This window comes from Rhinoderma darwinii, chromosome 13 (genome assembly GCF_050947455.1).
Source record: "Rhinoderma darwinii isolate aRhiDar2 chromosome 13, aRhiDar2.hap1, whole genome shotgun sequence".
Lineage (NCBI taxonomy): Eukaryota > Metazoa > Chordata > Amphibia > Anura > Rhinodermatidae > Rhinoderma > Rhinoderma darwinii.
In genome coordinates this window covers 31,578,604-31,703,788 of record NC_134699.1, presented here as the reverse complement: position 1 = coordinate 31,703,788, position 125,185 = coordinate 31,578,604, and the positions used below count along the sequence as shown (strand labels likewise).

The 125,185-nt window shown below is 42.2% G+C and overlaps 1 protein-coding gene across 4 annotated transcripts; it reads right to left on the bottom strand.

Annotated features, from left to right (window-relative positions):
- Positions 1-5,857: 5,857 nt before the first annotated feature.
- LOC142666153 (protein MTSS 1-like) lies at positions 5,858-119,909 on the bottom strand. Of its 4 annotated transcripts, XM_075846109.1 has the most exons (14): positions 119,672-119,909; positions 82,676-82,737; positions 69,174-69,247; positions 48,227-48,311; positions 41,504-41,595; positions 37,136-37,210; positions 29,631-29,788; positions 28,928-29,035; positions 26,597-26,694; positions 19,275-19,389; positions 17,043-17,174; positions 15,977-16,127; positions 13,986-14,012; positions 5,858-12,018 (listed from the first exon to the last, which is right to left on the bottom strand). In XM_075846109.1, the coding sequence occupies exons 1-14, from the start codon at positions 119,741-119,743 to the stop codon at positions 11,297-11,299; spliced, it is 1,971 nt and encodes a 656-aa protein (XP_075702224.1). In that variant the 5' UTR covers positions 119,744-119,909; the 3' UTR covers positions 5,858-11,296. The 4 variants fall into 4 exon arrangements, with proteins under 4 accessions (XP_075702224.1, XP_075702225.1, XP_075702226.1 ...); XM_075846110.1 differs by lacking the exon at positions 13,986-14,012; XM_075846111.1 differs by lacking the exons at positions 69,174-69,247; positions 82,676-82,737; positions 119,672-119,909 and adding an exon at positions 68,202-68,673.
- Positions 119,910-125,185: the final 5,276 nt, after the last annotated feature.

Genomic DNA, 125,185 nt, shown 5'->3' with positions numbered 1-125,185 from the left:
GAACGTGCATTTGCGGCCGCAATTCCACCGAAAATCCACAGGAGAATTGCGACCCCATTCATTCCTATGGGGCCATGCACACGACCGTGGTTTTCACGGTCCGTGCATGGCCCAGGCTCATAGGAAATAATGTCAGCGGCCATGTGCATGGCCCGTGATTTGCGGACGGCTTGCGGCTGACAGTCCGCTGCCGGCCGACCCGAAAATCATGGCCGTGCACATGGCTATGGTCGTGTGTATGAGGCCTTAGAGTCTGTTTACACCACATTTGCCATATGCGCTAAGAATTGCTTCTGGCACATATGCTGAACTAGTGCATAGACCCGACGGATGCCAAAAGGGTGTCCCTTCTAGTATACATTGGTATGCTTTTTTTTTTTTTTTTTTACTGTATAGGAAAGCACAGCCTATATAGTCTTTTACCCCAAAAATTTATATCCCACAATATTTCAGCCTATGAATGATGTACGCAACTGTATGGAACACAGTTGTACACCTCAGGGGTTTACATTCAGCGCCTACGTCGAAAGATTTTCCTGACATGTGCAGAACATACATTTAGGGTAAATGCACACGCTGCAGATATCGCATTAAAAAATGTGCAGCAATTTCCAGTACAATACACGTGGGCGGGTTTTATAAAAACCCTTCCAACGGTAGCGGAAAAAATACACACAAAATGAAAAGCATGCTGTGGATTTTGTAATCAGCAGCATGTCAATTCTGTTGCATATTTCAACCTTTGCAATAAATAGGCATAAAGATACTAAATTGCTGCGAAATTCGCAATTGATAAAGTCCACAACATGTGGACTTACCCTTAGGGCTTATTTAGACGAACGTGATATACGACCGTGCAACGCGCGTGATTTTCACGCGCCTCGCACTGACCTATGTTAGTTCCGTGTGACGCGCGTGATTCGCGCAACAGCAGTAAAAAGTATGAATGAAAACAGAAAAGCACCACGTGCTTTTCTGTTTACAAACATACAGAGTGTCATAATGATGGCGGCTGCGCGAAAATCACGCAGCCACGCATCATACGAAGGTGACACACGGAGCTGTTAAGTACCTTTTGCGCGCGCAAAACACACACGCTCGTGTAAATTCGGCCTAAATGTGTTGTGAATAAACCCGTGACGACAGGAGGCATGTCGGTTGGCGCTAAAAACAGAGAGGAGATTCTGGATCTGAGCCAGTAATGGGCGAGAAGCCTCTTTATATACAGTACTGGCCTGGAGGACTTCCTTAGTCCTCTGGAGTGCAGCTCATAGTAAGGAGCTGAAAGTATTCGGAAAACACCTCCAGCCTGACATGAATCACAAAATATTGCTCTGGGGCCTGGTATCGGCCTTGGTGTGCAAGCAGTAAAAGTAGAGCTGTGGGATATGAATACAGCAGTACCACCGATTGTGTTTATATAGTTATAATCCTCAGTTTTTGGCTCTTGCTTACAGAAGCATTATAAGAAACGGTCGGCCATTCTTGTGACCCATTGAGGCACTACAGGAGAGACTTGTAACTACATGCTCAGGGCACCAAATGTGCAAGGCGAGCTCCCGTAGGGTCAAGTTCGCCACCCTCAGGTATCATGTCGACCACCCGTAAAGTTCTAGTAGTTATTACCTTCCCATTGTGATTATACCCCTGTGGCCAAGTAACTTGTGGCCAGCAGTTCATGTTATTCATTTGCTAACAGGAAGCTTCTGCTTGCTCTTCAGAAAGAGGTTCTGCAGGAGCAGAGGTGTGTAGTTTAAGAAAACAGATACTTAGGTTATGCCCTTGAATTATGACTAGTGCATCTCCAGAAAACATAACCTAGAATAACAGCGCTCCCTAAAATAGTTACAGCCACAGGGGCCCATTTATCAGTGCCAGCTACAAATCTCTTCCCTTACCTAGGCCGTTGCCACAACGGAATTAGTGGTTTAGGGTTGGCAGCACAGGCTGGTGTTTGTCCCCACTGCTTGCACAGTGACCCTGCGCACACAAACGCTACTGGGCAGATAGCAATGTGATTCTAATTTTTGTAGATTGATGTTGTGTTCCACCCTTCTTGCAGTGGTTGTTCGCCATCGGCACTTTACCTCAGCTCACCTTTTTTATATAACCAACCAGGATGGCCTAGTTCACATGGAGTATTTTGCAGGCAGAAAAAAATCTGCCTCAAAATTCTTTCAGGAACAATCTTGAGTGCTGCAGTTCCTTTCTTCGATTGCATATTGATTGTCTCCCTTGGACCTGGGATTCTTTGCTGCGTGCACCACCCATGTTTGGGAAGTTGTCCTTTCACATTGAAGAATTTTTTGTGGCTGTGCTGCCATTTTCCTGAATATTCTACTGTGTACGGACAGTGATGTCAGGTGCTCCTCCAGCAGAGGAATCCCTGACCTAAGCATTGGCAACGCTCTGGCTGGGGATTCCACTCCTAGACGGAGCCCCAATGGACCTATCTACTGGGGGTGTGTGGAACTATCTACAAGTGGTGTGTGGGGCAGCATCTGCAGAGGGCACTGTGGCAGTATCTAGAGGCCACTGTGGCATTATCTATAGGTGGGTGTGTGGCCGTATCTACAGTGGACACTGTGGCATTCTCTACAGAGGGCACTGTGACATTATCTATAGAGGGTTCTGTGGCACTAAAATCTTGACATTTGTGTGTCTGCCAAACGCTGCCAACTGAGATGCCGGACTGCATTTAGCAAAATGTAAACTGTAAGGGTATGTTCACACGCTAGCTGTCATTTACGGCTGAAATGACAGCCTGTTTTCAGAAGAAACCAGCTGCGTCGTTTCAGCCGTAAATGCTCCTCCTCGTAATATACGAGGCGTCTGTGACGCTCGTATATCTTGAGCTGCTCTTCATTGAGTTCAATGAAGAACGGCACAAATTACGTGGCAAAGAAGTGCCCTGCACTTCTTTGCCGAGGCAGTCAATTTACACGTCGTCGTTTGACAGCTGTCAAACGACGACACGTAAATTACAGGTCGTCTGCACAATACGTTGGCAAACCCATTCAAATGAATGGGCAGATGTTTGCCGACGTATTGTAGCCCTATTTTCAGACGTAAAACGAGGCATAATACGCCTCGTTTACGTCTGAAAATAGGTTGTGTGAACCCAGCCTAAAACTGGATTGTTGAAATAAGCACATGGAGAAATCTCGCAAATTTCCATTTTGTTTAAACCTAGCGCTATTATTATAGTAATGTAGTATTGTTATAGTAATGTAGTAGTTATAGTATAGTGGTATGGTTCTAGTAATATAGTATTGTTATAGTAGTGTAGTAGTTATAATAATGTAGTATTATTATAGAAGTTCAAATAACGAATTGATTAACAATAATTTTGTATTGTATCAAATTTGAAAGTAACGCGGCCTGTCAACTTCACATTTTTTTCTATATGTGGCCCACTTACCCGGCCGAGTTTTAGACCCCTGATATAAAGCCTCTCATAAATTAGTATCCTTTCTTTTCCTGGCAGCCAAAATTGCTATAGTTACATCTTGGAAAAGTCCTGTGATTCCTCTTCATCTGGTTAAGACAACTGAATTGGATTATAGTCAATGACCGTTTACACTGTATGGTCACAGATAAGGAGGAGCTCTTCCTTCAAGTTTGGCAGCCATGGCTCAGATACCTTGGGACAAGCTCCTAGGTGCATTTTACCTAGAATACACTCGACCCTCATTCCCCTTCTTTTTTTTTTACATGTGGCAATATTTGGAAACTATTTGCCCGGGGGGGCTGGTACTTGCAGTTTCATGTACAGTTTTTCAAAGCCTTCAATAAAAATTATTGAAACAAATTTATAGTGAGACTAACATCTATGGCCACAGACAGTCGTTCTGACTTACACCCCCTCCACCTCCCCCTCCCTCCCTGGGAAACGCCAGCACTCACTTCCACATCTAGGTACTGGCTTCCCACAGAGTGAGCATGCTCAGCCTTAAAGGGCCAGTACACACACATTCAGACTATCTGCAAATTAGATCAGAATGCCTCTGGACTATAAAAAGGGTTATGCCCTTCCATTCATTGCCTGAGTGTTGTTGTCGTTACCCTAGTTTGTCTCTACAAATGGTCTCCTAAGTGTCTTCTAGTTCCCAGCATTCCTGTTCCTACTTCCAGTACCCCATATCCCATGCCTTAAAGTGTTGGAGTCATGCTGTGCTCTCTGCTGCATCTGGTGTTTAGCACTCCGCCTGGTGCCTGCCTACTGCCGGAGCCTGAAACCACTGCTACTGTCTACGTTTCCTCAGGTACCCTTTCCAGAAATATAGACATTGCCTATACCTGTTTGGCCATCTGCTATACCGCTATGCGGTACGGCGCAGTGGGTCCACACCGTGCGCCGTGACAGAGTAGTTCCTTATAAGTTCAGGAAGCCGGGCTCCTAGCATCACAGTTATGTAGGACGCTGTGTCCCTGCCTCCGTACGGTACAGTATTCCCGCAGGGAGGCAGGGACACTTCATGTCATACATAACTGTGATGCTAGGAGCCCGGCTCCCTGAACTGTGTTCGGTCCGGGAAATGCGGCCTACATGCGGTTTGTATATCACGGACCAAACACGGTCGTGTGAATTCAGGCCTGTTCACATCAGCGTTGCCCTTCCGTTAAGGGGTTCCGTCTGCCGTTCCGGTGAGGGGTTAACCCGACCGGAAGCCTCAAACTGAAACCTTAGCTTCAGTTTCCCTCACCATGGCCTTCAATTGGCACGTAGGTGCGTGAAACCGCACAAATATTAACATGCAGTAAGTTTCACGCAGCAGACTCTCGCTGTGTGAAAACTCCTGCATATTTGAACAGCCCCATTGAAATCAACAGGTCAGTGTGCTGTGTGTGATTTCTATGCCCAGCACATGGACGAGATTCACGTTAGTGTAAATGGGCCCCTAATAGACTCTGTTAAGCCCTACTTTCAAGAAATAACCCGCAAATTAAATACAAACACATTTTTACCTTGAGTATCATGGATTCAACAGGGGACGGTGAGAAAATTAATATTGGGGTAACTTGTAGTTTCTAACTATGCACATAAACAATATGTGGTAATAGGGACAAATGGATGGCGTGCGCAGCTTTGAAGACAGTGCCTTATTGAGACGTTTATTCGGGTTCCCAAAAACCATGTTAAATGGGTTATCCGAAAAAAGGTTCTGCTTTTGTTGCAAAAACACCAATCTAGCCCATGCGTTGTGTCTGGTATTACCACTCAGTCCCATTCAATTGCATAGGACAGAGCTGCAATACCAGATAAAACCAAAATAAAACAACAATACAAAACAGACTTTTCTTAGAATCTCAGCAAAACCCTTTAACCCATATCTCAGCTTCTTTGTGTACATGACGCTGGGGAGATTATATATATATATATATATATATATAATGAATTGTTCTCACAGGTTTTTTTTTTTTTTTTTCATTTGAGAGAAATGTGTGTGATATTCTTGTGGAAATATGGTAATAAATTGCTATCACTTTTCTCAACACATCCAAGCGGCCACCTCCATCAATAGTGGTTCTCAATCATAGCACATGCAAGCACAGTCACAACGGCTACATTTCTTAAAAGGATTGTCAACGATTAAAAAAAAAAACAAACCCCATGGTTATTTTCTTCAAGAAACAGCGCCACAACAGTCCGTGGGTTGGGTCTGGTATTGAAGCTCAGCTCTATTGAGGTGAATAGGGCTGAGCTGCAATACCACACACTTCCTATGGACGGGTACGGCACTCTTTTTGGAAGAAAGCGGCAATGTCCATCTAGTCCTGGACAACCACTTTAACTTTTAAGTACATTTAAAATCGGGTTCCTGAAAATGCGTTTGCAGCACAAATAAGACACACGGTTCTTAATGTTCTTTAATTTAAAGCTAGAATATCAAGACAGTCATACAAAATAAGAAAACAATATACACAATTTACAAAAAAACTCTCAAAAAACAACAATTTGTATTTTTTGTTTTTAATTGTGCCAAAATTGGAATCATTGATAAAGCAAAAACTTCTATATGGCGTCTGTTTAACTACATGGGACCTTTCATCTGGTTTTGGGATTCAGGACTTGTGCAGATGCTGGCACAGGCAGCTCATTGATGCTGTATTTAAGATGGTACATTGTTACTGCACCACTGGGCATACCACTCAGGCACACGAGCCCCTGCTATTCACACAGAGTGGAGGGCGCTAGATTTGCAAATAGTACATTGGTTATGGACAACAGATTGCTTAGCTATTTCGATCGACGATCCCTATAATGTCCCCAGTAGAACGGATATGGTGTTTTGCCAGGAACCTCATCAATGTGGACACTACGCGGGCAGCCAAAGAAAAATACACATCAATCTGTAACTCTGTGTGTGGATGTAATAATTCTCTGTTATACTAGTTAGCGGTGTTATACTTTGTGGCAAAAGACAATGGTTTTCTGAATTCTGGTCAACTGACATTATTATGGCCGAGTCATCAAAATAAAAATAAGTCTCTTTTTAATTAAAAATTTATTACGAGGAAGTTTTGTTTTTTTGCGCAGAACACCTTAAAGGGGAAATAAAGTCTAAAATTATATGCTAAAAATACATGTGAGAAATCACGTTTATAAAGATTGTGATGGCGGACCACTGATCTCCTCCAAAGATACTATGACCTTTCAGAAGAACATATATAGACTGGATTTCCCGTTAAAGGGGTTCTTACAAGTTTTTTGGTAATAAAGTTGGTTGAAACCAGCATAGGAAGGGTTATTAGTTTGCATTTTAGTTCCTGTATTATCTTGGTCCCTGAGATCAAATCTCTGGCACAGTCCCTACATGGACAAACCGCTCTCCCAGAATGAGCAGAGAACCCGACTTTGTCCATGCAGGCGTCGGCCCCCATGATATACTCATAGGAATGGTTTTAAAACAGGAAAATCACTTCCTGTGCTCATTTCAACAAACTTTATTTACATAAACATATATTTTCACTACTAGTAACAGATCATCTAGGCCGCAATTTAACCTTACACAGCATTTTCTTCACAATTTACTCTGATGTCATATTAGAAAGGCAATGGCCCAACTTGTAATAATTCAAACATTTAAAACAGCACTCAAAATATAGATGAATAATTTTAAACTGGAAACCCAGACCTGCTGAGCCCATTATAATTATTTAAAAAAAAACTACTTTACAAATATTACCATGATTTTGTTTCTGCATATGCTGAACTTTCCAGAGCACAATGAAAATCAATTTCCTACGTAAGGTTTCATATATATATATATTTTTTAAAGAAAAAGTTTTAAAAACTAAATTTGGAAATATTTTTTTGTTTGTAATTAAGTACTCATTATTTCTATCCTAGACTAAAAAGAAAAATGTTTACATCTTTGCTTAAAAGTTTTAGCCTCCCCCCCTTAAAAAAAAAAAAAAGTTAAAACAGAGGATTGCTTATACACAGTGGAGACCAAGCGGCTTACAAGGAACATCGCCGCGGCACAGCCTCCCTAAGGGCTTATTCAGAAAAGCGTAAAACTCGTCCGTGTGCGGTGCATGGAAATCACGCACAGCACACCGACCCATTGATTTCAATGGGGCCATTCACACATGCAGGAGTTTTCACGCACCTATGCGCCCATTGAAGTAAATGGGTGCCTGAAATCCACACACAGCACATGGATGCACATCAGTGTGCTGTGCGTGATTTATGCATCAATTCCATTGGAAAAAAAAAAGATGTGCTTTGAGAGTGCGTGAAAAAACACATGCCACTCGCAAAGCACAGTTGCAATAAACGCAACGCACACGGACAAGATTTGCGCACGTTTTTTAGGCGAGTAAATCGGTCAGGCTCATGTGAATGTAGCCTAAAGCTGGCCATACATGTTAGATCTAATAGACCAAACGTAAATGTTGATCATAAAGATGACACCTCTTACATCTCATATTGGGGGAAACAATAAAATTGGCTGGTAAATTCCAACATGGCCAATCTTCTTTTAGTCCCATGAGGGAACCCCTTAGTATGTCTCGCAGCCCCATCAGATACTGCCAACAGTAACCTAATGCATATGGTAGGCATAACACCCGACATATTGGCTAATAATTGACAGGGTAGATACTTATTAATACTAGTGCAGCCCCAAAAATGTCTGCCTCTGCTGAATGCATATCAGAGATCCCCTTTAACTTACAGTAGACATGTTGATTTTTTTATTTTTTCAATTTTACTTTACTTTTTTTTATTAAATACAATCTTATCAAGCTTAATGCAAAAATCAGACATATAATCAAGCAATCAAAATGCCTCTGAACCCAAAATTAAAAACTAGTAGTACAGAAAACCTTCCCCATGTGGAAATACTTAAAGTGAAAGCCACCAAATTATTTACAACTAACATAAAAGACCTTAAAATTTAAGACAGACACAAAATATATATTTTAAAAGCAAGATTCAAGACGATTTAACAAAGTACAAATATATAAATGTCAAGTGACAGGAAAATCAATACAAGTGTCTTTTTTCTTCTTCCACACTTGCGTTAAATTGTGCAGGGTAGGTGTAAAGCTTTTGAAACAAAGCAGAATGACAGGCAACTGCTGAACTTGGTTAGACTTTCATTTCCGTATGGTCGCCATATTCCAAATGACAATATATTATTCGGGCGAAGATAGAATCTTTAGAAGCAAAAATTAGATTAACAAAAAGCATCGGACAAACTAGACCAGAATCCCAGGTCTCCTTTACGTTTCCCGATGCAACTTATTTTGAGAACGACAAAACAGAATATCGGATTTTTTTTTTTAGAAAGCTCATGTGGTTTCCTAGGGAATACGAGTAAGGTTCAAATTAGGTATCTGTAGAAAGTAAAAAGCTATAAGTGTATATATAGGTCAGTAGGTTGATGCAATATATAGAATATTTTACATAATAGGCTTGTTTGGGTATGAGACTAGGTCACTGTCCAAGCTGAAAAAATCAAGCCTATATCTAAGAAAGTGACTTTTTGCTATCAATAGTCACGATGATACTTTAATACAGGAAAAAGCCATCAAACTGACTTTCTTAAATTGTATTCGAGATGGAGTTTTTGTTAAGATGGCAGAGGGGTAGGGTAATATATGACCGATATTACAGTGGCCTTAAAAACAAAGCTAATGATAAAATAAATTTTGAGAGTCTCAGGGCTTTTGAGATCCATCTATTATTTTAATAGACAGATAGATATCTACATATCGATCTATAATGAGAAAAAGAATAAACCAGCACAGCAACAGCAGTGGGTGCAGGACTCCTAGGTTGAGGCTAGGAACCCTTGTTAATGAAATCCCTAAAAAATGAAGAGACAGCACTCCAAGGAAATTGGTGAAAAAAAGTGGCGTGTTTATTCACCCCAGGCAGGCAACGTTTCGATCCGTCTCTATGGGATCTTTGTCAAGCCTGGAGTGCTGCCTCTTCATTTTTTTGGGGATATCTATATATATATATATATATATATATATATATATATATATATATATCTCAAGTACAAGAATTCCTGTACATGAGGCTGTTCCCCAAATCTGTTTAGTCCAAAAGTTTGCACTTGGCCGTTAAGTGTGATTTACCCCTACTTTGCGCATTATAGCTAAAATAATACTGAGATGGTGATATGCAGGTATTATTTTAAATAACCCAAAGAATTTAAACTAACTTTTTTGTAGTTACTCGTTTTAACCAGTAGGGGGGCAGCACTAGCTCACTGGTTGTATATTACAGACTGGTACTAAATGCGGCTATGCCATCTAACATAACATAACTCTTGCTGAATTCCAACTACGTTCTGATCCATTCGGCGGTAACTTATTTATCACCACTGCTTAAATAAACAGTCTAAAGCCAAGTGGATTAAAGCTCAAATTGTGCATTCACATACTGCTACAAAGCCATAAATACCATCAACTGAGTGGCATAGAACATCCTCATAAGAGTCTTATATCTGTTCTGTAGCCCAGCTACTCCATCAAGCAGCCAACGCTGCATGAGTACATTATTAATTGATAAGGGGGTTGCCTCATTTTTTTGCTATTGGAATTTTTTGGACTCTTAGCCGGAGTCTGGGAGGACTGGTGTGTTATATATATATATATATATCTCCAAATAATGTATATACATACATACACATATGTATATATACACACACATCCAACAGCTAAAAAACATTTGGATGTAAGACGGACACAGCAAGCAATCTTCTAACAGCTCACCTGAATGTAACAGCGCATATAACCCCATCAGTATTACTCTATGTCCCTTGCCACAAAGGTGTGAATGGACCCTAGGGTTTAAAAGTCACGGCCCATAGACAAACATTAAGCAGTACACACTGTGTGCGCAAACTCAATGGGATCTCTGGGTTGTCCCAGCTGCACAGCAGCATTGTGTGCCACACTGCCAGGCTACAGGTAAAATTGCTGTAGCCTAAAGATCACTAAAAGTAGTCTGCATAAAATAACTCTTAAATAAATAATTCTGGTTTAATGTGTTTCTGTACAAAGAAAAATTGGCTATGCACTGTACAACCCACATTTCTGCTAGTAATCAGCTTGTATATATCCTAATTCAAGTGTAATGTTGGCATCCAACTTGTGGGCAATACAAAAGATGGCAGTTATTTCCTTAAAAAAAAAAAAGTGCAATGCCCATAATGCAATGTGAATAAGTGTGATAAATACAGTCCTGCAATAGTACAGCAATAAGTGGCATTACAGTAAATGCTGGCATGTCGGTTGCTATGTGCTCCTCTGCATAGCAACAAGTCTGCTCAATCAGGGCTGCAGGAAGTCAGTGCTGCAAACTTGTATGACTTCTAATAAAAAAAAAAAAGGAAATATGCACGAGAATATAACTTCCTGTTAATGGGGGGGGAGATAGCCGCTAAGACTTGTGACAACACAGGAGAACGACCGGTGTTTTGGGTCAAGCAAAAAGACAAATCCGTGTACAAACTGCTTTACCTGGGTCCAGGCACTTTGCCATTGCAGCCCTGGCCTGAACACTAGAAAGTGATCCCAAGTGAAATAAATCATCTAAAACACATAGCACTAAAATAAAAAGCACGCTAAAAAAATAAAAAAAATGATCCTGGAAGATAAATGTAGGTAGAAACCGAGAGCGAACCGAGCCCTACATAATGGCAGCTAACTGAGCCGATGACCATAAACAATCGTAACTCCACCGTTTACATCCTATTAAGTCTTAATAATAGTAATAAAAATATTGTCTCTTTAACTGAAGCAAAAGAAAGGACAAATGAGGCAACCTGCTTCACTTGATCTGCGGGGCTGATCGATCATGACTGATTGTTTTTCTAAGCTTTACTCCACGTCTTATCATGGAGAGCATATCGTCCTGGTGTACGACATCCTCATTATTGCCGACGCTGGTGGGTTCTGCTTCGCTCGTGCTTGGAGCAGATGTAGCGGGTGTTGGTGTACTATCTATTGGTCCTGTGCTGCTTGCAAACGCTTTCTGTGGGCTCAAGGGCAGCGGATTGATCCCTCTAGAATAGGAAAAGGATTGCTTAGGTATGAAGGCACAATATGTTGTTTGCATGGCATTGAGGCTTTGAGCAGAGGAACATAGTCCTGGCTTTATCTGAGCGAGAGCAGATCTATGATTCTGGATAAAAGGGAAATCTTCGCTGTTCGTCCTCTCACCAAAAGGGTTTATAGGAGCATCTGGTAAAGTTGGGGTTTTAACTGGCACCACGGGAGTTCGGATGGGTATTGGAACGCCGCTGATTGTGCCTCTTCTTAATGTTGGCTTGTTGGAAGGTTTCCTCTTTATGGTGGCAACGTAAGGTGATCGGACAAGAGGGTCAGGCTCAGCTAAAAGACTGACAGTGGATGCGGGCCTCTTGGCTTGAAACATTCTTCTGTAATTCTGGCTAATGTCGCTGTTTCTGGGAATTGTAGATGACTTGTCAAAATCCAATTGGTCGGTTTCTTCTTGTTCTCCATGTAGCGAGATATAATCATAGTCTGCAACTAAAGATAATAGAAAAAAAATGAAATAAAAACACAGCCAGGTGAAAGAAACAGAGGAACTACTCAATATCACAAAAAATGGCAAAATAGGCAGAGCAAACATTACAGTTCAGAATCAAATAAAATCCATTTATATGGATATGAAAATAATTGCACTTCTTAAAAAGCTTCCTGCCCAATGTGCTCACGAATGTTCCCATCTATGTAGTAATACATTTGTGATCCACTGTATCTGGGGGGACAGGGAGTAGAAATCATTGTCAGTCATTACAGTAGCAATGGAGAACTGTTTTGATCAGACTTTTCCCTGCTCTCCCCTCCCCCCGCATCCATCTTAGCTAATCTTCTGTATGTTACTCTAAATCACACCGCTATATGTAATTAATTGGTAGGAATGTCCACATTACGGCCTACATAGAGCGAAGAATAATAATCGTTCAATTAGGGTTTCCACTCATTTTGATGGAGTGAGCTGAGGCAAGCGTGCAGGTTTATGGGAGGTCCGGAGAGATAGATATTGGCCAAGAGCTCTAATGCATATTGCCAGGGTACGTTTCATTGTGGCCCCTTCAAGTAATACCATCTGATCTGATAATTTAATGTACATTATGCCCTTTTACCAGGTTAAAAAATGTAAAATAAATCTGTGGAAGCAGAATTTTTTAACCATAGCCCAAGCTTAAAGCGACCCTCCAGTCTCAGGACAAAATTATAAATGTGATGGAGTAATATTTCCTGGTGCCCTCCAGTTGTGCCCCTCTGCAGTTAATCCGCTGTTTTAGGGTACCCTCTGTGCTTCTCAGACTGAGACTAAGACACTCCGTATGTTCACGAATTGGGCAGAACTGTTCACTTGTCTCTGACTTGTAGTCTAAGAAGCGCTGCAGCCATTTTGGGACAGCAGAGGGGACCCTAAAACTATAGATCCATGGCAGAGGGGCACAACTGGAGGGCACCAGGTATCATTACTCCATATAAAACATCAAATTAGAAGTGTTGTCCTGGGATCGGAGGGTCGCTTTATAGGGAATGTATCACCTCTAATTTCTTTTTACTAATTGAAAACAGGTAAAAAAAAATTTGTCTATTTTTATTTTTGAATTGTACATGATTATGCGATAGCCATCTTGGCAGAACTGCTTTAACAGCATTCAGCGGTATGCTTTACAGCAGCCACATGGACCATGGGAACCTGTGAACAGGAGGGGACCCATTGACTTCTATGGTAGCGTTTTTTTAGGTATGCTGTGATCTGTGCAGAGGTCGTTGTAATGGAAAGGAGGGGCGCATGCGCCAATTCAGAAATGGAGAATACAGGGCTACACGTGATCACTGCTTCTACACTGCCTGGCCCGGTCCATCAGGGAAGGGAGGGATGGATGGATGGATGGATGGACTCGGGAGAGAAGATCGAGCTTTTTGGAGCAACGGTGATGCCCTCGTTGCTCCAAACAGCTCATTTGCATATTAAGAATAAACTTCTATTTCTGCAACGGAGCCACACATCTGAAAAAGGAAAACAGCCTGATATGAGGCTACACTATCTTACTGTACCGCTGCTTTTATAGGCCAATTTCTGGTGACATAATAATATTGACAAAGGCAAAAGATGGGGAGAATACCAGTTTGGATTTGCAAAAAGCAGTTCACACAGTGAAAGCTCGGAGGCAGGAAACCGCATTAGAACAAGGGTTCTATTAAACAGATATATTTGTACATCTGCTGGGAATACTATTATATAGGTGACCTCAATTAACTAATTCAGTGCCAATCACCACAAAGCAATGTCGCTCATGAGAGTCCATCTCTTCAACTAAAAGTGTTAAACGTCAAACAATATCACCCAGCAATGGAAAACTATTATGGGTGGGGGGTGAACACAACGTTGTAGCACATGACAGGCACAACACCACATTACATATGATTGGAGCAGCCCAGTCCAATCCAATGAAAAAGCAGATTCTTACCAAAAAGAGAGGGGTCCTTCTTTAAGGCTGTGGAAAGAATGCACATATGTTGGTTGAGACACCAGGGAACTTATGAAATAGATGCTTACAACAAGCTACGTGCCATGCTGCTCCCATTTAATCATAAAGCAAGTCACCCTCTTGAAAGGAGTTTTATCCTTTAAACCAAGCTCAGGTTACAACAGTGCTCTCATTTTTTAATATACTACGGACCTCATGTAATAAATCTACTTAAAGGAATGGTCTTTCCCCTAGCAACCAGGTTCCTAGGGGCAGTAACATGCTGTGAATGAAATTCTCTAACCTATATAATGGGGTCGAATTCTGAGGAGAACCATTTTAATACGGCCGTGCCATAGATCAGGTCTGTTGAGTAGATTTCTGGTCTTAGCGGTTGAGAAACTAAAGTGATAGTGTCCTGAAGAACATGTTGGTGCTATATAAATAAAGATCATTATTATTATCGAGCAGGGCAGCTGAAGGGCATTAGATTTCCATGAGACTGGGCCACCCAGCAGAATCAGCACAAATACAGGTGCCAGTTACAGCTCTTCTATTCTGTGCATGGACAAAGCAAAAGGGCTGTGATGATGCCAACACACAGCGACAGCCCCTCGGCTCTCGGTAAGTGGCACATGAATTTGGCGGACATGTTGGGCAGTCATAGAACAAATAACCTCCATACCTTACTACTTGTATTGCTCCCACTTGTAAAGTGAATCCTTTATTATGCCACTCTCTAACAATGGGGAAACGTATTACTCGTTCCTCGCCAGTTTCCTGGCATAAAAAAGTTGCAAGTTCCTCAAAAGTTGCAATTTGAGGCATTTGTGCTGCTCACGCCGCTTAACTTAAAAGTGCTCAACAAATTTACTATAATTTACGCCAGAAATTGGCATAATCTATAGCGCACATCTAGTCCAGTTCATAGCTGTAGATTTGACTTTCTAGCATACGGATCGCCAGAAATGTGCCTAATTTTTGTTAAAAGGCGCATCTTACTTGAGCACTCTTCATATTTAGGCTAATCCCACATCTCGTTTTGTGCACACCTTTGTGGTCTACGACGACGAATACGTTTTTAAAGTTACAAAAAACGTATGCATTTGTACCATACACTTACGTTTTTTTTGTAGTATAAGTCGTATACGTTTTTGTCTGTTCTCACTTCTAAAAATGTATAAATTTTTTGTTCTTGAGCTAAATCAAACTTTGTAAAGTCAAAATGTAAAGCAAGTAGGGAATGGCTGCAGCATTTTCTGGCACCAGTACTGAGGGGCTTGGCAGGGGGAGGGACGGTTTTGTCTCAATCTGGGCAATTTCCCATATATGGTGACAAAAACGTATACGGTTGAAGATTGCATAAGTCGTCCATACGTCGCCATTGACTTCAATACAAATAAAAACGTATATGTGTGGTACACGTTTTGGAAAAGTACTGAAAAGCATAGTAGATTACGCTTTTCAGGACATGTAAAAAAAAGATCGAACGGAAGCGCACATACGACACCATTAGGGCACCTGTCCTGAACATAGAAATAAATATACACTCTGCGGTACATGTTTGACACGTTTTTTTCATCTCAAAACATGCACGTCAGACGTACAGTAAAAACTAGATGTGAACTTAGCCTTACACTAGCAGCTGAAATGCCAATCCTAATAACACCCCCCCCCCCCACGTGTCTCCAAGCTTGAGTACCACATTATGTGTACACCATTCAAGCAAAACAATATGATTCCTGATTTAATGCTGAAAAACATCCAGCACAAACAGATAGGACGTTCCCATTAGGCATTTAATTTAGACCCCCCTGATTCACTTAAAATGCTATTTTTAGGAGAAGCTATATGGCTGCACCAACTGTAAAAATAATATATATAGAGTTTCAAGCAATGGTTTCCAACTACGTTCCTGCTTTAGAATGCATGGTTTAGATACAGCTTGAGGAAAATACAGCCCGATATGTAACATAATATGCGCAACTCACCATGAGAGGGAATAGTGTCATCTGAGCATGAAGGAGTAGTGGTCTGTGTGCTGTACCCACTGGAGCAATGTAGAGAATCACGACTAAGTTGTATTTCTGAGTGCAGACCTTGACTTAAAGCCAAAGCTAGGTGATCGCGTGCAAGTTTTGGCTGCAACAACAAGTACGTAAAATTAACACCAATAAATTGTAAAAGCAATACTGTGTATAAATACTACAAATCTAACGTTATCCACCTATGTTTATTTTCGCAAAGATATGGCTGACATGGCACTAAGAGATTGGATTAGACATGGCTAAGATATAGACAAAGCCCTGCCGAGCTGCAATTCTGCCATAATGTTTTTCATAAGGTTTTCCCATCTCAATGTTATCGATGTCAGAAAAATATGCCATCCCTTTCTGATCAGTGAATCCGACCTCTGGTAGCCCCCATTGACCATGAGAATGAAGGGGCTGCAGTGCTGCTTTAGTGCTACGTGCCCTTAATTCCCAGGATCAGTAGGGGTCCCAGAGGTTTGATCATCGCCAAGATAGTTCATCACAATATTAGATGGCAATAACCCTTTGACTTGGAGACCTGAGTAATCTGATGAAGACTAGTAGCAACGGATGTGTTGCGGGGCAATCCCATACAAAAAAACAATAAATCTGAAGTTGTTAGGTAATGCATCCCTAGTAACCAGATTTACTCAACTCCAAGCTGGATTTATACTATGCTGAACGCAGATAATGAAAGCAGATTGGCAGCCGTCCTACGGTGCCAACCCAATATACGACTGCGGTATTAATCATATTTCTAAAAAGAAATTTAGATGGAGAGCTTTTTTAAAATTATATCAACTTAGAAATCGTGTCATTCACTTGAAGGCGTTATCTGATGCCCTATTGTACATATTCCCGATTAAAAGTGGGTCCCAAGCAGGTGATCCCCTTCTATGACTTCCCTATGTCTGGTAAGCCAGAACAGAAACCCGATCGGATATTCTTTACATATATATATGCAATCCCTTTCACTACAACATCTCATCATGTAATGGTAACTTGTGTAGTATTTGAAACCTGCCTTAGCCATGACTTGTGGTGGTGGAGCCTTGAATCCATCGTTGGTCAGGCTTGATTTCAAAGTGCCATTCTCTCCACTGGGTCCACTAATGGGAGAGATCTGTTGAGTGCTGTTCATCATCATCTTGGGATCCTGTAAGCATGGTCATGTTTAGAGATATGTCCTACCAACTCTGTTGGTCCAGACAAGCAGAAGAGTAAACCATCAACTCCAATGATCATAGATTGAAAATGGTTACAAGCTCAGGTATGTCATTGCCAACATGGAAGTAACTTCTGTATCTGTATAGAACGTATGATCTATTGTCCTAACATGGTGACGTGAATATCTTCTGTTTTAAGACTTTTAAGAATTGGAAACATTACAAGTCAGGGATCCACCACTACATATAGTGAAACCTCAGAGACAACTGCCCAAAATTGCATTGAAAAGTGGTATTCTAGGAAGGTGGTCTTCCCAAAGAAGATGACCAGTAAGCATAATATATGGTGGAACTGAAAACGTGACACAAAAAAATCTGGTCTGGATAAGAGGGTGGTCTTCTCAAAGAGGTGGTCTTCTGGTTTTCTTGCCCATGCCAACAATCTGCATTTCCCTGCATTAGAGTGAAGTGTGTGTATTTAACATCCAGCAGCAGTACAACCAGCGTAAGTATCAAGAAAGTCTTTATTTCAAGCACCAAATGTCAAGAGGGACTTCAATGTGAAGGACTTCCTCTACTGCTCGGTTCTATGCCTGTCGGAGGAAATATGGGTTGGCAGCTAGTGACGCAGTGAGAGGAAGTTTCTCTCTACTTAAGTACCATTGAGGGTGCTTCAAGCAGTTAATGAAGAGATTCATGCCCACTGTCCAACATCAAGGCATGTATGGTCTTAATGGGTTTCACATTACAGAGAGCACATGTTCGGTGACCGCGTGAGGCCAAATACCACTTGTCGCACATGCAATAACCTTAAAGAGTGACTACACTTTCAAACTTTTGACATGTCAAAGCCACTTATCAAAAGTTTGGATCCTTGGGTGTCCGGGCGCTGAGACCCCCACCGTTGCAGAAACGAAGGTGCAGAAGCGCTCAGTCGAGTGCTTTGCTCCTTCGGCTGTGTCGGTGCTCCCGGTCAAGCTGAAGGCGGCTCTCATAGACGTTCTATGTGAGCGGTCTTCAGCCTGACAATGAGCGCTGATCACAGCCAAAGGAGCAAAGCACTCAGTTGAGTGCTTCTGCACCTTCGTTTCTGCAACGGTGGGGGTCTCAGAGCCCGGACCACCACTGATCCAAAAGATGGATGAAAGTGTAGTTCCTATTTAAACTCAAATGTTACAAATAAAAAATGAAATGCAATATGAAAATCCCCCAGTTAGCATTTCCGTAGCGTTTCTGGTAGCAATATCAGGGCCATCACTATGAACTTTAAAATTCACTGCAAGGGTGGCATAGTAGGTACTTTGTCCTCTTGTCAAACTGGCTGTACGTGTTTTAAAGAATGTACATATAAAATAGGTAAGGTTCTGTTCACATCTGCGTTGGGGAAACCTCCGACGGAACGTCAGAACGGGACCCCAACGCAGATGTGAACAGAGCCTAAACTAGATTATTGCACCACTGGGAGAATGGATAAATGTAATGAAATCTTCTGCATAATACGGTTGTAAACGGATGACAAGCAGCGAAATATGTCACAGCTGCTTAACGCTTTCTCTATTGAAAGAACATACCCATTCAACAATGTTGTACCAGTGTGTATATGTGGCAGTAAGGGAAAATAACTAGTACTGACTAATAGCTATCTTAGGCCCTGTTCACATCACGCCAATTGTATATATAGGGTTCCTCTCACCCGAGAGCGGTCAAGAGAGTGTCCTTTTGGCTTCCATCGTGCTGTTATATGTCGGAATAGTCAACTACACTTTCCTATGACGAGGCATGACGCAAAAACATTTACCGTTTGGTATACATTTTTACCATGGATGTCTATGGGCAACGTATGCCACTGTATGCCTATGCAACGGCATACGTCAGAGCCTTCCGTCAGAGATAATGTTGGGCAATAAGGGTTAAAAAGGTTTTCTGGGAAATTGCATTTATGGCTGATACTAAGGATAGGAGCATGATGTTCCACAGACCCTTCACTCTAGAAATCCATGTGGGGGGGTCTCCGGTCATGAGCTCCCATCAACAGGTCATATGATAGATAAAGGTGAACATTACTCTTAAGACAAGTGTATTCTCATTACCTGGAAAATAGTCTCCAGCATTAAGGTGGAAGATGGACGCATGTGAAGGGTTTCCATTGAGCTTGAGATGGAGTCCATAGACGGCACATGCCTTATTGATCCATGCAGATAATTACTGTTGACAGAAATAAAAATAAAAGTCACTATTGTATTAGGTCAATGGAAGTTACACTTCATAACTAAGTGGACTATTCTACTAATGTTGACTATGAGAGGACTGCTACGGCCCCCTGCTGCAGTCTATATACTGGTATTTTTGCCATGAATAAGAATACGGCTAGTGTTCGAAACGCGTAGGCTCGGGCATTTGCCCTTTAGAAACCACCTTGATACTGCGTCTATCTTCATTTTTACTTATATTTTCATACTAATGAAAGTGGGAACACTGAATCCCTTTTAATCATCAAACAGCGCTGGATCTATTTCTCTTTTTTCCTATATACTGGGGTACATACATATGATCTATGTCTAACATAAGTCTATGTTATTTTCTGCTAGGCCATATAAAATTGCAAATTGTCTCCTGGATAGATCTAATGGACTCCTAAAATCCCCAGGATTTTGCCCAAGCCTAGGTTATATACGTTGATAACCAAGAAAAATGAGTATACTTATTATATATTTAGTATTTGTGTATAAAGAAATGTCTTCAGTACAACACCACAAAAAACTGGATCCTGTTAAATAACCGGCTTGGCAGCTTTGTAGAGAATCAATAGTATATATCTTTATAGCAGGGTATGAACAGTCACATACATCAAGTGCAGAATAAACCTCGGACAATGTAGTCAGACTAAACATTCCTAACAAGAAGCCTTTTATATCGGCAAACCCCGGTGACTGATCCTCCTGGTCACAAGAGATTATTATTTCACCCAGTCAAACACCTTTCTATTGGAATGTAAAAGTAGATGGCACCTGGGAATGGAAGACATCTGATAGCCGGGCAGGCTACGCACCATGCTGACCTATGGTAACCCAAATTGATTGTGGAATCCAAGCTTCCCCTGATAAAGAAGCTGGGGGATTCTGACTAGGGATTAAGATATTGATGGCCGGGTAAAGTTACAAAACGTTGGAAAGAAGAGTCTACACTGATGATCTGTAAAAGGCTTTGCTGATGTCATTCTATTCAGTGACCGTAGCTGCTGACAAGACACAAATAACCGATCATGCCAGAAACGTTCCAGTTCATTAGTCTGAGCAAGGTGATAACTGCATCTGACCACTAGATGGCACTCTCATTCTATTCCGGTCTGGAGTTCGGATTCCATAGCATAGATATGGGAAACCTGTGGGTCCCCAGCTTTAGTGGAGAGACAAGTCTTGGTATTCATAGCCAGCGACTAGGTAGAACAACAAATTTATTATCACAATTCCTGGAAAACGACACATTGCCAAAGCCTGCTGACATTAGCAATTGTGCTGAACGGACATATTTCCCTGGTAAATCCAGTGAAATTAATCATTTAGACTAGTCGTCATAGATGTAAGGATACAGTGAATACGATTATAACACATAGTGCATAGCCTGTATATGCCTCCGCATGGTATCTCTGTGCTGCACCGTAATACGGAGATAGTCTACCCTAGAAGAATCGCATACGGCATCCAATGGACCATGCCATGTTTTATTTCTATCAGATTCAAATGCAATCAGAGAGAAAATCAGCGGTACAGTGTGGCCCCCATAGACTTTTATTACGTCTTCCACCCACCGAAGTAAACAGAATACAAAGCAACACCAAAAATTCTCCTCACCATCCAAGTCATGCAAATTTATTCGGACTATAATGCAGTGCTGGACAGCGAAGTGTAGGAGTCCATTATGTCCTGTGGTGGGTAATCTGGGTACATTGGTGTTACTAGACATGGCCTGGCGCAAGCGGGTGATGCCATGTTGGTGATATTTTTACTTCTCACGGTGTATGCGGCTATTATTTGTTTACCTATTCGTACCACTGTATATTGATTGACAAGTAAATTATTGATACACTATATGGAAGTCGGAAGCGGCACTTGACACCGTCCGTCTGTTATAAGTAGGTGTTTTTTAATTAGCTTCTATTACGTGCAATAAAGATATGTTTGTACATGATCCACTTGGAAATATAGTCTTTATATATTGATATATTGAATTTGCAAGGGATATTGTAGGTTTTCTATAATGTATAAATTTGATCTTTAATCAAAAGACATTTAGATCATTTGAAAAAGTGGAGGAACACAACAATGTTACTGGAGTGTCCTTAATGACTGCATTTTTTTAAAGATCTTTTCCTATAAAATGTAATGTCATTACACGTGAAAGAAACAACTTTATAATATGAGGATTTAATCACATAAGACCTTAAAGGGGGTTGTAAAGAATTAACGTCCACAGGTATAACGTGGTATTGTAGTGCAGCCCCACTGACTTCAATCTAACGGAGCTGCAATACCAGACACAACCTATGGACAGGTGTAGCGCTATCTCTGGAAGAAAGCCAATATGTTTTTCTAATCTTGTATAATCCCTTTATGAGATGATAAATTTTGATTACATAAAAAAAAAAATTTTACGTTTAGTCGCGACTTGCCATGAGTAAGAACGTGCGATACGTCTGAAACACGTAGGCTAGTCGATGCATTCACCCCATATGCAGTTTGGATTTTAAATGCTGATAACATTTGAAGACTATTTATTTCTTAAATTGCGCTGGATCCAAGTTTTCCTTTCCCTGCCTGTTACCTCATCGGGTGCCGCCACGAGGATCCCTGCGCAGATTGGATTCGCTGCCTCTAATCGGTGAGCTGGAGGATCCCCCCCCCCTTTTTTTCTTTTTCTTGTTCTGCAGAAGCAACCTGCTTTTCAGCTAGAAAGTAAGTTATCCGGGCCCATCCCTTTCTACAAACATATTGTATACATGTACTGATCCCTGGGGGTGTTGAGGGAGGAGATTAAAAAATAGTGTCAAATAATGCCCTTTTGCAATATGACACCGAAGGCCATCAAGAAAGAGTAGGAGATCGGGGTACGTCGTATTCATTAACTTTCATTTCATTCACATTTAGAAAAAGTTGTATGTGACTTTCTAAAAAGACCTGGCCCACAATACATTTTTCTTCTTGAGTGATCTCCTTGTGGCCTGCCTTTCCTTACTGTGCTGATCAGACGCCCTGAGAAGTCTGAAAATATTCATCCTTTATAAAAGCCTGTAGGTTTCTTCACTAATCCTAACCGCAAGAAGGAGATCTCCTCTGCCAAACACGACAGTGCTGGAGGATCCTTACATGGCCATATAGAAAGCGGACACTATAATCTAATAACGAAAACATCTCCAGGGAAGAATCTCCAACATGTTCCTACACGGCTCGGCTTAGACACTCATGAATCTCAGCGTGGCTTATAGTTTAAGTTAAAAGTTCACCTGTTTATAAATTACGGACATGTAGTCATGGAAAAAAAAAAAAAGTTCTATAATCCGAAAACCAATCAGATTCCTCTTTCCAGTTCTGGTTAGTAAAGAGAAGGAATTGTCTTATAGGTTGCTACAGATATCAGCTGTAATCTGTGACCTTAAAAGAACCTCTGAAGACTACAAGTCCCAGCATGCCTGGCCAGCCTTCCTTCGTTCCACAATTGCTGTGAAGCCTCTATAGTCGGGTACTCTTTTGGAGGCCTAGACCAGCACCAAACTTCAGAACAAACGGTGCTCTACACAGTGATTGAACAAAAAGGTTTTCTGGGACTTTACATTGATGGTCGTCTATTCTTAGTCACGGAAATACCTGGCCCAGCAATGTCCATACGCACGCGCGCACGTAGCTGTGCCCTGTACTGCAGCTTAGTCTATTGGGTTGAGCTGCAGTACCAGGCACAGACAAAATCATATGGACGTCGCTGTGCCAGGTACTGCACCGCTGCTCCTTTGATGATCGGTGGGGTTCGCAGAGGGTCGGACCCCAACAATTATACATTGCGGTACTGCGCATGCTCGGCCACCGCTCCATTCGATGAGACTTGTGGATAGGTGATAAATTATGTTTATAGGAAAACCCCTTTAGTGTTAAATCCCGAAAGAAAACACCCTATAATTTTACTGGAAATCTCGGACACAGAATTCTAAGCATTCTATTGATTTGTTCACAATTTGGCACTTTGTTTAGAGTGTTGCGTGATGGAACTATATCCTATACGGTATTTTAGAAAATGTATGGAGGGCTGTACTCCTGAATTACAACTTTGTAATCTTCTAACATGTGTCAATGACTTGCTAGATTATCAGTTTTGAGTAAATTTTCACTTTAATTATTCAAGTTGACCATAGATATAAAGATAATAGAGCAGATTTACTATTCAAAATGCACCAGAACAGGTGTACATCCTGTGCGGCCCAGTTATAAACTTTTTTTGGCCCACTCGAAAAGACGTTTGGCTTATATTTAACATTGTGCAGCAAAAATGTCTTAAAATTTGGTGCAAAAACAAAAACTGGCATAAACTAAGCAAACTTATAAGTGATATAAGAAAGAGGAAAGTGTCTAACCTGACTAGCTAGATGCGACAAATTTATTATACCGCATGCACCATTTTTATATATTTGGTGCATTTTCTGACTGCCTGGTCTAAGTTTATGCTGTCTAAAACAGACAGTATTAGTAAATCTGCCCGAGATTGTCTGATCCCACTGGTAACCCATGTTGGAGCTATACTAGCCACAAAGTGATCAGCTACAACTGATGGAACAGTCACTGGTTGTTATTCTCCGTCACCGTCTTCTATCTCTACAATATCGTAACTCCAAGCCGAGAATTTCCTATTCTGAAAAGTTTAAACTACAATCTTGTAATCTCAGCAAAACTCTTACTGGATGTTCTATAAAATGAAAAATGTAACATTGGGATGTTTATGTGATCATGACCTGTGTGTATCCATAGTTAGGTATGGAAGTACAAAAATATTGCATGGCATCCCGACACGGTCTGTCCACGTCAGCAGCAAGTTGCAGCCGGATGATGGATTCACAGTACAGGACTGAGAGTTTGTAATTCCCTGAAGTCTTGTGCTTGAATGATTCGATCTTTCCTGCATGTAAAGGTCCCTTCTGTCCTATCCCTATAATGTTAAGGATTTGCTATTTACGCGAGTCTATAAAACCTTACTGCAGTTGTAAGCTTTTCCACTAGAGTCCACAATATCCGTTTCTAAAACTAAACAAAACTCATCACAACTGTACGTAAAGTACAAGGATTATTTTTGCCTGCTAAGCAGAGAACATCTTGACCTCCCCCTCCCACTCGGCGACGAGCTTCTAGCCTTTGACAAAAGGGTCAGATGCTATTTTTAACAGCTGCTAAAAAACAAAAAAAACGCCTTTCCATTTGCTGTGCTGCTTTCCAACATCTGTTAAATCTCTTCCTCTCACAGAGGTCCCCGGCTAATTGGCAGCCTGTCAGAGAGCGCTGCCATGTGCCTGCATCTATGGGCTCGTATCCTAACAGAAATACAAAAAAACAAACACACATACAACAAAAACAGAAAACCCCACAACAAAAACAAAGCGACAGAATCCAGAAGCTGGGAGAAGAACAGGCGATGAAAGCTTTCGCTTTTGTTCTGGGGGGTGAATGACAAAGGCAGCACAGCTTCCCGGGTCTTCATATAAGGGCAGCGACAGAAGTAAAACCATCTCTCCGGGACTTCACACACGTGACACTATAGTAATATATCCAATACTGCTATGCAAACCTTAAACAGTACATGGCACAGATAAATGTGAAAGCAGAAGATCTTCAGATGACCATTAACTGCACTCACCATGTATGCCCTGCCTTAACGTTATAGAGAAAAGCAATTCATTGATCAGAACTACAATTGTGTATTTACTAGAGAACTACCCATCAACTTTTTTTCTTTTTACAGTCGGTCTCTTCTGGTCAGTTCTGTGCTGCAGCTATTGGAATACCAGGAGCCGTATATTAAACTGTGAAAGTCTTTGCGCACGTAAAGCCAAACATTACCCACGTGGGAAACCATATGCCTGCATGGAGCTAAAAAGTGTCCACAGAGTGTTATACTTTGCCCACGTAGAGCCAAACAGCACCCACAAAGTGCCAAATGGTGCCCAGCGGCTTTTATACTTTCTTCGTACTTTCCTCACATGGTGCCAAACAGTGCGCTGAGTGCAATAAAGTGTTCGAATGGTGCCAACCACAGCCCGGAGAAGCCCACACTATGTCAGCCAGTAAAACTAGTAATGTCTCATTGACATTACTAGTTTTACTACACAGAATGTTTCAGAGTCACATGGGTCCTCCCAGCTGTTGGATCCTTTCAGTGGGACAGGAGAGGGAACACGAGGAACCGCAATAAAAGTCTTGGAAACAGTTGTGACAAATTAATTGCCAGCACTATAGTGGAATACTGAAAGTATGAAAATACAGCAAGCCTCATATTTTTAAAGGGTACCTAGACAAACTCATACTTACCACCTTTCTCTTCTCTGCGCGTAGTCCGGCCTCCTACGATGACGTTGCAGGCCATGTGACGCTGCAGACTGATTGGCTGCGGCGATCACATGGGATGAAAACATCCCAGTAGGCCGGACTGCAGGAAGGAGGGGGCATTCTGGCTAGGTATGATTTTTTATGACGGAGTTCCGATTTTTGCGGCATAATCGTTACACCCATTTGTCAAGTATAGCCTCATTTGCATGTTTAGAAAAAATCTCATAACTTAAAATAATAAATGTTTTGGGACACAATTTTCACTAGCATTATCAGTGTCACAGCGCCGATTAGATTAGCTAGGAGATTGGGCATTACTAAACTAGTGACAGAGCCTCCTTAAGGCTAGATTCACACTGGCGTTGTGCATCTCGGACGTGAAAGACGGCTGTTTTTTCACGTCCGAGGTGCATCTGTGCTCTGCGCTGCGGGATGCGATATCACGCATCCACCATAGACTAGAGTCTATTGAGGAATGCGTGAAAAAATAGGACATGTCCTATTTTCTCACGGACCCTTAACACGGTCCGCTGAAACAATGGCCGTGTGAACAGCCACATTGAATTATATAGGTCCATGTGACGGCCGTTGTTTCAACAGCCGTCACACAGACGTTTAACACGTTCGTGTGAATAAGGCCTAAATCAAACAAAAAGTGTATTATGTGGCATTATATATAAAGGCATTGTAAGGTACGGCAGCTCCAATGTATTCCACAGCCAAAAAATACCAAGGAGAACAAAAGAATTAGAGTAAGCTAGGGTGTGTGCAGCACTAAAGTAATTCCCCCTGGCTACACATGAGCAGAAACGCTGGAATCCGCTGTAAAGTACCTGTTGGTGCTGGCCTTTCGTGATAAGGTTCCACTTGGTGAAGCGGGTGGGGTCTGATAAATGAAATTGTAATCTGAGTTCTTCAGATCGTGTATCACCTGTGAAGGAAAATGAAAGAGTTCTGAGTCACTCCTCATGCTCTTTATACTCAGTCAGGATGAAGATTATGCTGCATTAATACTCATTGCTTACATAAAAAAGTATATTGACGATAACAAGACATTAGAACAGGCAAAGTGCACTCGACATTTATATAGCGCACTCAGCCATTTTGTGTGCTGAAATTGTATCTAAAACGGGTGACTGTAGGGGAAGTCAGATTCCCTGCAGTCCGTCAGTAGACATGGGATTTTAATAATTCGCTCCACAGGCACAATACATGCTGCACGACTAACAGACATTATTTTTTATCAGAGGCACCTGCAGAGGTAGCAGCTGTACCCAGACCCTGGTGCCTGACGCAAACTCGCCAACATTTGAATCCCAAATCTAAGGACATTTCCGACCCAACCGATGTTCCAACCGGGAATGCCCAAAAAAACAAAAATACCCCTTTTAAAACAAATGAGCATAAGCCATTCCCCTTTTGAGGCCAAGTTTGCGAGAATGCCTGCAAATACCAGGACTGTTGGCAAGTGTGCTAAAACCCCCTCTGCCAGACAAAAAGGACCCTAGTAGTATAAATGACACGTGATAGTTGGGGGACCCTTTTACTTTTTGAATAGGGCCCAGGAGTTTGAAGCTATGCCTTTACAATATACGTCTTTATAGGCTTGTCAAATAAGCCAAAAACTTGCTGTAAGCAGAGCCCTAACCTACGTTATTATTCAGATTGATCTAAAAATAAAAAAATACTACGGAAACCTCTATAAGGAAGTGATTTTTAATTCCCGGACATACAAAAGTAAATTCACATTTGGCGGGCCAAAAATTAACCTACTCATTACTGCCTGCGTCTGCGTGTTCACATGACATATTTATCTACATCCCTTTCCATGGGAATCAATGGCATCCATGGGCACAGTAATATGGTTGCCACCAAGCAATCGCAGGATTTTTTAACCGCTGTAAAGGAAATCTCCATAATTATAGAGATTTCCTTAAAACATAGACTGTGGGTACGTTAAGAACTAGCAACAGCATAAAATAGTGGAAACCATACAATAGTGAAGGTTAAACAAAAAAAAAAACTTAAAAAGGTCATGTCTGATGACATGCTCATCACAAAAACGTTCCTGAAATTTGACTCCTACATAAAAGAATAGTTCAGTATCGGTTTCCGTCTAGATTAGAGAGAATTCATGCTCTGAGTATTATATGTGAGGACGGTGTCCTGTGAAATGTCTGCAGATTGCAACGTGCACTCAGCTAGGAAACAGGTCAGAGGAAGGAACTAGGAGTGAGTTCATAGTCTGATAATACAAAGAACTCTTGCAAGCCAGCTCTATGCTTATTCCCTGGGCACCACACGTATATCTGCAGTGATAGACTCCCAATTCCTGCTATGAATGAACCTGGCCGGTCACGATTACAGTTTTCTTATGACTGCTGACAAGCACACAAGGGACCTTTGATTTAGAAAACCTACTTCACCGAAGACTACCCTCAAAACTACTCATTTACTTATCAGGCGTTTCGCCTGGCACTGCTATATACGGGTGTGGGCATTTTCAATGCAGGCTTTCTTTATGGTCAATAAACCCAAAATAATGGTTGATTTACATGTACACCTACATACAATAAACCTATGATTTATAGTCTTTACTCAGTATCAGGAAGTTACTGTCCCCAATATACTGGCACTAAGAAATATGCCATGTTTCAAAGCCATCGATCAGCAGGTGGTCTGTGTAGCTGTATCATGTACTGCGCTTTAGCCCCATCTGCCATACCAGACACAGATGCATGGAGATGGACGGCGATGGGTCAATGCCAAAGTGAAGGGTCCACGACGCTTCAGTGAATGCCAAAGCCCCTCTTATCTGCAGATTGGAGGGGGTACCATGGGTCTGTCCCCCACAGATCACATATTGATGGCCTATCATAGGGTCAAGGCTGTACCTAAATTCTGGAAATGCCCTTTATTTTTTCCATACCTCCTACCAATGATGCCATTAAAATACACTGAAGTTTGCCTATTCGTAGCCAAAAATTACAAGGTTAATATAAATAATGGATTCTAGTAAACGGCAGAACATTTGGACAAACGGTATGGAAATTTTTATAGATAAGCGGTGTTTAGTGCACCGCGCCTAAAACATACAACCCAATAAACATGCTACATCATACATGAAATGTAAGTATCTTCCCCGTCTATCCCCTTATACATACCTGCTCGCTCAAGGGGGGAAGCTTATTTGGTTCAGCAGTCAGATTTGTCAGGTCTTCTAGGATGGTCTGCAAGTGAGTTATTTCTCCCAGCATGCCAATCTCCTCATCCTATTAAAAAGAGAATCTTACAATATTAAATCAGAGTAACACAAAATCATTAGCATTACACGTGTAACCAAAAAATCCCAAAACCCCATTTCACTTGTAGGTAGGGATCATTTCACACTCCGACATACAGAAAGGATCCCAATAATCCTCCTCCTGCAAGGAAATGTCGTTCATTATAATGTTGCTAATATATAAAAACTGTTTTAGAACAAATAGGCATCCTATTTTTTTTTTTTTCATACCGCACTTGTATCAAGAAGGAACCACTATAATAATTAACCCCAATAAAAACAGCGGAGTGCTTCTGCCCCTTCGTTTCAGCGATCGGTAGGGGTCTGAGCACACGGACCCCTACTGGTCAAAACGTCTGACATATCAAAGATCAGCTCCATCCAAAGTGTTTCTCTGACCTCTGCATGGGCTTTTATGGTGCCTTTAAAAGCACTTCAACAAAAAGGGTTGTAGAAATAGAAGATACTTGCTATAGTAGGACACAAAGGAGAACAGAGTTTGAGTGTGGTCCTCCCATATTGCTGCTTCTAGACAACAATCTGTGGTGACACTATAACCCCCAGCATGACCTGTCAAGACTTACCAAGACGGGTTTCAGAAAAGACACAAACATACAGAAGCGTCCTCGTTCTTCTACCAACGCTCGATACACCGCCCTCTTCTCGGTTTCTTCAAGAAGCATGTACTTGCCATTGACATCCTGCAGGACACTGTCAAGCTGCATACGAGCATCATCTTTGCCTATGGGAAAAACATCAGATTGACCTTGAAGATATGACCTTAACAGTCGGGGATCTAGTTTACTCGATCGTTACCACTGAACATCTTATCTTTAGTTTACTATAGAATTAAGGATATCCAACAGTGTAAAATATGGAGCAGTCATGTCAACAGCTTTAAACATGACATCAATATGCGAAAATTGTCCTTAAATCTAAGCAAAGAACTGAAACATTCACCAAATATATTAGGTCACTTTCAAAATCTCAGATTTTTTATTTCATAACAAAAGCAAGTATCAGTATGATTTTTTTAAACATGGTGCAGAAACCTTCCATAACCTCCAGGTGTTGCTGTTGCAACCGTCTATAGGGTTTATTTACGGAGGACTATATAATGTATGGAAGCTTCAGTGGAAAAAGTGATACAGTACCTCAGGGCTATAAATTCTAATTATTTATCATCAAATTAAGTTGCAGTCATTCCTATGCAGTCATCAAATGGAATTACGCTCTGACTAGCATTTAGCAGCTTTTCTGGAACATTATGAACTTTACCATGTAAGGCTGTATTAACACTTACTGTAAAATCCAACCACAAATGTATAATCGACCATAGATAAAAAGGGGCATGACAATTTCATCCATCTGATCTGCAGATGATCCGACTTCATAAGGTGTCCGATACAGTTATTATCCCGAAGACTAAATTGTGTAAAAGTTCCCCATTACTACTATGACGCTCGGGATAAAGCTTTAAGTATTTGTTTTAGAACTTTTTAAAATTCTTAAAGAATAAATCTGCACATGGAGCTCAAGAATGTGAAGGGACAAATGGTTGGAATGACGGACTCCCCTCACACAGCTGACACACAGCAGCTGTACAGTCATATGTTCTACAGAGCATTACTCCATAGTAAAAATACTCTGCAAAGGCAAATGTCACGGGAAGATACATGTGAATGCAGCATAAGGGCTAGTTCACATGGAGCAGTGGTTTTCCGGTGGCTTTTGATCCCAGAGAGGGAAGAAGACTCAAAAATGAAAAACTACACGAGAAGACGACCTTACACGGAAATGTACTGTTTCCAAAAAGAACGAAAGAATCGACAGAAAACGAAACAGTCAACATGGTGACGCAATAAGGAATTATAGGACTGCTCTATGGATGGGATATGTACATGATATACATTAGTATGACTTCTAACCGCTATCAGCAGAAATATCAATGCTTGCAATGTTTTTATTATACAGCCCGTGGCTATTAGTTACTCTTGAGAATCACGACTTGAGACGTGTCTGGAGCTGCCGTAGAGATTTTAGGTGAGTTAATTAAATCTCTACAGGGAACATAGAAAATGTGCATCCTGAAAAGGAATGATCATGACTTTCTTAAAGATCATGTTAAGAATATAGATGAAAAGTCCTCAGTTCCTGAACCGATACACAATGCACAATGCATTACTCTGTAGTACGGAGTGGATTCTGTTACAAGGCCGCCACAGACAAAGCAAAAAATGTCAGACGTTGCCCCTCAAGGTATAACACATGCGTGCCCTACTTTACCTAAAGACATTTCCTTCTCCTCCCCTTGTCTCTTTAACTTGGTGCTGATAATTCTAAGTGGAAAGTACGCGCGATTTGGTTTCTTGGGGCCTAAACTAAAAATAAAAAAAAAACTCCAGAAATACTCCATATCACCAACAGGGACACAAGGCTCCAACTTTAATTATATTATTAGGCCCCCCACGATCACTAAAATATGCCCATGTCCTCGTGGTACACACCCCAGCCAAGAGGCGATAGGAGGACTGAAGAGGTCTCTGCAGGGCTAAGCCTCCTGTACTTTTCTCCCTTGCTTGGGACCCCCATTGTGGTGATTATGTGGGACGCAGCAGTCTCACCCACCATAATTCTTTAAGCGCAAATAAAGAATCCTTTTTGGATTGTGTTTAATTCACAGTGGGTGCCAAGTAGTACCCCACCCACGGTATATAGCATGAAAGATAAGGAAGCCCTGCCTAGGAGTGTTTATGCTTTAGGAGTCCACATAGTTTTACCGGAAGACTTGCTTATGCATTCACAGCATGCCTGTAAGTGAACTTTGGAGACGTTGGATTCAAGTGATAGCCTGATGTAAGTTCAAGAATGCGCCTTAACTCCTGCTCTGGAAATCTTCACAACCATATGACCAATACCTAACATTTTTCACATCCATCTCGGAGCAAAATAAATAGAGATAATCTACTATTTCTATCTTTCCGGCTGTTTTCTTCTTCTTTAGACCAGACAGTTGCTGGATTTCTGGGCAGGTGCAGTGTTTACGTGTATAATAGGTTTCCAGAATATGCACAGATGTTCCAAGACGGATTATAAATAATGAAACGAACAGCCGTTACAATGTGGACCGTAAGCATCTGCCTGCAACTCCCCCCAAAAAGGTGAAATCCAACCTTGAAAGTTTGCATTGATCACCCAAGTCCCAAAATGTAACTTTTCTAGAGTACCCTCAAGTGAGATCTATTCTACCCATCTGTAACCCTGCCCATTAAGTTCTTCCCTGACAGAAGGTACAGGGTCCTGTCATGTCTATATTAGGCTTTACATTTCAAAACCAAGAGGAGACTCTTCTTTTACAGAAGTGATCTGTCTACATAGGATACTAAGTGGTGTAGAGAGTAATTCTTCAGTACATACTCCATCCCAAGAAATGTCCCTCACCCAAACTTTGATTACCTGCCCTGCTTGTTGGCAAGGCTGGCATCAATGAGATATAGCCAGTGCCGGATAATTAGATATTGTGAATTATCAGATAATAATGTAACTTGTACAGGTTTACATCTTTCAGAGAGACCGTCCGAAAAACAGTATCATATTTTGCATTAATCTCTCCGATTCTACCAAGTTACCCTTAAAGGTGATGTCCGGTTTCAGCAAATTAATGTTACTTATTGTATAATTAAAAGTCATACAATTTTCCAATATACTATCTGTACTAATTCCTCACGGTTTTCAAGATCTTTGCTTGTTGTTAATCAGTAAGAACCTTCATTGTTTAGTCGGTATAATTCTGTCCCTGGTCATGTGATGCACACACAAGTGCTGGGATCATTACAGTATGTGTTTTTTTTAAAGTCAGGATTCACAGAAAACAGCAATTTTTCCATAGTTTTTTATTTCATTTTTTTACGGCGTTCACCGTGCGGGTTAAATAATGTAATAGATTTATAGTCGGGGTCGTTACGGACGCGGCGATACCAAATATGCGCAACTTTTTTACTTTACTTTGGTTTTTAATAGTAAAGCATTTTGTAAGGGGAAAAAGTGGGTTTTTCATTTTTATTTAATTAACTTTATTAAACTTCCTTTTTACTAGTCTCACTAGGGGACTTTAATATGCGATCATCCGATCGCTATTATAATACACTGCAATACTTTTGTATTGCAGTGTATTACTGCCTGTCCGTTTAAAACGGCATGACCTAGCAGGCATTCACGACAGGCAGACCTGGGGGCCTTTATTAGGACCCCGGCTACCATTGGAGACACAGACACTCGGTGATCTTATCACCAGGTGTTGGTGGGATGAGAGGGAGCTCCCTCCCGCTCTCCAAAACCACTCAGATGCGGTGCACGCTATTGAGCACCGCATCGGAGGGGTTAAACGGGTGAGATCGATTACTTATATCGATCTCTCACGTTCGAGCTGGGACGCCCCCAGACCTCAGCTACACCTGGCAGCTGAGAGCAGGGAGATTTGACAGCTCCCTGCTCTGTTTATTTATCCTGATGCAGCGTCGGAAAAAGGCTTATGCATCAGAATAAGGCCTCATTTACACGAGCGTATTATACGCGCGTGCGACGCACGTGCTTTTCACGCGTGTCGTACGCACCTATAATAGTCCATGGGGCTGTTTAGACGATGCGTGAATTTTGCGCTGCGTGAGTGCGTTGCGTAAAACTCACGACATGTTCTATATTCTTGCGTTTTTCACGCAACACGCACCCATTGACTTCAATGGGTGCGTGAAAACAACGCATGCCACACGGACGGTCCTGCGTTGCATGCGCGAAAATCACGCAAGAGCTGTCAAAAGGATGAATGTAAACAGAAAAGCACCACGTGCTTTTCTGGTTACAAACATCCAAACGGAGTGTCAAATTAGAGATGAGCGCACCGAACTTCACCGGGTTCGGCCGAACTCGTTTTGACCGAACCCGGCAAAAAATGTTCGGGTACGCGACGTCAGGAGACAGTCACTGCCCACGGTGCTCAAAGACTTAAACTGTTTCAGCACCATGGACAGTGACTTTCGATCACAATATACATATACGTGTAAAAAAAAAACAGAAGTTCGGACTTACCGATAAGTCCCTGCTCCTTCCTCCAGTCCGACCTCCCGGGATGACAATTCAGGCCAAGTGACAGCTGCAGCCAATCACAGGCCAAGCACAGGCTGCAGCGGTCTCATGGCCTGCCGCGTCATCCTGGGAGGTGGGGCCGGATGACGAGAGGGACGCGTCACCAAGGCAACGGCCGGGAGACCGGACTGGAGGAAGCAGGCAGTTCATGGTAAGTTTGAACGTCTTTTTTTATTCACAGGTTGCTGTATATTGTGATCGGCATTCACTGATGAGGGTGCTGAAAGAGTTACTGCCGATCAGTTAGCTCTTTCAGCACCTTGGACAGTGACGGGCGTCGACTACCTCATCTCTATGATGGCGGCTGCGTGAAAATCACGCAGCCGCGCATCATACACGGATGACACACGGAGCTGTCAAATGCCTTTTGCGCGCGCAAAACGCAGCGTTTTTTGCGCGCGCAAAATGCACACGCTCGTGTAAATGAGGCCTAAAGCCCGTTAGTGACCGACGTGAAAAGGCGTATTAGCGGTCACTAACGGGTTAATAGGGGATCTGCCCTCACTAACTGCCCTTTATTAGGACATACTAACAAGTAGACTTTAAGACTACATGCACACATTGCGTATTTTGCTGCGGAAAATACGCACCAAAACCACAGCAATACGCAGGAAATACGTAGGTAAAAACCTCACCTAGTCGTGCGTTTTTAAAAATTTTGATGCGTTTTTCATGCTGCGGATTTTGGTGCCATTTTCCTCAGCACTAGGCATATACAATTCGCAAGCGTAAATGCAAAATAAATTGACATGCTGTGGATTGTAAAATCCACACCGCAGGTCAATGTGCGTGCGGAAAAATAGAGCAGCGTGTACATGAGATTTCCTGGAATCTGAATGACTGCGCTAGTACTGCATTGCACTGCGGTTTTGCCGCACGTAATATGCATTGTGTGAATTGACCCGAATACCTGCCTGGCTTACACAGCACATGTATATTTTTATAGGAATACTAATTTCTTCAGGAAAACCCAATACAAGATTTACATCCAAGAGTTGGGAAGAATATATTATATTCTAATAATCGAACACAGCATGGCAGCGCTCCTCAGTCACCTCAAGTATGTGTGAGAGATCAGAGTAGGAAAATGCCTTGTGGTGGAGGACTCCTAGTAAATTGACAGGCCGTATATTCATGCAAATGTGCATAGGAAAAGCAGCAGCGTTAACAATGTGGTTTTTAGAGATGTGTATCCGAACACAAACTGGGTGGTTACTCAAGGTTTTTTTTTTTCCAGTGAAAAACACATCAATCTTTATGTACAGACTGAGGAACATCTTTGTGTTCATGATCGGACCAGTAGTTATGCCAAGAAAAATCCACCATAGTGACAAAACCCCCTTTCAGTAGAGAACCCGTGAGGTAATTCCTTAGAATGGCTGTGGAAAAACACACTCCATGGCCAAAAAAATACAAAAATAAGGGCAGACAGAACTAGGGACCAAAATATTCAAGAAAAATGAAATCTGGATTAGTGGTACATCTCATAACCACCAATAAAGCCCACAAAATCTTGCTATCTAGGTTCGCAGTTGCGTTCACATTCATTTTGTGGCCTTGGCACCATTAAAGCTTAAAAAACAAAAACTAAAAAACACAAATGTATTCAGTGGTTTCTTAGTCAAATCTGTTTCTAAAAAAAGCTGGGTGGAAAATCGTAAAAGCCACAAATGATGTCCACTAGATTTCTCACACATCCGAATGTCAGGGCCCCCCATAGCAATCGCTTGGGGGACACATGGTATCACAGCCCCACATAATTTTTATGATTCAAAAGGTTGGTGGTTTCTGGTTTGGTTTCTTCCTCTCCACCCCTCTTATTATTACAGTTGGTACTTACCTGCATGGGTCAGGTTGAGGTCAGCTGTACAGGAATGTACGAGCAGGTTCTGGAATTTTCCACCTTGCGCTCGTGAAGCCCGCGCTTTTTACTGATTGGATAATGAGCAGCAACGGCGGGAAGATTTCCTGTTTAAATTCTGGTGTCCGGCAGTGTTCCGGGCCGTTTGAATTCGATTCAAGACAAGACCCGCCCAGCCCTCCCCTTTTTTAAAAGGGTTTCCCTGTCGCGATGTTTACTAGTGGGGTTTAGTCTCCCAGCTAATGCTAGGGGGACTTGGTTCAATAATTTGATGATGATTATTAATGAATTTTCAATAATTTTATGGTTATGTTGTATTGAATTATTTAATCTTGGGTAACCCTTAATAAACATCGCGGCCTATATTTCCAATTATAAAGTTGTGGTTGTCATTTATTTGTATGTTTATATGTTGGGGTTTGTGTTACCATGGCACAGCTCCCTCACATTGCAGTCAGATTTGCCATTCAGAAGTACAGGAGGAAGGCTGGGTGACAACCTCTGAAACATATATAGTAACTGGTGTGAATATATTACACATGTATAAAATATATATTATATAATGTCAGGGAAATAGATATAAGGAGCAATTAGTAGAATACTGAAGGAGAACGATGAAAACGTCTTTTCTTTCTCCCCTAGAGGTCTCTGAAAGGCCCACAATTTCCTGCCTTTCCTATTTCCTCTCTCAGACTTCCTTCCCCACAAAACAACTCCATTAATCTAGAATGTATTTAAAGCAGGAAGTTTCGTTTTGAGCCATAAATCCTGTGAATTATCATCAGCTGAGATCTGGGGCGCGAAGACTTAGCATTTCTAACATAGCAGAATAAACTATACGGAGTAGCTAAGAGCCGTATATATTAACATAATAAAATGCATTAATAATACAAAAGACAGCGCAATGTAAACTAGGCTCCATAGAGATGATACATTGAATATTCTTTTAGGTAAAAGCATTCGATAAGTCGCCAATTCCTTTATAAGCACATATTATTGTAAATCTCATTTTTATGATTTGGCATACGTATCCCCTCCCATTTCTAACATAAATATGGGCCCATGTTGGACACAATTTTACTTTACCTTTCTTCACTTTCTTTTGCAACTTGATTGTATCAGAGGATTTCTTCTTAATCTCAGCCCGGGCCTTCTTATATTCTGAGAGGAAACAGAGAACAGAAAAGATTAAGGTAAAATGGAACTAGTAGAAGACCGGTCATCATGCAAATATAAACTGTGCCAGTATTGCCCACATCAACTACTCAAATTCCAACATAGACATACAAGTCCCTGATCGACCTAAGCTATCTATTGTCATGCATCTGTGACAACCAATATTCCCACCTTATTTCACCCAGCATTTCAAAAATGTAAAAGGATTAATATGCCCAGTTATTCAAAAAGTATGGAAAAGCCAAGTGACAACCTGCTAGGGAGCGGTAATACCTACTGAACGGCACCCACCTTTCCCAAAAATACAAGATGTAAGTTTAAGGCTTTATGCATACGACCGTGGCTGTGTGCATGGTCCGTGATTACAGCACGGACGTCCCGAGAAGTGACATCTGCAGGCCGTCCGCAATCATGGACCATGCACACACAAGAGTGCATTGAGTTTAATGATCCCGGACCGTAAATGCGGCCCATAAAATGACATGTCCTATTTTTTTTTTTTGCGTTCCGTGCTATGGGCAATGCATGGACCATGGAAACCACGCGCGTGTGTATTGGCCCATAGGATATAACGTGCCGTATACTACCCATAATTGCAGCTACGCAATTGCGGTTAGTATGCAGAAGCAAACACACGGTCGTGTGCATGGGGCCTAAAGCCTGCATCATGGCTACAGTAAAAAGCTAAAAATGTTGCCGATATACATGTAACTATTCCTCCTGCTCACTGCTGAGGTTCCTTCGGTGCCTGCCGCTGGGCCAATATTTACTTCATCACCTGAGACATCCACCAATCATGGTGTGGTGTGGTGTGGTGCAGTGATATTACATCCACCAAGGTGCGTCTTGGGAAGCGTATTTTACCAGAGATTATAAACAAGGTATATTGGAAAGTCATTCTTAGCTTGCTACTGTGGTCATAATACATGGATTATCCGGAAATCGCCCAAATTTTGGGAAAACTCCTTTAACAGAATTTGTCAGTGGGGGGTGCTTTAGCAATTTCAGTGGCTTGTTGTAAACAGCAGACCCTCAACACTAAACCGTCTATATAAACATTCACTTTGGGAATTATGTACTTCGTCATGCACGCACCCTCTCATTATACTCTAAGGAAGGTACAGAAACAACCGATTCCATTTCTCCCGATAAGTATAATAGGAGCTAACCATGCATGTGTGCCACCTCTCCGCTGCAAATGTGGCTCCATATCCGTGTTCTCAAGTACTTTCAGCAATCAAGCAGAGTAGTATCTGTACAGAGGATAGCCGAACATGGAGTGGCGTACTGTACAGTATACAGATGGAAGAGGGGAGACGGGACACCAGGTGAGCACCTGAGGGCTGACAGTTGCCCGTCACTTATTGAGACTGAGCGCAACACTCAAATGAGCACTTTTATTGAAGGCAATTAAAATAAAGCGTCACTTTAAATGTGGCCTAATAGGACACACTCATGTATGCCAATACAGGTTACTGAACCTAGCTATTATTTCTCATGTGGAACGTGAACTCTTGCAAGGTTGCTCTGTGGACACAAGTATACGTATCAGACATAGCACAAAGTCAGCCATGTATGATGAAATAAATAGAAGGCGGACACTGCACAGAGTGCACTAAGGAATATAGAGCAAGGCTTTGTATTTAGGCTACAACTAAGTACACACTGTCCCCTTTTTAAGAGAAAGGCAATGAAGGACATTTAAAGGGCTACGGCACATTTTCTCATTTATTACTTCTAGACAATACAATTGAACTGGGAGTCTGGAGAATCATTTGACAGAAAATGCACTAGACAGAAGGCCAAAGTTTTGCAACTCAGCAAATGTTTAGAGAACAGCTCAAGCAAACAGAGCATCCAGGTTTCCATGCAGCAGCGGATCAGCAAAGACCAACTTCACTGCACTGATAACAAGAAATTTAAAGTGTAGCTAAACGTTTGACAAACTTCTGACATGGTAACAGGTCAGAAGTTTTGATTGGTGGGGGTACGAGCACCGAGACCCCCACCAATCGCTAGAATGAAGAAGCTGAAGTGCTCGTGTGAGCGCTCAGCCGCTTTGTGTCTGTTCGGCTTTTTACGGAAAGCCGATGTATCAGAGTACGGGCTCATAGACTTTCTATTGAGTCCGTACACCGATATATATTTATTTCCGGAAAAAGCCGAACAGACACGAAGCAGCTGAGCGCTCACACGAGCGCTTCAGCTGCTTCGTTCTAGCGATTGGTGGGGGTCTTCAGTGCTCAGACCCCCACCAATCAAAACTTCTGACACGTCATTATGACATGTCAGAAGTTTGTCAAACGTTCAGCTACACTTTAAGTTTTCAAACAAATACGTAATTTAAAACTGTTTTTTTTTATAAACAAATCTAAATCAAAAGAAAGAGCTACCCAAAAGCACATATACCAAATGTCAAAATAGAATAACGGATCATTTACATTACTGGGGTTTTTCTTTAAATGCCGTTCTGACTCCTGTTTATGGCTAAGGCTCCAGCGAAGTAGAAACTGATGCCAGAACAGATCCCATGCAATCCTATGGGATCGTTCATGGCAGCATTTGCATCCGTTTTTACGCCGGGTGTCTACCTTCACCGGACAGAAGACTGTTGATTGCAGCATTTTTCTCTCCAGCTATAGACACCAGAGTTGCGCACAAAAATGTCATCAGTTGTGTACATCTCAGGCTAAAAACAACTGTCCGGACACAACCGATCTATGTGGACCCAGGCGAAGGCATTTATATATCACATGCATTTTCTCCATTCTCTTCACCTTACATATGACCCTACTAACAGTTGACCATGGCAAAGGGTGAATTATAAATGGCCTTTCACATCTAAATAATTTGCCGAAATTAGAGGAGAGATAAGGGGATAATGGCGTGCGGTTGTTATGGCTATACGGGAAAAAACAAAATTAAATGCCGGCAACCGCAAAACAGAGTATTAAGGCTATGTTCACACTGAGTTTTTTGACTCGGAAACCGTGCCGCAAAACTCGTCGAAAACGGCTCGAAAATGCCTCCCATTGATTTCAATGGGAGGCGGAGGCGTCTTTCCCACCAGCGGTAAAACTATCTCGCGGGAGAAAGAAGGGATATTCCCTATCTTCGGGCGTTTACACCTCTGACCTCCCATTGACATCAATGGGAGGCAGAGAAAGCGTATTTCGTGGAGTTTTATAAACGCTGCGAAAATCGGCGTGCAGGGAGAGGAAAATCTGCCTCAAACTTCCAAATGGAATTTTGAGGCAGAATTTCCGCCTGCAAAAAACTCTGTGTGAACCCAGCCTAAGAGCTTCAAAGCATAACTGCACCAAATTGAAGCAGGATTCTGCTTCTACACAGATTCAACAACCCTGTACTTTCTGACCTCAACTAGTGGGGTCTTCTGAAGTATCAGAGCTCATAATTCCCAGGAACACAAGCTTTTAAAGATACATTTGAGATTCTGCCTTTAAAACAAAAAATAAACTTGAATATCCGAATCATAAATGTGTTTTATGGGACTGTAATACTGATGGCCTATCCTATCTTAGCAATGATAGGCCATTAATATCGGATTGGTGGAGGTCCAATTCTTGGCATGCCAGCGGATAAGCTGCATGAAGGGGCAGCGGCGCTCACTGGAGCACCGTGTCTTACCTTTTTTTTACCCAACCACTGTGCCGTACATTTGGTTGTGGCTCTGATGGTAATGCAGGTCACAGCAGGTCAGTCCCATTCAAGTAAATAGGACTGAACAGAAATACCAGGCACAGCCACTACTCAATGTATGGGGCTGTGCCTGCATAAACAAAGGGGACGCAGAGCTTACTGGAGAGCTGCAGCCGCTTTATGTAGCTGATCGTCCGGGGTGCCAAGGATACGCCATCAAAATAACAGTTTCAGAAAAACCCTTTAAGCCCAAAAAGTGTCTTAAATAAAATATAAAACTATGTAAATAAATAAGTAAACATACACCCCAACACCATGCAAACTAATATACTATTAATTCCAAACAGGATAAAAAACAAAAATGGTAAATAATAGAATGTGATTTTTGGACAGACTAAAATTTTAAATGAGTGAACTAGAAGAATCCTATTAAAGGGAGAATTTTATTGCACTCTTTATTGTTATTTGCAAGTCATTGCCCTCTCTCCCAGACAGCATGGTCTGCAACATATTGATATTGTATAAAAAAAAACAAAAAAAATTATGTTATGTGTGTCCAAAACATATTTGTAGTTCCTAAGCAAAGTACTTCTGAATCGTGAAGTATAGGTTTGCTACCTTTTGCATGGTCCTTGTCAAGTTGGCTTGCAATTTTCTTCCACTCCTCAATTTTTCCTTCTAGGGGGTTTATTAAGCTGTCACTCAGGGCTCTGCAGAAAAGAGAAACATAATTAAAACATGCAAAGAGCGAGAGGAGACAATGTAGCAGACTACCCATTATCCAATTCTCACTTGGAAACCATCTAGGGCACAAATCACCACAACTGAACAAGCCGAAAAGTAAAATAAATTGTAGTCATTCTGGACAATGGGACCATACGGACCTCATTTGGTCAGGTCATTCATTATGATAAATTCCAAATAAACTGCATCACTTACAGAAGCATCATGGTATTTGTTTGAGTTTACCTATGACTATTGTGGTACATTTTTCACACCCCAAGAGAGATTAATATATATAGTGATTTATTTAATTTTTTTATACGCAATGTCTAGAATTGTTAATACGGAGATGGATTATGGAGTGTATATGTGCTTCTTTTCTTTTTGTTTATTGAAAAATGTAATAAAAAATGTAATAAAAAAAATAAAATATTTTTTATGCCACATTTCAAACCTGTCACTGGCTCATATAAGTTGAACTGGTAATACAGGGGCGTAGCTAGGGGGGGCAGACGGGGCATGTGCCCCGGGCGCAACTAAGAGGGAAGGTAGGAGGGAGCGCCGATGCTCTGGCCGGGGCTCCCTCTAGAAGCGAAATCCCCAGCCAGAGCGTTTAGGTGGATTCTGTTCCTAGTGGTAGCCCCGGATGTCACTGTCCATATATGGGCAGTGACGTCAGGGTCTCCTCCAGAAGAGGAATCCCCTGCCAGAAGGTCAGCAATGCTCTGCTTGGGGATTCCAATCCTAGAGGGATCCATAATGGCGCTATCTACAGAGAGAAGGGGTGTAGCACTATCTACAGGGGGTGCATGTGACACTATCTACAAGGGGGATGTCTGGCACAACCTACTAGGGCGGGGGAGAGTATGGCAGCATCTACAAGTGAGGGGCGTGTGTGGCACCATCTACAAGGGGGGTGTGTGTGGCACGATCTGTGGGGGGTGTGTGGCACCATGTAGAAGAGGGGGCTGTTCATTATGTGACCATATGGTCTCATTAGCCTTCAAAATAGCTCTAGTTAAGCGATTTGCTGCCGTGTTTTTATTGCTAACATGTTAGGATTTTTTACACTTGTCTGAAGCGATTTTAAAGGGTAACTAAATGTTCAACAAACTTCTGACATGTCAGAAGTTTTGATCGCTGGGGGTCTGAGCACTGAGACCCCCATCGATCTCTAAAATGAAGCGGCAGAAGTGCTCGTGTGAGCGCGGAGCCACTTGCTTTCTGTTCGGCTTTTCTCGGAAAGACGAGAAGTTGATGTACGGACTCAATAGAAAGCCTATGAGCCCGTACACCGCTAAATCAGCTTTCTGAGAAAAGCCGAACAGAAACGAAGCGGCTCAGCGCTCACACGAGCGTTTCTGCAGCTTAATTTTATCTAAACACACGCAGCATTGATACAATAATCTGGTAAAAGACGGATACTTAATGCAATGAGATATTTGATTTTCAATACTCTTCATGGTCACTCGGGGATGGGGATGGATCTTGTTGCCAATTATCATTTTTGACCGGAGGGCTCAGACATAACTGGTTGAGTGAGATGACCCTATGTTTGCTTAGAGCTGCTGGTTTGTGCGACGTGTTCAAACAGAACTTTGAAAGTTGCCATCTCATCAATGCACAACATGAAAGGTTTGTTGTACACTATGCACCGACACACTTATACGTTCACGAAGATTATTACATGGCAACTTTTTAAAGAAAGAAGCGTAAACAAAGTCAAACATTTTCAAGCCGCAATTTCCTCAAGATCAGTTGACGTCAGAAGACTCCAAACAATTACTGGAGGACATGACATGAGAGGAACGTCTTTTAAGTGGGTAAACACCAAAAGTCTTATTGTTGGCTTAGAAAGATTCTCGTTACTGCCTCATCTATAAATAGCTGGACGAACTTTATGTAAAACTACTGGGTTTAAGAATTCCCTTTCCAGGCACCTTGATCAGGAGAATTATGTGGGGAGGTACCATGGCAGTAATTAAGTTGGCCATTATAACATGAAGTGCCATTGCCATACATTTCTAACGCTAGAATATCTCTAGCTTTTTGTGCAGTGGGCAACACTTTAAAATTATCAATACGCTGTAAAAAGTTTTACAGACACTTTAGGTTGTGAGACACCTTATTTCTCAGATTCATGGGCTTCAGGGTAAATTTGTGAGGTCCTCTGAGGCTTTGCGATAACATGACTTGCATGGGAGCTTTTACTTAGGCCTCATGCACACGACTGTTGCCGTTGATTGGGCCAAAAACTACAGATCCAAGTGTCTGTTTTTGGGTCCATAATGCCTCAGAGTTGCTTCTGCAACCATTCCGTATGTCCGTATATTACGGCCGTGTTGTTTGTTGCTCATCTGTATTTCACGGTCCACACCCATAGGAAGGTCACGTTATTTCCCAGCATTGTATCCGCAAAATGCTGACAGCACACAGACGGCTTCCGTGTGCTGTCTGTTATTTTTGCAGACCCATGGACTTGAATGGCGGCATGGGTCCGCAAAAACCATACAGGGATAGGACATGGTCTCTAATTTGCGGAACAGAACAATGGATCCGTAAAAAAAAACACTGATGTGTGCATGGTCCCATAGTAATAAATGGGTCAGTGTGCGATTTGCAAAAAATGCAGATAGCACACTGAAGAAAAAGAAAAACATGGTCGTGTGCACAAGCAAGAGAAGTGAAAACAAGGAAAATGTGCAGATTTGATGCATAAACTAAAAAACACAAAAAGCAAACAAGGGCGGACAGAAAAATTAAGCAATTGGGCAGCACCAAAAAGCCAAGAACCCTGTTCAGACCCACGCAGAAGGAAGGGCACAGCAGTGGTCCCCAGACTGAAGCCAGTGGAATTTAACATTTCCACCCCTCTAATAGAGGTTGATGCTCTGCCACACTGCATAGTACATGATGCCACAGTGCGGCGGGAATGCGCCACTTGTCACAGACTGGGGACTCCAAGCGAATTCCCAGTCTGCACTGGCTACTTTAAGCACAAAACATTTAAGCTCAACATTCACAAAAACAAAACAAAAAAGAAAAACCTGCAGGAAACCGTGTACATCCACCAGGCACATTAGTCTCTACAGAGCTGTGGTTCTGCAAGACATATTTCTTGTGGTTTCAAGCCATGACTGAACCGCTGATGCTGAGTGACGTGCAGACAGACATAAAGATCTTCTGTGCCTACTAATCATATGACTTTGGTCTTACATCAGCCCTGTCTTGTGAGGACAGCTTGTCCGGAATGTCATGACATCATCCAGACACGGAGAAAACCACAACATAAAACAAAAAAATAAATGCACGTGCTCAAGGCACCAAAATCCTTTGGGATAATTATCGTTCATGATGGATCAAACAAAGGTAAGTTTGTATTCTACAATTTCTGCTGCAGAATACAGGAGGTTGTAAATGGTGGCTTGTAATATGCAGATGAATTTGCAATGCCATGGCCTAAAAACAGTCACTCACATTTGTGCAATGTATTACGCTCCCCGCTTTCAGGAAGGAAGGAGTAACATCAAAGTAATTAGAAGAACTTGAAGTTATTATGGCACAACGATTTTATTTGGCAATTGCCAGAGTGTTAAGAGTTTTATTGCTGATAGGACAACCTGTCACCCATCTTATGTTGTCAAGATTACACACCCTTGGAATAATTCACTGAGCTCGTGCCGTAAAAGTCAGTATGTCAGAGATAAAATTCCAGACAAATAATATCACCAGAAACACTCTAGGTGTGTATGTTGGATGACAGATTCATATAGGAAATACCAATCTAACAATAGCATAAGGTATTCCGACCTATAGCTGCACTTGTGGGACTAAATGGGACATCGAAAGCCAAGGCGTGGAAACACCTCACCGCCCGTAAAGTACATTAATCGCTAAATATATTCTTTGTAAATACGTAGTCCTGGCGTTCTCCATTCTCAATATTTAACTCATTCTTCACAATTCGATTTTATTCCGCAGCTCGGTGGATCACATCCAATTAACTGAAGTTCCAATTTTCTAGCATATGTATTGAATATATAAATTTGGAGGAAAAAGTGTTCTAGTAGTCTGTGTGATATTAGAACGTAACAATCTAATTCTGAGTATTATTAAGAGGAGATGGTTAGGAGGGCTTCACATAAAATGGTTCCTGCAGATTACATGAAGTGTGCTAAAAACCACAAATACCACCATAAAGGGGTTCACCAGCCTTATTATTGTCAGACATGTCATCATGATACAACATTGGTGGGGTCAAGGAAGCTCGGACCTTCAGTGATGAACTTTAGAAAGGGTTCCAGGGCAGGTTGTCTTGGGACGGGACCGTTTTTCATACTTAAGACCTATCCACAGCATAGGTCATCAGTATATGATCGGCGGGAATCCGACACCCCGATCCCGCACCAATGAGCTGCTCTGGCTGCCTTTGGGCACCGGATGTTAATAGCAGATGGCTCAGGTCACAGTACAGTGGTCGTGCTACAGTACTGTAGTTCTGCTTCTATTCAAGTGAACAGGAGCAGAGTTGGAGTTCTGCAGCACGGACGCTATGCAGTGTACGGAGCCATCTGCTTCCAGCACCGAACACTGCATATATCCGGTGCCCAGAGGCAGCTGGAACAGCTGATCGGTGAAGGATCCGGGTGTCTGACCCCAACCAATCATATACCCATCAGCATGAAAAATGGCCCCGTGCCCAGACAACCTCTTTAAGTGGTCGAACCCATTCAACATTCATACACGTCATGCGGGGAATTTATTAAGACTGGCATTTCATATGCCAGTCTAAATATAAAAAAAAAAGTGTAGTAATAGGTGCATATCTGGATGGCGTGTCCAGAAAATCAAATCTATGCCAGTTTTCTGGCGTAAATTATAGTAAATAGCCTCATCCCCTCTTGCTAAGCCCCACTCGCTGTATTTTAAAGCTGAGGAGGTGGTGTAAGAATGGAAAAGTAGCAAAATTTTGTGAAAATTGCGACTTTTCTACGCCAGAAAACTGGCATAGAAGACTTCATAAATTGCCCACTATGTCTTCTTTATTTACAATCAAAGCTGCATTCTAATCTCTCTTGGTTGCCTACTGGAAACCATCTGCAATGGCTTGGGCTCAGCTATATTATAACTTTACGATTCATTTAGCCACCCTAGCAGAACTGGGCATTACACCCTGAGTAAAAACTGCATTTTGAACAATGCCCCTTGACAGGAGGGCCAAAAATACAGGAACAAAGAAAGACCAAGAGAAGGCTGCTGTAAGACATGAGGTCCAGATTAAACTTTTAGGGAAAAAGTTTTATGTTCCAGGAGTTTTTGACTAAATTTACGGGACTGCGTCACTTGGTTTTGCAGTATTCAGATTCTACTTACAGCTTCAAGATTTTTATATCCTTAATTCACGGATGTTAAATCACAGATTGTTCCGACTAACAGGAGATTTCAGGCCTCCTCACATAACTGTATAAATACTATGTAAAGCCGTCAGGAGGCCAAGATCCACAAGAACAGCTACTTCCTTATCATAATATAGACATATCCAGCTAAGCGAGGCAGGGATAGATGTATGTACTTGCGTTAATATGCTTATAGCCATGTTTAGGCCATAAACAAATTAGCCTCCTACAAAAACCATCTAAAGAAATACCATGAAAATGTTAACCATAAAAGTATATGAATAGAACTGAATGCAAAAGGCCATATAAATTACAAGTATACAGCAACCATCTATTCCCATTCAGAGAGGCTCACAAAGGCTGTTCACAATGCCACTTGGAGAAATGCAGAGGAAATTTCGGACACCCTATAGAGGCAAGTCTCTATCACTACTAGGCTGAGCGATCACCCTGCATTTCTTTAAGTGGGCATCAGTAGCACTCATTTGATCTTTAAAGGGACCAAAGTTTTAGTTGACCAGGACGCAAAGCTACAACACCAATATGTATACAGCCTAAGGCCCATGCATACATCCGCCGGCTGTTGTACGGCTGCTGATGACGGGTCCGTGAAACACGGATGGCTTCCGTGTGCAGTCCGTTGTTTCACGGACCAAATCAATGAAAAGGCAGAGACTGTTCCGTCAAAAACGGTCAGGAGTAGGACCTGTCCTATTTTTGACGGAACAGCTGCACGGTTCCGTTGAAACAACGGAAGCGTGCATGGCCCCATTGAAATGAATGTGTCAGGGTGCTATCAGTTAAAAAAATGGAGAGCACCCTGGAGAAAAAAAACTGAAGTGGGCATGAGACCTAATGGCACAATAGAGGTATTTAACTATACAGTTAATATCCTACTGCAGTTCATTTTGACAGAAACTGAGCAAGGGAACTGGTAAAGAGCATATGCCCCTAAAATACTTTCCATAATACCTGTCCGTATATTGTTGCTCTGCCGTTCAGTAGATTAGGGGATTTATATTACCATGACTCTTATAAAGAAGATTTAACAACTACTCAGGAGATGGTAAGATAGTTATAGTCTGTATCGGAAACGTTTTCAGTATCATCCAGTGTGTGCGTGTTCACTGTAGGGCAACACAATAAGTGAGAAGATACAGAAAACAGAGGTGCGTTGGCATCTTGTAGACCCACACCTCTTTAAAGGTAGAAAAACACTTACACGGTTAGGTGCTTCAGTCGCGACTCAATGTTTCTGTGTCTCATACACATCCTGGTCAGTGCAGAACCTATTTCTTTCGTAGCTCCTGGAAGAAAAAAATAATTACTTTTCTCAAGTTCTAAATTGTATCAGGGCAAATATAGGCATTTGTATGCTTTCTGAATACTTCTACGAGGGCCCCCTGGAACGTCTACTTTTACACTAGGGATGGCAAAATGATTACAACATGGTCAAAGCAGTTTGGCATTCAAGCAGTTAACAAATCCCAGCCAGGGCCTAGTGCTTACTGAGAATTATAAAATTCTTTGGTTGACCCTACACATAGCTTTTTTGTGGTAGAATAGGGGTTCCAGGGGGTCAAATGCAGAGATTTTTTCCCCCCAGCCCAATTAGGGGCACTATTTCACTTGGTCACATATGAAGACGTCTCATTGGAAAAAACACACAAACATACTAAATTGATCTCTTTGAAGAAAGAAAAGACAATTGTCGAATGTTGATGGCAGTAAATATCTCACCATTTAATAAGATTGTGTCATATAAGGTTTTGCACTGTAAAAACTCAAGTAAATCTGTTCAGAGCTTTCCACCAGATTACTACCAATGCTGTAACTAGAACTTACAAAGATGACCATTCCCAGAATCCTTTTCTGCATGCAGCAAACTTCCTGTCAGCAGCATTACTCAATAAGGCCGCATGCACTGTAAAATCGTCCGTAATTACAGGCCCATACGTTTCTATGGCCGACTGACAACTACCCGTATATTATTATTATACGGGAAGTTGTCCGTGCTGTAGAAACCTGCCGAAAAAAATAGGACATGTCCTATTTTTTTATTTTAAGGACCGTGCTCCCATACTTTATAATGGGAGCACGGTCCGTAAATACGTCCGGCTGTCCGCGTCATGTGCATGGAGCCTTACACTTGATTGCAGAATACAGTAGCTGTAGAGAGCAAGGGTAGGCAACCTATTTTGTATGGAGCACTAATAAAAATAAAAAAATCAATGCTATAGTAATAAGAGTAATGATAAAGTGTGCAATTCAAATATGAAAGTCATAAAACAAACTGTTACCATGTAGGTGACATAAATCAGTTAAAGGCTATGTACAACTTTGAAAACTTTTTTTTTCTTTTAAATTTTAATAAAACAGTGTATCAGTGTGTTTGGTGCAACTGCAATTCCTTATTAAAAATTATTTTTACTTTTTGAGATACAGCTGCTAAGTATCTCAAAAAGCGGCATCGAGCGCTGGAACCTGTACCCGATAGAGGGAAGTGTGCCAGCAAGCCAAGTCCCACGTGCCGGATGTGGCACCGGTGTCATAGGTTGCTGACCCCTGAGTATAATACGGTCACATAGCTCTACTTCCCATCCATGTACAATTATTACCAGCATGCATTTTATACTGAACCAATTTTAATTGCAAGTTTTTTTGTTTTTTAAACACTATTTAAGATTTTACAAAAACAACCATAACCATTAATCCAGATGTGCTGTCACAGCAGCAACTACCACATCATGTACAAACATATTCATATAAAACCCCCCAAGCCCATCCATCCTAGTACCCCAACGAAGGAGAAAGATCATAACCCCGTCCCCCAAAAAAACGGTGCTAATTCTTCCTCTATTTTTTTTGTAAACTCACTAGTTTGGATTCCACAATAGATCTTTAGAACTTTGGAATCCACGGTTTCACAACCTGCTCTGGAACGGACAGAACCCACGGATGAAACCGATCGCGCCATGATCAACATGAGAGCTGGTAATAGATATTGTTTACTGGAATCAGGGTTCTTTGAGAGCACCAAATAGATATGGTGGTTTTATAAAATGCAACGTAAAGCATGAAACACCGCCAAGAGTATGGAAGGTGTTTCCAACTTTCTAGATTTTTCGTCTATCTGGTCCTATTTCTACATTCCACATTTTAGGCTGGAGGAGGATTTCAAATTCTGGTAGAAATTCAATATCAAGTTAAGCATCTTTATGTAAAAGGGGAATTTAACATCCATAAAAGTCCTGAAAAGGGAAGCATCTCTTTCTAAATATGGTTATCTATGTTTATAGGGGTACACTGCATGTTTTATTTAAATATGCACATTGTGTATCACAATATATGACCAATCATGAACTTCATTACACTCCTTGGCTTTTAAAGCGCACCTTACTTTTCGGAATAAAGCGATCATATGTGTGTACATGTGGAATAACACTATTTCATGATGTCTATTTTGATATTTGTTTATTTTTTAGCAGTTTTACCCCCTGCAGGCTCGATGTCTGATTCTCAGTTGTCGAAGTCTAACTGCGATTTTGTCTTTTATACACTGCACACAGAGGAGGCGAATCATCCAGCACTGGGGTGACACAGGAACCTTACCAGCAGCCTGTGTCATCCTCACTTTGCTCCTGCTTCCTCGCCTGTGCTTACCCCTCTCCTCTCCATAGTCTTGTATGCAGCGTGTCTGTTGCGGATTCACACGCTCTCTCTGCTCCCCCTCCCTTCTCCATAGTCTAGTACAGGCAGGAGGTGAAGAGACAACGTCACCTTCTGCAGCCCGCCAATTCTGCTCTGTAACTAGGAACGGACTTTGCTTGACAACAGGAGGTGGACAGCAGATTACAGGAAGGGAGACACCTAGTGGCAGTAACTTTACACAGAGTTTACATGGATAAAGCAACTACATTTTAAAAGTAAATAAATTACAAAGTTGATCTTTATAAAAGGTAATTTATACTATTAGATTAGCATACATTGTTCGAAAATTTAGCGTTCATTTAAATAAGTGCTATCCCTCTACTGCTAAAGCCTTTATGAAATGCTTAATGCCTATTGTTGGTTTTATACACTTTCTTTTAAACGCTTAAAATTGCCAAAGATACTAGTGGAAAGTACTGTTTTGGACCAGTCAGGTGTTTGACTATGTGATCCCTGATGATCCAGTTCTGCGCATCTTGGGAGATCTAGATAAACTTACCGAGGGTTTTCCCTTAAGACATGTTAAATTAGATTTGCAGTTACGGTTAATGGCTCGCCATTTAATGTTGCGTAACTGGTGCACAAATCACCCACTGACATCGAAGGAGTATGAAATACACATAAACACAACAGTGCTATATTAAAAAAAATTAATCATACTTTACAGCTTAATCTAGGACAGATAGATTTTAATACTAATGGAACATTTGGATTCTACTTATGGAAGTTGAGGATCGTCAGATGTTCAGGATATAACTAAAAGGAAGGAGGAAGGGGAAGGAATAAAATGAAGACTCTTCCTTTTTGTTTTTTGTTGAATTTCAGGTTTAGTAGCTGAGACAGCCAGGGCAGCATAGGGAACTTTTCCAGTGTCTCTTCAGCTGGTACCCCAAATGTTAAAACTCACTTTACCAGCAAACATTCCTGTAGTTAGACATATAAACACTGAAAACATTCACAATGGGGTTTTTGTGCCTAGCAACTTTCATGTGAAATAGCCTAAAATAAAAACAGGGCACGATGAGCAAACAAACAGCATAACAAATGGTTTGGCAGAGTAAAGCTCAGTAAAATAGACTGGGCAAGGGCCCAAACGGCTTCTGTTATTGTAATTTACCTGGGTGCATTGCACAACCAAATGAGAATATATGAGGAGCTATCCAAAATAAAGAGCACTTAATCCAGAAATCAATTTCATGTGCTAGCTAAATAAATCACACCAGAGACCGAGGTCACAGCTCCATAATGTGCTCATTTGTCTTATGGATGGGACGGAGCGTAGATCTCTAACCATGGGAACGGCGGTGGTACCAATTACAAGCTCCATCCTGTACAGAAAAATTAGAGCTCTATGGTCGGCAAGGCTTGGATAAAAATAGCAAAAGTCTAAAAGGTGGTTATAAACTAGTGATTTTGAACAACCGAAACAGAGTCTTAATATATTCCCGCCCCAACGTCTTTGTTAAATAAGCCATGAAGAAATAAGGGGGTTCTCCGATCTTACTTATATTGTGTCCAGAGGCTCTATGAAGAAGTAGTCTTCGGGATACATTCACACGTGTCAATTGAGGTGCGGTTAGAATTGCATCCAAAAACCTCACCCAAAAACAGCATGCTTTTTTACCGGGAGTTGATGCGGTTGAAGTAAAACACTCGAACGCTTCGAAAAACACACCAAATTGCATTTGGTTGTGACCGCACCTCAACCAGAACATGTGAATGGACCCTTAAAGATGCATGTCCATATCTCAGTGTGTTCATAGAGCTTTCTGTATGGACATTCATATGTAAACAGCGACTATCCAAGATCTCAGCCAGGGGACCCAATTTCAGAAGCATGTATATACCATGTACAGATGCAGCAGAACTGGGGTTTTCTAGATGTCCGCAGCTAACACTACTATTAAGTTTTCTGCTACAGTCCGTTATTAAAACTGGTGAAAACATTACTTTTTAAAAAGTAGAAGTCTTCCGACAAAGGTGTTTCCGAAGGAGTCTCTGCTATTTCCAGCTGCATCTTTACAACTATTCCGTTAAACAGTTATTCAGGTACAAATAGAACAAGCACTGTATGTGAATCACGCTCAACCGCCAACTTTTCCATGAATAAATAGAGGGAAATTCCAGTCTGGTATATTCTGTTCCTAGTATTACTGAAGTGATGTTTTTGAGCTGCAAACACAATTTCCATGTCTACAAACTATTTTTACAAAACCCGGTTATAGTGAGATGTATAGTAGCTGAACGGGGAGATCCTGCTGGAGAAGATAGATACTTAGTGACGTCACATCTTTTAGTGTATAAAGTAATTGCCATCTACAGAACCATTAATTGGCACTGGTATAAGAAACTTCCAGAACAGAACCACTGAAATCAGATTTATTGACATTTATAACCAGCGACATACAAAAAAGGGGTGTTTCTTAAAACCCTCCATATTCCACGGTAAAAGAGTTAAGCCCCAGAACCCCAACAACGCTGTCAAGATGTACTACTACAAGCGACACTTTTTAGGCCCATTCAATACCGGATGTCAAGATTTGACCTGCCTCGCATTACAACACGCTTTCTTAATATAACCCGGCAACACCTCTCCGTGAAACCTTTCACTGGCAAACCGTGCATGTAGGGGTTGGGGGTTCTGTGTACCGCAGTTCTGTTTGTTCTGAAGATGCTATGGGTCACTATGGATCTCATGTGTCAAGTCAGAATCCTTGTTTAATTTCTCCAATACACGGACACTTTTTTCTGCCTCATATTGTGTGTTTATGTACGTATATTTATTTGTGTGCATGTGTGTATATGTCAACTTTGAAACCCTCCACTTGACCACATCCAGTGTATGCTACTGTTTATATTGCCTCATAGTAGGGCTGTGCAATTAATCGAAATAAAACCAACTGAAATTCAGTGCAAATAACAGTCATCTTGCGCATTTCGTTTTTTTCCTGCACGGTTATGTCCCGGTTTCAAAAGTATCTGTGTCCTCAGGGCGCAGATACAGTTGAATCTAAAAAGGTGGAGGAGGGAGTCGTCAGCTCCCTGTTCCACCATTCACTATGTAACGACAGCTGTGAGCAGCCTGAGGCAGACAGGCGCAATGCAGTGACGTCATTGGGCCCATATGCACCAAGCCACACACTGCACAGACCAGAGACGACCTGCCGAGGGATCTTCCCCAATTGCCCTGGGAATGGTGTTAGGGGAGTATATTTTAGTATACTGTGTGGGGACCACATTTGGGCATTATATTGTGTCGGGGGCAGTGTCAGAGGGTTTATTGAATACAGTACTATACAGCAGGCTCGAGGGGATATAGATATATATATATAGTAATGCAATGGTGTAGCATGCATATTAATCATGATCAAGGTCACATGTTCAATTAATCATGATTTTTATTTAGGTCATAATCGCACAGCCCTACCTCATAGCCAATATTAACCAATCAGCATGAATGTTTTCTCATGGGTACACTGGCTTTCTGAATTCTTTTCTGCGCCAGGAATCATTCAGAATGATTCCATTTTTGAAGATTCTAAATATCAGGATTGATTCGCTTACACCCACGATCCGTACCTCACATCTCTACAATAGGCCACTCTTCTAGTACTTATTAAAAGAACATAGTCTCGGCGTTGCTGATGGTGACCCATGAACAGTTGCTGGTTGATTGTTTCCACAAATTGACAGAATTTTTGTACCCGCTACACAACAGGACAACATAGAAGAAAGAAAAATTGATATATTAGCACTTAAAGGGATCCGGTCATCAACATCTTACCTGTTAAACTCGCCTGACCCCTCAATGGCCGCAGCTGTGCAGAGTTCATTCCTGTTCTCTTCTTTCCTGAAGTCCTCCTCTGTCAGTAAATATCGTCGTTTAAACTTTTCCCGCCTTTTATGGTAATTATTTTTCCCTCTGGGATGCAGCTTCTTAACCACGCCCACTGCCACCACCTGTCCGGCCCTGACTGGCTAAGGAGCTATCAATCAAAAAGAAGGAGGTGGAGTCCACTCTGAGATGCTGGAGGAATGAAAATCTGACTCTTTTCAGATGAAGATTTGACTCTTTTCTGCTCATTTGCATACGGCGTGGGACCACTGAAAAACGGAATACTAAAGCTACAGAGCTTACTTAGAACATATTTATAGCTTAGATGACAATGATTTTTCACCCACTTTCACCAGGCATTGCTGGCTTTATAGCTAAAATGCTGGTGACAGGATCCCTTTAACGCTATGTTGGCTCTGGTGTTATAAAACTGGAGCTCGCGTTAAATAATCTGCCAGTATTCATTTCACTGCTTCACTATAAAAGATACGATCAGGTACAACCAGTAACTACCGTCTATACCGCTGAATGAGCTACACCCGAGAACAGACTGCACATCTTTAGCTAAAAATCAAAGCTCTAAACAGGACGTTGCAAAATAAATGACTCAACAGTCCACAAAGACACTAAAATTATTTCTTAACATGCTTACTCATCGGCCGGCAGTGCCGAACCTGTAGGATCTTGTACAATTAATGATTTTTTTCAAGATCACACAGGTAGGTCAACATGCTTTACCTGTTGGGAACTGCAGGTTTGTACAAACATCCCACCAGGACAGAGATCTGTAGTTTAAAAAAATGAAGTGAACCTTAAATTCAAAAGAAATCCCTAAATTCGCAGCAATTAATAAAATTGTGTGCTGAAGAACAACAATATCGGGATTTGCATGGTATCCCTGTGCTAGTTTGTAGTTTTTTTTCTCTTTGGTAGACGGATAACCAGTTTGGGTGCTATATCTCGACAGTGTGCATGCTACTAGAGAAGGATGTAACACACCTCCCTCTGTTTAAACATCTCACCACCCTGTTAATCATGACACAAGGATGGAAGAACGTTGGCTAGGTGCAAAATAGGACATGTCCTTCACAGACGTAGCACATCATCTTAACTAAACTGGTCTAGATAAGACTTCTATCCCTAAGACAAAAAAAGTGAATGAGAAGTTCTTCTTAATGGGTTGAAATGACATTTAAAACAAGTCGTAACCTTCTAAAAATGTGCTTGGTACAGGGTAATATAAACGAGATGTTATGGAGGACATTCTGTGTAGGTAATCATCGCTTCGGGTGCCTGCACGCTCTTTCGGTATCTGCCATGATTTAAAATTTACCAGATTCACACAGTTAAATCAATGCCCCCTCAATGATGTCACTTGTTCCAAATGATGTCACCCTTTCTCAATAGGCCACACCTCCAGCTATTGTACTGAGAGAAGACTGTCTGTCCACAGTGAAGATGATGGTAGAGCTCAGGCTCCAAACGATGGGACTTTGAGAAGGAAAAAAAAAGTACAAATAGAGCTGGCTTCCATGTCTATTAGCCATGGTGAAGAGTTGCTGCAAACTGTGTCTCCTGCTTTAGAGGACTCACTGCAATCGTATATTACAGGGTTGCCCATTTGAACGGCCACTTTGTAATATTGGGTCCCCCCCCGCAATGCTGCAGTAGCCGAAGTGGCATAAATCAGCAGATAGCCAAGTGATTTTAAGAAGGGACAAAACCTGTAATCTGATACAGTAAAATAAATGTATAGACATGAAAATAAGAGTGGTGTTTCCCATGGTGACCAATTATAATAAACCGTCCTATATAAAGTGGGACACAATTATAATTGCTAGATATATGGTTTGATAAAGATATATATTTTATCTATAAATACACATACACGCACACAAACATATCTCTAGGATATATAATTTTTTTTTGTAGAAAGGAAGGAAATGAGCAATTGTCTCATGCTCGAGGACATGAAATTTATCTTTACTTCCACTAACCACAGAGGCTAATACACTTAAAACATATTTTCAGTTATTTATTAAAAATATTCTTGTAGAGACATGCCTCAGAGTGCAATTTTTACCATACTATAGCTATAACATGCAACATTGACAGACACAGAGAGAGTAGGGCATAGAGCAAGGACGTGTCTGTGCATACAGGTTTTTGGGTAATTGACTAGGTGTCAACCAAGGGAACCATTTGTAAAATAAAGTCAGCCATGTAATGGGTCCAGCTTCTCTAACCCCAGTAATCAGCTGCGATCGCCGGGGGTAGCAGTGTCTGCCGATACGTTTCTTTTGCTGTGGCTGCGGAATGGCCAACTTTGTAATCCATGGATGGGCTAGGTCCACCAAAACTTTTTTTGTTCTGGCTCAAATGGAGGTCCCGAGTGGGGTATCAACCTCTATGATGTCCATATGCTCTAATGGAGTATATGGGCAAGGTTTGCCTTTATAAACCGAAATCTTTAACTCCAAAATGTCTGACTAGGGTTGCAACCAGTTCCCAGCAAGACAAGCTACTCTAAAGCACAGATAGCCGTTCTGCCAAGCAACAGCGCAGACTTAGAAAAGAGAAACATCCCTATATGTTTTCACGTTATATAATTTGGAAGGAGATTTGTTTCTTTCCGTTTTCTTGTAGAATACCAACATATTCTGAAACACAGATTGTTACCACTAAACATCAGCCCCGGTCTATAATGGGCACACAATCTTCCCAAGTCACACATCAAATATCATAGGAAGCCATTGAACCCATCAGTGTGCTTGTAGGAGTGTGGCGGGAACCTGGAGACCCACCCAGGCACAGGGAGAATATATGAATTCAATGCAGATGTTGCCCATGTTCAGATTCGGACATATAACCCGAGTGCTGCAAAGCAACAACGTTAAATGGTTTTGAGTATGATCAGAAAAAGAAAAAAAAGAAAAAAAAGAAAATCGGAGGGGAGGCGATTCCCATGACAGTTCATAGATCAGATAATAACAAGCATTTCTTGTTTAGCAGATCACCGAAATAACGAATGCAGGAACCTCTTAAAACCAGATTGTTCATGCTTAGGGCTTGTCCATACGTAATGGTTTAGCTGCAGAAAATTTCTGCAGCATTTCCACATAAACTAGCAGGCAATCCAATGTGGAAAATCCGCACCATTTAATGCGTTTGTTTTTTTTACTGCAGAAAATAGTGCGGATTTTGCTGCGTTTTTTCTTCAAGACTGTGTGATGGTGATATTTCTTCAGAAAAACGCAGTCCACTTTCCTCAGCAGTAATGGACGTGCTGCGGAACTCAAATTACGCACCGCGGGTGAATTTCAGAACTGAATTTTTCTGAAGCGTGTGAATGACATTTGTTCAATCCCACCCACATTGCTGCTACTGTATTCCGCGGCCTATTATCTATCCACAATTCCAGACGGAATATACGCAGAAAATCCGTTACGTGTGGACAAGTCCTTAAAGTGTACCTCCACTTGCGCTGGTACATCCCGTCCTCGTTTAGAAATTGGTCATGGAGAGATGCTCCTGCACGTTGGGTGATACAGTTGCCATGGCAACCATACAAAATCCGAAGCGCATAGTGCATGGGTCTTATTAATTAGAACTGGACCCTTGCCCAATACTCTCCGGGTTTGGCACATTTGCCACGACTACAGTACCGCCCAGCACGCACGGCCTCTCCACACCGATGACAGGTCGGGAGATCACAAGTAGAGGTGGAACACCTCAGAGATGTCTCACTGGCCAGGCTCGCCACAATTGAAAATGTCAATTTTTATACAGAAGAGAAGTTTTCCTTCACATTGATCTCGGTGTATACGTTCAGCACATGTACCGGGAAAGCTCATGGCACTTAGGCTGTGTTCACGTTATGTTTGTGAACTACGTTTGGCATAAGAAAAATGTTGTGGGAGGAGAAATAGCTCCTACCATGAGTTAAAAAAAAGGATATATATATTTTCAGGTTTTGCTTGAAGTTACACTTTACGTCTTAAGCCTACGTGATACTAGAAGACAGTTGGACTAGTCATGCTTTTGGGGACAAGGTTTATTTAACCTAGTAACATACTGCAATGTAAAGTCTTCACGGACAATAAAAATGGATTAGGTCCATAGCGGCAACAGACATCTGGACTTGCAGCCAACGTCAGCTTAGGTGAATTCTGGTGCCTTACCAGGTGTTATCTTCTCTCTGAGGATACCGTAGTATTTACACGTTGGATATCAACATTCTGCAGAGGTGGAAGCAGATGGGACAGTAGTCTTGTTCAGGCCTGCGACTTTTAAGACTTCATAAAATATGCACAGAATCCAAAAAAGATCACATGCAAGTCACATGCAGGAATGCCACCGTGTTAAAAGTCAGACATTACAGCCCTTTGCTCCAGTAAAACTAATAAGTAACACGCAGGATAGTCATATGCACATAACGGAGCTTCTGGTGGAGTAAATCAAAAAGTGGCCTCCGCAAGAATTTCAAGGTGGATGTATTCATGGGATTACAAATCATACTTAACCCCTTAGTGACCAGCCCATTTTAGGCCTTAATGACCAAGCTATTTTATTCGTTTTTCTATAGTCGCATTCAAAGAGCTATAACGTTTTTATTTTTTCGTCTACATAGCTGTATGAGGACTTGTTTTTTGCGGGATTAGTTGTGCTTTTTAATAGCACCATTTTTGGGTACATATAATTTTTATATTAACTTTTATTAACCTTTTTGGGGGGGGGGGACTATAAAATAACATGTTACCTTTATTCTATGGGTCGGTACAATTACGGCGATACCACATATGTAGAGGTTTTTTTATGTTTTACGACTTTTGCACAATAAAAACACTTTTGAACTAAAATTATTTGTTTTTGCATCGTCGCTTTCCAAGAGCCGTAATTTTTTTATTTTTCCATCAATGTAGTGATTTTTTGGGCTTGTTTTCTGCGGGACAAGACGTAGTTTTGAATGGTACTGTTTTGGGGTACATGGGACTTATTGATTCATTTTTATTATGACTTTTTTGGGGGGCAATGGAAAAAAATTGCAATTTCGCAATCGTTTTTTGCGTTTTTTTTTTACGGTGTTCACTTTGTGGTTTAAATTACATATTAACTTTATTAATGGAGTCATTACGGTCGCGGCGATACCACATATGTGTACTTTTTTTTTTTACACTTTTACTAAATAAAACCACTTTTTATGGGAAAAAATGGATTTATTTTTTTACTGTACTTTTTATTAATAATATTTATTTCACTTTGATGACTGATTTTATTAGTCCCACTAGGGGACTTTACTGTGCGATGTTCCGATCGCTGCTATAATGCTCTGGTATACTTCGTATACCAGAGCATTATTGCCTGTCAGTGTAAATCTGACAGGCAATCTGTTAGGACGTGCCTCCGGCGCGTCCTAACAGGCATATGTCCAGGGCAGACCTGGGGGCTTTTATCAGTCCCCCGGCTGCCATGACACCCCATCGGAGACACGCGATTGCATTCGCGGGCCGCCGATGGGTGACAGAGGGAGCGCACTCCCTCTGTAAACAAAGTTAAATGCCGCGGTCGCTATTGACGGCGGCATTTAACGGGTTAAATGGCCGCGACCGAAGTAAACTTCGATCGCGGGCGTTGGAGCAGGAGCTCAGCTGTCATCAGACAGCAGAGCCCCGGCTCCTGCCTGCACGGGAGACCCGTGCAGGACTTAGACTAGGCTGACGTGAAAAGGCGTCAGCCTAGCCTAAAGCCCATTAGTGAATCACGTAAAAAGGCGTATTAGTGGTCACTAAGGGGTTAAACCAAATAAATAAAGACAAGCAGGCTGGTTGGTGGTGTAAAAATATTTTGGCCGCGGCCTTTATTAAAGGTTACCAAATAATCTTTTAATAAACATAAAATAACCATTTTGTAACTTTAAACAAGACTTAAGCTCAAGCCTACAAAAAACAAGCTGTCCACTCAAAGTACCGAGAGACATTACACCCTTACAATAAAAGCCGTGACAATCACAACATGAAAATTAGGAAAAGCATTTAATATATCCTAAAGAAAAACGGAGGGAGGGTGGGAGAAGCGTCATTCTTTCTCCTCAGGAATAAGCTGAAGGTCTGACCAGACCACAGCATATTCCTCTCTCTAAGGGCCCATGAACACGGCCGTGCCCGTAATCACGGCCCGCGATTGTCCACGTTCAATGAAAGTGAACCGGAGGTTCTTAGGGCCTCATTCCCACAAAGGTCAGCTGACCTCGGCACTTTTCCCAATCCTATGCCAGTTACTGGGCAAAGGTAAATTCTCCCAGTATTGCCATGTCACATGGGTCAAAACTTAAGGCCCAATGACAATCACTGGGCAAAGTACAAATTCTGCCCAGCACCAGCAGGACAGCTTTTCCTGCCTGAAATGGAACCCCTTTAGGATGAAACCACAGGGATGATTGAAATCCCACATGGATCCCTCCTAAAGGTCAGGGCTCCATTATACTTGTAAGTGAACATAAAGCATCAACCTGGCTTAATAAAATAATTGGTGCTCTATTTTAGAACGGACGCTCTCAGTGGTTTATATCACTGGCAAGTATTAATATGTAATTATATGTTAACAATATATGTGCCCCCTCTCTGCCCTCACTTATGCAACTTTTGATCTCCTGGGAAAATTCTCATGAATATTTGATGTCCTTTTTTTCATTGTCACCTGATATTTTTACGTATGACAATTATGGACCATTTCTTTATATGTTCCCTCTGTTCTTTTCTTTGCATTCTTTTTGCACTATTATTGTATAAAATACTATGTTTATTTTTTACACATATCTTCCCCAAATAGCAGTAGACTGCTGTAACCGCCATGTTTCAAATTAGTTCAATAAAAACGATTGTTAAAAAATATATAATAGTTTAACACCTGGCTTATGAGTTCTCAAATACTTTGATGGCACCATGAAGGGGCAATAAATAGTACTTTCATTGACATGACCTCGTCTGCTAAGTGGTAAAAAAAATAAATCTATTAAGACTGTGCTGCCCAGCTGGCAAAATCACAAGCAAGCAGGATACTATGGTTTGGATACACGGGGCCCACTAATTTAACCCTGTAGAACGTTTCAAGGACAGGATAATGGGTGGGCGGAATAGGCGGCTGCCTATGGCTCAATGTTTGCGCAATTTATGTAATAAAAACCGGGGTCGTGTGTATTAGAAGCAAGAACGTGATTGGTGGGGGAAGGGGGTGTGGTTTGTGGCATTGAAATGAATCATTGATGAGGGACCGATTGTAGTAGGGAGCATTCTGAAACCCCTGCCTCGGGCGTCAAAAGAAATTGTCCTGCCCCTGGGACATCTTCTAGATGCACCTGCCTCATAATTCCAGTATGCAGACTGATCAAAATAAACTCTTCCAAAATAGGACATCATGCTAACAAAATGAATGCCGTCCTGAAACATCCTGGTTTATAGATCGTGCCGCCGCATATAAAAACGCCAGGAGACGGGTGTCACACGCTGCAGCAGTGCACCTTAACAAAATAGCCTGAATGTGCCATATTAAAATGAACGGCTCTGTTTAAATTACAGGGTCAGATCTCTTCGTCACCTTTTACCGCTCGTAAGGGCTTGGAATGATAAACAGATGACTAGGCCATTGTGCTATAAATTGCCACGTGTTGTGAATTCTAGAAGAACAGAAAATACATGGAAACAGAATGCGGTGGGACACTCATACCAAATTTCATATGCTGCATTCCTAGGGAAAAATACATTTTGTTCATTTCTTAAGACAAGTGAACGGCTCCAAGAAAAAGCACATTCATATACAGACTAGTTTTGATGACTGAACTTCAGACAGTTCATCGGAGAATGTGCAGCAGCGATTATATATGGGGGCAGGGGCTGGTCTTACCACCTGCCTACTAATTTTAGGTTCTAAACACACAGTGCTTATAGAGGACAGAACAAACTATCATTGGTTCTTACGGAAAAGCCACAATTACTTTTCTGTGTTTTGTACCCCGTATGTTTTCCTCAAACAGTCCACAATTCTTAAATTGGCCTTCCGCTGTGTGTGATCACACACTATTTACCAGGGCGATCTGGTAAACGGAGAACGGGAAGCCTGGAGTTTAAAGAGGATCTGTCACTAGTTCAGTAATGCCCAATCTCCTAGCTAATCTAATAGGCGCTGTCACACTGATGATGATAGTGAAAATTGTGTCACAAAAAGTTTATAATTGTAAAAGTGTTTTTCTAAATATGCAAATGAGATTATACTTAACAAGTGGGTGTCTACACCAGCGATTCTCCTGAGGTGGAGCCTCCTTACAGCCTCTGACGCTGTCCTATCAGCATGAAGCTGCTTTACACAGTGTGAGAGACTGAGGCTGGAGGGAAGAGGGATCACTTCAAATAGCCATATCTCCAAATGAGATTCTAATCTTTCATATAACACCAGGATCGCAGTTCTAGCTGTGAAACAACCGGAAGTATCATTAGTTGAAAACACAGTTGTGTTGCTGGGCAGGGAAGAGAACTGTATGAAGCGGATTGGACAGTGTCACACAGAAAACATTACACCTCCCAGAGTGAAAATAGGAAGTAACCTCCCATTTGGCAGGTATAGCCAAAAAAATAAAATAAAAATGCATGTTTTTTACCACTCATCTATCATGTTTCCCTATGTATTGCCTGGCAAGTAGTGAAGTCTGGGGGCTTACTGAGCCCCCCATGTCCATTAGAACACCCTTTTATTACGGAATGTTCACAACCACATGCCCTAGATCAGGGGTGGGGAAAAAAAAATATTCTGCCAAGGGCCATTTGGATATTTATAAAATAATTCTATAAAATGAGCCTGCTATAGATGGTCAAATACCTCTGGGTCCCGCACCCATCTCTAGAACGAGCCTGGTAAGTCAGGTGTCTCAGGCCAGGTGACTGAAATCGTCCACTCCCGGGGCGGCATGCACCGACCTCACTCAGACCGCCACCATACTTGGCTCCGTCCGCCGCCGGAACCAAGCAGGGAATGACACTTCGGCAGCAGTGGTCAGTGCGTGCAGTGACGGGCGTGGACCAGTTGCCTGACCTCACGTCAGGTGACTCAGGTCAGATGACTGAACTGTGCCGGCCCGGGAGTGGACCAGTCCGGTCCCCTGTCCTCACATCACTGATGTGAGGTCAAGTGACCAGACTGGTCTACTCTTGGGCCAGCATGAACCGACCTCACTCACACCACCGCCATACTTGCCTCTATCCGCTGTCCTGCTCCTAAATGTGAGTGAGTAGGGCAGACAGAGCCAAGCAGCGAATGACGCTGTGGCAGTGAGGTCGGGCCATGACCAAATGACCTCTCGGGCCTTGTTCCCTACCCCTGCTCTAGATGTTCTATTATTGTGAATAGGAATTTAAAGAAATCTGAGGACATAAATATAGCAGAAAACGGCACGTTTCTATAAAGCATGCTACATGTTTTACATTTGTATGCCCAAACCGTCATAATTCCGTCCCAGTACTTATTGCCCCTAACAAGGGTAAACATATGTACAAACAACAAAGTGCTTAAAAAAATTAAAACTGCACTACAGCAAAACTGCACATCACACCATTACTGTGAAATGTGAAAACAGCCTTAGGACTCACTGCCCGTGATTGCGGGACCACCATCCGCATTTTTCGCCTGTGCTCCCATACAAAGTACGGAAGAACGGTCCGTAAATAGCAAAAGATAGGACATGTCCTATCTGTTGCGGCGGCTTTCTATGGCCCGGACACTTTCCCGTAAATAAACGGGAAGGTGTCTGTGAACAATCGAAGTGAATGGGTCAGTAATTACGGTCCGCAATTACAGACGATTTTTACGGTCGTGTGCACGGGGCCTCAGAACTTAAACTGTAATACAGTCAGGGGCATGAACTCAGCTGGCCAAATACTTGATATCTGTCGGCCAAACGATCGTTTGGCCGACAGCTATTCCTCCTGACTCCACCATACACATACTCGCTCAGCCGAGTGCATGTGTTTTCAATAGAGAGAAGTGATACAGAGGTGTCCGACAGCAGATTATCCGTTTGCAAACCAAAGGATAGGGCATATTGAAATTTAACATGCCCAGCCCTCCCTTCTCCCGACATCTGCCACCAGGAGAGAATCGGGACGCCACCATATACATCAAATGGTTGTCCCTGCCAAAAACCGGTGAGTTCGGCCAACATACATCTAATGTTTACAGCCAGTCTTATGGAGTTACCATTTATGCCTGGAGTTGCTAGGTGACAACCACTGTAGGAACTGTAACCGTATCCATACCATGTGAAGTCACTTTTTTCCCTAGAAACAGATGTAATAATTTTGCACGCTAAAGAATGTATTAAAAGGACTTTAATTTTCCCCTCAGAATGCATTGCGGGGCGGAGGGGGGGGGGGCTTATAAATGCGAGTGTTTGGTAAAAATCGCAGTTTGCAAGATTACTTGCAACAAAAGAAAAAAAGAAAAAATGAATAAACACTATAAAAATCGAAAAAGTGGAAATAAATTGTGGAGGATAGCAACCAGATCCTGCTGTCATTTGTCTAAATAAAAGGCTGCTATAGGTCATTTTTTTTTAAAAGTTTTTATACAGGAGGACCAGTGATTTAAGTAACAGGTAAAAGTATCGCTCAGTCACGAGACACTGGAACTGGTGAAAGTGCAGATGCGAGAAGTCTTGTTGCGTAATCTGCCTTTACCCTAAACACATGGTTCTTGAAAAGTCTCCTCAGCTATTTTCTGACGGGAGTAAAATATAAAAAAACCACTAGATGAAAACCAGTAGTGATACATTACTCTCCAACATGTCATGAATTAAGCGGTAACGTGGCGATCACTGGCAGACTAATCTATGTACTAGATTTCCCGTATAACATTATTCTAGCTTATTTATAAAACGTCACATTACTGGTCGGCTCTGTAGGATATATTACATTCTAACTAAGGGGAAACTTTAGCTCTGGTCACGTAGAAGACGTCAGGAGCCACGAAAACAAAAACACAACTAGGAACATGAAATGGTTAATAAAACAAATCTGTCCTAGAAGGGTAAACCTAACTTATTAACGAAGGATGACCGGCCCTGACTTTTGTGCTTCTTCTCCTGTTGTGGGTAAAAGTCCAGGGTCTGGATATTCAACCCCCTGGACGTTTACTTGCACTATGTGATGACAAACATCAGTCTTAGGCCTTGTTCACACAATGCAGGTTCGTTGCAGAGTTTGCATGCGTTTTTAAAGCCTAAACCAGAATTAGATACAGAACAACAGACCTATAAGGTCTTCCTTAATATATTTCTTCTGGCTAGGTTCCGTTCCTGGTTTTGGCTTGAAAAATACAAGCAAAAACTGCAGCAAATCTGTACTGTCTGAACAGGGACGTGGATTAATTGAACCCACACAAATGAAAATATACACACCGCAGAATAAATGTGCAGCATGCAATGCTGCAGATTTTTTTCCTCAGATTTTGCTGCATATTTCAGGCCACCCTGACGTGAATTTATTGCACTAAGTAGGCTAATGAGATATACACGGTCCTTGGCATATAGCATAAGGGTAAGGCCACACGGGGCGGCACTGTCCCTGTTAATGTCTGTGCGTTGTTACGGGTAAAACAGCCCGTAACCTGCAAAATCGGGCGGACACAAAGGGTGTATTTATTAATGTCCGCAGGATTTCACAGGTAAAGTGATGTTTTAATCCGCAACAGCGCGCGGACATCGTGCCGGCGCGGTTGTTGGCAGTGTCGAGGCCAGGTCGGCGCCGCTCCGTGTGGCCGTACACTAAAAGGTCATTTGGGCGAGCACCATCTGTGAGCTGCTGTTTTTTAATAATCAGTAACGCTGAGTTTTCTAAACAAGTTTGATTGGTTGAGAGCAGGGCTCCACACAAAGATCCTTTTCAGTTGGATACCAGACACAATACACCCCTCAAAACACTGATTCTGGAAGCAGCAAAATAGAAGCTTATTGAAGGGGTTATCCAGGAAGTGACATTTTTTTCTTAGGGTCCGCAAATGAAACAAAAAACCAATACTTACCTATCCTTGCCCCTGGCAATCCAGCACTGTCGCTCCAGTGGCACCCCCGATGCTTGTATACATGTATGTAACTGCTGCAGCCAATTAGAGGCTCTCGGGTGGCTAATTGTATTTCTGGCATAAAGCCCTCTGATTGGCTGCAGCAGTCACATGCTACATGCACGTAAACAAGCACTGGCACTGTCACCGTAGCGACAGTGCTGGATCGCCGGGGGCAAGGATAGGTAAGTATTGCTTTTTTGTTTTATTTAATTTGCTGCCACTAAGAAATACATTTTCACACCCGGGATAACATTTATCGGTGTCTATGAGGCGCTAAAAACATTTATGATGTGAGTCTACCAAAAATTTATATATCTTTTGTTACTAAAGTCAAAGAATAGCACAAAAAAAGACTATTAGGAAATAGGAAGAATTATTTTACAGATCTGGCACAAATTTTAAGATTTTCAAAAAAACCTGACAAGATGGCTTCACAATGCTGAACTTATAGTAAGAAATCGTATGATTAAACATCAGAAAGAAACTTCATTGCTATATTGAAGTGTGACGTCTATGACAAGTATTCATCGAAAATATTCTAAACCACAACTCAGATTTTTTGGTGGCATGTGCCCACACAAAGTAACCAAAGCAACCATGCAATATTATGAAAACACTGCTATTACTAAGGAATCACACTGGGCAATGCCGCTCACCGGGCTACACCACATCCTGCTGTGCTGTAGTAATGTGTCATCTTCATGAATCCGCTTAGATAAAACATTCAAACGTTACTTGACAAAATAGTTTGCACTGGCTCCCTGGCAACTTGCTGCATGTTTTTAGTGGGTAAATGGGTAAAGCTGGCCATAAACACTAGAATTTGCTGTTGCCCAGTGAGCTGATGTTTTCCTACCAAGATACTAGTCATTAATACAGGGAAAACCATTCCCAATAAGTGCAAATATCTCCAAATGAGTTAAATCATACCGTCTGTTATAAACCAACAGTGACACATGAAGAATATTTACATGTGCTGATTCAAGGACATGGAATAGGACTGTAGGGACCCATGCACATCCCACACATTCATGGATGAGTATATGACCGGTTTTCTGCAAGTGGAGGTATGACACGGTAAAGTCTAAACGTCAGCGACTCCTTTCTTCTAACTTAAGACTTTTTGTGAAGATCCAAAAGGACTGATGAAGCCTCTGGGTTCTTAATGCACAAAGCACCGATACAGTCCAAGAATATAATTCATGTTACCTGGAGGTGCGCTCTAGATATCTTTAATCAAGGTCACGGTGTTAACTCACAAGCAAGATTCATATTAAATGAGTAATAATAAATAATGAAGATGAGAACCAAGGGACAGACTTAATAGCATCTTATACGGAAGATGGCCCAGGTAATCACAGCACCGAGAGAGTCAGAGGACATTATCAGTGGTAGCCTTGAGACTAGGACTTCTTACTGCACATACATTTTAAAAAGTGTTTAAGACGTTGTATGCTTTACCATAGTATTAAACCCGCTCTCACTTAAAACGACCCTCCAGTCCCCCAAAAATATTTGACTTAAACAGTGGTGATTGTCAACCTACCTGTTGCCCCGCTCCAGAATGTTTGGGCCTCCAATGGACTAGTCTCCGGTGGGCCGGCGCTGATGACGGCCCCAGCACCGCCGACGTCATCAGAACTGGTCCATCAGATAGCAGTGAAAGGTGTGGGGTCATATCCCAGACTTTCAACAAAGCTCTCCATAGCGAAGTCTAAGAGCACCATTCTGTAAAGTGGAAAACAGCGGACCGGAAAGCAGGAATGGAGGTTAGATCATTCGGGAGTGGGGCAGCAGGTAAGTTGACTCTACATTCCCAATGTAAAGCCAATTTTTTGGGTGGAACCAGAGGGTTGCTTTAGGCTGCACATGCACATAAGATAAAAGTCTAACTAATGTGCATGGGGTCTCCCGTCTCTCCCTCCAACAGCAAGAGTGGGAGGGGGGGGGGGGAATTCAGCAAATTGGATTTCTACATGCCGATCCTCTGCCGAAGCTGCACGCCGTGCATTACCACTGTGCTGTCATGGGGACTGGCAGAGCATCTGCTCTGTATCAGCGCAGGATTGAAGAGGTAAGTACTGATTGTTTTGGGATTTGTTTGTTTTTTTAGAACATCGGCTGCTGTTTTTTTTGTATACTTTTGGACAACACTAACTTTTATTACACAATAGTTTCTTGCAAATTAACCCTCTACAAAAAGGCCACCATCGGGGGACAGCAAAGTAAGATTTTTTTCAGGATGCTCTAAGAGCCAAATCAAGTGTGGACTTCCTGCAATTAGAGTGTGAAACTTTTTTACACCTTGAGACGCCATTCACTTCTTCTGGCGCTACTGTAAGACTGTTACACAATTACCCATTTTTGTGCAACTATGCATTGGTTTGGGTGCTACAGCTGCACCACCGCCTGCATCTAAAGTTCCCAACCTGCATCGCCTTATTTATTTATAATTAAATACCACAAGACTTACAGAAACACATTATCTGCTTGGAAATAATAAAGCAAAATTATTTACCTCTGGTATTTATAGCCATATCTGCAATTTTCTGAAAAGCATCCAAAAATGATCCAGTTACAATGGTTGTAGTTCTGAAAATACACATAAAAAAGACAGAAGTTAGTTAGCGCAAGAAATCATAAAGCAGACTGAACGCATGTATTGGGCCAAGGAAGCAAAATCGGGCCAAGATGAAACTTGCTGGCAAGGAAATGGACATTGCTTAATTTTCCAGAGACACAACAGAAAAAATATAACTGGCTCAGAGCCACCTAGTTAAAATGACAGCGCTGCAAAATGGTATCTATAATACAGATAGATTTTATGTTCAGACATATTTAGCTGGAATCTGTAACATGGTATAGTCTAGAAAAGCAGAGCGACAACTCCTATAAGATAAGGTTTGACCACCAGTGTACCAAATTAACCCACAACAGTCCCTACTATCTTCAGCAGCCCCATAGAAATGAATGGTGCGGTGGCCGAGCACGCAGGGTACCGCACCATTCCTATGGGGCTCCCAGGAATGCAAAAGTAAGCACGTTCTCCTGATTGGTAGGGGTCCCATCGGTCGTACCCCCACAGGTGAGATATTTATCACCTATCCTGTGGATAGGTGATAAATAATGAATATGGGGAAACTACTTTTAAGTCTAGCAACAAACAAATGAATCTAAAACAGCTCACTTGCAGCTGGGGGGCTTCACTTTGTTGTTTATTTTACAAAAAAAATATTATTTTACAAATGATGTTCTTATTGGGGACGTGGTGAGGCTCGGTTTTAACGACGTGATAAAAAACGCATTTAAACCGCGACGTGAGAACCCAGCCTAAGGGTGGCCAATTATTTCAATTGTTGGGCCAAAAGAAACTCCGTTCACAGCTGGGAACAGCTGAAGAGCATTTTTCTAACAACTCGTCAAAAGAGGGCAGCCTAAGAGGAGCCGTCAGCTGTCCTGACTTGTCTGTTTTAGTAAACCCATAAAAACGCAATTCTGGTGCACCTTTTCTTAGAATTCAGGGTTGTGCCTTACTTCTTCCTCCTAGAAACGTATGAATAAATTGACAACTGGGTGTTACGATTCTACTTCCAATATTTAATCAGTGCTGACAGAGTCAGAATGTGTAAGGACACAACCTATTGACAAGGGGTACGGTAATGCCCAGTTGACACACATATCACCGCGCAACAGTTTTAGGCTGTTGGGGAAAAATGCTGCAAAGCAAGAATAGTTTCAAAAATAGAATTGTTATTGATTTTTATTTTAGATTTCTGATAAAAAATATCATTTGGTGTGACCACCCTTTGCCTTCAAAACAGAATCAATTCTTCTAGGTACACTTGAACACAGTTTTTGAAGGAACTCGCCAGGGAGAACTAGCCACAGATCTTCGGAGGATGTAAACTTCTTCAAATCCTTCTGTCTCTTCAGGTTATCCCAGACAGACTCGATGCTGAGATCAGGGCTCTGTGGAGGCCATATCATCCCCTCCAGGGCTACTTGCTCTCCTTTACGCTGAAGATAGTTCTTAACCAGTTAGTGACCGCCCATTGGTATTTTTACAGAAGCCACTAACGGGCTTTATTCTGATGTAGTAGCCTTTTTACAACGCTGCATCAGAATAAACAGCGCCAGGAGCAGTTTTCCTGCTCTCAGCTACCAGAAGTAGCGGAGGGCTGGGAGAATACCTGCTTGAACGGGCAAGATCGATATAAGTATCGATCTCACCCGTTTAACCCCTCAGGCGCTCAATAGCAAGCACCGCATCGGAGTGATATTGGAGAAGGAGGGAGCTCCCACTCTCACCCCACCGGTACCCTGCGTAAGATCGCAGGGTGCCAGTGTCTTCTATGGCAGCCGGGGGCCTAATAAAGGCCCCCAGGTCTGCTTCTAGTTAATGCCTGCTAGGCCATGCCAGAGGCCTAGCAGGTGATCAAAAAGTCGCATGTACTCCAAAATGGTACCAATAAAAACCACAAGTAGTCCTGCAAAAAAAAGGCCCTCCTACAACTGCGTCAGGAGAAAAATAAAAAATAAAGCTATGGCTCTTCAAATATAGATCTGGCACAGAACTCTTTCTTGAATCAAAAGTATTTGATTCACTTCTGGCGGCGGATGTTGCAGTTAGCGCAGTTCTCTTTTATACAAACGCAATCCGAGAAAGGTCATTTTTTTGTGATTTGTTATTGTTTTGACCGAAACTTCACCTTTATGTCTTTGGATTGCCAATAAAATACTTTTGATTCAAGAAAGAGTTGTTGAGTGCCGGATCTTCTATTAGATCTGACGGATATGAACCCTATCTGAGCACCTTTGGTTCCGAGTGCCGTGGTTTCTTCAAGAATTTCTTCAATTATGGAGACACAAAAACAAATAATTTTGAAAAAGTGTTTTTACTGTGTAAAAGTAGTAAAACATATAAAATCTATATAAATTTGGTATCTTGCAATCGTAACAACCCGCTGAATAAAGTTATTGTGTTATTTATACCACACGGTAAACCGCAGAAATTTAGGACGCAATAAAAGAGTGCTGAAAGTTTTTTTTTCTATTATCCCCCCCAAAAAGTTAATCAATAAATTATATGTACCCCAAAACAGTGCTAATAAAAAAATACAGCTTGTCCCGCAAAAAATAAGACCTGCTACAGCTATGTCGATGCAAAAATAATAAAGTTATAGCTCTTTGAATGCGACGATGGAAAACTGTAAAAAGAGCTTGGTCATGAAGGCCTAAAATAGGCTGGTCACTAAAGGGTTAATGACATTGGCTGCATGTTTGGGGTCGTTGTCCTGCTGCAGAATACATTTGGAGCCAACCAGACACCTCCCTGATGGTATTGCACGATGGATAAGTATCTGTCTGTGTTTCTCAGGATTGAGGACACCATTAATCTTGACCAAATCCCCAACTCCATTTGCTGAAATACAGCCCCAAACTTGCTTGGAACCTCCATCATGCTTCACTGTTGCCCGCAGACCCTCACAATTGTACCGCTCTACAGCCCTTCGGTGAACAACTGCCTTCTGTTCAGCCAACTATAAAAAATTTGACTCATTACTCCAGAGCACCCGCTGCTATTTTCCTGCACCCCAGGTTCCTATGTTTTCGTGCATAGTTGAGTCACTTAGCCTGGTTTCCATATCGAAGGTATGGCTTTTTGGGCGCAATTATTTAATTCATGAATCCAAAGATAGAAAATATCGAGCCACTCACCGACTTTGCAACAAATTTCTTTTATTCAGGATCTTTGTCTTGAGCTGCATCTCAAAAAGTAAAACTTTTTTTTTTAAATAAAAAAAAAATAAATTACAGAGAGTTGTTTAAAAAAGAGCGTAACGCTCCCTAATTAGGCACCTCCTTCAGGCTGCTAAATCAGTTATTCCCCGCAAGTGGAAGGCGGCGGCTCCACCACTCTTGGATGATTGGTTTCAGGAGGTTGCCTTGATACAACGTATGGAACACTTCCTGGCTCAGTCCCCGGCTGCCTCTGCACGATATATAGATACGTGGTTTCCATGGCTTTCCTTTCTCTCCTCTCCCACCTACCGCACTGTAGTGGCCTGAGGCCCGGTGCCCCTACCTCCCCACGAGATTTTGTCTGTGAGGAGATTGCATGCGAGGGTGGAGGGGATTGCTGGCCTGCTTGGCTCACTCAGGTGTTTATTAAGTGTATGGCTGCCTTTTCTTGCTTTTACGTATCCATGGTTATCCGGAGCTGGAGTCCAGGCTCACCGCGAACTACCCCGGTTTCTTCCCTACCTTGTCTGTCTTCTATTTTGTTTGTTTTTCCCTTTCTTGTGTCTATTGTGAGGGGTGATTTGCTTCCTGTGCTGATGCTCACATGCTATGGCCAGAGCGTTTCAAGTACGGGAAGATGACTTATCGCACCCTGTTTTGCTTTGCTCACCACTTCCTTTTCAGTATTACTCCTTCCCGTTATGATGCCCGGATGGCTGTTGTGGTGTGTGCCCTTCATGGGTTGTGATGTTTACCCTATTGTTTGGGCTGCGCCCTATTTTTCATGTTCCTTTATTATGAGGACACAATTTTTCTGTATGTTTTTGTAACGGTTTGTATTAAAACCAATAAAACTTTGAATTGGGAAAAAAAAAAAGTAACTATTTCAATGAAAAAAAAAAAAAAGTGTTAAAAGATTTACATTGCCTTAAAAAAAATTTGGGGTATTTCCCAAAACTGGCGCAGAGATTACTTACAAATAAATATTTGCACCCACAGAAGAATATACATGAAGTATACACAAACTGACTTGAGCCGTCACCCCATATAATGCTAGGACATTCATACTGTGAAATATGAAAGCAATTTCTAGTTCGGAGACAAAAGCAAGAACCCCGTCCTGCAAAAAGTATGTCCTAACAGCAATGATATAATTTACAGGGACGGCTCCTGACAAAGAAAATGTATCTGGTCTTTTTCTGGGCCTGAGCCTGGAAGGATATGTCACTGCGGCTGATTTGATCGGTCACAACATTGTGTTACCATGGTACTGCCAGATACTCACAAATATCAAAAAAATACCAAAGCTGTAGAGTCCGAGTCAGTTTATGGTGGAGTCGGAAGAAATCTACCAACTACTTCAAAATAAAAATATTCAATATTATATATTATTAATATTGTATTTGTGTGTTGCATATTTACTTACAGGAAAAAAAAAAGTTTTGATTCGGACCTAGCACAAGAAAAGAGACAACAGGCCAGTCCACTATTTTGTGTGGTTTAGTTTTTATATTTTGTTTTTAAACAAAACCCCTCTACTTTTGTCGGTCAAAAATGACAAAGGTTTCTGTAAAACCCAAAACATACGGGTAATTCCCCTTCATTCACTCAAGATCCTTTATACATCAGAATTTAGTCATATCTGCCAAAGATCATATTCAAATCAACCCTTAATGCCTATACTGAACACGAGGCGTATTCTTTATCTGACTGATGATATACTGGCACTAATGTGTGCCATACACAGACTGCGGTCCACGGAAAAACATTATAAACCACGCAAGTAAGCTGGTAACACTGCCCCCAACGATTACCTGTAACCTGTCGGGGAACCCGGTAGCAAGTGGCCAATTTTTACCTGCTGCACTACCACAGAAAAGATGCATTACATAGTGGCCATTTAAATAAATAGGGTGCCCTTGTAATGCATGAAAGTGATGGGTCTCCAAGAAAGACACTCTTTGTAGCTGCTCTCCACTAGTATTAGGAGTGCCCTCAGAGCACTTAAAGGGGTATTTCCACAGGATAAATGATAATTGTCTACCCCACCAATCACAATAACAGAGGTCCCGAACCCCTGTTTCTCCTCACTGAGACCACCGACCGTGAAAAGAAGCTTGGATGGAGCGGAGGACAAGCATGCGCCCTGTCGCTCCATTCAATGTCTACAGGACTGATGGAAACATCTGAGCACCCTCCGTCAGTCCCAAAGACTTTGAATGGAGCAGCAGCACACACTCATACGGTGCTCCATTCAATGTTCTCCCCATTGCGGGGACCACCCCTGTTCTAGCAATCGGTGGCATCCCAGCGGTGGGGCCCCCAGCTATCACACATTTATCCCCAATCCTGTGGATATTAATCTTGGATACGCCTTTATTTTAAATTGGGTTTTTGTAACCAGATATAACCCCTTTAAGTAGCACAAAAAATGACCAGGTAAATTTAGGTCAGGGGTATATGGTGACTGGTCATACTTTATTTGAAATAAATTCCTGCTGCACGACAAATTGTATGAAAGTTTACAGATTGTGTGAATTATGTATGGGTGAAAAGTTAGGCAACCTTTACAAATGGCTTCTATCAAGCAATGAAAGTCTTTATGCATAGGACAGCATGCCAGCTCCATGAAAATGTACGGATGTGACTGCTGGGTGTCGCGCTCCACCCTTCTTTTACATTAATGTTTACTTAATCAGTGCAAAGTCTGCAGTGATAGTCAGCGGGTTCCCATGACAATGTCTGGTGTTTACCGTCACTTCAAACTGCATGTAAACAATGGCTGCTTCAAAGAGTGATCCTCTCCAGCACATGTACAGTCCTTACTCCTCATATACAGCGAGATAAAACAAAGTCTCCATCACTCCTCCCTGTGCATCCAGAAATGGAACGCATTTTGCAGATGGAACATTGTGCGTTTTCATGCATTAGTAATGGGATGCCATGATCCACCAAATGCGTCATGTAGAGATTCTTTACCCTGATCTAAAATCTTGCGGTTTCTTGTTAGCGACCAACTACATGGAGCTGCTGTGTGGGCGATGTGTTTCAATGAATCTTGATACGCTCTGATCAGATCAAGGACGTATCAACATAAATAACATAATGGACAGATCTACTAAATGTAAATACGGACGCTGGCCAAACTGCAATGAAAAAAAAATTGTGTTAGTTCTCGGTGCCATATTTATGTAGGGCCAACATCACCTTTAGGCCTTATTTACATGAGCGTAGTACACGTCCGTGATACGTGCACGCCACAATCACGGACCTATGTAACTCTATGGGGCCGTTCAGACAGTCCGTGATGTTCACGCAGCATGTGTCCGCTGCGTAAAACTCACGACATGTCCTATACTTGAGCGTTTTTCGCGCATCACGCACCCATTGAAGACAATGGGTGCGTGAAAATCACGCGCAGCACACGGACGCACTTCCGTGTGCTGCGCGTGTTTCGCGCCACTGTAGATCAAGAAATGAAGGGAAAAATAAAACCGCCTCCTTCATTTTTGTTCTAAACCTCAAAACCGCCTGTCATAAGGATGGCATATGCGCGAAAATCACGCAGCCACGCAGCAAACACTTATGACACACGGAACTGCAACGCGCAAAGAACATTGCATTTTATGCGCGCGCAAAACGCACACGTTCGTGTGAATTTCGCCTTACCCACACAAACCGCTAATCGTTGTAGGATTTATTTTCTCTTTCAGACAATTTTTAGGTCATACAACAACTATTATCACCTAGAAGTGTTCAGTAGTATGCACCCACTGGGAGTTATGGATTACAGTAATGTACTCAGACAGAATTAGGCCGGATCAACTTCACATCTAACCCTATACCATACAGAGCTGCAGAGTAAAGCATGGGGGATAGAATAGCAGGCTGAGCCTATGATACGATGAAACTATATGTCAAACTACACAACAATTTGTTGATGAGAATACTGAAGCACAACCAAGATGGTAAAACAGACTGCTAAGCCTAACACTATAATAAAACAAATACTTTTCTTTCTTGAAATATTAATTTTATTACATTTCTCAATGACCCAACATACTTGTATAAATCTATTTTTACATTTCAGCGTAGACTTTACAAGGGAAAAAAAAACAAAAAACGATTTTTCAGCCTGCGCGCACACAATGCCGGGTTGATATAATTTTGCATTTGGAAATTCAAAGAAAGTGTTGTTAAAAACTCTACAAAAACAGATAAATATTCTGCAATTTCTCTAATCATTTTTCCATCTCGAAGCTAATCCTAGTCAAGACGCTGAAGGCTTTGGGCTGTCATGGGATTCCTGTTTTGGCGGACGGTGAATGACTTTCCGCCTGACCCACTTAATACAGTGCCTGTATCCAATAAACATTGCTAACTTTGTTAAACCATTAGTATTATGGGGATGCTGGTTCGTAAACATTTCAAATTTAAAAACAATGCTGCGCGGCCAGTCTGGTACCAAACTATTTAATTCCCAAATATTAAACTGGTTTACCTAAGTAGACTAGACTGAAGTACACACAAAAGTCGCACAGATTGTTCCTGGAAAAGGTGAGTAACAACCAAAATGGCGGCCATTATAATGCACAACAGAGTTTCGGCCAGCTTTCCAAAATTTCTGAATGCATGTTTGCCAACAGCCTGGATTTTTGTGGAACTGGACAATAAAAATGGGTGTAATTTATTCAAATTCGCTTCAAGAATGGAAATTTATGGGGATTTTGGGGGGTGATCTTGGGCGGATTGTGGACGGGGCTTTATTTCATAATGTAGGTCATTGAGGCCATATTGGTTGTTATCCTGCTATCAAAGAAACGAGAATTCAGGTAGAATTTTTTTTAGCAACTTGACAGAAGAGCAAAACTTAATGGGGGAAGATATATCACAACTAGAGCAAAGGAAAAGCAGAGTGGAAACCAATCAGATTGCCCGTTTCATTTTCAAAAGGGCCTCTGAAAAATCAGAGCTGGTATCTGATAGGTTGCCATGGGCAACTACTCCACTTTTCATTTTCACAAGTATTGATAAATCTCCTCCAATGACTTACAGGATTATTTTTCAATTGTACAGATAAAAAATATGTTGTCTAATGTGTAGACTGAGGTAAAAACGTATATTCCATTGCTTGCAAACTGGTTTAGGGAAGTAAAAAGCAGCTGTCAAACATCATGCAAATGTGACTGGAAAGAAAACACAAACCTGCTCTTCTGTGAGCGGCGTGACAAAAAAATTAGGATTTGTGTGCGCTTTTGGTCACAGTTTGGATTGGCGAGGACATGGCCAACAATCAAACAGTTGTTTTGGAAATCAGTAATGATCAACTATGACGATTTATTGCCCAAAACCATTGGAATGACCGACAGCCAAGGAGAGGAGTGTCAGAGCTAAGCAAGCTTATACTATGACAGACACAGCATGGAGTCTCGGTGGCCACCACAAGAGCTACATCTGCATGGAGTTTGTTCGATCTCTATATATTTGTGTAGGTTTCAGGCTTCCTAGAAGAATAACCCTAGAGAGTTTGTACTGGAGATAGAGAAATTAGACTATGTGCCTTAAAGAGATGAGAGATAATGTGAGTCATTACAATGTGTGAGCAGCGCTGCGGAATATGTCGGTGCTATATAAATAAGAGGAAATATTTAAAATAAAACTTAAGACGCATCCTACAAAACATTGCGGCCGCCCCTTTTTTCACAACTCTATAGCAAAAGAGAAGTGCAGGAAGAGCAATATGCAGCGATTTACACAGACTGATGAGCAAAGCTTTTGCATACTATTATATATTGTTTTCGTTGTTCACCAGTTAACACTGTTTTTGGACAAAATGAGTTGCTTGATCAAATATGCCCTTAAAGAGGATGTCCAGTCATTAGAAAGATAGGCCATCAATAATCTGATCGGTGGGGGTCTGACCAGCGGCACCTCCACCAATCAGAGGTTTAGAAAGGGCCGCTGCTTCCCCTTCATTCCTTACCTGCTCGTACTATCAATTTATTTTGACTGGACTACCCCTTTAAAAGGGTTTGTACCATCAGGGACCATCATGCTCTATAAGGCCATATGGTCCGAGGGGTTCCCTATCTAAAAATGTGTCAAAAACGCAGTAAACAATTTACTATTTTGATGTAAGAGCAGTGAGACCGTGGAACTCTATCACAGTATGTTGTGATGGTCGTTTCATTGAACAAGTTCAAGAAAGGCCTTGATGCCTTTTTTTGAAAAATATAATATTACAACTTTTGAGTACTAGATTCTGGAGATGGTATGTTGATCCCGGGATTTATTCTCATTGTCCTATTTGGAGTCTGGAAGGAATTTTTGCCCTAATGAGGAAATTGGCATCCACCTCATGGGGGCTTTTGCCTTCTTCTGGATTAACACGGTAGGATTATAAGTTGGACTTGATGGACCGGTGTCTTTTTTCAACTCTACAACTATGTAACATGTGAACATACCCTTACATGACCACTGTGTAACACTACATATGTAGGCCCAAGCAGATGCACACAGCTGATCACGGACACTGCAATGTCTGTAAGGGCTAGCAGAGCATCTCCTGACAACTGAGATTTATGGGCAGGCTTAGGCTAGGGCTACATGCTATGTCTATGGCCGGCTTTACCGTACAGACTTTCAAAAACTAACAATCCATGTATGTGTGTGCTCTCTAAACCCATGGAAGACCCCACACAACAGTTACGTCATGAATAACAGGATGACACCACTGATATCTGGAGGGTCAGAAGGAAGAATGACGTTTTCACTGACTGCAAGAAAGAAAATGACACAAGTACAGAATTTAACTAGAAAAAAAGTATAGTAAAAACAATGTCAAAGTTAATTCTATGCATTTTTTACATTATACAGACTTTGACTGTTTCCTGAGAGAGAACATCAGTTATGTCAATCTTCTACATGGAGTCGAACACAAACCATAATTCCAGTGTCACAGGAATTCCCTGCCTTTTACTGGCTGACCACTATTCTAATTCCGGAGCCTAACTATACATCAGAGGGAAAACCAGCTGAAAATAGCAAGGTTCAGATCCCTGGAATGCCTGTGTCAGGGTAAATGTAAGACACAAGATCTTTTCCGGCTTATATTTTTTTTTCTCCAACATATACATTGAGGTGTTTTTTTTTATAATTACATATGATATTTATATTAATAGGAGAAAGACATGAAAAAAAACAAAATGATTTATTTTACGCAATTTAGACTGCTATAGGGTAAACGGCTCAGGTTTATTTCCGGAGTGTGATTTTTTTTGACCACGTCATGCTGCAACTTCTGAATTCTATTGTGTTAAATGATCGGATGATAGCAGGCAGCTAAGGGACTTCATCATTCAATATAAGAACTGTGGAAGACCACGTTTTTTACGAAATTTCCAGAACATAATAGGAGGAAATAAACTGAACATGCAAGGAATCTTATACACGCTCAAATGTTAAGGCGGTGGTTTCACACTGAATCAGATTCTCCAAATAACATTAATAAACCCAAAAAAATTGATGTAAATTGAAAATCAAGTTCAGTAATGCATCCTAACACACCCTTTGTAAATGCAACCTACTAAAAGATGCAATGGAGTCAATAGGTAGCAAGATGGAGCGCATGTGGGCTCATTCTGAAGGCCAGGGGCACAGCATGTTTCGGTTGTCTTCGGTGTCCTGGATCCGGTAGAACCGAAAAAGATAAATGGACTTTTACTGTATTTCTATTTACGCTACATGGTCAAAAGTATGTGGACACATGAACACCACATCCATATGTGCTTGTTGAACATCTCATTCCAAATCTATAGAAATTGAATTGGACCCTTATCTTCTTTGTTATAACAGCCAATACTCCTCCACACAGCTTTTTTTGCTAGATTTTGGAACACGATAGTAGTAATACTACGGAGGTCGGCATTGATGCTTAGCGTGTCAACTTACCCTAAGGCCTTATTCACACGAACGTGTTATACGTCCGTGCGATGCGCGTGATTTTCACGTGCGTTGCACGGACCTGTGTTAGTGAAAGGGGCCGTTCAGACTGTCAGTAAATTTCACACAGCTTACGTGCGCTGCGTAAAACTCACGACATGTCCTATACTTGCCCGTGTTTCGCGCAGCACGCACCCATTGAAGTCAATGGGTGCGTGCAAATCGCGCACGGCACACGGAAGCACTTCTGGGTGCCGCGCGTGATTCACGCATCAGTAGTAAAAAGAATGAATGAAAACAGAAAAGCACCACGTACTTTTCGGTTTGTAAACATACATATAGAGTGTCATAATGATGCCGGCTGCGGGAAAATCGCGCTGCCACGCACCATATGCTGATGCCACACAGACCTTTTGCACATGCAAAACGCAGCGTTTTTTGCGCACGCAAAACCGACACGTCCGTGTGAATAAGGCCTAATGGTGTTGCCACATTTTATACCTTCTTTGGCACTATGAGGCTGAACCCAAACCATACCGTTGAAAGTGTTATAGCATGTGCTGAGCCAAGATTTCACACAATAGTGTAGGATGCTAAAGTTGGATTCATCACTCTAGAGTAGTGATCCCCAACCACCGGGCCACGGACCAATACCGGGCCGCGGATCATTTGGTATCGGGCTGCGGTATCTGGTATCCGCCTCGGTGTCCTCAGGGAATTTCGGGCGAAAAACCGCACCAAACCGTGGTGCAGTTTTTCGCCTGGAATATCCGCTGTGGAAAACTGTTGAGCAGGCTCCTGGGATGACGTTTCATCCCAGGAGACCGCTGCAGCCTGTGATTGGACGCAGCGGCGGTCACATGGGATGAAACGTCATCCCATGAGGCCAGCCCTCTTAACGTCATTCAGGCCGGCCTCCTGGGATGATGTTTCATCCCAGGTGACCGCCGCTGGTTCCAGTTTCAACTGCATCTGCATCCTTAGGATGCAGATACAGTTAAATTGAATGCTGGAGCAAGAGTGACGGCTTCTTGCCCCAGCGGCTCAGGGCGGACAGGCGCGATGTTGTGACGTCATCGCACCAGTCTGCGCTGAGTCACTCATAGCACAGACCGGAGGAGATGGATCATCCACCCATCGTGGGAATGGGGATAAGAAATTAATTATGTTATATTTTATTAGGCACATATGGGGGCATTATACTAGGTATGCGAGAGGGAGCTGATATGGTGGCAGCTATGGGAGTATTTTACTGTATGGGGCAGCTAAGGGAGTCCTTATACCGTATGGTAGGCCTTATACTGTATGTGGGGCATTATACTGTGGTGGCAGCTATGGGGGGCATTATACTGTGGGGTGCAGCTATGGGGAGCATTATACTGTGGGGTGCATTATACTGTGTGTTGGCAATATACTGTGTGGGGGAAGCTATGGGGAGCATTATACTATGGGGGCAATATACTGTGTGGGGGAAGCGATATTGGGCATTATACCGTGGAGGCAGCATACTGTGGAGGCAGCCATGGGGACTGTTGGGCAAGGCGGCTGGGCATAGGTGCGGGCAGGGGTCTGGTGGTGTTGGGGAGGGGTAGGGGGGCCCAAGCTGATTTCTTGCTCTAGGGCCCATGAGCCTTTAGTTACAGCCCTGCTGCAAAAAAAATTAGATTTTTCTCATTATACTTTATGTATTAACAAAACTTTTGGATGCAAAAATTGCATTTGCGAAACCGACAAGTGCAATAATTTATTACTGCTTTAAAGTGAGAACGTCCTAACAATTCAGAGCTACTGTAACATGTATTATATTAACTACTATCACAATATGGATCTAGAAAGAACAGTCTGACATTTTAAGAGATAAGCAAATCACGTGTGTGGTTACTTCCAAGAAGCTGCTAGATATCAACAAGAAGTTCCAATCTTTCCAGGACCTTGACTTTTTTAATAAATATGTGACAAGATCAATCACGTTGAAGCTTTTACATCATCCTTTGCCTATGTTGCTATGAGTGTTCCCAATAACACAGGAACTTACCGCACACTTCAAGCAGCCGTTTATAGCAGGGTGGAGTCAGAATGATCGTGTTATAAAAGATGATTACTTCCTAAACAATCGGCTTGATGCCTGTAACACAACTTTATGTGTTGGATATTGCCTTCCTAAAATTCATAAGTAACTCATCACTAAACAAAAACTGCATACTCAAAAATGTTTAAAAAAAAATCCTCAATAACAAAGTACATCACAAACATAAGGACTCAATTCCATATATCCGAGAATTCATTACACCTTTGGTTTACCTAATTTGCATATTACATGAACAATCATAAACTCACCTTAGCTGGGACTGTAACTTTATAGCTTTGCTGATGAAGTCTTCCCATGTTGGATAACTTGCCTAAAAAACAAATACAGACACATATAAACATTCAAGGCTTTTCCAGGAGTTTAATCTGTATGAATAAAATGTAATAGTATACCGTGGAATGTAAGGAAATACTTATTATTCTCCAATGGCCAATGATTTGTTAGGTTATGTTCACATGAGCATTATGGCTTTCGTTCATAACGAAAGCCACAGCGTTTTGACGGATCCCAACGGTGCCAGACGACTGACGTTGACTTGGAGTGGGGTCCGTCATGGTGTCCATAGTTCTGACGGGAATAACATCGCTGCATGCTGAATTATTCTTGCCGTCAAATGTGATTGTAATGCTGACGAAAGCCCTGAATAGAGCATCTGACAGCAGTGTGAACATGACCTTACCTCTATTGTTTACAATGTCCAGCAGCTCACTGGGGGTGGGACAGTAGCTCACGTGGTATGATTGACAGCTCGGTTATGAAAGTAAAGGTCTTATGCTCAGTCCTGTGACAGCCTTCAGTGTGTAAAAATTATTTGCAGTGATCTCTTTAAGTAGTACAAAATACACAAACACCAACATAAAGGTGTAAAAAAAACAAAAACAACATACATACAGCCTGCCATCTCTGTCCAATGACTAAGATACATGTCCTTTGAATCTAAACTTGTGCAAAGAAAAAGCAGAGTAGTTTTCCCTGGCAACCAATCAGATTCCAACTCTAATTTCATAAGTCATTTGGAAAATAAAAACAGGGCTTTTTCACACCTGCGTCAGTGTTTCCGCTGTTCTGCCCAGTCAGAGAAGCAGAACACAAAAATACCGGAAGCACTGGTTTTGTTGTATGACAGACACCATCGGTGCTATTGTTTTCAGTATATTTAGCAGGATCCGTGACAGAGGCCCCTAACTGGAGCCTCCAACACCGGTAAACAGGCCTTGATTGGTTACCATGGGTGACTACCATTGTCCAGTGCAGGCCAGAAAACGAGAAGTAATCTAAATGGTTGTTATTGGGAACTGATCTCCTTTGTTTGCACTAGCAGTTGTATATGAGGTCTACTGAACATGATAAATGCTGATGAAAATGTGATAAATTCCATAACGGAGTGGAGTTTCGATCTAGGCGGGATTCACACGATCGGGTCGCCCCCGAGCCAGAGTGCCGGCCGGTAAAATCGGCCATTCTGCCCGGCCGGTTTGCATAAAGTTTTGCATCCGTGCCGGGCAGATCTGGACAGTGACATCAGCGGGAAGTCCTGAAGAGGAATCCCCATGTGTTCAGGGATTCCGCTTCAGGAGTTTCCCCTGATGTCACTGCCCAGATATGGACAGAGACATCAAGCGCTCTGTCCAGGAGCGGAATCCCCGAAAACACGGGGATTCCGCTCCTTCAAGGAGCTAAAGTGCGGCTAGCACATAGCAGAGCGGGGAGATACCTCCCTGCTCTGCTATAGTGGCGTCGCTACAGTAGTAGCAGCCGCAGCAGCTGCTAGCGGCGCCATCGAAGGTGTCGCCGGGCCAGGGCGCTTTTAAAACAAGCAGGGGAAGGGAGCCAGCGCAGCGCTCCCTTCCACCTGCTGTACACCCCGGCCCTGCCACACAGTGTACAGCGCACAGCCATTCGTCAGAATGGCATCAACTCCTCCTCACATGCACTTTGCGCTGTGAGGAGGAGGAGAAAGAGCGCAAGCGCCGGAAAACCCGGCCATCACTCGGGACACATCCCGGTGATGGCCGTGTATTACTCCGGCCCCATAGACTTCTATGGGAGCCGGGCGGCCAGGTACCCGGCCGAAGATAGAGCATGTCCTATTTTTTGACGGCCGGTTGTCCAGGCCGTCAAAAAATCGGTCGTGTGAATAGCCCCATTAGGGGTCTATTATTCCAAATGCAGGCGGGTGCCGGCCGATTTATGAACGGCCGGCACCCGGCCGGGAAACCCTGTTGTGGGAATGAGGCCTAAAGCAGTATACAAGGCCTGGCATATTTCCAGCAATAATGAGGAGCCCTTTAATAAAATAATTTTTAAGACTATTTACATTCACTTGAATTAAAGGGGTGGAAGCCTAGAGTATTTTTGAAGCTTAGGTGATAAAAAAAAAAAGCCATCTCACAAACATGGTGGTCCTATAAGAAAATTCCTCTACATAGTTATTATATGGCTGAGGTTTTCCTACGACTCTCACATTGTAATCTAATATTCGAGTCAAAATCTTCATTTTTGTTTAACTCCCAAATCAAGTCACCACCCTTATCACCCACATCACACTAAAATTGCAAAAGAAGTTTCTCAGAAAAGCACCATCATGCCCAGTTAGTTACACCCTGTGATTAAAAAATGCCATAGAAGTTGACAAATTTACAAAAATTCATATTAAAAAGGCAAAACCAAGATAGGCAATGGTGTCATACCGTCACATGAACTTGTACACAAACACAGTGGACAGCAGCTGATTTCCAGCCATTTAGGTAATGCTGTTAGAGGAATAATTTCTATAATTGTTGTTAATACTCGTTCTTCATAGATCCTATTAATAATTTCTGAATGTGAACTTTAACTTCAAATTAAAGAGGCTCTGTCACCAGATTTTGCAGCCCCTATCTGCTATTGCAGCAGATCGGCGCTGCAATGTAGATAAGAGTAACGTTTTTATTTTTAAAAAACTAGCATTTTTGGCCAAGTTATGACCATTTTTGTAGTTATGCAAATGAGGCTTGCAAAAGTCCAAGTGGGTGTGTTTAAAAGTAAAAGTCCAAGTGGGCGTGTATTATGTGCGTACATCGGGGCGTTTTTAATACTTTTACTAGCTGGCCGTTCTGATGAGAAGTATCATCCACTTCTCTTCAGAACGCCCAGCTTCTGGCAGTGCAGACACAGCGTGTTCTCGAGAGATCACGCTGTGTCGTCACTCACAGGTCCTGCATCGTGTCAGACGATCGGCACATCGGCACCAGAGGCTACAGATGATTCTGCAGCAGCATCGACGTTTGCAGGTAAGTAGCTACATCGACTTACCTGCTAACGCCGATGCTGCTGCAGAATCAACTGAAGCCTCTGGTGCCGATGTGTCCGACACGATGCAGGACCTGTGAGTTACGTCACAGATCTGCACTGCCAGAAGCTGGGCGTTCTGAAGAGAAGTGGATGATACTTCTCGTCAGAACGCCCAGCTAGTAAAAGTAGTAAAAACGCCCCGATGTACGCACATAATACACACCCACTTGGACTTTTGCAAGCCTCATTTGCATAACTACAAAAATGGCCATAACTTGGCCAAAAATGCTCGTTTTTTAAAAATAAAAACGTTACTGTAATCTACATTGCAGCGCCTATCTGCTGCAATAGCAGATAGGGGCTGCACAATCTGGTGACAGAGCCTCTTTAAGGAGTGTTGATTATTTAGGATTTAAAAAAAATAAGGGATTTTCAGTGCATACTGTAGCAACAGCCTTCTATTTAGACATGGCTTCTGTGTATATCAGAGCTACGACAGCTAGGCCATATCTGTTTTTAGCAAAGCCCGACGGACCCTGTTGGAGTTCCAGTATTTAAAAATAAAATAAAAAAGGCTTTACGTTTTATTAACACAAAAAAAAATAACCATTATGGGGCCCCTTCAGATTAAATTAGATTTAAATTGTCCTTTTGGCCTCCGTCGGGCTGGTATGCATTGGTATAATTTTTTTGTTGTTGTTGTATGGAATAGCGAATTACATTAGGCTATGCCTTTGCACAAAAACAAAAACAAAAAAAAAAAAACAGTGCAGTATGAGTTTTATTTAAATAAGAGCCTACCCTACCGCTGGCATATGCTATCTAATGGCACAGTTTACAGGCGTACGTTTAACGTATGCGTTGGCAGCTTCAGTGACGTCACTGCCAATATATGGACAGTTCTGTCAGGAGCTTCCCTCTCTGAATCCAGATATTCTAACCAGGGGGACTTCGGCCCTAGGGAAGTTCCCCACGTCAGCAGCTCCCTCAGGGCCCAGTGCAGAGTGTAAGAGGCCAAGTTCAGCAGGAGTAGACCCCCCCCTTCTGTCCCAGCATTCAAGCAGCAGATGAAAGGAGATAGACAAGTCCTCGTAGCTTCGTCCTTCACCAGGGGAACCAGGGTGAGAGCAGCACACTGTGTCCCCCGCTCTGCCAGGGGGACTCTGACCCTAGGGAAGCTCCTGTGTCATTGCCCATATATTCAGTGATGTCAGAAGCTTCCCTTGGGCCGGAGTTCCTATATTGTGCCAAAAGAAGGGGAGGGGGCTATATAGCGACATATCTCACCATATGCCTATATAGAGGGATACAATATTTCCGGTACAAAGATAAATAGTCTGATGAAGGAGTTCCAGTATATTTGATGGCAAGAATAGTGCTGCAGATTGCGATATTCTTAGGAGAGAAAAAAAAAAGCAAAGGCCGACTAAAACCCCAACAGAAACCCTTAAAGCAAATATGAACAGATGCACACACACAATGACATATACATAGTAGCAATGCTTCAACAATATCTCGCTCCCCCCTATACAGATAGCTAGACGGACCCACATAAGCACAATACCACACACTCTGAAACGTGTCCAAGTCTATGCGTGTGAGAGCGCAATTTACAAGGGCAAAACATGGGAAAACGATAAAAGCCTTAAACATCACTAACTTGCCACAGATTCCTTCATCCATTCCCGAGAAATGTCCAACAAAGAGAACATACATAACGGAAGAAATCACGGCACTAGCAAACAAGCAGTTAACCCAGCGGTTCCAGTAGATCATAAGACAATAAAATGCTTCAGTCCGCCGTACATTCCATCCTATAACCCAGAATATACAGTACAGCGGCCAGCAGCCATCTGCAGCTGCACTGCATTCCAGTATGGATGAAAAAAGTTTTCTAACTGTCATTTCCTCTTTCTAATGAAGACCTAACGCCGTTCTAAAAATGGAAACGAGGATTTGTTATCGTGCCCTTAGAGCAAGAAATCCCAATTGCGTACTCCAGGCTCTCTCGCAGCTGCAGCGCATGGCATTAACTTCTCATGGGCCTTTAGTGAGTGCAGAGCAATTGTTAATTTCCACAAAACTGGAAGTGATAACCCGAAGTTCAAAGAACGTTTCCTACACATGCAACTAATCGGCAATTTCTGGCTCGATTAAGGCCTCATGCACATGGGCATCAAAGGCATCTTTTCATTATACAATTATCGTATGCAGATCAATGGACATTACAAAAGGAATAGCAGTAAAGAACAGACCAATCCACATCAGCATTTCACATGTCCCGTGACGTATGGTGCAGCTTTTACTGTATTAGTCCAGGTTTGCACGGGGATTCCTGAACAAAAATCAGCCCCAAACTGCAGTCCAAGTAAACGGGGCTTTAAAAAAAAACAAGTCACATAGTGCTGGGGGGGCCAAAACCAAAAAACTGGGTTTAAGGGATCACAGCAGATTTTTTATTTTGCAGCGCGCTCATTTCTGATGTGGAAAGGTGGCGGATTTAACTGCAGAATTACCCACTGGAATTGCAAAATGTGAAATCGATAGTCCAATCCAGATGAAAATATGCAGAAAAATGCACCTTAAAGAGACTGTCACCACATTATAAGTGGCCCATCTTCTACATAAGGTGATCGGCGCTGTAATGTAGATTACAGCAATGTTTTTTATTTAGAAAAACGATAATTTTTGACCGAGTTATGACCTATTTTAGCTTTATGCTAATGACTTTCTTAATAGACAACAGGGCGTGTTTTACTTTTTGACCAAGTGGGCGTTGTGAAGAGAAGTGTATGACGCTGACCAATCAGCGTCATATACTTCTCTCCATTCATTTACTCTGCACATAGTGATCCTGCGTTGTTCACAATGTGCAGCCACATACACTAACATTACTGAAGTGTCCTGAGAGTTAATAGACATCACCTCCAGCCGGGACGTGATGTCTATTCACAATCCTGACACTTCAGTAACGTTTGTGTGTGACTGGGATTGTGAATAGACATCTCGTCCTGGCTGGAGGTGATGTCTATTAGCTCTCAGGACACTTCAGTAACGTTAGTGTGTGTGTGTGTGTATGTGTATGTGTGTATGTATGTGTGTGTGTGTATGTGTGTATGTATGTGTGTGTGTGTATGTGTGTGTATGTGTGTGTATGTATGTGTGTGTATGTGTGTGTATGTGTGTGTATGTGTGTGTATGTGTGTGTATGTGTGTGTATGTGTGTGTGTGTGTATGTGTGTGTATGTGTGTGTATGTGTGTGTATGTGTGTGTATGTGTGTGTATGTGTGTGTATGTGTGTGTATGTGTGTGTATGTGTGTATGTATGTGGCTGCACATGGTGATCTAGTAAGATCACTATGTGCTGAATAAATGAATGGAGAGACGTGTATGACACGGATTGGTCCGCGTCATACCCTTCTTTCCACAACGCCCACTTGGTCAAAAAGTAAAACACGCCCAGTTGTCTATTAAGAGAGTCATTAGCATAAAACTAAAATAGGTCATAACTCCGTAAAAAATTGTCGTTTTACAGCGTCGATCACATCATGTACAATATAGGCCACTTATAATGTGGTGACAGAGCCTCTGAGAAGCGGATTCCACTCAATAATCAGTCTTGTGGGTTATATTTTCTTTTCTGACTTGGACTAGTATTTTACCAGTACACTGGTGAATCCTGGAAGGGCCCATTCAGGAACTCCACATTTCAACTTTTCCGGTCATGTACTTTAATGGAACATCAATTATGTGTGACATGACACCACCTACCTTTAGGAGGACCTGTCACCTCTCCTGATAGGTCTGTTTAAGTAAATAATTGTATTCCCCATGAAATAATAATTCTAAAGCATCTCCTCTACATTGTGCTGTCCCTCTGTTATTCTTCCTAGAAATTTATGACTAAATTGACAACTCGTTATTACCAGTTGGGGGTGTGTCCTTATATAGACTGACAATGTCCAATCAGAGCTGACAGAGTGAGACTGTAGGATCACACACACACCCTTGACAAGGGGAAAGGTAACACCCAGTTGTCTATTTGTAGGTGGAATGACAGAGGAACGGGACAACACAAAGTTTTAAGAAAATATGTTCCAGAATTATTTAATGGGGAATACAAGTATTTACTGAAATAGACACATCAGGTGACAGGTCCACTTAAAAGGTGTGAAGGCCATCTTACTTTGCACTTCATCACCGTTCTTCTTTATATAAAGTTCCCGCACCAGCACTTATGGAAGGAAGGGGCACAAGCATACATACATAGACAATGTCAGTGACAATTCCTAGGGGGGGGGGGGGCGCATTTACGAACAGTAGCACACTGACACTTTAGGTGTTTCGTAGTGCACCCACTCATACTTGGTAGGTTGCACAAATAATAATTTAACAAATCTCATCCACATGTTGAGTAAACTTCCTGAGCCAAAATTGACCTGCGGTGCGTATTTTTCGGACCGCAGCATGTTAATTCCGGCTACGGAATCTGTGCAGAATTGCTGCATTTTTCAGGGGAGATGTCTCCATCTCCTAACATTGGGAAAAACGCAGCAATTTACACACCATTTCCTGCCGTAAAAACCGCAGGAAATGGTGCATTTTTGCTGCAGCGGAAAGTCTTTGACTTTCAACAGAAATTTTCTGCAGCAATTGCGTTGTGTGTGGACAAGCCCTAAAACTTAATGTGTCTCTCTCAGTAATTGACTATCTACTGTTGTTGCAGCCATGATATGAAGTCGGTAGCAGGGTGATAAAACCTATCAGTCTCATTAGAAAGCAATGATTCACAGGTAAAGCCAGACATAGCTATCTGTAATAGATAACCTCCCACTCACACACTGCACCCAATCTAGGGAGGTTCCCGGCAGACGCCTTGCTCAGGTCTTGTACTTGGGTTTGGAGATACACCTTCCAATGTAGTCATACGACATTCCTCTAAACCACCGTACAATAACAGCTCAGCCCCAGAAAGTCAATTAAGATAAAAACTCCTATTTGCATACCGATTAACAAAATGTCCTGCACCAGTGCACTTATGTAATGGTCCTGTAAAACACTGCCCTGCACCACATAGAAGTCACGCTAGTGTCTTCTTCACTTATTGTGAACCCTCCAGAATCTGCAGGAAATAAAAAAACAGCAAGACTTTTTGCCTGCAATTTCACCATGAAATTCCCACTTTTGTATAAATAACTGATATATATATATATATATATACACACATACATACACATATACATATACATACATACACATACAGACACACAGAAGTCCATATGGCAACTCTTACTTGCACAAAAAGGAAGACAACTACAGGAACTACAGATGGACTATGACGGACTGTTGCACATGCCACCTTTTTGTCCTATTTGATATGACTTGTGATGCTACTTATTACATTATTAAAGAGGACCTGTCACTAGTTTAGTAATACCCAATCTCCCAGCTAATCTAATAGGCACGGTCACACCGATAATGCTAGTGAAAATTGTGTCCCAAAAAGTTTTGATTATTTTTTTTCAGATTTGTGATCCTTGCAGCGGAATCATAAAATTTCCGCCCCATAGATTTTTCAACATTACTATTTATTGTGGGATTTACCTTCCCGTTGAATTCAATGGTGAAAACCCACAACAAAACTGCAACTATTAACCTGCGGTGCGGGTTTTTAACCTGCATGTCTATTTATGCTGCGGATTAAAAAACCGCACCACAGGTGAATTTATAAATGTTTTCTCAGCAGATTTTTCCCGCATTATGCGGATGAGATTTGTTCCGCTTTGCTGCTAACGTAAACGCTGCGGAATTTCCGCAATGGAATTCTGTACGGAAATTTTGTAGCATTTACAGTAGCAGCAAAGTGGATGAGATTTAGAAAATCTCATGCCCACGCAGCATAAACGTTAAATTGAGCTGCGGTGCAGAATTAAAATCTGCATTATGTCAATTTATGCTTAGTTTTAGTTAATTTTCCGTTGCGGGTTTTCCCCATTGAATTCAATGGGGATGCAAATTCCGCAACAGAAAGCCAAGTGTTGCGACTTTTGCGGCGTATTCGCAGTGATTACACCGCAAAAATCGCAACTACGGAAAAAAAAAAAAATCACACTTATCCCTCCTCCTTCCTGCAGTCCGGCCTTCTGGGATGACGTTCTATTCCATGTGACCGCTGCAGCCAATCACAGGCTGCAGCGTTATTGTAGGAGTCCGGACTACGCGCAGAGAAGAACAAGTATTAACAACTTCCTTACGCAGCGGAAACTCCGTTTTAAAAACCGCACCACAATGTGGTGTGATATTTTTTCGGACAGAATGAACAGATTTTTACGCAGTGTATCCAACCCGTGGGAACCCAGCCTTAGAGTTGGTGAACATGCCAGTGACTTTTATACACAACTTTTAGAAGTTCTCCTTTAAACAACAAAAAGGACTGAACCAGGGTCCCATCCCAAGCCCAGTGACTTCTAGACCGTCCAAAGCACGATATGCAATTAGGCTCGATACAACCAGTACTAAAAACACTGTAAATAAATGAGTCAGCACATATCCAATATTAAGTTGAACAAAGATGAAGGGATATCCTACAAAACACAATATGCCCTCGGCATAACAAGTTTCTTGTTTTTTTAAGAAGAATTCAGGAAACGTGTTCTACCTTTAACTAATGCTATACCCATGAACATATTAGTTTGTGCATTTCAGAAACATTCCACTAGTTTAATAAAAACATTTCTTATCCACTACTTTTTACAGAGTATTCATGTGTACATCTATGCAGGTGGAAGGGAGGACACTGCCCCTCATCTAGGAGAAAACGGCAGTGATCATTTGTAGAAAAAGAAGAAATCGAGATCTTCCTGGCCAGTGGAACCTATACACATTACCATCCTGCCCAAATTAGCTGTATGGGGCAAGGGAGGGGGATCACTAAGGCTGGATTCACAGTTTTTTGCAGGCGGAAATTCTGCCTCAAAATTCCATTTGGAAGTTTGAGGCAGATTTTCATCTCCCTGCACGCCGATTTTCGCAGAGTTTTTCGCTTGACCGCGGCCCATGAGCGTCGCGGGTATAAAACTCTGCAAAATACGCTTTCTCTGCCTCTCATTGATGTCAATGGGAAGTCAGAGGCGTAAACGCCCGAAGATAGGGCTTGTCCCTTTCTCCCGCAAGACTGTTTTACCGCTCACGGGAAAAAGACGCCTCCGCCTCCCATTGAGATCAATGGGAAGCATTTTCGGAAGTTTTTTGACGAGTTTTGCGGCGCGGTTTCCGCGTAAAAAAAACACGTTAAAAAAACTGTGTGAACATACCCTAAGCAAGAAAGTATAAATGTAATTGTAGAAGGTCTCATAAAATAAACTAGTAATTCATTTACTTTGTACCCTATATTCTTCTATTACACTATGTTAGTTAATGGCACAAATGTTAACCCCACTGCGGTGCCTAATATGCTGTACATGTAGCCATTTGCTTTAAAAACAAACAAAAAGAAAAATGTAATGTGATGCCTGGAGAAGCCTAAACTTCAATGGATTCTTAACATTTACATTCATCAGTTAAGCTACAAAGAAATCTGAACTGAATTAAAGAAAGGTTTCCTTCCTCAGGAAAACCAAAGCTTATTTGCCTGACAAAAAAAAAAAACGAGACACATGATGTGAACATGAATTCCGTCATCTGGAATCAAATTTAACCAGTAGCACAGGGCTGATCTGTACATGGAGCAAACAGAACGTTAAGTAGTATTAAATAACCAGTCAATGGGAACTCTCCCTGGGACAAATGTAAAATTCATTCACCTCCAGAGACACAAGCGCTGCATAATCCGTTATGCAAGAAAAAAAATATGCATATAAATAAAAGCAATTGTGGTGTACAGAATAATTTGAGAGGAGTGTAAATGTGCTGCTCTACGAACCAGAACTACAAACTACCGAGCAGAGAAGCTGAACATAATCACAGGTTTAGGGCTCATGCACACTGCCATATTACTGATCAGTTCAAACTACAAATTGTACAGAGGCGTAGTACAGTACCCCAAAAAAAATCTATAGGGCCATATTAAATTTCCATACGTCTCCCATTTCATATGCAGGCTTTTTTTTTTGTCAGAGCATCAATAAGAAAATGATGTTGAGAGCAAGGCGAAGTGGTACTGCGCAGCTGTGATGCATACATGCAAAGCAAGAAGAACAGAAGTGGTGCTGTGCACTCGGTATTCAAATAATATATGAAATAATGCTAGGACTGCACAAAGACTTGTCTAAGGTTGAACACAATGCATAATTTTAACCTGGCGAGACTTGCATCACACAATGAGAGCTGTGCATACGGCCTAGGCCATGAGCCTGTACAGCAGTGCAGAGAGACCATATGGCTCCTTATTACGGAGCCTCCCGACTTCCCTGGCTCCGGATTCCATATGTACGGATATAATCCTCTCTAGAGAATATATCCGCAGTCGGAAATTGGGTGAATACGGAGGTACGGTATAGGCCCCGTGCACCTCTATAGGAGTCGTAATATGGCCATGTACATGAACCGAGGTAAAGAAGTGATCAGATTTTGACCCATGTGAATCTGACTTCATGGTGAGCTGGTGCTGGGCTTATGCTTATACACAGCAGCCAATCTGAACAAGCAGAGTTTCAGTAGGGACAGCAGTGGCAGCCGAAGCTTAAAGCTGGACTATACATGGGCAACTTAAGGAATACATCCAGCATAAAGACCAAGTACACGGCATAAACACTGACCTAGTCAATGAGTTGTACACATGTACTATATTAGAAGAGGACCAATACCAGGGCTTGTAGTTAGAGATTATTTCTCATGTAAAACACTGCAAGTGGATAAGGTAGCTTGCATCAATAGAATATTTTAGATAACTTTCACAACATGAATATATGAAATAGAGCTTGCAAAAAATAAATTATTTCATCCTGACTCAACTTGTATTATATGAATCAGTCTCTTAAAAAGAAGTGAATGCCACATGATTTTTACACAGGGTGGAGAACATTTTTTTCTGCCACATGATTCACAGTTATCTTTGAGCAAACATCAGACAGTGAAGTATAGTTTTCTGAGTCACATTTAGGAACCCATGATCCATATATGAGTAAGCCAAGATTAACGACAAAATTATGAGCCAGTTGCTTTGGCAATTGCTATGGCTTCCCCGCCAATACAGCTCTTTCTGGTTTAAAAAAAAGAAAAGTTTGAAAAAGTTGAAAAGTATATATAGCTTCTGCACTATGCACTACTGGTATTAGGATTCCCCTATGGGAAACTATTTGGCACAGTGGATAGCGCTATTTTGTGGAGCCCTGGATGATATTGCCACCAGGATCTGTGTGGAGTTTGTCTGCTATTTCCTGCAGTCAGTCGGATGCAATGCTGAAAAAAAGCCGCTTAATAGCAGGTATAAATAGTCACACAATCAATGCATAAAAGTGTGTAAACTGCTTCATAAATCATGTTATTTCAGGTCTGAATAAAGCCCCAAAAGAAAACAGAACCAAATAATCAGTGTCATGCAGTGTATGTGGCGTCTGTGAAGAACAGGTAACATCCCGCAAAATTATCCTGTCCGAGTACAGGGATGATCTACATAACAAGATTCTATGTACCGCTCTGCAGCAGATGTTGGTACTATAAAAATGACAGAAAAAATAAAATAATAATGGACAAATGAGTTTGCTGGATGGGCATAACTGGATACATATTACCCCCACTGCGGTACCTAATTTTAATAAAATGAACCCTAGCAGTTGAGGCACTGTTAGCACATAAAATTATAAGAGCCTGTTCACATAAGCTTTCGGGTTCCGTTCAACCTTTCCAATCAGAGGAACCAATGAACGGAAAGCCAAACGGAAATGATCGCTTCCATTTGTATTACCATTGATTTCAATGGTAATGCTTCAGTTAGTTTGTTTGTTTCCGTTTTTTCACAGAAACAATAGCGCAGTCGAAAGCACTATTGTTTCTGTGGAAAAAAAACTTTACAGAATGGAAAACAAACAGAAGCAGTACCATTGAAATCAATGGTAATGCAAACGAATGCAATAATTTCCATCCGGCTTTCCGTTTATCGGTTCCGTTCAACCTTTCCCTCAGAGGAAGCAATAAACGAAATGCCGAGCGCTCATGTGAACAGGCCCAAATGCTTCATTCACATCTGCGTTGGAGGCTCTGTCGCAGATCCGGAGGAGAATACCGGAGTAAGAGCAGAATGCTGCGTTATTGTGTCCGGTAATACGACGGACACCCCAACTGAACCCATTGAAGACAATGGGTTCCGTCGGTCGACGGTGGTATCCGTCGTGCAACGGAACCGTTGCAACCGATGTTCCCTTGTTCTGCTCCTCTGACAGAGCAAGACAACCGAACACACCAAGGCAGGTGTGAACCAAGCCTAAAATATACACACAAAGAAAACAAAAGTCAGACTATTCTCACACACTCTTTTTGGCAGGCTAATGGGTGAGAGATGGAATATTTTAGAGAGTTTATTTCTGTGGAAAGACATTGGGGAAGAGCATTAGTCTTCCCAACAGGGAAGAAATAGTGGAAATTAAAACATGCTCCAACACTCACCAACGGATGGAAATTACGTTTTCAAAATAAATATTTCCTTTTACGAGTCATTTACTGCACAATGGCAGCATAGCCACAGCTGCCCATCATAACGGATGTGAGTACATGTGTACCGCTCCATGGCTTAAGATTGAAGGCTAAGTGGATGATGAATGGGAAAGAACGTTGATGGGACATTTATACTGGTGTATTAAAGGAATGGAACTACTAGCTAAATCCATGCCGGTCCTAGTAAACAAGAAAAGGCAACACCCAATAAGATTTCTACTTCTGTATGTACCAATAGGGTCCATGGGCAATGCCCAACCTGCTGATCAATCTGTGTAACAGACTATACCATCTCTACTCCGGATGCACCATACTTCCCTCAAGATCTGCGGAATCTACAGGTGAAATCTTTCAACTTCATTCCTCCACAACGCACCGGTCATGGAGTAGAAACCTTGGTTTGTGCCTGCAACATCCTGAAGCCAATAATGTGCAAGCAATTATAGTTTTGGCCTGGTTGCGATAAGAACGTCCGGTCATAGTGACTCCTTGCGTTGTAAAATATGACAGGTAGGCAGCAGCCCTATAGCTGGTAACAGTTAACTGCAATGTAAAAAAAAAAATTGGTTCTTTAATAAAACCAATACAAATCTTGTATACAATATGTACGGCTCGCAGTAGACCCAAGAATTTTGAAATAAAAGGAGTATTAGTCCATGTATGTACTCATCAACCAAACATATTAAAAGCCATCAGTGATGCCAGTGTATAAATTTGATGGACATAGGCACTGATCCAGCCATGCTAAACGGCAGATTTAAAGAGGCTGTCACTTGTTTAGTAATGCCCTATCTCCTAGCTAATCTAATAGGCGCTGCAACACTGATCATGATAGTGAAAATTGTGTCTCGAAAAGTTTATTATTTTAAAAGTTATGAGCTTCTCTAAATATGCAAATTAGGCTATACTTGATAAGTGGGTGTCCACACCAGCGATTCTCCGGAGGTGGAGCTACCTCACAGACTGACGCTGTCCTATCAGCATGAAGCTGCTTCACACAGTGTGAGAGACTGAGGCTGGAGGGAAGGGGGATCACTTCAAATAGACATATCTCCGGCTGTGTGACCCCTTTAAGTGTTTAAGTAATACCAGGGGAAAAATTACAGCATGTTGCATTTTTTTAACCTACTTGCTGTGCAGCATTTTCTTGGTAGACTTTTTCTTTAAGAGCTAAAAAACATATGTTCTCCTACAACATACAGTACTTGATGTAAAATAAATAAAAATATATAGATATCTATCAGGAAGGCATTTAGTGACTGACCAAAGTATCCAAAATATATTCCAAGTAACCTTTTCCCCCCTCAGATTTGTGAGGGTCGTCCAACCATACAATTCCAGCAGATCCCTCCACTGATAGAAGGTCACATAGAAATCAAAGCATGTAAATTATAGTGCAACAAGTGTTGAGCGGCCGATCAATGAAGCCACAAGGGTTTTGTTTTCGTGGAGCTGGGTACACGCCCGCATTGTTCATAAAAGAAAAGGAAGTTAACCATGTCTGGATCTCGGCCAAGTAAAATGAAACTACAATGTACAAACATTTTAAACCTGACATTTATGGTCAATGATGAAATAATCTGTTGCCAGCTCTCTCTGCCATCTTTGATCCGATGCCACCTACAATGATTTTCAATTAAGAAAAAGGAATGTCACATGGGGCATCTCGGCAAAGGATAGACTTAACATGCCCATACACACTACATGACAGTCGGAAGAACCCGCCAATTTCAGCAGGACCGGCTGACTCTCTAATGTGATTGTGAGCGTCCTCACTTCCTAGATGTCCAACATGCCCAATCCATTATTTCAGGAGATAAGTCAATGCCAGGGAAGTCTGGCAGCAGCTTATTCCCCTCTGTCCAATGAAAACACCTGCAAACATGGCCTAACCGAACATGCATGCGTATGGGGGAGCCGGGAGGAACAGCGGTTGGTCTAAAGCGCATTTGTTTGACAGCTATCTAAAGGGTATGGCCATTTTAACTCATACTAGATTGTTTGAAGGTGCAAAGAAAACATTTAACTTTCTATTCCCCACAATTTTTAAGACCTCTGCTTGCTGTCAGTAAATGAAACCATTCTGGTTTACATCCAGAAACTGAAAACCTACACAGGCATAATACCTAATTGTTTGCTACAATTGTAACCACTCCAGGCAAATCTATGTGATGTATTGATACATTGTAGCACAGTATCGGTTCAGGTAATAGAAGTGTGCTGCTGCTGCTGTGCTTAGCCCAGAGGATTGCCCCAAGATAACCCCATCTGCAGTGTCAGAAGAACTAGGTTTAGATGGATTTTTCGACTGAATTTAAACTTCAAATTTACTTACTGCAAGCAGAGATCTTGAAAATTGTAGAGAAATTGGAACAAAGTATATTAGAAAGTTGCAAAGCATGATTTACATAAAACACATTTAAAGAGACTCAGGCCACTTATAATGTGGTGACAATCTCCTACATAAGGAAATGGGCGCTATAATGTAGGTGACAGCAGTGCTTTTTATTTAGAAAAAATCTATTTTGACCACATTAGGAGCGATTTTAGCTTTAGTCTAATTAGTTTCATAATGCCCAAGTGGGCGTGTTTTTACTTTAGACCAAGTGGGCGTTGTACAGAGGAGTGTATGACGCTGACCAATCAGTGTGATGCACTTCACCCCATTCATTTAGTCAGCGCATAGTGATGTGCTGTCTCGCTGTAACCGGTCATTTACAGCGAGTTCTCGCGAGATTACGCTTTGCTCTGCTGTAAGTACCAAACAAACGTTAACGAAGTGCAGGGATTGTGAATAGACAACGGTAATATGTCAGTATAAGACAGCACATAGCGAACAACACAGTGTCACTATGCGCTGTCTAAACGAATGGAGAGGAGTGCATGACGCTGATTGGTCAGATTGGTCAGCGTCAAACTCCTCTGTACAACGCCCACTTGGTCTAAAGTTAAAATGCCCAGTTGGGCATTAAGAAACTAATTAGCACAAAGCTAAAAATTGCTCCTAACATGGTGAAAATAGATCATTTTTCTAAATAAAAAAGCACTGCTGTCACCTACATTACAGCGCCGATTCCCTTATATAGGAGATAGGACACTTATAATGTGGTGACGGAGTCTCTTTAATGTTCATCATTGTGTCCATTTCCACAGGAAGAGACGCTGAGGACATGGCAAGTGACTTCACACCGTCCACTGGACTACATCAGTGCTTAGCGATATGGATTCTATTCACTTACAAGAACATTTTGTTTATGACAACTGCAAGCGCTGATTATTTCCCCAGAACCAGAAAGAGAGCGGGCGCTTGGTAAAGAGCACACAGACAATTGGTTTTCCAGAGAGTGTGGCTAGAGACAGTTGATTTGTGTGTGGGCTTATGGACAATCTACATTCGGCCATCATTATACTGCTGTCGCGTTGTGTAATACAGTGAAAAATGCCGACAGCAGCTTTTACTCCTAAGTTCTTGACGTACTGAGGCTATTTAAATCCAATAAGCAAATTTTTTTATTTTACGTGTCCAGCGATTAAGCAATAAGTTTATTTTGATTTATTCTATAAATGTAACTAAGCATGGATAATACAAAAAGTAAAATTATTATTATACATTATTCTTCTATAGCCCCCTGGAAGCATTTATTTTATCTGCCCCTCCTTCTACCCCAAACATACGATCGAGCAAACGCTCATTCCCGATCATTGGCCCGTATGTCAGAGATCCGCCGGCTAATGAGCAAACGATCCTTTATCGGCTGATCACATGGTTTATGCAGCCTATAAAATAATCATTGTCAGCAGAACATTTCCCATGTAAAAGCAAAGGATGTTCTGCTGACGATATGCAAACTGTACGGGGACCAAACAACCGTCCCAATACAGTTTGCAGCGGCCCGTGTGAAAGGGCCATTAAATGAGCGCCAATAGACATCTGCCCATGTAAAGCAGCTTATAGATCTGCCAAGCGTGCATTTTATTTCTATGGGGTCAGAGGTACAAGTTGCTCTTAGATAGGTCTGACAGTAATTATTTATTGGGGGAACTATTGGCATGTTAAAATCCAACATGCCCAATCCTAGTTTCCCTTGAGGACAGGTATCAGGGACAGTGAGGCGGTCCCCATACACATAGAATAATGGTAGTTTCCAACACATTTAATAAAATACTCCCCACACAACAAAATCAGTTGAGCCTCATCTAATTAACTCTATTTAGGAGGCCCCAATAACTGCACTGGATAGAAACGTCTTGCCTTTCCACAAAAATAGATAAGCAGCAACAACGCAAGCCAAAAAAAATAAAATCTGTCCTTGTTCCAATGTTCTCTGGCTTGTTTGTCCCCGTCATTATCACAAACAACCTCATTATCCGCATTGTCAACGCACCACATTTCATGAGAAGAACTAATGTCACAATATCCTTAAACCTTCATTTTGTCCAGCAATTATTTCTGTAAAATCAGCAGAATACATCCATAACCCCCACACCAAATCGAGGGTTCACGCAAACAAACTCCGCAAACGGTGGAGCATTGACCTGATTGAAAACACATTAGTTCCAAAATACGAAAAAAATAAAAAAAAGGTCCTCGAAGGAAACCATTTACAAGTGACCCCATTAAACATCTAAAGGGGTCCTTTAAATTTGATGGTGGAATGCTTAAAACAAGTGAAAGGAAGGGCAAACGTATCTGTTATAGAGGAATTCTGGCTGTTTCCGTTCTTTTGCAGGGGGAAAAAAAAAATGTCAAAGAGCCAGTTGTAAAAATTCACATTTAAAGACTGCTAGGAGGGAATATTTTCAGAATGCAACCTTTTCTGAGGGTAAAGTCCGCTTGTCTTCAAAGGGTGAGGAGATGAGAAAACCAAGGACTTGTGGGAAAGCAGATAAGCTGGGAATGGATGAGAAAACAGTGACAATAATAATAATAATAATAATAATAATAATACTAAGCGTGACTTATTTGCATTGGTACATACTCGCGCAATGCTCTGCACGTGTCAATATTGTAAAGCGCCATGAAGACACTTTAAAGCTTAAAGAGGCGTAGTCACCACATTATAAGTGCTCCATCTCCTACATAATGATTGGCGCTATAATGTAGGTGACAGCAGTGGTTTTTATTTAGTAAAACTATCAATTTTCACCAAGTTATGACCTATATTAGTTTTATGCTAATGAGTTTCTTAAGACAACTGGGCGTGTTTTTACTTTTGACCAAGTGGTGTTGTACAGAGGAGTGTATGAGGCTGACCAATCAGCGTCATAAACTTCTCTCCATTCATGTAATCAGCACATAGTGATCCTGCATTGTTCACTATGTGCAGTCACATACACCCACATTAACGTTACTGAAGTGTCTTGACAGTAAATAGACATCGCGTCCAACCAGGACGCGATGTCTATTCACAATCCCGACACTTGGGTCATGTTTGTGTGTGACTTACAGCACAGCAAGTGTAATCTCACGAGATCTTACTGTAAATGACAGCACAGTGTGATCTCGATGTGCTCTGAGTCACACACAAACGTTACCGAAGTGTCGGGATTGTGAATAGACATCGCGTCCTGGCTGGACGCGATGTCTATTTACTGTCAAGACATTTCAGTAACGTTAATGTGGGTGTATGTGACTGCACATAGTGAACAACGCAGGATCACTATGTGCAGAGTAAATGAATGGAGAGAAGTGTATGACGCCGATTGGTCAGCGTCATACACTTCTCTCCACAACGCCCACTTGCTCAAAAGTAAAAACACGCCCAGTTGTCCATTAAGAAAGTCATTAGCATAAAGCTAAAATAGGTCATAACTAGGTGAAAATTTATTGTTTTTCTAAATAAAAAAAACCACTGCTGTGATCTACATTACAGCGCTGATCTCATTATGTACAAGATAGGGCACTTATAATGTGGTGACAGACTCTTTAACTTTAGGCAAAATCAAAAAATTGGTTAGGCCCTCTACAACCACCCAGCACTGTTCAAGAAAGTTCTGGTAGGCTGCTGAAAAATTCTACAAGCGATCCACTGCTTCAACAGGAATTATCATGAGCCACCCAGGAGTGTACACTCTGCATAGAGAGTACCCCTATAGGTGCTATCTAGCAGACTCCTAGATGTCTCATGACAACACTGCCTGTCAGTGATGGATGGCAGGCAGGCTTAGCTACCTGAACAGTACTGCATTATCTGCCAATGTAGAATTTTAGTTAAAATTGGAAGAGCAATGCAAAACAGGAAAAATTCAAGCGAAGGACAACTTCCGCAGCATGATCTATTCAACCACGGATTAATACATACAGGTTTACGACAGATTTTTCAAGGGTTCAATAGCATGTGTCCAACTCTCCGCCTGGACTAAAGCTGGTCATACATTAGTGATCTTACACTGCTGTTTTCTGAATGAAATGTTTTTCCGTTAGTCTGTGAAGGTTGACAATGCAAACGACGCAAGTTAAAATGACAAATCGCTAAATTGATCGCTGCCTTGATCTGCGGTCTAGTTTGGGCTTAGATCTGCATTCCATCAATAGGTCATTTTCCAAACACTGCATCCGACAACCGAAAAAGTCCAACACAGCAGATCACCTTTTTCAGATATCTGCCTTGGGTCAGCGTCTGTTATGCTCGTTTTTGTAATGGAAAGGCGCCGACAATCGGCAGAAAATAGTCTAAATCATCCTTCTTGGCGGACCAATATCTAATGTATGGGACGGAGATCTCAGAATTCTATATCAGGTTTAACAGAAAAATATATCATTCTAAGGGCTTGTCCACACGTAACCGAATTGCTGCAGAAAATTGCTGCAACAATTCCGCGGAAACTAGCTGAAATTCCGCTGGGGAAACACCGCACTATTTCCTGCAGTTTTTACTGCAGAGAATGGAGCGGATTTTGCTGTGTTTTTATACAGTGCTGGGAGATGGTGACATCTCCTCTGAAAACCGCTGCAATTTAGTCCACTTTCAACAGCAGGAATTAACATGCTGCGCTACGCAAAATACGCACCACAGGTCAATTTCTGGTCGGAAATTTTATGCAGCGGGTGGATGAGATTTGTTAAATCTCATCCACCTTGCTGCTACTGTATTCTGCTGCGTATTTTCTGAAACCATACGACCAGTAGATGATCAAGCGTTTGATCGGTCATCTACTGATCGTTCCCGTTTACACAGGGCAATTATCGACAACGAGCGTTATATGAACGCTTGTCTACCCAATAATCGTCCAGTGTAAAACCCCCTTTAGGCTACCTGCATCCCAAGACAACAAAGGACTGCCTCACTAATCCGGGTTATTAGTCAAGACACAAACAAGCTCAGGTCCAGGCATTTATTTGTTCCACTGATATATCTTTGGAACAAATAAATACATTTAGAAAGGGAGGATGCCGTATTTATTACATGGCACCGCCATCTATCACTTCTCATGTGTCAACCTCAAATATGAAGTAAACAAGGTGAAGGCCTCAGCCGGTCAGTCATGTCAAAGTGTGGTCAAAAGTGATGTTACCGAATGATATGCTTTTAAAACCATGGTAAACAGGTCAACCGGTGGTTTTATATTTCTACAACATAATTATACCTCTTGAAAAACATAATGGATACGCAGGCTCAGCCCATGTCACAGATGAAGTGCATTTTTTATTTTATTTTTAAAATACAAAATTCCATAATTCTATCTATAAAATTACTTTATACATAATAGATCAGAATACAAATCATCACAATTCTCCCCCTACCCCCCAAAGGATAAAAACCAAAATATCTACATTCCAACTAAGCGGAGCAGTTTTTTTTTACATCAGAGGGTAATTGACAGGTAAAGTACATTTTGTGGGTCTGGTATCTACACGGCTAGGTCCAGGCGTGGCAGATTTTCTGTGAATATGTGGTGTGGGTTCCCATTTTTTCAAAACCCCATCCACAGGTACCGAAAAAATTCTGCACGGATATCAGAGAATGCTGCACACTTGAAAAGCTGCAGCATTGCTCATCTGTTGCTGAAATGCGCAAACACGTGTGCAAACGCATTTGTGGCGTGAAATTATTTGCAGCTTCTGGACCCGGCACAAGTCAGTCTAACGCCATGTTAATTGTTGAGGACTTCATAAGGACTTAGGCACGTATTCAGCGATAAATCCTCATCAAATCCACTTACACTTAAAATCCAATGAAGGCAAATTATAATTTTTTTTTTTATGTATACGCTATTTACATGGAGCGGGGGAAAAAAATTGGAATAATGACTGCGCTGTAGATTTTAAAATCTGCAGCATGCTCCTTATATGCTCGGATTCTGCCCCATTGAATTACAATGGGCTTAATCCATGTACAGATCTGCTGGCACATCCACTGCAGAAATCAAAGTGCCAGCCTCCGGTTTCTGCTGCAAATTTGTTTAAAAAACAATATCAGAGCTGCCTGGGAGGAATCCTGAACGTGTGAACATATCCTAACACACTCCCAATTTTACTGCTCTAATACCAAATTATCGTCATTTCTATCATTGTACTGTGCCTTCCAGTTCATCAAGTTTCTGTTCAACCTTCAACTCTGGGTAAAGGTCACCTGTATAATGGCTATCTCGTACAGATCTCTATTCTGGGCCCAGAGGTCTGTTAACACAATAATCGTTTATTGACTTGTGTTGGACACACAGTAAGCTCTGGACTTTGCCTTCTTCAGCATATGAACCCAAAATGACTGATATTACCAGACAGTCTGATAAGCGGGGTCAAAATATGACCATTTCTATGTTCTGCATGAAGTTCTGATCTGTTCTCTTAAAGAGGCTCTGTCACCAGATTTTGCAACCCCTATCTGCTATTGCAGCAGATAGGCGCTGCAATGTAGATTACAGTAACGTTTTTATTTTAAAAAAACGAGCATTTTTGGCCAAGTTATGACCATTTTTGTAATTATGCAAATGAGGCTTGCAAAAGTCCAAGTGGGTGTGTTTAAAAGTAAAAGTCCAAGTGGGTGTGTATTAGGTGCGTACATCGGGGCGTTTTTAATACTTTTACTAGCTGGGCGCTGTGAAGAGAAGTAACATCCTCTTCTCTTCAGAACGCCCAGCTTGTGACAGTGCAGATCTGTGATGTCACTCACAGGTCCTGCATCGTGACGGCCACATCGGCACCAGAGGCTACAGTTGATTCTGCAGCAGCATCAGCGTTTGCAGGTAAGTCGATCTTACCTGCAAACGCTGATGCTGCTGCAGAATCAACTGTAGCCTCTGCTGCCGATGTGGCCGTCACGATGCAGGACCTGTGAGTGACATCACAGATCTGCACTGTCACAAGCTGGGCGTTCTGAAGAGAAGAGGATGTTACTTCTCTTCACAGCGCCCAGCTAGTAAAAGTATTAAAAACGCCCCGATGTACGCACCTAATACACACCCACTTGGACTTTTACTTTTAAACACACCCACTTGGACTTTTGCAAGCCTCATTTGCATAATTACAAAAATGGTCATAACTTGGCCAAAAATGCTCGTTTTTTTAAAATAAAAACGTTACTGTAATCTACATTGCAGCGCCTATCTGCTGCAATAGCAGATAGGGGTTGCAAAATCTGGTGACAGAGCCTCTTTAAGCTGACTATAGATATTACAAAAGTCTTTTGGACCACAAACAACAAGTTGCTCCACCAACATTCCATGCGAAAAGAAATGGTGTGAAACCGTCCAATATGACCAAAAGCAAAGCTTATGGTGTCCACTTCCAGATGATGAATATTCAATACGTTTAGATCCATGATATAACCACTGCGGTCACATGATGTGACAGACGACACATCACATGATTTTCAACAGAGTCTGGCATATATCTATATCTGAATATGTTCACACATGGCCGATTAGCTGCGGATTAACCGCAATTGCTTTTATTGCGGAAAAAAATACGCCAATAAGAAATGCGAAAAATCTACTGACGGCGTGGATTCTCAATCTGCAGCATGTCAATTTATCTTCCAAAGACGCTGCAGAATTTCTGCACTGAAAATCCGTTGGGAAATTTCAGTGTTAGGCTGTGTATGGACTTACCCTTTTACACGAGCGTGTTCAGTTCGTGATATACGGTCCGCAGGTCGGCCGCATTTCCCGGACTGAGCACACTGCAGGGAGTCGGGCTCCTAGTATCATCGTTATCTATGACGCTAGGAGTCCCTGCCTCGCTGCAGGAAAACTGTCACGTACTGAAAATATGTTTCCGTAACTACCATTCAGTTCTATGAGACTTACGGAAACAACGTATAATCTACACTAAGGCCTCATGCCCACGACCGTAGTGGTGTGCACGGTCGTGATTTGTGGCTCGGACAGCCCTGGAGTGTCATCCGCGGGCCACCCACAAATCACGAGGCCGTGTACATTCATTTCAATGAGCCCAGACCGCAAAATGCATCCAATATAGGACATGTCCTATCTTTCTGCGGTCCAGGCTCCCGGCCAATGCACGGACTGTGGAAACCACGGTCGTGTGCATGGGCCTATAGAAATGAATGGGACAGCTACTCACCTGCAGATTTGCGGGTGAATTGCGGCCAAAAAACACGTTCGCGTGAATGAGGCCAAAAGGTTGAGAAGCATTATTTATACATCGTTCTGTACTAATCCTGAGTTGCAGTGCCAAATCTGTAGGACGCTGAGCGGAAATATCCCTGTATGCCCTGCTGATTCAGTGTCTTTACAGCGTTTGCTAAAGTGATTGGTCTTTACTGTATTTACGAAGAATTCGTTTTTCCTCATTTTTGTATAGTCGTAAACATACCCTTTAAAACATATGATCTGTTTCCATGGAACAATGAAAAAGGACATGAGATCTAAAAAAAATAAAAAGTAGCATTTTTCAAACATCAGCAGAAGGTGGTCAATAATATTTTCGGAAGAAATGGTTATGTACTACCAGCCACAAAGATTGCCTAACACCCCAGATGTCCCTGCAGGCACACCCAAGTGACAAGTCCAGCCACACAGCTTTGCATAATATTCACAACTGGTGTGGTCATATATTTCTCAGAAAAGACTACGTCAAATGAAGAAAACCCACACAAACTAGCAAAACATTAGAATTGCACATAGGAACCTAAAGGGAAATCCCCATAATAATAATTAATTGCGCCTCCACAGCATAGATTGTAAATAAATGCAGGTCCTACCTCGGAGACCCAGGGTGGCCACTCACCCGGCAGTGTTCTGGTCAGTATTTCGGAAACCAAAACCAGGAGTGGATCCAAAACACAGAAGAGGTTCACTCTCTCCATTCATTATACATTTCCCATGTGTCGGTTCCACTTCTGGTTTTGGCTTCCAAATACTGACCAAATTAGTGCTGTGTGAAAGCGGCCTAAAAGTCAACGGAGAGGTGGCAGCGCTTGCTCACGGCCCTCTCCATTGAGGCCTATGGGAGTTACCGACAGAGTCAAGCGCAACAATAATCAGCCGCGTCGTGAGTGTCTGGACACCTTACACCATGTTGGACAATAAAGTCTGTGTTGCCCTGGAGTGATTTGTCAGAACATTTGCAAACTCCATGTTAAGAGCAGCATAGATAGTGCTACGGGCAATGACATTGGCGTCTGCATTCCCATAGGTTTGCACAGCTGTCACAACCACATGGACTTCTAGGTTTAATGAAGAGAGAATCTTGCCACTTACTGGAAGCGCTAAGCAGATTACCATACTACCCCTTTTTTGTATGTACAAGAAAGAAAAAAAACAGAAATGGGGAAAGAGGAGCTAGACCTTATCAAAAAGCATTGTGCTTCCAAATGCCCTAAAGTCATGATGGGCAACACGTGCCACAAGTAATTATAACACATACAACAGCAACATACAAGCTGAACCATTTCTTTTGCAGCTACAGACTACTTAGATAAACAATGGTGCCCAATATGTGGACATAAAGTTATAAAGGACCAACGTTCCTTTCCTTCTGGTTGATGTCAGAAATCAATTCTGTTCTTATAATTGACACCATGGTACGAATAACTTAAAAATTGACCCAACTTGCCTGATGATACTACTACTACTACTCTCAACGTTTTTTAGCCTGCATGTCTGGTAGTTTCTCCATGAACATTCATGGCTGCTTATCGTGCGGGAAACAATACCAAATGGCTGGGAAAATCCAACTTAAGCTTTAGTTTTGGGGTACATATTACTTTTTGATTACTATTTATTCAATTATTTTTGGGGTGTAAAGTGACCAAAAATTTGCAATTCTGGCGTTTTTTAAGCACTCATCCTGCGGGTTAAATAATGTTTTGTTGCAATAGTTCAGACTTTTATGGACGTGCAATACCAATTATGTTTATTTTATTCCTTTAGGGAGAAAATTGTAAAAGGTTTTTTTTAAAAAAAACTTATGTATATAATTTTTAAATATACATTTATTCTTAGTCCCACTAGAAAACGTGATCACGCGATCATACTTATGTAATGCAGTGTATAGCACTTTTGACGTTCTCCTACTAAGCCCTGCATCTGGCAGGGCTTTATAAGAGCACCATGGCAGAGGGTCCCCCCACCTCTGTCTATCGGCTTAGACGCTGCTGTCTCTATTGACCGCGGCATTTAAGTAGTTAACGGACTCAACTCCATCTGACACTCGCAGCGTATGGAGAAGGCTCAGCCGATGAAGGGCTCAAAGGGGTTGTTTGAGATTAGAAAAACATGCATTCACCCAAAAACAGTGCCACTTCTGTACACAGGCTGTGTTTGGTAATGCAGTTTAGCACCATTCACTTGACAAAAGTGATGCTGTTTTTGGAAGAAAGCAGCCATGTTTTTCTAATCTCATATAACCACCAAGCCCAGTAGGTCAAGGTATCTAAATGCACCTATGGGCGTGTAGACTGTCACACAAACATGCCGAAAAGAAATACGGCTTTTAGAAGCCAGTTAGACCACTCAGTTATGATTCCATACAGTTCCACTTGGAGATGCATAATATTCACTACTGTAATATTTCTGAAACTAACACTATACAAAGATAACAATGTAAAAAAATACATACGCCACAATAAACTAATAACTTGTACTACCTGCCGTGAAACCTACTTGGCAGATAAAGAAAAGGCTGAATACATTCGCCGCATGGCTGGTGGCACAATGTAATCTTTACACCTTCGTGGAGGAGGGATGTAGACGGCATATGCCTTTTATGGAGCAGCTAATCCCTACAGATCTATTAGAATTGCTCTTAATTAGGTTGTGGATCCACGCCGGCTTACTTCATTTACACTGCTACTCCCTTCTGTGGGATGTGTGCATGTTCAGCAAGTGCCGACACCAGCAAAGCAAACAAACCACCCTCCGTGAAAAGGAACGTCAAGCGGCTGTTGAAAAATTATTTTAAGTTCACAAATATGGAGGTTAAATGTTCTCCGATGTAATTAAAAGGGTTTGTTTCATGAATCCTTATTCATATGCCTATTAGGGCATATGAACATCATAGACTAGCGACTTCCCTGTATGAAAGGGGTGGGGAACGTCCAGCCCGCGGGCTGTAGAAGGCCCGCAAGATCATTTGGTCCGGCCCAACCTCACTTACACCACGTCATTCGTTACTTGGCTCCGTTCGCCCTACTCACTCACATTTAGGAGCAAGAGAAGGGCGGTCGGAGCCAAGTATGGCAACGGCAGCGGCGGTCTGAGTGGGGTCGGTGCGTGCCAGCCGAAGAGTGGATCAGTCCGGTCACCTGATCTGAGTCTGACCGGACTGGTCCACTCCCATCACAGCACTGTCCTGACCTCACTCTGACCGCCGCTGCGTCATTCCCTCCTTGGCTCCGTCCGCCCACCCTACTTACTCGAAGTGAGATTCAGGTGACTTAAAGGGTTTTGTTTTTTTCATCAAGGACATTTATGATATATCCACAGGATATGTCATAAATGTCCGATAGATGCAGGTCCCACTTCTGAGATACGCACCTATCTCTAGAACGGGGCACCCTAAACCCCATTCTACCTCTTCGTGTGGTGGATGAAGTCTGTGCTTTCCGACCATCAAGAAGAAAACAGCGTAGCTTGCCGAGCTACGCTGTTTCCATTACTGCCATTCACTACTATGAACTACTGTGCTACCGACAACGATTATATTTAATGCTGCATAAACAATACGATCAGCCGATGAATGAGCATTTGCTTATTCATTAGCTGATCGTTGCCCTGTTTACACAGGACAACGATCGGGAATGAGCCTTCATATGAACGCTCATTTGCCTGATCAATGGCTCGTGTAAAAGGGCTTTAAAGCAAATGCCACTGGTCTAAGCACGCCTGCAAGTCTTTCAACAAAGTTGATTCTTCCTTCATGAAGGTTAAGAGTCAGATTTAGGAATTCACACATCATATCTTTAGTGTAGGAGCCACTCAGTTCTGAGAGTGTTTTATCTATAGCAGACAGTACAAGGGCACTGCAGAGAGGTCACTCATGGGCTACTTCTGAGAGTGTCGTCTGTAAACCCAGATCCTTGTGTTGTTCAAAGCAGACAGACACCTCCAACACATGCTGAGCAGATCCTTATCACCCACCAGAGAGAAAAGCTACATAAACAACATACTATTAATTAAATAGAATACAAAACATAAAGCATCTGCCTAAAGTGGCCACGAAAATAATAGACAGTGATTTTCCATCTGATCCACTTAACAATGAACTTTTAAAGAACAATCATTGCGTCTAAAACAGGTGTTGCCACTGGAAGCAGTAGTGTAGATAGATCGCAACTGCCCCAATAAATTTGACCGGGTCTGGGGCACATGATGCAACTCCTCATTGACCCAATACTCACCTCCCCAATTTTGCAAGTTCTTGTTTGACAACGACTTACTGCCATTTCCTAGACCATGATTGCGAAACGTATATGAACCCCTGACATCTTTTTTCTCTTTCCAATGTGATGTTGGTTACTAATATTTGGAGTTATTTCTGTACTGTATGCAATGCGGAGATATACTGTGAATGCACTATGTATATTGCATCAATACACGTGAAGACCCACGTATACTGTTGCAAAATTGTGTATAGAACCCTTATGTACAAATGTCTGTTATTCCTGTTTTATGAATGTTTAAATAAAATTACTTTAAAAAAAATAGTTTCGTCTATATCACCAAATGATTAGTTCTGACCATTGGACATGAAGTCCTAGTATGGTGCCTCCGCAATTCTTCTAGGGGAGAATATCTATAATACGGCATATGATGGAAACCCATTTTTTCAAAATTTGTGCGCCTTAATAAATATCTGAGGAACAGTTTGGGCCCTTAGATTTGCCATGAGCTCTAATTCGCTTCCTATGAAATTGACCCTAGGGTAAATATGTTCAAACCGATCTCATTGGGTACAAAACCCAAGGTGAGCACGTTCTCTGTACAACAATGCCAATTCGATTAAAGAAAATGACTAATGGTGATATTCCAAGGCCCCATGGGGGACGAGCGCTCGTTACTCCGATTGCTCGTCCCCATACATTTATATCATGTCGGCAGCACGTTTCCCTGTTGACGAAAGTAGTTTTAACATTAAAAACGATACAAGTGAACGCTCGTTTGCCCGATAATTGGCCAATGTAAAAGGGCCTTAAAGTGGCATCGAAAGATAAACATGATGGAATATTAATTATTGTCATGTTTGCTTATTTGTCGGCTGATCGCTGGGCCCTTTTAAGCGGGTTGATGATTAAGAATGAGCATTCCGTTCCCCCGATCGGCCCGTGTACATGGGCCTTAGGAGAAGCCCAAGTGCTAGACGAGGTCAGAGAAGCACAGTGGCTGTTGAATTTGACGTTAGGCAGCCCATATCACCAGAGGCTACCTTAAAGTACGCTTCTAACACGTAATGCAGCGGCCCCTCTGCTCTGCATCTCTATCTGTGCCAACCATCCTCCTGTAGAGAACCGAACTGCTCACTCCAAGCCAGGGAAGAAGCAATGGAAAAGTGTAAGTACAGTATTGGATGTAGTGAGTGAAAATACTATTTGTATGTAGTCAGGGTATATGTATACATATTGTTTACAGTGTGTATGTTACAGATTATCCAACGGTTTTCAAGATTTCTGCTTGTTATTCAGTAAGAAACTTTATTGTTTACTTCCAGTGGATAAAATTCTCCCCATGGACACACAGGTGCTGGGATCGTTACAAGACAGCTCTGATACACATACTGTAACGCGCCATGCAACTGTGTGTCCATCACATGACAATGGGCAGAAGTTTATCCACTGGAAGTAAACAATGAATGTTCCTACTGAACAACAAGCAGAGATCTTGAAAATTGTGAGGAATTAATACAGATAGTATATTGGAAACTAGTATAACTGTTACTTATACAAAAAGATTGCTTAATTTATTTATTCTGCGTGTAGCCGTTATATATATATATATATATATATATATATATATATATATACACACACACACACACAGTGGATATAAACTATAAAAAAATTATTCAATGTAAGTTCGCTTTATTACTTTTTAATATGAGTCATGCGTTAACCCACGATTTACAGCCAACATCACTACATGTTTGGCTATATTATCCACAAGGACCAGCCATAAGGCATGAACATACAGAAATAGTGTTGAAGTGGAGAAGCGAAACGTTCCCATGCTTGGATTAATATACACATCTGGCATATCATCACACAAGAGATCTTACCCCAAACAGGATGCAACAAATCCTGTGTCTGTCACCTGCCTCTTTCTGCCTGCAGGCTCCCCGCAAGAGATACACAAACTGGACGAACACGTTTTTAATTTATTTTTTTTAAATATCTGACACAGCCAAATCTCAAGTTTTGAGATAGGAACTACACAGCCTTCAAGCCTGCAAAGTAGAAACTCCTCTTCAGAGACAAAATAACACATAAGGGGCCTCCTTATCGTCAGTTTATTTGACTTTCTTCTTGAGAACTTATTAACAAGCAAAATACCGAGAGGCTAAAGAGAAAGAAGAAATTTGTGTCATAATATCATTATCAAACCAAAAAGCAGTCTTCTATTGTCTGCCTTGCAATTTCATTTTCTTCCCAATTATTGCTCAAACAAAGCTAGGAATAAGGCGTTGTTCATACAGTGCAGATTTTGTATGTATTTTTTTGTAAGCTAAAACCAAGAACAGAAGAAATATATAAAGAAAGGCCTTTGGGCAAGTTCAAACTGAGTATTTTGGCGCTGTTTATGACGCGGTAAGTGTCAAAAAGAGCGCCAAAAAACGATCGAAGTCACCTCCCATTGAATTCCATGGGAGGCAGAGGACTTTTCTTTCTTGCGAGCGGTAAAAAAAAACGCACGGAGCGGATAAAGAAGCGACATGCCCTTTCGTCAGGCGTTTCCGTCTCTGACCTCCCAAGTAATCAAGAAAAAATAAAGTTATACTTACCCAGAGTTCCCTGCTTCTTCTCCAGTCCAGCCTCCCTGGATGACGTAGCAGGCCATGTACATTGTTTTGAATGGATCCTTAATAAGTCTCCTATAGATGTATGCTATTGGTCCAAACTGTATGTATGCCTCCAATTTTGAACATATGCAATCCATTAAAAAAAAAATTGCAACTTGTTTTATGCAGGCACTCTCCCCTAGACAAATACAAGGTACATGGGGAACCCACAGGTCCTTAATAAGGAACCATAGGGACTGTGTGCGCCATTGTACAGGGTCCACACAGTGTGAATGGACCCCAAAATAAACGCCACACTATAGAACACCTGACCGTAAAAAAAACAAAAAAAAACAATTGAGCATCCAACATACCCGAACCTGGTTTCTCCCATCTCCAATATGAATATCTTCGGTCAGCATTTTGGGTCAACTGGCGCCTAAAAATTCTATTGTGTCTCAGATTGCTAATGTAAGAATAACTCTAATGATATTTTTGTTAAAGTTTATTTTAAAAATTGGACATTTTGAATGAGGAAAAACAAAAACACAACAACTAACAAGAAATAGTAAGAAAATGAAAATAAAAAAAAGGAAAAAAAAAAACCCCCTTTTTTTTTTTAGAATTCACTTTAGGCCGTGTTCACATCTTAAGTTCGATGGGTCCGTTGCTCTGCTCCATCATAGGAGCAGAGCAACTGAAATGCCAGTAGCTCAGGATCCGTTGCATGACGGATGCCAACTGCGCCAGACAAAAGCCATTGACTTTAATGGGTTCTATCGGGTCTCCATCAGTTTCTGTCATTTTGCCGGACATACTAGCGAAGCACGCCCCTACAGAGCCTCCAACACAGATGTGAACAGACTGTTGGATATCCCCATATAACTGCTCTCCATCATAAACGTATTGCTTTGTTCTACTTCCTACAGCTCGTTGCCCAATGGCTGGAAGCTTACAAGTTCTATGAAGGACAAAGGTTACAGGTCTCGTAGCCAAGATTTCATACAACCAGCAACGTGTTGACTTAAACCCTGATACATTTTATTACATTGCTAAATCAAGCAAATCCTTCCTCACCTGTCCCCGCGACCACTCCCAATAAACTAGCTGATGCAAGCAAAATAAAACCAGCATGCAATCTCAGGTCTAAGAAGAATGAGTGCATGCCTTAAGGGCCAGTACGAGAGCAGATCTTCAGGCGCCACCGTGGCATGTTTCCTAGCCAGTGGAACAAGCGCTTTCACAGTCAAACCTGATCAATCATGGAGAATTGTAAACTATGACCTGTCATCAAAGTCGCCTTAAAAATTCTACTGATAACGCAATAACGCTGTCAATATACGCACCAATTATAACTGACCACTCGTAATAGGTCATTTTAATACGATTATCTGCTTCTTTATGCCACTTTTACAAAATCACAACTTACGAACGGCAGAGGAGTTATTTTGTTTCACATCAGATTTATCTAAATTTTTTGCAATATGCCCCCCTCCCAATTGTGGTGGGGCTTCTATGTCAAAAACCTCAGTACTTCTGAATCAATCGAAACGTGGCTTATGTGATTTAGCCCACGACACTTCTGTGTTCACATTTAGTAGATATCACAACAGAAGTCATCAGGCTTGAGGTAAACTTTGAAACAGATCATCCAAAGGAAACTTTTTGTCAACAACTCCAATCTTGCAAGAGTCACAAGCACGATTACACCAACAGAAGCCACGTGACACCTAAGGCTGGCCACACATTAGATAGCGGTAGGCAAACGATTGTTCGGCTGACAGCAATTTTTCCCTGACTCCCTTATACACATGATTGCTCGGCTGAGGGAGAAAGCGGTTGCCAGACACTTCTAGCAGTGGCTTGTCGCCTTACGAAGAAAAGGATCGGGCATTGTTAAAATTCAACAGCCCATTCATTCTCTCCCCCAACATCTTCCGTCAAGGCGAAGAGTCGGGATGCCGCCACGCACATTAGAAGGTCGGCCAGTCCCGGCAAAATAGGCAGGTTTGGCTGATATACATCTAATGTGTACGGTCATCTTAAGGCTAGATTCAAACATTTGTTGCAGATTTTTGAGCCAAAATCATAAGTGGACTCAGGAGGATAAAGTATAAATTCCTGTTTTATATTTCCCGTTCCTTTTGAAACCACTTCTGGCTTTGGCAAAAAATGTTTGCATCAAATACGTGTGTAATGTGTGAATTCAGTCTTATAACCGCATTTCTCTTCTGAATTGTGTTACCAGACACAAAAACATAGTGCACACATGTCTACCCAACAAATGTCCCAGACAGCTGTTCTCCGCGCTGCTCCTCCTCCCGGTCATGTGTCGGTGATTAACAGAACTACTTTACACAGCTGCACCTTTTACATTTAGCCTTACAACTCGGATATCAGTATATAGGGGGCGAATGTGGCCAACAGATACAAATACATGGCTACAATGATGTAAATCTTCAGACCAACGTACCACCACCATAGAGGAGATATTGGTACATCTATGGTCACCTAAAAGGGAAATTCCACTTTCAGCAACAAAGGGTTAACAAAGTGGACATATGCAGGGCTCAAACTTTTCAGTGTAAACAGTGACAACCTCTCTCAGAGCTCTATGCCCTCCCTATGTAGGTAATTCTTCTAGAGGTCTCCTAGAAGGTCCTCACTAATTTGATGTCCCCAAGATTAGCTTGTGGGGCCAAAACTTTGACAGTTTAAGAGCTACCAAAGCCCAACCCTTTACTAAAAAAGGATAATTCCCAGTGTTTTACCACTAGAGACGTTGATGGCACTTGACAATATATGGCATAAATGACTAACTGGTGGAAGTTCGATCGATAGGATCCCAGTTGATCCATGGAACGGGGGACCCTTGTCCCGTTTGCGGAGGAAAGGTAGTTGGGGAAACTATAAGCATGACCGAGCACGCTTACTCAGTTATATCCATATCTCCCATAGAGTATAACACACAGTGATCATGTATGTATTGCCACCCCTCCCCTGCAAACCAGGGCACTCCTATTCTCTCAGCGGTCGGACCTCCACCGATAAAACATAAATGGCATATCCTATCAATATGTCAAATGTTTGTGGTAGAGAAATCCCTTTTAATAGAAATGACTAGCCTATAAAAAATGTTTGTAGTCAGTGCAAAAGACCTTTGCACGTATGTGGTTTAGAAGCAAATGTTCTGATATCATTTGTGGGATTGCGGCCACATATTTGAATCTATGGTCACCGTTACCGTAATATATGGCTATACTATATTAACAAGGAGAGTACAAGGCACATGATGATGTTTTGATTTGATTAAGTATCAGGATTCCTCCCAATGTTTTGTACGGAAATAAAAACCAAAAATCCTGCATTTAGTTTGATTGAGTCATTTTGGCTGGCTGGTTCTCCCCGCAGTATTGAGTCCTACTGTTGTACTGACAGCACGGCGCACACATGGCGCTCAGGAGAATTATTCATGGCTGAATCAAAACACAGACTGTTTTTCCAACAAGAGTGCGTGAAATCCAGACGTGTAGTTTACATGTGAAGTAAGCAAGAATAAAACGATATAAGGGAGAGAGACCAACGATTCAGCTCAGGCCGGGTTATACCCCACAATTATCCTGTGATACAATTCCAACCGCATACAGCGATCACTAAACAACTTGAATTGACTATTTTAATGCTATTGTCATTGAAATAAATGCGACAGGCTAAAAATTTGGCACATTTTATTATTCCTCTGCATAGGATTGAATGACACCCTAATGTCAAATTGTGACCAATGTTATAAAGAAATCACTTGCATCCAATCTGTGTGTACAATCGTATGCTATGATACCAATCGGAGTGTAAATCTGGCCATACACTCGATTTTGGATGGCCAAAAGGGCCAGTTTAGACCATTTTCTGCTTACTGTAGGCACCTTTTCGATACAGGAACGAGCCTTCGGTGATGGAAGGCAGATGCCTGTGAGAAAAATTATCAGATCTGGGAGCCGCATCTATCGCAAGAACAGGGGTCCCCGACCTCACCTGGTGATGCGACCGCTGGCACGGTAAGGTGGCGGCAATTACAGAAATAGCCAAGCTACGCTGTTTCTGTAACTCTTATGGGAGTTCCGGAAACTGCGTAGTTTAACAAGCTCGGCTGTTTCCGTAATCCCAGCCACCTTGCCCCGGAGTCTTCAACTGGATGAGGATTGGCCACCTCACCATGTGGAAACAGGGTCGGGAACCTGTGAATATGCCATAAACGTCTGAGATGCAAATACTTAACTCTCTTTATACGATTATTGCAAGTAAACATACGATGGACCAAAGCCACTATTATCTCAAAATCACGACAAACCAGATAAATGAAAAGGGTGCCCCATGAATGAAATGATGTTGGACGCACTTCATTGTGTACCCAGGATTTACAACCGGTATATTCAGTGTACCATCAAAATGACTGAATCCACTCATGCACAGGGCAATTTGGCCCGGACCTACGAACGATCCCAATGGGTGTTTATTTACTACAGGGAAGATATACACCGACGGATATTTCCAATATTTCAAACGATTTTTTTTCATGGAAATGGTTATTTGTATGGATTGGAAATATTGCAGCCCTGCATTATCTCACATGCTCGGCTGTTTCCCTATCTTTGAAACAGTAGAACGTAGGTGACCTGCGAATGCGCACTCACCTCTTCTCTGAAAACAAGGGACTCCGGCCCCTCTTCTCTGAAAACAAGGGACTCTGGCCCCCTGTCCGTGGGAAGGATGGGGGTTCCAGCTGTCAGACATTTATGGCATTTCCTATCGATACGAGTGGTAGGTTTGTGATAGAAAAAAACCTTTAACAATTGTCAACTTATGGTTGTCAAGACAGTTATACAATTTGTCGATCGTTGACTGTATTACGTCAAATACATTATCCTAATAATTCACAAAGATTCCAATTGATTAAGCCGATTGTTTTAGTAACACAAATAGCCAAATAAAACAAGACGTTAATAGACAAACATCACCCACAACAGCTGATGCCCCATCAAGTGTCCTATGAAGACTGTCAACACCACAATAGATACAGGAGGTCACACCAAGATTTTTCATTTTCTACCCATTTGACAAGTGATCCCAAAACCAAAAGGAGGCCAAAAACAACCGTTAAGTAACGGCAGAAGACATCCAACTCGTACAACACATTGGTTGTCAGTCTTCCGGTTCCCGTCATAGTCGTGAAAGACTATTTGTCGCAAAACATCACCATTTAAGCCGGTACCTTTAACGTGTATGGGCACCAGTGTAGCGGCATGCATAATTTGTGAGTTAGAATGCGATCGTATGTAGTAATGAAAAGCAACAAGTATCACATTAATATCTAGCACAACGTGAGACATGAGCGTGATCTTTGCGTACTACAGAGCCCAGACATGAACGTCTTAGGAGGACAACATTGTGTATACACTTAGGACAAGATCGACCTCTCAGGATGATAAGAGACTAGACGACCGGTGATCCATCAGACATTTTTGACTATTACTATTAACCATTTATGGATTTGGCAGCCAAGCGATGAGCGTGGAGCCCACCTGGGAGGACATGTGTGGGACTGTGGCACCAGGGGTCATCTTCAATGGACAATGCAGTGTAATCGGTTGACGGTGGCTCCAACCAGTGGTGGAGATGAGCAGGCACCTATGTGTAGGGCTCTCCATAGTAGGTGACTACTACATGATTGTCATGTGACATGTTGTGTTACATGGATGTGACCGTACATACAGATCAGTGCGGAGGGTGAGCTCCAGTAATACAGCGCTCAGCACCCACTGACTCCCATGATGAACAGGTTGTACAATGGGCGCCCTGCATTATTGTCCCTGCTCTCTCCCCTTTGTTATGGAAGTTTCCCCGGACACGCCTGGCAGACATTCTCACCTTCATATCGGTCATTATGGTTTGGAAGAGTCCTCCCAGCGCGCTGCATTCTTTCTCCATGCCCGCGTCCATGGTTCCAGCTCCTGCCCCGGGCAGAGCCCCGTCTCTCTCTCACTACACGTATCCGGTGTGCGGGCTCCTGCCAGCAGCAGACGACAGATAACCACTGATAAGAAGAAGAGCGGAGCGATCACACTGATCTCATGCCGCTGCAATGCACTGGAGCGGGAGGGGAGGAAGACTTGGCTTCGGGAATACGCAGTTTACGCAACGGTATGGAGCCCCCTAGCGGCCACACACGGAGACCAGGGACCGCCCCTGCATATGACCACGCCCCTCACCTTCCTCTCATTCTATCATAAACCACGCCTGGTTACTCATTCCCTTCTCTATGGATTGTCTCCCAGGACGGAAGAACGAAAGGGAGGGACTTGATGGGTGACGTCATGCAGCAGAGGGGCGTGGTTTACCTAGCGACGTGTGCTTATTTCTGTACAAGTTGCCAACTCTTCTTGAGAACGAAGGGCGGGGCAGTGGTTTGTGTACAAGGGAGGGAGTCTAGCCACGCCCACAGGTGTGTGAGGACTCATTTACCTCGAGTGCTCGCCTGTACTGGCATGTCCTGTGAAGTGTGTCCTTGAAGAGAACAAGCAACATGTGTCTGCATTGTAAGTGCTGAGATAATATGGCAGAGTTATCCATAGTGTCACATGGACCTGTAAAACCTGTCAGGCTCTGTTCACACCACAATTCTGGCCTACGTCAGGACTTACATTTGTACGCTGTAACGTAGCCAAAGGTTTCTACGGGAAATGTTTTCTCCATGTATATCCTGTGGATACGCCTTAAATGCTTGCGATGTAATACCTCATATGCACATCATAGAGGGATGTCCCCTGCTCGGACTATACGTTATGGCTATCCCGTTTATGCCTGTAATACGTACACAACACCCGGACCTAATGAGAACCACTCCAGTTCTCATGAATGTCAGGGTGTTGCGTCCATAATATGGGCGTAAAAAAGCAACCATATTATGCTTGTGTGAACGTTCACATGCAGCAGAATACTTTGAATCTATGAATCCGCTTCAAATTCCGCATGTGTTATGTGCCAATTATGGCGCAGATTTTGGGGCACCGCAAATTGTGAAAACTCATGTGAAAATCCGTAACAGAACTGACATGTTGCAGATTAGAAGATCCACAGCATGCCCTCCATTCCACACTGATTTTTTTATGCTACGTGCGGATGGGGTTTTATTTATTGTTTGGCCCTGTTCACATGGCGTGTATTTTGGCTTGTTTTACGTGACAAAATTTTCATCAAAAATTGCTTCACTAAGATTCCCATTCAAATCAATAGGAAAGCGCACAGTTAGTACATACAATGCGTTGTTTTTTTTACGGAGGCATATTTAAAAATCTGCGACGTGTAAAAACGATGCTTCAGATACATTTTTTTATGCGCAAGACTCACCAATGTTCCCATAGTCAATAAGAATCCTAATTGCGCGCACAAAACGCGTAAAAAGCGTTTCACAAGAAACACTCGCGTATGTGACAGGTTTACACGTCACTTTTTAGTTGAGCGCCATGTGAATATGCCCAAAATTGGTGTGGCTTGAATTCCCCCTATGGCCTTATACCAGGGGTGGGGAACGTCCGGCCCACAGGATCATTTGGTCCGGCCCGACCTCACTCAGACTGCCACTGCCGCCGTGAGTCCGCCCTACTCGCTAACATTTAGGAGAAGGGCGGACGGAGCCAAGTATGGCGGCGGTCTGAGTGAGGTCGGTGCGTTGCGGCCCAAGAGTGGATAAGTCCAGTCACCTGACCTGAGTTAGTGACGTGAGGTCAGGTGACCGGACTGGTCCATTCCTGTCACCACAAGCCCCGACCTCACTCTGAACCCTGCTGCCGCTGTGTCATTCCCTCCTACGCTCAGTCCGCCCAACTCAATCACATTTAGGAGCAGGAGAAGGGCAGACGGAGCCAAGTATGGCGGCGGTCTGAGTGAGTTCGGTGCGTGCCGGCCCAAGAGTTGATCAGTCCGGTCACCTGACCTGAGTCACTGACATGAGGTCAGGTGACTGGACTGGTCCACTCCCGTCACAGCACGCCCAGACCTTACTCTGACGCTGCTGCCGTGTCATTCGCTCCTTGGCTCCGTCCACCCGCCCTACTTTCTCTAAGCGAGGTCCAGGTGACTTAAAGGGGCTTTTTTCATCAAGGACATTTATGATATATCCGCAGGATATGTCATAAATGTCCGATAGATGTGGGTCCCACCTCTAGATCCCAGAACTATCTCTAGAATGGGGCCCCCTAAACCCCGTTTTACCTCTTTGTGTTGTTGCTGAAGCTTGTGATTTCAGACCATGAAGAAGAAAACCGCGTAGCTCGCTGAGCTACGTTATTTCAGTAAGTCCCATAGAACGGAATAGTAGTTACGGAAACAGCGTAACTCGCATGCTACGCTGCTTCCGTAACTGCCGTTCACTACTATGGGAGTTATGGAAACCACGCAGCTCAGCGAGCTACGCTGTTTTCTTCTTCATAGTCGGAAATCAGCCAGAACACAGAGGTAGAACAGGGTTTAGGGGGCCCCATTTTAGAGATAAGTGCGGTTTCTATGAGGTGGGACTCGCATCTATCTGACTTTTATGAGATATCCTTTGGATATCTCATAAATGTCCCTGATGGGAACAGTGGCGGATGAAGTAGACCATAGGCCCTGGGCTGTTCCCCAAGCTTGGGCCCCCTTTCCCACCGCCGCTCTGCCTTTGTCTATAGTGAACACCACCTTTTTGTGCGAGCTTTGACAAATAGGTGTTACGAATCCCCTTGTCATAGGGCTGTGTCCCTACATACTGACAGTCTCCAACCATAGCTGATCGTATCACACTGTTCAGGGACACTTCCTCTTGACAATGGGAATGGTAACACGCATTTGTCTATTAGTCCTGGGTACACAAAGATATGTAGAATACAAGGTTTTACTACAACAGAGATGTCAGGAGAGGGGACAGATCCCCTATAGATCCAGTGACTGACCGATGATGTCTTCTCTAATGGGAGTCGTTTTCTTTTCTTCTCCATCTGACGCAGACCGATATGGCGACTTCTCCTTATGAGACATCTTTGGCCATCACTTCTGCAGCCATTTCCAGCCTTTATAGAAACCAACAAATTTAGACACCAAGGCCCAGAACCATACATTGAAGTCGTTGTCCGGGCACAAATCGTTTTTTATACTGATGACCAATCGACAACCCTTTTTACTCAGACTAATAAATTTGGACCCCAGATTAGATCATACAATACATACAGACCCACACCTTCTAAACTATTGCAGACCCCAGACCAGATCCCCCTAAACACAGACCCCAGAACAAGCACCCTAAATAAATACAGACCTCAGACAGGACCCCTAAATACAGACCCCTGACCCGACCCTCTACACTAATAATGACCCCAAACCTGACTCCCTTAATACAGACCCCAGACCAGACCCCCTAAACTAATACAGACCCCTAAATAAAGACCCCTAAACTAATACAGACCCTAGACCAGGCCTACTAAATACAAACCCCATAAACTAATACAGACCCCCTAAATACAGACCTCAAACTAATACAGACCCCCTAAATACAGAATCCAGACCTGACCCCCTACACTAATAATGACCTCAGACCCGACTCCCTTAAGTAATTCAGACCCCAGACCAGACCTCCTAATCTAATACAGACCCCAGTCCAGACCCCTAAATAAAGACCCCTAAACTAATGCAGACCCTAGAACAGGCCCCCTAAATACAGACCCCATAAACTAATACAGACCCCCTAAATACAGATTCCAGACCTTTTAAACTAATACAGACCCTAAACCCCTTAAACTGATACAGACCCCAGACCCCTTAAACGAATACAGACACCAAACTTCCTAAATACAGACCAGACCCCCTAAATACAGTCGCCAAACCATACCACCTAAATACAGTCCCTACACCAGACCCCCTAAATACAGACCCCTTAAACAAATCCATCCCCTTATACTTACATAGCAGCTCACCTCTGTCTTCTCTGTGGAGTCTTGCTGCTGCTAATGGACCTGCGGTCACGTGATCAGCAGGTCTCTAAACAGAAGAAAGAACTTCAGAGATGAGGTCATGTGACCTTATGTCTAAAGGTCCTTTTGCAGGACATATACAATGCAGATTCGTCGCGGTTTTTGCCGCGATTCGCTGCAAAATCGCAACAATAACGCGACAAAACTATATTGTACTTTGGGCGGCATTGGGCCCCCCGGGAGCCTCGGGCCCCGGGTGGCCGCCCAAGACGCCCTATAATGATCCGCCATTGGATGGGAAAACCCCTTTTAAGTAAGTCGGAAAAACGTACTACTGCGAGTTCTTTTCAAAACTTACCATTGTAAAGAGTCGACTGCGCTCCAGACTGACCGACAATACCGGCTGACATCACACGCCTCACGAAAGAGAAGCAGCTCCAGCCATCACATTAGGGGTGAGTTAATTTAATGTTTGACCAGATATAGCAGGCTCATTTTTAAGTTGATAATTGTGTATGGCCCGCAAATGATGTTAAAAATATCCAAATGGCCCTTGGCAGAAAAAAGGTTCCCCACCCCTGCCTTATACACACAACCGTGCTTTTGTGGCCACGATTTATCCACATTTTTGCAGATAAATTGCGGACCCATTCTTTGCTATGGCCCCATGCACCCAACCGTGGTTTACACTGATCCGTGCGGACGCCACAAATCCGGAGGACATGTCATTTTATGGTCTGGATTTGCGGATTCACCAATACTGGTGAATTGTTGTGGATCTGCGAGTCCTGATGACACACAGATGCACAACGGTGGTTTATGCGGTCGTGTGCATGAGGCCTAAGGGCCTATTTACACTGCAGTATGTCTCTAGAAATGCTCCTGTCACGTAGGTCGGATGTGTCCATAGACTCTACGGGCCTGACGCATGCCTGAAGATTGTCCATTTGGCATCAGCTGCTTTGGTGTACCTTGGTATGCATTTTTTGTCGCTATATAGGAAAGTGCAGTCTACACTTAGGGTATGTTCACACGGCCTATTTACGGACGTAAATCGGGCGTTTTTGCCCCGAATTACGTCTGAAAATAGCGCCTCAATAGCGCTGACAAACATCTGCCCATTGAAAGCAATGGGCAGACGTTTGTCTGTTCACACGAGGCGTATATTTACGCGCCGCTGTCAAATGACGGCGCGTAAATAGACGCCCGCGTAGAAGAAGTGACCTGTCACTTCTTTGGCCGTAATTGGAGCCGCTATTCATTGACTCCAATGAATAGCAGCGCTAATTACGGCCGTAATTGACGCGGCGTTCAAGCGCCTGCACATGCCGGTACGGCTGAAATTACGGGGATGTTTTCAGGCTGAAACATCCCCGCAATTTCAGCCGTTACGGACCCCCGCCGTGTGAACATACCCTTACAGTCAGGCACCTAAAAGAAAAGA

Bases quoted from the DNA above. Each gene is read 5' to 3' on its own strand.
- LOC142666153 (XM_075846109.1), bottom strand. From the start codon at position 119,743: ATGGACGCGGGCATGGAGAAAGAATGCAGCGCGCTGGGAGGACTCTTC. The intron at 82,738-119,671 runs GTGAGAATGTCT...TTTGTTTTTTAG, and splicing joins CCATAATGACCGATATGAAG to GCAAGTTATCCAACATGGGA. The intron at 29,789-37,135 runs GTAAAGTAAAAT...TTTTTCCCATAG, and splicing joins GCAAAAGAAAGTGAAGAAAG to GCAAAGATGATGCTCGTATG.